At 41.6% G+C, this 110,266-nt stretch overlaps 3 protein-coding genes across 3 annotated transcripts; 1 reads left to right on the top strand and 2 right to left on the bottom strand.

Moving 5' to 3' along the window:
• The first annotated feature begins 7,625 nt into the window (after nt 1–7,625).
• LOC146976770 (poly(ADP-ribose) glycohydrolase-like) lies at nt 7,626–24,153 on the top strand. The gene is made up of 16 exons (XM_085792549.1): nt 7,626–7,762; nt 8,913–9,508; nt 10,613–10,735; nt 13,310–13,399; nt 13,485–13,556; nt 13,645–13,731; nt 14,542–14,702; nt 15,382–15,461; nt 15,551–15,623; nt 16,731–16,806; nt 16,903–17,050; nt 20,539–20,617; nt 20,710–20,818; nt 21,414–21,507; nt 21,813–21,941; nt 23,361–24,153. The coding sequence occupies exons 2-16, from the start codon at nt 8,915–8,917 to the stop codon at nt 23,477–23,479; spliced, it is 2,034 nt and encodes a 677-aa protein (XP_085648675.1). The 5' UTR covers nt 7,626–7,762; nt 8,913–8,914; the 3' UTR covers nt 23,480–24,153.
• A 2,031-nt stretch (nt 24,154–26,184) lies between these two features.
• On the bottom strand, nt 26,185–66,262 carry LOC146976769 (2-oxoglutarate dehydrogenase complex component E1-like). The gene is made up of 21 exons (XM_085792541.1): nt 66,004–66,262; nt 58,625–58,837; nt 56,887–56,980; nt 47,739–47,854; nt 46,009–46,163; nt 43,367–43,513; nt 42,790–42,880; nt 41,662–41,841; nt 40,560–40,688; nt 38,886–39,065; nt 38,023–38,175; nt 35,536–35,767; nt 34,258–34,408; nt 34,042–34,169; nt 32,984–33,162; nt 32,799–32,870; nt 31,354–31,479; nt 30,768–30,840; nt 30,418–30,581; nt 29,320–29,474; nt 26,185–26,701 (listed from the first exon to the last, which is right to left on the bottom strand). Exons 1-21 carry the CDS (start codon nt 66,253–66,255, stop codon nt 26,581–26,583), a joined length of 3,111 nt encoding a protein of 1,036 aa, XP_085648667.1. The 5' UTR covers nt 66,256–66,262; the 3' UTR covers nt 26,185–26,580.
• Nucleotides 66,263–82,445: 16,183 nt separating this feature from the next.
• On the bottom strand, nt 82,446–100,494 carry LOC146976768 (calcium/calmodulin-dependent protein kinase type II subunit beta-like). Its single transcript, XM_085794245.1, has 6 exons — nt 100,462–100,494; nt 99,233–99,298; nt 92,105–92,153; nt 87,266–87,341; nt 83,828–83,922; nt 82,446–82,681 (listed from the first exon to the last, which is right to left on the bottom strand). Exons 1-6 carry the CDS (start codon nt 100,492–100,494, stop codon nt 82,446–82,448), a joined length of 555 nt encoding a protein of 184 aa, XP_085650371.1.
• Nucleotides 100,495–110,266: the final 9,772 nt, after the last annotated feature.

The following is a 110,266-nucleotide window of genomic DNA, read 5'->3' as shown; positions in this document are numbered from 1 at the left end:
CCTCTTCGTCTTTCTTTCTTTCTTTTTCTGTAGCTGAAACAACAACGAGGCAAAAAAAAAAAACCTGTTCTGATTCATTTGAAGAGGAGGATTCCTACATTTTTGCGTAGTAGCTACACCTGAATGTATAACACACACACACACACACACACACAGAGGTATAGTGTGTGCGTGTGTGTGTGTGTGTGTGTGTGTGTGTGTGTGCGTGTGCAGTCATTAGAGGTGTCTGCAGTATCTTGCCAGAGGGCAGCGCAGTGTGGAAAATAAAAAAGTCCAACAACCAGCCTGTGTTTTTCAGACCTCTGTTGCCCTGGAAACAGGTGCTGAGATTTCCCATTTCTTCATTTTTCTCTCCACACACACACTATCCATATCACCTCCCCTCCTCCTCCTCCTCCTCCTCCTCCTCCTCCTCCTCCTCCTCGACACTCCACTCTGCTGCTGCTGCTTTCTGCTTCTTCCTCCCCCACGACCTGCCGCATAGTACAATCACACACACACACACACACACACACACACAGAGTCCCAGTGTACTGCAGCAGTCATTTTACAATGTCACAGGACAGAGGAGGAGGAGGAGAAGGAGAAGCTGAGAGGAGGTGCAGCGTTGACCCCGCACTGACTCCCAATCAGGAGGAAGAGGAGGAAGAAGGAGGGGGGAGAAAGAGGAGGAAGGAAGAGGAGGAGGAGGAGGAAGGGGAGGAGGAGGAAGGAGGAAGAAAGAGGAGGAAGAGGAGGAGGGAGAGGAGGGAAAAGGAGGAAGAAGAGGGAGGAAGAGGAGGAGGAGGGAGGAGGAGGTGGAGGAGGAAGAGGAAGAAGAAGGAAGAGGAGGAGGAAGATGAAGAGGAAGAAGGAGGAAGAGGAGGAGGAGGAAGGAAGAGGGAGGAGGAGGAGGAAGAGAAAGAGGACGAGGAAGGAGGAAAAGGAGGAGGAGGAAGAGATGGAGGAGGAAGAGGAAGGAGGAGGGAGGAGGAAGAGGAAGAGGAGGGAGGAAGAAGGAGGAGGAGGAAAAGGAGGAAGGTAGAGGAGGAAGAGGAAGAAGAGGAGGTGGGGGAAGAGGAGGAGGGAAGAGGAGGGAGGAGGAAGAAGAGGAAGAGGATGAGGAGGAAGGGGAGGAGGGAGGAGAAGGAGGAGGAGGAAGAGGGAGGAGGAGGAGGAGGAAGAAGAGGAGGAGGAGGAGGAAGGAGGAAGAGGAGGAGTAGGAAGAGGAAGAGGAGGAGGAAGAGGGAGGAAGAGGAGGAAGGAAGAGGAGGGAGGAGGAGGAAGGAAGAGGAAGGAGGGAGGAGGAGGAGGAAGAGGAAGGAGGGAGGAAGAGGAGGAGGAGGAGGAGGAGGAAGGAGGGAAGAAGGAGAAGGAAGAGGAGGGAGAGGAAGGAGGGAAGAAGAGGAGGAGGGAGGAAGAGGAGGAGGAGGAAGAGAAGGAGGGAGGAGAAGGAGGAGGAAGAGGAGGAGGAGGAAGAGGAGGAGGAGGAAGAAGAGGATGAAGGAGGAGGAGGAGGAGGAAGAGGAGGAGGAAGAGGAGGAGGAGGAAGGAGGAGGACGAGGACGAGGTGGGAGAAAGAGGAAGAGGAAGCAGGAGGAGGAGGGAGGAGGAGGAAGAGGAGAAGGAGGGAAGAGGAGGAGGGAGGAGGAGGAGGAAGAAGAGGGAGGAAGAAGAGGAAGGAGGAGGGAAGAAGAAGAGGAGGAGAAGGGAGGAGGTGGGAGGAAGAGGGAGGAGGGAGGAGGAGAAGGGAGGAAGAGGAGCAGGAGAAAGAGGAAGGAAGAGGAGGAAGAGGAGGAGGGAGAAGGAGGAAGAGGAGGAGGGAGAAGGAGGAAGAGGAGGAGGAGAGAAGGAGGAGGAGGAGCGAGGAAGAAGGAGGAGGGAGGTGGGGGAGTAGGAGGAAGGAGGAAGAGGAGAAAGGAGGAGGAGGAAGAGGAAGGAAGAGGAGTAAGAGGAGGAGGGAGGAAGAAGAGGAGGAGGAAGAGGAGGAAGAGGAGGAGAAAGAGGAGGAGGAGGAGGAGAAAGAAGAGGGAGGAAGAGGAAGAGGAGGAGGTGGAAGAGGAGGAGGAAGAGGAGGGGGAGGAGGAAGGAAAAGAAGGAGGAGGAGGAGGAAGAGGAGGGAGAGGAAGGAGGGAAGAAGAAGAAGAGGGAGGGAGGAGGAAGAGAAGGAGAGAGGAGGAAGAGCAGGAAGAAGAGGAGGGAGGAGGAAGTGGAGGAAGAAGAGGAGGAGGAAGAAGGAAGAGGAGGAAGAGGAGGAAGAGGAGGAGGAGGAGGAAGGAGGAGGAGGAGGAGGAGGAAGAGGAGGAAGAAGAGGAGGAGGAAGGAGAAGGAAGAAGAGAAGGAGGAGGAAGAGGAGAAGAAAGAGGAGTAAAGACTTCTCTCTCTCTCTCAGATTGTAGAATGAGCTTCATCTTCATCTGCTGCTTCTGATGGAGGCAACAAGGTTAAAGAGAGGGGACATGGTGTGTGTGTGTGTGTGTGTGTGTGTGTGTGTGGCAGATGGTTCTCCATATTGCTACACACACACACACACACACACACACACACACACACACACACACACACACACAGACACACACACACACACCGTGCAGTGCAGCAGCAGCAGCGTGTGTGTCTGTGTGTGCGTGTCCTTTTTAAGTCATCCTCCTCTTGTTTCTGGTGCATTCCTGTGTAGTGACTTCTCTCTGGCACACGCACAACATTCCTGACGCACAACAACACACACACACACACAGAGACACACACACACACACCACACACACGTGGGGTTGTCAGGATCATGATGTCATTCACCTCGTCTATTTAAACACACATCTGATGACAATCAAGAGTCAATCTGATAAAGGAACGTGTGAAACGCGCTGTTCGCCCCTTCTGTTTTCACTTTTGATAATAAATCTTGTCTATCCTACGCTCGCTCTAGTGTGGACTGGAAGTTTAATCTTTACTGTGATTGATCCTGCCCCAGCTGGCACCTAGAAGAAGCACTTAAAGGGATAGTTCAACATTTTGGCAAATTGGCCCATTGCCATAATTGCTATAGTCATAGCAGTAGGTTCGTTACCTTTAATTGTAGGTGTAAGCTATTTTTAGAACAGTGGAGCAGAGCCGTGAGCTGCTCAGAGCTACACTACGGAGGCTAAGGGAATTTCTTGGTTTCCCTCATTAAACTCATCAAATACAAAATCCCAAAACTCCACAGCGCTTTTGTAGACAAGTTGTGAGCTGCACAACCACCACGCTATGAGATAATGACGGAACGATACGAAACGGAGCCGTTTTCGAGGTAAATTCATACAAAACCGCTGATGCGCGTTGCGTTCAGGGACAGTTTTTCAGCAAGCAGTCTCCGTATTTACCCTGTATTTACCTCGAAAACGGCTCCGTTTCGTATCGTTCCGTCATTATCTCATAGCGTGGTGGTTGTGCAGGTCACAACTTGTCTACAAAAGCGCTGTGGAGTTTTGGGATGTTGTATTTGATGAGTTTAATGAGGGAAACCAAGAAATTCCCTTAGCCTCCATAGCGTAACTTAGCTCTGAGCAGCCAGCTGCTGCGCTCCGCCGTACTGAAAATAGCTTACACCTACAATTAAAGGTAATGAACCTACTGCTATGACTATAGCGATTATGGCAATGGGCCAATTTGCCAAAATGTTGAACTATCCCTTTAAAGCAGAAGTAGGCCTAATGGTGCGTTCATAACAACTCGGAGGTCGGGATTCCCAACTTGGAAATTTCCGACTTCCGACATCATTGCGTTCACGCTGCAGGAACTCGGGAGAAAAACAACATGGCTACCTGAAGGAAGTTTGGCGTATTGTGACTCATCGCTGAATATGAAAAATCACTGCAGCAGTAAATGATGTTTATTCTGGAGGAGAGGAGACGCTGCAGATGAGTGCACATATAATGTTACAGCCTTGATAACAGTTAAACCTTATTTCATCACATACGAGGAAACACAATTTCACACCGTACAACAACAATCACAGCTAAATATAAACGTATTTCATACAGGCTACTGCAATAATACACAACAATATGCATTCAAACCTCAACAAATAACTTCAAATGTCTAAATTCTAACCGTTTACACTACAAAAACTCAAAATCTTACCAAGAATATTTGTCTTATTTCTAGTCAAAATATCATTTCTAGTCAAAACAAATCTCATTCTACTTAAAATCAGACTCATCACATAAAAAGCAGCTTGTTTTTAGACACTTTTGACTTTTTCAAGCAGATTTTCACTTGAACTTTATTTCTGTCACATAGAGGACCACAATTTCACACCATACAACAATCACAGCTTAATATAAACGTATTTCATATCGGCTACTGCAGTAATACACAAAAATATGCATTAAAACCTCAACAAATAAATAAAAATGTCTAGATTCTAACTGTTTAAGACGAGGGCATGACGCCATGTTTTGATGTTGTCGTGACGTCAAGTCGGAAAGTCGGGGCTCTGATATGAAACCCGAGTTTCCCACCTGTAATTTCCGAGTTCGACGCCGTTCAATTCATTTTTTACAACTCGGAGCTCGTTTTTTTCCGACTTCCGAGTCGTCTTGAACGCAGCATTAAGCGATCCGGTGGTTTTGGCTAATGCTGCGTTCCAGGCAGGCTTTTGAAACCGTAAATTACAGCTTCAAGTCACGACTTAAGACTTTGTAGCGTTCCAGGCAACCCACTCGTGTTTCTCCGACCTGTTTTACCTGTGAAAGTCACTATAACGGCCACTCGTAACTTCTGACCCGTGAACTCGTACCAGATCGAACTGGTACCACTTCACAGGTCGGAAAAACACGAGTTACGAGTTGCCTTGAACGCACCATAACAGTCCTCGTCCCTACGTCACCACATTCAGGCGCATCCCTTGGCTGCACACACAGAGAGGACTGCCCCTTTATGCCGTTCTCTCTCCTCATTGGATAAAGGTTGTAGGATACAAGGAAAGTTTTCTCCTGGGCTCAGAGCAGAGCAGAGTGACTGACAGACCCGTGTTTCAGACCAAACACTCTATAGAAGTGATTGCTGTCGGAAGATACAACTATTTAAGACTTAGATTAACACAAATATATCACTTACTTCTGCTTTAATTGCTGTGCACGGGACTTACAAACTTTATTATAAAAGGTATATGACCTGAGAGTCTCCAGTTAACAGTGGGGACTCTCTAGTCCAGTGGTTCTCAACGTGGGGTCTTTGAGAGATCTGAAGGGGATCCCCAATTTATTTCTTGAAAATTTACCACTTGTTTCTGGAAGTTTTTTTTTTTTTTTTTTTTTAGAAATTTTACCACTTTTTCTAGATCTTTTTTTTTACTTTCTTATTTTGAACATTTTTTTTATGAGAAATTTTACCACTTTTTTCTAGAAGTTTTTTTTTTTTTTAATTTTACCACTTTTTCTAGATTTTTTTTAAAACTTATTTGTTTTAGAAATTTTACCACTTTTTTCTAGAAAATTTTTACTTTTGTATTTTTATTTTGAACATTTTTTACGAGAAATTTTACCACTTTTTTAAAGAAAATGTTTATTTATTTTTATTTTTTTACTTTTTTTTTTGAGAATTTTTACCACTTCTTCCTAGAAATGTTTAAATGTTTTTGGAGAAATTGGACCACTTTTTTCCAGAAATTTCTCTATAATATTTCCAAAAAGTCACGCCATTGGCCCTAATTTAAATTTATAAAAAAGTAATGTTCCTCAGTCTCAGAACAAATATTTGTGTATTTCTGGTGTTTACTTCTACTTCTACACACACACACACACACACACACACATGACTGTCATCACAGTAACACATGATGGTGTCGCCCTGCAGCTACACTGACTCCTCCTCCTTCTCCTCCTCCTACTTCTCCTCCTTCTTGTCTTTCTCTACTTCTTCTTCCCTTTCCTCCACCTCCTTCTCTTTTTCCTCTTCCTCCTTCTTCTCCTCCTCCTCCTCTTTTTCCTCCCACTTCTCCCCCCCTCCTCTTCTTCCTCCTTTTTCTCTTCCTCTTCCTCCTTTCCCTCCTCTTCTATTCCCTCCTTCTCTTCTCCTCTTCCTACTCTTCTTCCTCCTTCCCCTCTTCCTTTTCCTCCTCCTTCTCTTTCCTCTTCCTATACTCTTCTTCCTCCCCCCTCCTCCCTCTCCTCCTCCTCCTTCTTCCTCCTCCTGCTGGTAGTGAATCTTTTCACCACTGATTGATTCACTAATCGTCTCTCTGATTAACTGATTGATCGTCCACAGAGTTTTTGCTGCTTCATTGAAGAAAAGAGATGAAACTCTCCCTGCTGCTTTGATCCAGCAGCTGCAGAGACAGGTGCACTGCAAAAACCTATACTCTTACCAAGAATATTTGTCTCATTTCTAGTCAAAACAAATCTCATTCTACTTAAAATAAGACTCATCACATTAAAAGCAGCTTGTTTTTAGACACTTTTTACTTCTTTCAAGCAGATGTTCACTTGAAATAAGTAGAAAAATCTGATAGTGGAGCAAGTTTTTCTTTCTTATTACAAGCACAAAAAACAAGCTTTCACTGGCAGATTTTTCTACTTATTTCAAGTGAAAATTTGTTTGAAACAAGTGAAAATGATCTAAAAACAAGTTAATTTTTAGGTGATGAGTCTTATTTTAAGTGGAAAGAGATTAGTTTTGACTAGAAATGAGACATTTTGACAAGAAATAAGACAAATATTCTTGGAGAGATGTAGAGTTTTTGCAGTGCATGGTGACATCATCACAGAGACAGGTGGTGACATCATCACATCTCTGACATCTGGACACAGCTGGACTGGAGCCACTTACTATAAGTACAAGTACTGTAGCTACTGCAGTATTTTCATTTAGATGTACACAGTCCAACAGTTCAACCAGCAGAAACACAGAGGAGAGGAGGAAGTAAAACACAGTAGCCTACTTGAGTATAATAATTAATAGTAGTAATAGTAGCAAATACTATTAGTAGTTGTATAGTAGTATTATTGGTATCAATAGTAGTATCAGCAGCAGCAGTAGTAGTAGTAGTAGTAGTAGTAGTAGTAGTACTATATCAGTATTATTATAAACCAGTAGTTGACTCAGTGACTTGGTCTCTGGCGCCACCTGCTGGTCACTGAGGTGAACTGACTCTGCTGCTGCTCTGTCACTGCACAAGATTAAAATAATAATAATAATCATTATTATTATAGAATCAAATATATTATTAATGTTTAATAAGTGAATTCATTTTGATTTGTAGTCATATTATAATTTAATTGACCATTAAACAATAATGTATTTATAATAAAAAGAGTCTTTGACCGTAGAGAACAACTCAGTCTGAGTGAGAACGAGTTCATTTAGACCAAATGTCCTTCAGATTAACTCTAGTTGAACTTTAACATTCATATTTTAGATTTTCATAATTTTAAAAAAGGATGTTTACATGGAGCCGGAAGTGACATCATAATAAAAGAACGAAGCGTGTTAAAAAAAATGTGATAAAGTTTTATAAAGTTATAAATGAACTCAGTTTAACGGTGATTATTGATTATTATTGTGATTATGAAGGTGATTATTGAAGAAAAAGAACAAGAACAAGAAAAGTAAATCCGCCTCCTTTGTGTTTATGACTTTTTTTTCTGCTTCACTTTCGTTTTCGTCTCAAACAGAAACTAAACTTCACGTTGTTTGCTGTCGGTCGGCCGTGTTTGTTTCTGGGGCTCGAACCTGCTGCTGTGACGGTGTAGCTACAAACCCCGTTAAACGTCCAACAGCTCGTGGCCAGGTGAGCGGACAGGTGAGTCGGTGTGTTGTGTTGTGTTGTGTTGTTGTGTTGTGTGTCGGTTCATGTGGAGAATCAGATTCACCTGCAGCTGATCGATAATAATAATCTGTGTTTTTATAGCCTAATGTTAATCTGAATCTGTTAAAACATCTGGATTAATGACGTCACAGCTGCTGTTTTATTCACAAACTTGTTTTGTTTATTCAGGTCACAGCTACCGGAAGTAGATATGAATATAACAACGTCATTGGGCTTTTATTGTGAAAGATTCGCAGGAAACACTAAAATCTGAAGTAGCCTATTTATCATGCAGGATGTTCCCCTTCAAAGTAAAGTTACAGACTGTTTGTTATTTTAGAATAGGCTGTATTTATACACACACACACACACACACACACACACACACCACTGCAAAATGTTCACTTTCTCTGGTTTTTACTATTTATAAGTTTGTGTTTGAGTAGTTTGTTTTATTCTATTAAAGGGATAGTTCAACACTGTGTCAAACTGGCCCATTGCCATAATCCCTATAGTCATAGCAGTAGGTTTGTTACCTTTAATTGTCGGTGCAAGCTGTTTTTAGAACGGTGGAGCAGAGCCGTGAGCTGCTCCAATGAAATTCATGTAAAACCGCTGATGCGTGTTGCCTTCAGGGACAGTTTTTCATCAACAGTCTCTGTATTTCCCTCTAAAACAACTCTGTGTGGTAACGTTGTGTTATTATCTCATAGTGTGGTGAATGTGCAGCTCACAACTTGTCCACCAGAGCGTTGTGGAGTTGTTGGATTGTGTATTTGATGAGTTTGATGAGGGAAACCAAGAAATCCCATAATGAGCCTCTGTAGTGTAGCTCTGAGCAGCTCACGGCTCTGCTCCGCCGTTCTAAAAACAGCTTGCACCGACAATTAAAGGTACACAACACAACATGAATATTTTAACTTAGGAAGAGTTTATAAATCAGTTTAACGAGTGTCGTAGCTTCATGTAGAGAAGCTTTTTAAGAAACATTAGTGAACGTCGTCGTCCCTTTGTTTTTCCCGAGCTGTATAAGATATATAGCCTATTTGTCATTGACATTTTTAGTGTTTTGTATTTGCCATCTTTTTTTTTTTTTATTGTCTCACTTTCACCTCTTCTTCTCCTCCTCCTCCTCTTCCTGCAGACATGTCTGGCCGACCCGGTCTCCGTAACAACAGCTCTCAGATGAACGATATCCTTCATCCAGATGACGACAAACATGACAGCAGCTTCTCCTCCTCCTCTTTCTCCTCCTCCTCCTCCTCCTCTGGACCGTCCTGTGCTGGAGGAGTAGGTGGTGGAGCAGAAGGAGCGAGGGAGAAGGAGGAGAGGGAGTGGGAGAGAAAGAAGAGGGAAAGAGAGAAGGAGGAGAGGGAGAGGGAGAAAGAGAAGGAGATGAAGAGGAGGGAGGAGTGGGATAGAAAGTGGAAGGAGGAGAAGGAGGAGAGGGAGAAGGAGAGGAGGGAGGAGAAGGAGGAAAAAGTGGGGGAGAAGGAGAGGGCGCAGAGGGAGAGAAAGTGGAAGGAGGAGAAGGAGAAAGAGGAGAGGGAGGAGAGGGAGAAGGAGAGGAAGAGGAGGGAGGAGAAGGAGAAGGAGGAGAGGGAGAAGGAGAGGAAGAGGAGGGAGGAGAAGGGGGAGGGATCTTCCTCATCATGTTGTTCTCAGAGCGACCTGAGGACTCGGGGTCAAACCAACCTGAAGGAGCTGATGTTCAGTGACTCACACACCGTCCTCATAGACGTAAGACTCAATACTCAGCTTCATTATAATAATAATAATAATAATAATGATAAAAACTGTGTAAGAAAAAAGAAGAAATGAAGTGTCTGGCAGCAGTGGCGTCAATTCAGCCAAAGCTAAGGTATGGCAAGGCTTAACTACAGTATCAATCAATATGCCCAGTAATCATCACAAAAGTCTGCTATGTAGCTTCTCTATGTGGTTAGGAAAATTTGAACTTTTTCAAATGCAGTCTCATAATTCATCCCGCTAACGCAACTATGGACACAAACACAAACACAGCACAAGCTACGTAGGCTAAGTGTTGATCAATTCAGTCAAATGCACCTTTACTCATCCGTTTTCAGCACCATGGGTAGCAAGCGGCAGGGTTAGAGAGCAGTAACAGCCTTTCTGACAAACGCAATTTCACTCATTCTGTTCACTTCATTCACTGTGTAATTGCAACAATATCATGTGAACATACCAGGTAAACATAAAACTGTTGAAGTGCAAATGCAAAGGGAGGGAAAAGAAGAGAGAGAGAAATCATATTTCCCTTAAACAGATTTAGAAGAGCTACATTGGACCCATCACCTGCCTTTTTTTTTTTTGATGAAAAATGATTCCAAAGTTCACTGCTTCCTTTTCATTTTACGTTGTTGTTCTTTTAATTCTACATATTCAAACACATACTCAGCAAGACAAATCGCGCTAATAACAATAATGAAACCAGCTCTGACCTCCGTCGTCTCGTCAGGGGGGGCTGGGAGATACCACATTTCAAGATATGGAGGGGGGATAGGCTACAAGTGTGGGGAAAGATAATACCTAGAGCAATCGATTGTGTTGTTCTGATTTTCATTTGTAGTTAATTTATATGTATTAAATAATAGAATAATCAATACAAATTGACACAGAGTAATTCCATACATTTATTTAAAAAAAAGGAACATTTACATTTTCCCCTGGAGCCATGTCTGGCAGCATCAAACATTTTAAACCAATGTCTAGTTAAAGGTCCTGACAGCGACATAAAACACAGTCAGACCAAACACTGAGAAGAGAACCAGAACTTTTTACTACATTTCAAACAGGAAGTTGAACTCTTGTCTCTTCTTTCAGGTGAAGGCCTTCAACCACAAGAAGATGATCCTCCCTCAGATAGGCCGAGACCTCTGGCAAAGTGACTTCGTGAAGCTGCCGACGTCACAGAGAAATCACATGACGAAGAGCGGAACGTTCACGGTTCGTCCACGTTTTCCACTTGTTGCACCTGCAAGACTTGATCTAGGAAAAGTTTGATTCAAACAAATATTTCCTTGGTCGATAGATAGCCAGACGCTGAGGAGAGAGTGTTTGTTAAAGGGATACAGCAACATTTTTTTTTTCGTGTCTTGCCTCACTCCCGAGTCCATGACCAGCAGATAGACACCATCCTTTCAACTGTGCGTGCAGTAACAAGGGAGATAGAGCCGTATCACCCGTAATTAGCTTAGCTCAAACACTGGAAGGGTATGGGTAGTGTTAGCCTGCCTCCACCTAAAGTCACTAAGTAGCTTAGCTCAAACACTGGAAGTGTATGGGTAGTGTTAGCCTGCCTCCACCTAAAGTCGCTAAGTAGCTTAGCTCAAACACTGGAAGTGTATGGGTAGTGTTAGCCTGCCTCCACCTGAAGTCGCTAATTAGCTTAGCTCAAACACTGGAAGTGTATGGGTAGTGTTAGCCTGCCTCCACCTAAAGTCGCTAATTAGCTTAGCTCAAACACTGGAAGTGTATAGGTAGTGTTAGCCTGCCTCCACCTAAAGTCGCTAATTAGCTTAGCTCAAACACTGGAAGTGTATAGGTAGTGTTAGCCTGCCTCCACCTGAAGTCGCTAATTAGCTTAGCTCAAACACTGGAAGTGTATGGGTAGTGTTAGCCTACCTCCACCTAAAGTCGCTAATTAGCTTAGCTCAAACACTGGAAGTGTATGGGTAGTGTTAGCCTGCCTCCACCTAAAGTCGCTAATTAGCTTAGCTCAAACACTGGAAGTGTATGGGTAGTGTTAGCCTGCCTCCACCTGAAGTCGCTAATTAGCTTAGCTCAAACACTGGAAGTGTATGGGTAGTGTTAGCCTGCCTCCACCTGAAGTCGCTAATTAGCTTAGCTCAAACACTGGAAGTGTATGGGTAGTGTTAGCCTGCCTCCACCTAAAGTCGCTAATTAGCTTAGCTCAATCACTGGAAGTGTATGGGTAGTGTTAGCCTGCCTCCACCTAAAGTCGCTAATTAGCTTAGCTCAAACACTGGAAGTGTATGGGTAGTGTTAGCCTGCCTCCACCTGAAGTCGCTAATTAGCTTAGCTCAAACACTGGAAGTGTATGGGTAGTGTTAGCCTGCCTCCACCTAAAGTCGCTAATTAGCTTAGCTCAAACACTGGAAGTGTATGGGTAGTGTTAGCCTGCCTCCACCTAAAGTCGCTAATTAGCTTAGCTCAAACACTGGAAGTGTATGGGTAGTGTTAGCCTGCCTCCACCTAAAGTCGCTAATTAGCTTAGCTCAAACACTGGAAGTGTATGGGTAGTGTTAGCCTGCCTCCACCTGAAGTCGCTAATTAGCTTAGCTCAAACACTGGAAGTGTATGGGTAGTGTTAGCCTGCCTCCACCTGAAGTCGCTAATTAGCTTAGCTCAAACACTGGAAGTGTATGGGTAGTGTTAGCCTGCCTCCACCTAAAGTCGCTAATTAGCTTAGCTCAAACACTGGAAGTGTATGGGTAGTGTTAGCCTGCCTCCACCTAAAGTCGCTAATTAGCTTAGCTCAAACACTGGAAGTGTATAGGTAGTGTTAGCCTGCCTCCACCTGAAGTCGCTAATTAGCTTAGCTCAAACACTGGAAGTGTATGGGTAGTGTTAGCCTGCCTCCACCTAAAGTCGCTAATTAGCTTAGCTCAAACACTGGAAGTGTATGGGTAGTGTTAGCCTGCCTCCACCTAAAGTCGCTAATTAGCTTAGCTCAAACACTGGAAGTGTATGGGTAGTGTTAGCCTGCCTCCTACCTGAGTCGAAATCAGAAGCTGATTTCATTTTAGCTCTAAACTCTGTAAATATATCACTTTATCCACATTTCAAACATGTTTAGGTGAGAAAGTAGCCGTTTAGATCAGCAGTGTGTCGTTAATTTGTCTGAATACCAGCTGTTTACTATTTTGTTGGGACGAATTCGGCGCTACTCAAGCTAGCCGTTGTGACCGACGCACTTCCGGTTACTTTCACAAAATAAAACACCTGTTGCCCTTTACATACAGAAAACCATGACGATAGAATTTGTGCTTTTACTTTGAAATAGGAAGCTAACCTACCCTCGATGTAGCTAGCTTGAACCAAAATAAAGCGTCTTTGCTTGAACCCTCCGTTTTGACCGATCTCGTCCCGTTAGCGGCATTTGACCGCTCAAGATGCCTTACCGGAGAGTTTTGTCAGCTCTGAGATGAAGATCGGCCCGCCGGTTTCCGTTTAGAGTTGCTGAAGAGTTTCTCTGATGACTTTAGGTGGAGGCAGGCTAACACTACCCATACACTTCCAGTGTTTGAGCTAAGCTAATTAGTGACTTTAGGTGGAGGCAGGCTAACACTACCTATACACTTCCAGTGTTTGAGCTAAGCTAATTACGGTGATACGGCTCTATCTCCCTTGTTACTGCATGCACAGTCGAAAGGATGGTGTCTATCTGCTGGTCATGGACTCGGGAGTGAGGCAAGACACGGAAAAAAAAAATGTTGGCGTATCCCTTTAAAGTTAAAAAAACATAGAGACATTGACCAACAGCTGCTCTGTCTGCAGGGAGCGGCCGAGGTGAGCAGGTGGGAGATGATCCAGAAGCAGCTGAAGAAGTTGGCCGGTAAGAAGGAAGTGAGCGTCAGCGACTTGGAGGTAATCGATCAGATTTATTATCAATTATGGATTGAACAAAAAATGAATGAAAACACAATAATAACGGAGATGCAACGATTTCCAGGACGCCATAATGAGGTACAACCCCAGGTACAAAGGGAAGTGGAAGTTCGAGGCCCTCGCCTCCTTCGTTCAGGTCCGTGTCCATGTATTCAGGTCATTGATTGATTGATCAGTGGTTGATTGGACGTCGATGATGATCAATAATCATGTTTTCTTCTCAGCGTGCCCCCAAAGAGGAAAACTACTACACCACACTGTTCCCAAAGATCGCTGCTCTCGCCCTGAAGCTGTCAGAGGAAGTGAGGAAGGTGAGAGGAAGATGATGATGATGATAGTGATGATGATTAGGGCTTTAAACGAGCAGGATTTATGTGGCCGGTAAGTGAATTTAAAGGGACAACGAGGAGTTTTAGAAAAGTGAAGTGTTTTCTCACTACATTTATGAGCCTCCGCACCGTGAAATTCTTTGACCGGTGCAAGACAGACTCATGTTTTCATTCATCAAGAATTAAAGTCAGAGGTTGGAAGACGATCACATACCGTCGTAGTTCCCACCATAAACGGAGATTCGGCGGCGTTATTCTCATGACTCGCCACGTATGTAATGTCTGTCTTGTATTGAAGCCTCCTCTTCCCAGTTCGTCAAATTTGGACAAACCGGGAAGAGGAGCTTCCGCTACAAAACAAGCTTGAAATATAGACTTATTTAATTTTTTTCGGGACAATTTCTCATGTCGGGGCTTCAATACAAGGCGGACATTACATACGAGCAGCATGGAGGTATTTGGATGTTTTTTGGTGTGTCTTTTTGTCACGAAGACAGTTGGTATCCATTTGCAACCGTCATATGGACATGCACTGCTACGCCGAGACCCCCTGTAACTCAGAGAAGCCACGGAGGAATCTGAAACTTCTCCCAGCCCTTAGTCCACATGAGGGGGAGGAGATAATGAGTGTAATTTCATTTTTGGGTGAACTATCCCTTTAAGACATTATGGCCAATCTCACAAATGGCATAAAATGCTAAATACCGGCCGATCCGACATAGCCGATCAGATTGGCGGAAAGCCTAATGATGATGAAGGTGATGATGGTGATGAAGGTGTCCATGTGTCCAGGCCGTCCCTCTGCTGAGGCGAGGACAGACGAAGGCCATCACTCTGTCCCAGCTCCAGATCTCCTGTTTGCTGGCCAACGCCTTCTTCTGCACGTTCCCTCATCGCAACGCAACGGGGCACGGCTCAGAGTACCACGCCTACCCCACCATCAACTTCAACAGGTAACTACCGGTAACAACAGGTAATTACGGGTAACACCAGATGTCTGAACATCTGTCAACTGAGTCTGACCTCTGACCTCACGCATTGAATCAAATTGTGAAATGGTCAAGTAAGCTGATAGGTGAGCCACAGCTGAACCCCTCTTCCCTGTATACCAGACAGTTACAGCGGATAGCCACGACCATTTTAAATGATAGTTTACACCCTTTGCACAGTGAATTCCAGTTTCTTCCCTCTGGACGGAGGTTGTCAGTCCCGTACTGCAGAACAAAACGTTTTAAAAACAGCTTTGTTCCAGCTGCAGTAACACTGGTAAACAAGCTGCAAAAGCTGCACAAGTCACTTTTCGGAGCATGATGTATCCCCGTTTTTTATCTCATTGCTTTTATGTATTCTTGACTTGGAGGAAATTTTGCTCTTGGTGTTTTTTTTTTTTTTTAGTTTCATGTTTTTTACTTCTTATATTTATTTCATGAACTGCAGCACTTTCTGTCGAGCCGAAGCTGTCTCTTGTTTTATGTGTAGGCTATGTGTTCTTTTTAAATGTCCTGTTTCTGATTTGATTGTTGTTTTCTGTTGCTTGTTTAACTCTCGACTGCAAAACTAGTTTACCCTCGGGTATCAATAAAGTAACCTGAACCTGAACCTGAACCTGACCTCTGACCTCTGACCCTGCAGTCTGTTCTGGAAGTGGTCGGGCAGCACCAGGGAGAAACTGAGGGCCATCATGCATTACTTCAACGTGGTCACAAATGAGAGTAAGTGACTGGCTGCTGTGGCCCCGCCCCCTCTCATGGCTCCGCCTCCTCCTGAAAACAAGTGACTGTTTTGTTTTTTATCTTTGCAGAGACTGCACCACACGGACTGGTGACGTTTAATAGACGTCACCTGAGAGACACAGACCTGCCAAACTGGAGAAGGTAATCTCTAACCTGATTGGCTAATGGCTGTGACTGACTGAGTGATAAAGTTCAACTATTGGTTTGTTCGCAACTATGAAAATGAAACTTCATAGCTGCATTTATGAAATAGCAAATAAATTAATTATTGGACTTTTTCAAACATCTACTACTCCAGCATATTTTCACCTAGAGACTCCATTTAAACTCTAAAATGTAGATACAAGTCTTGTGTATTGGTGTATTAATCCACGTTTTGATAGGTCATATAGTTTTTGATCAATCACTGTTCAATGACCATGATCATTTTAAGAGAAATGTTGAGATTATAATGGGTGTGTATGGCACGGAATGTTCGTGTCAGAGTGGATGACATCATCAGCTAGAGTGGGAGGAGAGGACTGAAATTGTCTGAAACTTTTCTCTTTCCACGCTGCTCACGGCCACAATTTACACTCTACACACATGATTTTTTCCACAGTTGTAGACAAACTTGTCCTCTCTGTAACAATGTGCTCAACAGAGCAGAGAGACTTACAGAATTTAAACTGTGAGCCTCTCAGTGCGGCCAGGTCTCTCCCTGCTCCTCATTGACTCCAATACAAAGATTTTCTGAGAGAAGCAGAACGGACCCCTGTTTATAACTCGCAAGTGTCTCCAAAATATTTACTGTAGAAACACCAAAGTCATATCAAATCGTTCAGGAAGTCCTTACGACGACCACGGTCTGCTTCTTTCTCTGATAGGAGCTACCGTTTTGTCAGAGTAAGCCCAAATGTGAGACCAGCGCAGAGGCAGAAAATCACTCTTTTTCTCTACATTTCTGTCTGCCTCAGCCTGGGGGGGGCCCTATCGTCATGGCAACCACCTCAAGTTGCCGTGGTAACCTCTGAACATTTGAAAAGTGAAAACTACGGTGGCCCTGAGGCTCATCATCACGCTGCAACTTCAGAAAGCACATTAAGACACGAAAAGGAAACAACTTTATCAGTTTTAGCTGCAAAAACTCTGGACTCAACAGGAAGTGTTTCTGGAGGACACAATACAGTGACGGACCAGGCTAAAGGCTAATGCTAAGCTAACTGTCCATATTGTTTGTTTGTTTGTTTGTTTGTTTGTTTGTTGAAGCTGTGCAGAGAAACTGACGAAACTTCACGTGACGTCGCGCGGCAGCATCGAGAAGGAGGGAACAGGGATGTTACAGGTGAGAACTGAACCACGGCAACGACTCACAGCTGTTGATCCAGCTGTGGAGGGTTAATGTGTGTGTGTATATGTGTGTGTGTCTGTGTGTGTGTAGGTGGACTTTGCCTGCAACCGGATCGGCGGCGGCGTGCTGGGTTCTGGTCTGGTGCAGGAGGAGATCCTGTTCCTGATGAACCCGGAGCTCATCGTTTCCCGCCTTTTCACCGAGGAGCTGGGAGACACCGAGTGTCTGGTCATCACGGGTGAGGGATCAACAAATTCACCTCAGGCTGTATGTTCCTATAACATTTTAGGTCTAACAGAAGGAATCTGAAGGTTTTCAGTTTAATGTCTCCTGTTTTGCGGTAGCTGCGTCTGTCCCCGCATCGCCACGGCAACGATGAATGGGAGTGGATTGAAGTTCTGCTGCTTAGGCTGTTTCCATCCCTCAAAGCCACAGACAGCGTCAGATGGAGACTCAAACATGCAGCCAGAAGTTTATTTACTTCAACAAGCCGACATGTTTGTAAAACTAGATCTAATTCAAAGTCTGGCGGAGTCGAGACCCAAGTTGACGCTCGGTGTGTTCAGGTGCAGTGGGAAGCTCCCGTTTGTGTCATAAACACAGGAATATCAACTCTTGACTTGTTTCAAGTAAAAAAAACTTCTGGGTGCATGTTTGAGTCGCCATCTGACGCTGTCTGTGGAAAAAAATGTACACTTGAATCAAGTCCAGAGTTGATATTCCTGTGTTTATGACACAAACGGGAGCTTCCCACTGCACCTGAACACACCGAGCGTCAACTTGGGTCTCGACTCCGCCAGACTTTGAATTAGATCTAGTTTTACAAACATGTCGGCTTGTTGAAGTAAATAAACTTCTGGCTGCATGTTTGAGTCTCCATCTGACGCTGTCTGTGCAGGGTATCCGCGGGGTCTTAAAAAGTCTAAAAAAGTCTAAAATTTGAAAATCTAAATTTTAGGCCTTAACCCTTTAACAGTTTCTGTATCCTGGGGGATACAGACATTTGGCAGGCTGTGGGGGGGAGGGGCATTAAGTATCTGAACTTAATATCATGAGGAAGTCTTAAGGGGGGATGGGTCAAGTACCCAGGTCATGTGACTTTATGGCAGCATTCAAAACTAAATTGATACTTTTATGTCAAACTCCAAAATGGCCAACTACGTGGACAGAGACACTAGGCATAAGTAAAGTGTTTTGGTTTTTCTTGTTAATTACATTATGGGGGGATTTGTTATTGAAATGATTGCTCTTTAAGGATAATTTTATGTATTCTTGTTGAAAAATAATGAATACCATTAACACAACTTTGATAAACAGGCATTGAATGTCTGTATCCTGGGGGATACGTTGTCCAGACAGGGGTATATAAACTGGCATAATCACTCTCAGATATACTTATGTTTGGAAGCCTAAACTCTACAGATAATCAATAATATAAAGGTGTTAAAGGTTGAAAATGGAATATTACTAGAATACCACCATCTATTGATCAAGACAGGCAACAAATAATTAGAAAAGGGAGCGAACGACAGTAAAAGAGTGAGGATGTTCAGGTCATGATTAGAGTAGTAGAGTGAATTCTTATGTAAAAGATCCAGTGATAGATACAGCATCTGTCTGCAACAAAACATGATGTGTTGTTGAGCGGTGTTTAGCTCAGTGTTGAGGCTATAGTCCTAATTGCAGGCGACCCTGGTTTGAATCCCGCACCAAGTGGTCCTATCCTCCACACATACACTTGCACACACACAGAGCCACAGAGACTGGCTAATTAATTGCTTATAATATGTTTTAAAAGTTCATAAATGAAATATTTGATAAATTGGTAAATGGCCAATTTATACCCTAAACGGGCAATGTATCTTGGGAGATACAAACTCTAAAATGAAAAATAAAGGTCATATTTTGAAAAAAATCATAAAATTGTGTTATTCTACCCCAGAAACATTAGAAAATAACATTTTTTTATTTTTCCAAAATTTTTATATATGCTTGCCCATTTAAGGGTTAAAATGTCTTAAATTTGTTGAATTAGTGTGTTCAAGTCTTAAATAATTTTAGACAGGTCTTAAATTTTCTTATGCCCAGCATGGGCGAGCATTTTTAAATAAAAAGATGTACCGTATTTTCCGGACTATAAGTCGCGGTTTTTTTCTAGTTTGGCTGGCCATGCGACCTATATTCAGAAGCGACTTATATATTTAAAAAAAAAAACCCTACGCTATGACCACAAGAGGGAAGCACGGCTTTTATTTCTAAATCCCTCCTCATTCAGTGGCTCATCTTCATCTTCCTCATGTGCTGTTCTCCTCGCTGCGCTGTCTGACCTGTCTCCGTTGCGCCGTAGCGCTTCACTCCGTCAATTCAGAGTATTTTCACAGCGTGTTCTGCGGTCAGTCTTCGGTCTCTGCTCCGGTCCCGACTGGGCTCCGGACACGGAGCAGAGACCCAGGTCCGACAGTGCAGGCCTGTCCCTCTCTGAAGCAGAGGAGAGGTCGGCTTCACTCCCGTCCGTCTTCACAGACAGTCCATAAAGAGTTTCTGATCACAGGGTTTCCAGCGCTGCCGCCTAAACTAACGTGTTAAAAAAAAAAAAAAGTAGCGATATTCACCACCGCCGCCCCCCCCCCCCCCCTCCCTCCCCCTTGGGACGATCGCCTTCATTCATCTCCGCATCCTCACACACACATAGGCTACACACCACAGAGAAACGCGCATGCATAACAGCAGCGCGCGCTATAGGTGCCGGCCTTTAAACAAAGCCTGGTCATTATATGACACCCGGCTATTAATTAAATGTTTGAAAAATAAATGTGACTAATACTCAGGTGCGACATATAGTCCGGAAAATACGGTAGTACACATTTATTCAAGCATTATTTAATACCATAATATATAGGGGTGACCAAAAGCCAATTTATTTACGTCAAATATTGTGCTGGTCATAATACAGAACAGGTTGTGGCTCGTGTCTGTTGATCAAAGAAGCTGAAATATTTCCATGTTTGTCTATTCTGGGTCACATTTAGAAGTCATCACATTTCAGGCCAAAGGGGAAGTGTTGGTGTTTTTACTGTTCTCCAATGTAAAAATGGGTCACGTGTGACCCTTAACATTATTCAAGGTTTAAAGCCATCTGCCTGCTGGTTGCCAGTGAATTAAATAAATAATGTGTTACATAAACATTTTTAATTTCACTCCCCAATTTCTTTTTGTGCCCCCAAATAGTTTACTTTAGATGCTCCTGCGACACTTCATTGTGCTTTATTGAATGTATTTTCAACTACAAACAAGCCTAACACGCAACTTATATATTGCAATCAATTTCTAGTTTTGTGACTCCGCATTTCTTTTGTACGTTTTTTATTTGTCATGATAGGTCTTAAATTTCATCCATAATGGTCTTAAAAAGGTCTTAAAAAGTCTTAAATTTGAGCTGGTGAAACCTGCAGAGACCCTGCTGTGGCTTTGAGGGATGGAAACAGCCTAAGCAGCAGAACTTCAATCCGCTCCCATTCATCGTTGCCGTGGCGATGCGGGGACAGACATACCTACCACAAAACAGGAGACATTAAACTGAAAACCTTCAGATTCCTTCTGTTAGACCTAAAATGTTAGGAAAATAGTTGAATTTGCCCGGATTTGTCCTTTAATCAATAAAGCAACAGTCAGAGGTGTTTTCATTGAAATAATACGACGGTTCTTCTGTTTGTTTCTCTGTCTCAGGTTCTCAACAGTTCAGCGTTTACTCCGGCTACGGTGACACCTTCGAGTGGGCGGGGCCTTTTGATGATCCACCAATCAGGTACGAGCTGCTGCTGATTCAACACCTTCAGACCTGGATGTTAGTTTAGTTTAGGTTTTTTTAAATTCCCAGCTGCAATCTTTTCTCCACAGGGACGAGTGGCTGCGCAGGAAAAGACAGATTTTAGCCATCGATGCTCTGGACTTCAAACATCGCCGAGAGCAGTACAGCATGGAGAAAATCAAACGGGAGCTGAACAAGGTGAGTTTGGTTTTTAAATTATTATTAAGGCCACGGGGGAAACGCACTGAGACACTGTTGTTATTGTGTTTTTTCTTCTCATTATTCCTCTTCCGTAACAAATATCCATTCAGAACTCCTAGGACGAGTTGGACTCAAACAGTTGTAGGATTATATATCAAAATGTGCCATTCGATCGGGATCACTGTGCTGTTACTTTTCCCTACAGAATATGATTTTTTCCAAAAAAATGTAAGAAAAACTGTGAGAAATATCTCATAGAGAATGAATGGGATGAGGTCAGAAAACAAACAATTTATTGGACTTTTTCAAACGTCTACTACTCCGACATACTTTCACCTAGAGACTCCATTTAAACTGTAAAATGTAGACACAAGTCTTGTCTATCGGTGTGGTAATCCATGTTTTGATAGATCATATAGTTTTTTATCAATCACTGTTCAATGACCATGATTGTTTTGGGAGAAATGTTGAGATTATAATGGGTGTGTATTGTGTCAGAGTGGGTGACATCATCGGTTAGAGATTTCAATAAAACATATCAATAAAAACTAAATAAAAATCCTTTTTACGTGATTTTCTTGTGTCCCTGAAGGCGTACTGTGGATTCCTGGGGAGGGACGGCGACCCGGACATCGCCACGGGGAAGTGGGGCTGCGGCGCCTTTAAAGGAGACCCACAACTGAAAGGTTCCTCTTATTAATTACAATTAAACTGTAAAAAATAATTTGTTGTTAGCAAAATGAATTTAATTTGTGCATTTGTGTATTTATCTATCTATTTCCACATTCATCCTTGTATTTTTTTCTTATTTTCTACACTTCTGCTTCTATTTATGTACATATATTTCAGTGTTTCTATGCTAATTAGATGGGCGGCCTAATTACCATAATGTAGAAACGGCTAAATAAATCTTTAAATGAATTTACATTTATTTATTTAATTAAGTCATTATTCGAGGAGCTGATTTTGTGTTCTCGTTGTGTCGTTGCAGCTCTGATTCAGCTGATGGCGGCGGCGGCGGCGAAAAGGGGCGTGGCCTTCTTCACCTTCGGCGACGAGCTGCTGAAGGAGCAGCTGGAGCAGATCTACCACCTGCTGGTCACCGAGGGAACCACAGTCGGTCAGTCGGCGTCACGTTGTCATAGTAACTCACCAGCGTCCAATATGACGGTTGCAAATGGATACCAACTGTCTTCGTAACAAAAAGACACACCAAAAAACATCCAGATACCTCCATGCTGCTCGTATGTAATGTCCCTCTTGTATTGAAGCCTCGAAATGCAAAATTGTCCCGAAAAAAATTAAATAAGTCTATATTTCAAGCTTGTTTTGTAGCGGAAGCTTCTCTTTACAGTTCGTCCAAATTTGACGAACCGGGAAGAGGAGCTTCAAGAAGCTTCCGCTACAAAACAAGCTTGAAATATCAGGGTTCTTACGGATCCTTAAAAAGTCTTAAAAGGCACTGAATTCATTAACCCTCTAGGCGCCAAAGTCGCATTATTGCGACAGGCAGCATGCTTGGATAAAACAGCCCATATCTTTAAATCTACTGCCCTATATTGTTACTGCTTGGTACCACTAGATGGCGAACACGTTCAGCTTCAATCCTCACGTCATTTGTGGGTGTGTTTTTCTACAAAATATCTGAGAAAAAAAAGTTTGATTGGCGCACAGGCGCTCCGCTTTTTCTCGCGGAGCTCACGCAGCTCACGCAGCTCGGAGCGACCAGGAAGTGAACTTCAGGTCTTGAGAAACACCGTGCGCCCCCCCCCCCCCCCCCCCCCCCCCCACCACCACACACACACACACACTCGTCAAGAGGGTTAATCTAAAAACAAGGCCTTACTGTAAATTAAAATGTCTTAAATCAATTTTTCAAAAGTCTTAAAAATGTTAACACTTGGTAAGTGGTATTTTATGGTTGTAATTAGTCTCAAATCTCAAAATAATTGGTAACATTTCGACATACAGAAGATAGTGGCGGCCGTCAACGCTAAATTTCTCACTGCTACCAGCTCCTGAGTCAGTGTTTTTTTTTTTCCTGACTTTTTATGCATTTATTTTGAAAGGACAGCTGGAAAGACACAATCCAATGTTCATGTAGCAGTCACTTTACCTTGGATCACATAGGAAAGTGGGTCAAATTGTCCCTAACCTTAGGTAATTGATGTGGTGTTTTTTTTTCTTTTTTCTGCATTTGTGTTTATTATGAAATCGGTCTTAAATTTAATTTCAAGTGGCTTAAAAAGTCTTAAATTTAACTTGGCTTAAGCTGTAGGAACCCTGAATATAGACTTATTAAATTTTTTTCGGGACAATTTCTCATGTCGGGGCTTCAATACAAGAGGGACATTACATACGAGCAGCATGGAGGTATCTGGATGTTTTTTGGTGTGTCTTTTTGTTACGAAGACAGTTGGTATCCATTTGCAACCGTCATATGGACATGCACTGCTACACCGAGACCCCCTGTAACAAAGAGAAATTTCAATTTTGGGTGAACTATCCCTTTAATCTGTCAAAACCGCTGCTTTCACAGACAAGCTGTTCCGTCTCCTTGACGACTACTGTGGCGTCCGTCGCCGTGACGCCGTCTCGCCCGTGGAGCTGTTCGAGTTCATCAATAACACTCTGGGAACCAGGAGGAGTCTCCTGTAAAGGACTCGTCTGAAGTTACACCGAGGAAGAGAAGGTGTTTATTATGGGATGTCGGAAAATTCAGTGTGTTTTGACGAATCAGTTAATTTCTTCTCGTTTGAGAGAGAAAATATGTTGCATGTTTTTATTTAGTGCGTTTGTGTTAAAACATGTTTAATGTTAAATATAAATGTTAAACATTAAAAAACTAAATTAAATGTTGAATCTAAATTATAAATTCAGAAGCTAAATGTGAGGGAAGTGACTAAATATTCACAATATATTGAAACTAAATTTTTACAAGTTGTCGTCTATTATTTTATTCTGTAAAGATGATTGGTATCATATCGATATCATTGATTATTGATCAAGGAAGTCGAGGGACGAATCATCAGAGGGAACGGTTTTAATTTCTGTTTTGAGCCTTTAAAGAAAATGATCAAAATCAACAGTGTGATTATTTAAATATCGTTCAGTTCAGCTAAAACAACTCTGTCTCATAACGTTCTGTAACGAAATGTTGTACTATCCCTTTAAGGTTTAAGTTTGTTGTGATGACGTCACTGTGACATCATCACTGTGCTGCTGCAGGTAACTCACCTGGTCACACCTGTGTGTTCGTGACAGAAACACCAGAGTTGATTCAACGGTGTCATCAGGTTAAAATGAAGTCGTCAAATGCTGTAAAAAAACAACCCATAATAACAGTGTTTGATGTATACGAAGTTTATAAGTGACTTTGTTTTTATGCACAAAATGAATCTGAAATACTTTTAATAAATTCTGTTTATTCACTTATCAGAAATGTGTCTGAATGATTGTTTTTATTCTGTTTATTATTATTATTAGAATAATATTATCATCACTGAAGCTCATTTTAAAAGTGAAACATGAAATAAAACGTTCACTAACACACATCGGTCAAAACGGAGGGTTCAAGCAAAGGCGCTTTATTTTGGTTCAAGCTAGCTACATCGAGGGTAGGTTAGCTTCCTGTTTCAAAGTGAAAGCACTAATTCTATCGTCGTGGTTTTCTGTAGTAAAGGGCAACGGGTGTTTTATTTTGTGAAAGTAACCGGAAGTGCGTTGGTCACAACGGCTAGCTTGAGTAGCGCCGAATTCGTCCCAACAAAACAGTAAACAGCTGGTATTTAGACAAATTAACGACACACTGCTGATCTAAACGGCTACTTTCTCACCTAAACATGTTTGAAATGTGGATAAAGTGATATATTTACAGAGTTTAGAGCTAAAATGAAATCAGCTTCTGACTGCTGATTTCAGCTCAGGTAGGAGGCAGGCTAACACTACCCATACACTTCCAGTGTTTGAGCTAAGCTAATTAGCGACTTTAGGTGGAGGCAGGCTAACACTACCCATACACTTCCAGTGTTTGAGCTAAGCTAGCGACTTTAGGTGGAGGCAGGCTAACACTACCCATACACTTCCAGCGTTTGAGCTAAGCTAATTAGCGACTTTAGGTGGAGGCAGGCTAACACTACCCATACACTTCCGGCGTTTGAGCTAAGCTAATTAGCGACTTTAGGTAGGAGGCAGGCTAACACTACCTATACACTTCCAGTGTTTGAGCTAAGCTAATTACGGCGATACGGCTCTATCTCCCTTGTTACTGCACGCACAGTGGAAAGGATGGTGTCTATCTGCTGGTCATGGACTCGGGAGTGAGGCAAGACATGAAAAAAAAAAGTGTTGGCGTATCCCTTTAACAACCTTTAATTTAAAGTTCATTGTCAGTGAAGAAACTGGATCTTTATTAATGTTTCCAGGAAAGTAATAAAACTAATAATGTTTTAGTGACTAAATTATTAGTGTCTCATCAACTTCCTGTAACTTCTCTGGACTTTTATTGTGAAATTATTCCATCATTCTGGAGACTCAGAAACTTGTTGACTCGTTGCATTTACACATTTACAGAAACTTTGGAGCCGAAGTGAAAAACGATCTGCAGCCGCCGCTCAGTTCAGGAAGAATCTTTATTTGTTGAAAACAATAAAACAATACGTCGCTATATGAAAATAAATACATCCTTCAATTCTGTCTTCACATTCTGTCAATCAACAGCAACACCACAGCTGCTGCTCTGGCTCCTCTATTAGTAGAATGAAACTTTAATTTCAAGTCGTCTGATACATTTGGCACAAACAGAGACGAGGACAGATGTGGGGGGAGGGGGAGGGGGGGGGATGTTGGGGGGAGGGAGGCAGATGTTGGGGGGAGAGGTAAAAGCAGAAAATCTTCATCAACTCTGTTCAAACAGTTTTTATATTTCATAATAAACTTAATTAACTTGATCAATCGCGTGCCTGATCGTCGATATCTGATCAACTCTCTGCTGCAGCGAGTCACAGCACCTGATAGCTTAGCTTAGCTTAGCGTAGCGTAGCTTAGCTTAGCATAAAGAGTGGAGGCGGATGGGAAGCGTTAGCCTCGTGCCACCTCCTGTGCAGATTAAAGCTCTGAGGTAAAACATGTTGGTTAATTAGAGGAGTGAGGTCTGACGAGGTAATCAGTGATCAATCAAATCAACAGACCGATCGATTATTGAAGAGTATTGATCTTCTCTTCTTTCTCTTGTGATCTCTGTTCTTATTTGTCTTTTTATTCTCAATTTATTGCATTTTTAATCTGTCAGCTCTTCTTATTATTTTAAAATTCTTTTTAAATAATTTTTTATCTATTTTTTTATTCCTTTTTATTCTTCTAAAATTCTTTTTATCTTTATTTTTAATTCTCATTTCCTTTTTCTAAACCGTTTCGTGCTTCTATGTCTTGTACGTAAATCACTGCAGCACTTTGGTAAACTTTTATCTTTTGGAAATGTGCTATAAAAATAAAGTGGATTAAAAACAAGTGAGCAGATTTTTCACATTACTGTGTCCTTATACATATTGACTGACTGATTGATTGATTGATTGATTGATTGATTGATTGATTGAGCAGCCTGAAATGATTCAGTGATCGATGAAACTCTTTCGTTCATTCATCGCAGCTTCTTTTTTCCCCCCGTTTTTTTCCGTGTCCATCGCTGTTAATGTGACATTGTCGTCGTCATAGTAACAGTGTCAGCAGGTCTGATGATGTCACAGTGAGGGGGCGGAGCTTCACGCCGCCTGCGAGGACGAGTCCAGGTCCAACGCTGCGTCCAGTAAACGCTGCAGCTCCGACAGGTGAGTCGGTTTGTTGCCGGTGGCCGGAGCCGCTGCTGGGTCACGACCTGCGTACCTACACACACACACACACACACACACACACATCCTTGTAAATATATCTTTGTGAGGACATGTCATTGACATAATGTATTCCCTTGCCCCTTACCCCAACCTTAACCATCCAAAACTAATGCCTAAACTTAACCATCACTCTAAACCTAATTTAAACCTAATTATAACCTAAACTTAACCATTACTCTAAACCTAATTTAAACCTAATTATAACCTAAACTTAACCATCACTCTAAACCTAATTTAAACCTTATAATAACCTAAACTTAACCATTACTCTAAACCTAATTTAAACCTAATTATAACCTAAACTTAACCATTACTCTAAACCTAATTTAAACCTAATTATAACCTAAACTTAACCATTACTCTAAACCTAATTTAAACCTAATTATAACCTAAACTTAACCATTACTCTAAACCTAATTTAAACCTTATAATAACCTAAACTTAACCATTACTCTAAACCTAATTTAAACCTTATAATAACCTAAACTTAACCATTACTCTAAACCTAATTTAAACCTTATAATAACCTAAACTTAACCATTACTCTAAACCTAATTTAAACCTAATTATAACCTAAACTTAACCATTACTCTAACCCTAATTTAAACCTAATTATAACCTAAACTTAACCATTACTCTAAACCTAATTTAAACCTTATAATAACCTAAACTTAACCATTACTCTAAACCTAATTTAAACCTTATAATAACCTAAACTTAACCATTACTCTAAACCTAATTTAAACCTTATAATAACCTAAACTTAACCATTACTCTAAACCTAATTTAAACCTAATTATAACCTAAACTTAACCATCACTCTAAACCTAATTTAAACCTTATAATAACCTAAACTTAACCATTACTCTAAACCTAATTTAAACCTAATTATAACCTAAACTTAACCATTACTCTAAACCTAATTTAAACCTAATTATAACCTAAACTTAACCATTACTCTAAACCTAATTTAAACCTAATTATAACCTAAACTTAACCATTACTCTAAACCTAATTTAAACCTTATAATAACCTAAACTTAACCATTACTCTAAACCTAATTTAAACCTTATAATAACCTAAACTTAACCATTACTCTAAACCTAATTTAAACCTTATAATAACCTAAACTTAACCATTACTCTAAACCTAATTTAAACCTTATAATAACCTAAACTTAACCATTACTCTAAACCTAATTTAAACCTAATTATAACCTAAACTTAACCATCACTCTAAACCTAATTTAAACCTTATAATAACCTAAACTTAACCATTACTCTAAACCTAATTTAAACCTAATTATAACCTAAACTTAACCATTACTCTAAACCTAATTTAAACCTTATAATAACCTAAACTTAACCATTACTCTAAACCTAATTTAAACCTAATTATAACCTAAACTTAACCATCACTCTAAACCTAATTTAAACCTTATAATAACCTAAACTTAACCATTACTCTAAACCTAATTTAAACCTAATTATAACCTAAACTTAACCATAACTCTAGACCTAATACAAACCTAATTATAACCTAAACTTAACCATTACTCTAAACCTAATTTAAACCTAAACTTAACCATAACTCTAAACCTAATTTAAACCTAATTATAACCTAAACTTAACCATTACTCTAAACCTAATTTAAACCTTATAATAACCTAAACTTAACCATTACTCTAAACCTAATTTAAACCTAATTATAACCTAAACTTAACCATCACTCTAAACCTAATTTAAACCTTATAATAACCTAAACTTAACCATTACTCTAAACCTAATTTAAACCTAATTATAACCTAAACTTAACCATAACTCTAGACCTAATACAAACCTAATTATAACCTAAACTTAACCATTACTCTAAACCTAATTTAAACCTAAACTTAACCATAACTCTAAACCTAATTTAAACCTAATTATAACCTAACGTCTTAACCCTCAAACAGCCCTTTGAAAAAGTGAGGACCGGCCAAAATGTCCTCAGTCTGTTGGTTAAAAACTCGTTCCGGTCCTCACAACGCAGCATGTACAAGAACACACACACACACACTCTCAGCAGTCAGCATTAGGGATGTCACGATTACTTTTTTTCACAATTAATCGTGGTATTAGACGCCACAATTATTTAATCGTAAAGATTCATAAAAAACGTTACTTTCCGAAAAAAGATGATGTTGGAACCTTATTGGCAGATGTAAATGCTCAGATACTGGTCCATTTATCTAACGTAACGTTGAATTGGTAGGAATTTAAATGTTAGTGTGTCATTTTTAATTTAAAAAAAAAAGCAAAACAAAACAAAAAACGATTAAAATAGATGCTAACATTTGGTCTAGATGACAATTTATGACCTGAATATTTCAAACACTTCCCCTGGGGGTTAAGAATTGGTCATATATTAATAGATACTTCAAATATTTTGTGTAAACAATGAGTAATGTAATTATATTTAGACTATATTTGATTTTACACATTCATAGTGTTGTGAAATTAATTAGTGCAGAATAATCGTGATTATTTCTCTGACAATAATCGTACCAAGACAATGTATAACCGTGACATCCCTACTCAGCGGTGAGTATAAAAGTGGGCGGGGCTTTACCAGACGGGGCGGCGGTGGTCGGTGGTGGTGCGGATGCGCGGCTTGACGTAGTCGTAGTAACCCTGGTTCTTGTGCTCCTCCTGGCACCAGACCAGCTCGGCGTTCCCGTAGCGCTCCGTCTCGGCCTTCACCAGGTCGAAGGGGAACGGAGAGAGCTGCACACGGAGGAGAAGGTCAAAGGTCACAAACCTGCTGCTGCTGGTTTCATCAGCTTTTATTTTCTTTATTTCTGACACGATGATGTTTCATCCTCAATAAACTCTTTGTAAATGATTTGGTAACTCCCTCATGGCTTGCTCTTAAGAATGAGTTCTCCTTGTTAAAAAAATGTTTGAAACAAATAAATAATCCCCATGCAGATAAATTGTACGCATTTATAGCAAAACTTAACCCCTTGTATCTTAGTATGGATTCACTTGTTAAATAATTTTTCTTTTAATTGTTCTTTTATTTATTTCATTCTCCTTTCTATCCTTTTTCATCTAAGATCTGTCATATGATGATTTTTATGTCATAAGTGATACACTACCAAAACAATTTTCAGTTTGAATTACCCAAGGAGGTGTGAATTTAATTTATATGTATGTAAAAGAAGTGTTTATGTTTGAGTATGTCGTTGTTCATGTAATGTGGCATGTTTAAATAATAACAAACAACAATTATTTGGTAAACCTTTAATTTACAGGCCGTTTATTACGTCATAATGACTAGAAATAGTGTCGAGGAATAATGGTCAGTTTCATAGTAATGTGGAAAAACAGCCCAGAAATAACGGTCAATTACAACGACTTGGTGGAGATAGATTCTCCAAAGCATGTGTAATGTTTTGCCTTTATGAAAAGACATGACGTTACTATGAAATTGACTGTTATTTCTAGGCTGTTTCTAGACATTATGACGTATTCCAATGCCCTGTAAATTAAAGGGTTACCAACCTCTGATCAGAAGGAAAATCATTTTGTCTCCCTATAAAACCAGTCATTTGATTTTCTTCAGAACACAACAATCTTCATAAACCAGTGAATACGACGCTGATGGACCAATCACAGTGATCAGAGGTCAGAGGTCGTGTACGTGTACGTGTACGTGTACTTGTACCTGTTCGATGCGCACCACGGCGACCTCCCGCTCCGTCCCTCTGTTCTTCCGTTCTCTCATCAGTTCGTAGTAAATCTTCCCGGAGCAGAAAACGACTCTCTTCACCTTCTCCGGACTCGAGGCCGCCGGCCCCTCGTCGGAGATCAAACGCCTGAAGTGGGTCCCTGCACACGCACACACACACACACACACACACACACACACACACACACACACACACACACACACACACACGTTATCAATAACACACAGAGAGGCTGAGCTGTGTGTGTGTGTGTGTGTGTGTGTGTGTGTGTGTGTGTGTGTGTGTGTGTGTGTGCGTGTGTGTGGTCGTCGTCCTCTGAACTCACCTGGCAACATGTCGTCGAAGCTGGACTTGGCTTCAGGGTGACGGAGCAACGACTTGGGAGTAAAGACGATCAACTGGAGAGAGAGAGAGAGACAGAGAGAGAGGGAGAAAAGAGAGAGATAGAGAGAAAAGAAAGAGGGGGAGAGAAAAAAGAGAGAGAAAAGAGGTTAAAGAGAAGAGCGAGAAAAGAGAGAGAAAAGAAAAGAGAGGGCAAAGAAAGGAGAGGGAAAAGAGAAGAGAGAAAAGAGAAGAGAGAGAAAAGAAAAGAAAGAGAGGGAGAGAAAAAATAGCGGGAGAAAAGAGGGGGAGAGAGTCATTGATCTGAACCTCTGTCTCTTGGGCACGTTATTATTACAGTAAAAAGTAACGAATTATATTTATATATTTAAATATGTATGTATTTACTCCTTAGTTTCCCGAAAAAGTAACTGTTGCGTTATTTTATTTTTTCATAACCCCCCCCCATGTGGAGAGACACTCTGGTCGTGTGCAGAAGCTGCATGTTACTGGTAATGAGTATCATCAGTGTGGTCATGGTAACGAGTATCATCAGTGTCATCATGGTAACGAGTATCAGCGCCACCTACAGGCTTCCTGAACGGCTGCAGGATCTGTCGTCTCAGCACGTGGAAGTAGTTTGCCGGCGTGGAGACGTTCACCACGATCCAGTTGCAGTCGTAGAGCTGCCGCACCGAGAAGTCCTCCGACACGTTCTGAAACACACAAAGGTTTTTATGTGAGATCTTTTAATGAGAGTTTTTATGTTGGTGTCTGTATGTTTATGTTTAACTGAGCCCAAACTGATGACAATTTTCTGTCCTTGTGACAGACAATAAAAGTATAAGTTTTTTGAATTGAATTGAAGAAAACACGGGTCACATGACGGCGCCGCCATAGATATCTACACGTAGATGTCTCTGCCTCTGACGCTGCTGCCCATTGGAACGGATTGTCGCCGCCGCCGCCATCTTGAGCAGGAGGTGTCTAACTTTGACTTCCTGTATCTACAGAGGCAGAGGTCTATCACTGAAGCCCTTTGTTTTAATATAAATACTACAACTCAGCTACATAACTCACGTTAGCAGTTATAGGGTTAATGTAAGTGCCATGAAACTGATTTAATATGGCCTAGCACAGTTATATAGGTAGCCTACAGTGGTTTACACTCACTCGCCGGCCTCATCACCATGGCAACCACAAACTCACAGCCGGGGGAAACAGCCAATAAGCCTAGCCTACACATACAGGCAACAAAATAACAAACTATTAATATATTAAAGCAGATATCAGTGGAATGTTTTTGTTAATATAAGTCCTAAATAGTCCTATTTTCCGTCAGCAATCACTTACATGAAGTATTTCAGCCTAAACACGAGTCTCTCCGTCACTCTGCTCTGCTGTAACCCGAGGAGAAAATTTTCCTTGTGGGATACAAGTGTTATCCAATGAGGGGAGAGAACGGCATGAAGGGCTGTGTGTGCAGCCAAGGGATGCGCGTGAATGTGGTGACGTAGCAGGAGGACCAATTGATGCCTGACAAGGGCGGGGGCTGCAACTTACGGTTTCAAAAGCCTGCCTTGAACACAGCATTAGCCGAAACGGCCGTGCCGATGATATCTGCTTTAACTAGCGGTATATGCACTAAATGTAACACATATCCCACCCTATGATACGTTACGTTAGTTTCATTTATGTCAGATAACTCACCTACATCACATTCAACAAGTTCATAACAGTTATATAATATAAAACAACTTATTACTTGAGAAAAGTTCTTCCATGTCTCTTGGTTTTGGCGTTTCTTTCATGGGAACATCCGTACGCGGCACAAAAGTTTGGCATTTCACCAGATTCACAGAAACCCTCTGACTGTTGACTGCTGCTCAGGAGGAACTACTCCTCAAGATGGCGGCCGTGAGACATTTCTGACGAACCCGAATGCAGCTTCTACGTATACAGTATATATATATGACCGCGCCGCCACTGGAGGAGGAGGAAGAAGAACCGTGTCGGCCATGTTGTTCTGACTCACAGGGAAAACATCTGGGTCGTCGTTGCACATCTGCAGGAATCTCTCTGGACGGGCCGACGAGTGCTCCGGACCCTGAGAGCAACAGAACCGATCAGTAACCGATCAATCAATCAATCAATCAATCAATCAATAACAACGGGAGGAGGAGTCACGTGATGGCGACGGATCGGCCAATGGGCTCGTACCATTCCCTCCATGCCGTGGGGCAGCAGCAGCACGATGCCGTTCTGCCTCACCCACTTGGCCTGGCCGCAGCTGATGAACTGGTCGATGATGCACTGGGCCGTGTTGTGGAAGTCTCCGAACTGGGCTTCCCACAGGACCAGAGCGTTGGGACTGGCCATCGCAAAGCCCAGCTCGAACCCTGCAACACCGGGAACACCAGAGAGGGAATATGAGAGAGAGGGAATATGAGAGGAAATAAAGAGAGGAAATACAGAAGAAAGAGAGAGGAAATAGAGAGGAAACATGGAGGAAATACGGAGAAAAGAAAGAGGAAATACAGAGAAAACAGAGGAAATATGGAGAAAGCAAAGAGGAAATACGGAGAAAACAGAGGAAAAACAGAGTAAATACGGAGAAAACAAAGGAAAAACAGAGGAAATACAGAGAAAAGAAAGGAAAATACGGAGAAAACAAAGGAAAAATAGAGGAAATATGGAGAAAAGAAAGGAAATACGGAGAAAACAAAGAGGAAAGACGGGGAAAACAAAGGAAAAACAGAGGAAATACGGAGAAAAGAAAGAGGAAATAAGGAGAAAACAGGAAATACAGAGAAAACAAAGGAAAAACAGAGGAAATACGGAGAAAACAAAGGAAAAACAGAGGAAATACGGAGAAAAGAAAGAGGAAATACGGAGAAAACAGAGGAAATACGGAGAAACAGAGGAAATATGAAGAAAACAGAGGAAATACAGAGAAAAGAAAGGAAATACGGAGAAAAGAAAGAGGAAATATGGGGAAAAGAAAGGAAAAACAGAGGAAATACGGAGAAAAGAAAGAGAAAACAGGAAAAACAGAGGAAATACGGAGAAAACAGAAGAAAAACAGAGGAAATACGGAGAAAAGAAAGGAAAAACATAGGAAACAGAGAGGAAACACAAAGATATGATGGAGAAAACATGAAGGAAAGACGACCATAACAGAGAGGAAACACAGAGGAAACCGAGAGGAACCAGTTGACGTGTGTAGAGTGTGTGTTGTGTGTTGTGTAGAGTGTTGTGTAGAGTGTTGTGCGTCTCACCCAGCACGCCGTACTCGGACAGCGAGCTGTTGCACACGGTGTACGGGGCCTGGTCTGGAGACAGGAAGTTCATGGGGATGCAGATCCTCTTGTCCACGTTCTGGTCGTGGAGCACGTGGTGACGGTGGCTGTGGACACACAAAGGGTTAATGAGAAGAGGCAAGGCAATTTTATTTGTATAGCCCGAGGAGGAGGAGGAGAAGTGTGTGTTGGTACCTGAACGTCCCTCGCTCCACGTCCTGTCCACTCAGACGGACGTGGATCCCGTCTCTTAGCAACGAGCCGAACGCCATGTACTCGCCCAGCGCCCAGTCGCACACTCTCTGGTCCACCATGTTGGAGCGGCCCTTCAGGATACGACTGAGACCTGAGGAGGAGAGGAGGAGGAGGAGGAAGAAGAAAGAGAAAGATGAGTAATGCCCGGTACACTGTGCGATTTTGGGCCGTCGCAGACAAAAAAGACGACCATCGTAGGAGAATCGTGGCGAAATCTTTGGTCGTGGCTCCAAATCGGCCGTCTTACGCCGGGGGGGGGTAGCGGGCGACCTGCGATTCAGTAGAATGATCATCGTACAGTCTGCACACTAGAGGCTGACACGGGAGTGTCCTGTCCCGTCCCGCTCCCTCAAAAAAATTCCCGCCCCGTCCCGGTCCTGTGACAAAGTCGAAAAATAATCCTGTCCCGTTCAAATCCTGAATAAATCACTCCTGATCCGGTCCTGTTCCCGTTTTTTTCTATTTTAGAACACAGTCGTCGTCACAGTCGCCATACCGACAAGCCGGTAGATGTGTTGACGCCACATCTACCGGCTTGTTTTGTTATTTCAATTAGCGATAATGAACGCCCTCCTCGTCCTTTCTCTCTCCCCTCTCTCTTTTTTCTTTCTTTCTTTGTTACTTGACTGCATCAGCTGTTTAATGCGAGGTGGAGGTTACGCCGCCGCTGCATCAGCTGACTCCTCTGAGTCTGACTGGCGGAAAACGCGGTATGTTGATTTACACAGGTTATACTCCGCTACGTAGCCACGACAGTGATCACTGAGGGTGTGTGAAGTGTGCATCAGTCCACACACTCAACTTTTGGACCGTTTTGAGCGCACAATCCGGGTTCACTTCCAAAAATTCGCAGTGTATAGAAGCCATGTTATGTCTGCATGCCATGAGCTTTTGTCATGTTGTATGTCAGACTTCTTACCTGTTTTACTTGTTATTATTATGAGCTTTTACTACTAGATAGATTACTAGATTGTTATGTAAATTGTGTCTTGAAAGTACTTAATTGTTGCCCCTTTTTTTGGCTTTTAGGTTGCCTTTAACATCTGGCCAGGGACAACGGACGAAAACTAGCCTTGTTGGCTCTAACTCTGGCCCACTTACAGTTTTTATTTTAACTCTGTTGATTAGTGGTGCACTGTCCCTATGAAATAAACTAATAAATGAATGAAAATGAAATAAGAAGAGAGAGGAAGGAGGAGGAGGAGAACAGATCATCACCTCCATGTATAGTGAAGTCTTCCATGGGAACAGAGGCAGCGATGTGTCCGATGTGCAGCAGCTCGTCCTCTGTGATCCCGGTGGAGGGACAGTTCATGGAGCGGGGCTGCCCCTCCAGCGTGAAGAAGCCGGGCCACGGAGAGTCCAGCCAGTGTTTGATGTGCAGGATCTTCTCGTCTTTGGAGCGCGCGTACGCCTCCTCGCAGATCTTATCGTAGCCCGCCACCTCCTCCTGGAAGAGGAGAACAACCACAGGAGGTTTAGAGCTTCAAAGAGAGAAGAAGGAGGCGTAGGAAGTAACGTTACACGTGGTTGCGGCCTAACATCCTCTTCTGCCCGGACATTTTTCAACTTTTTACGTCCGTTTTATTCATGAAAATGTCCAGTTTTCATTGTTTTTCATGGGACCATTAAAGGGATAGTTCAACATTTTGTCAAATTGTCCCATTGCCATAATCCCTATAGTCATAGCAGTAGGTTCGTTACCTTTAATTGTCGGTGCAAGCTATTTTTAGAACGGCGGAGCAGAGCCGTGAGCTGCTCAGAGCTACGCTATACTGAGGCTCATTATGGGATTTCTTGGTTTTTCCCTCATCAAACTCATCAAATACACAATCCAACAACTCCACAACGCTCTGGTGGACAAGTTGTGAGCTGCACATTCACCACGCTATGAGATAATAACACAACGTTACCACACAGAGTTGTTTTAGAGGGAAATACAGAGACTGTTGATGAAAAACTGTCCCTGAAGGCAACGTGCATCAGCGGTTTTGCATGAATTTCCCTCTAAAACAACTCTGTCTGGTAACGTTGTGTTATTATCTCATAGCGTGGTGAATGTGCAGTTCATATTAACCTGCTGGAACTACACATATCTCCACCTGGTGTTGAGGAGGAGACACTGACAGTTATTAGATTTTCCCTGTTGCATGTGAACTGGGACAAGAACAGAGCTCCGAGGAGATGCTGGGATGGAGCTGAGACTGTAAACGAACTGACTTCATCATGTGACTCAGAGTGAAGCCGTCTGCCACTGACACATCTCTACTCACTGACACTCAAAACTGCTCCTCCGTCCTGCTTTGTCCCTTCAGAATAAAAGAGGGGAGATACACTGCAAAAAATCGAATATCTTACTAAGAGTATTTGTCCTACTTTTAGTCAGAATGTCATTTCTAGTCAAAACAAATCTCATTCTACTTAAAATAAGACTCATCACATTAAAAAGCAGCTTGTTTTTAGACACTTTTTACTTCTTTCAAGCAGATTTTCACTTGGAATAAGTAGAAAAATCTGATAGTGGAGCAAGTTTTTCTTCCTTATTACAAGCACAAAAAACTTGCTTTCACTGGCAGATTTTTCTACTTATTTCAAGTGAAAATGTGTTTGAAACAAGTGAAAATGATCTAAAAACAAGTTAATTTTTTAAGGTGATGAGTCTTATTTTTAGTGGAGAGGGGTTGTTTTGACTAGAAATTAGACATTTTGACAAGAAATAAGACAAATATTCTTGAAAAAGAGTTTTTGCAGTGTACAGTATGAGCTAAGAGGGAAACTTAATTTAAAACAACCAAGAATAAATGCTAGGCTACATTAAAAAGCATGTGTATTTCTGTGGTGGGAGTAAAACTGTGGAATATCTTGATAGAGGATCTCAAACAAAGCAAAAACATAACACAATTTAGAAATAGATTAAAACATATGATAGAAAGCTATAAACAGGATTGATTAATTGAGTGTTGATTGCAACTGTAATGCTGTTTAATTCTTTATTTCTTTTATATTTTGGCTACACTTGTTAATTATTGGATAATTATTTCGTTCTATGACTCTGATTGCAAATGTAATACTGTTTAATTCTTTACTTATTTTATATTTTGGCTTCATTTGTTAATTATTGGATACTTATTTCTTTCTATGACTCTGAAACCACGAAGAGCTCTGATGGATTTACTAAAATAATGAATTAAAGGGTAGCTACAGGCATTTATAAGCCAGATAGCTTCAGCCTGCACCTTTTCTATCTATTTATGAACTAGTTGAACTAATGATGGTTTTATGGAAGGTTGACTGACTGTGATTGATGCTCAACTGTTAACAATTCTGTGTAAAAGATCGAATAAACTAAACTACTACTACTACTACTACTTTACTAAGATGATGAGTAGCTGGCTGGGCTGCAGCCGTTCAATTTATTTTATGCCACTTTTTGTTGTAAACATGGTTTGTTGATTTGTTGTTTCCTCTTCTACTTCCATTTGTTTATGTAGGTACTATCTAATTTGTGAATTAATTCTTTGTAACAAGGGGTAGACAATATAAGTTTGCTTCTTTCTGCCCCCTTTCATTCAAGAGTTACAGTATTGTCATTGTTTTTTATGTTTATGTTATTTTGTTTTTGAGTTTTACATTGTTTTTATGCTTGATAAATGAATGAAATAAATAAATAAACTAAACTAAACTAAACTAAACTACTACACAGACCTCGTAGTCCTGGGCCGTGACCACTCCCTCTGCGATCAGCTTCTCAGCGAACTTCTGCAGCACGTTCTTCTGCTTCTTGATCTGTTTGTACATCAGCGGCTGAGTGAACATCGGCTCGTCCATCTCGTTGTGTCCGTTACGTCTGTAGCACACCTGAGGAGGAGGAGGAGGAGGAGGAGGAGGAGGAGGAGGAGGAGGAGGAGGAGGAGGAGGAGGAGGAGGAGGAGGAGAGGAGGAGGAGGAGGAGGAGGAAGAGGTTCAGGTTTTGGTTTATACCAGGGTTCCTACAGCTTAAGCCAAGTTAAATTTAAGACTTTTTTAAAGCCACTTGAAATTAAATTTAAGACCGACTTCATAATAAACACAAATGCAGAAAAAAGAAAAAAAAACACCACATCAATTACACAGGGTTAGGGACAATTTGACCCACTTTCCTATGTGGTCCAAGGTAAAGTGACTGCTACATGAACATTGGATTGTGTCTCTTTCCAGCTGTCCTTTCAAAATAAAAGCATAAAAAGTCCGAAAAAAACAAAAGAAAACACTGACTCGGGAGCTGGAGGCGGTGAGAAATTTAGCGTTGACGGCCGCCACTAACTTCTCTATGTCGAAATGTTACCAATTATTTTGAGATTTGAGACTAATTACAACCATAAAATACCACTTATCATGTGTTAACATTTTTAAGACTTTGAAAAATTGATTGAAGACATTTTAATGCCAATTAAGGCCTTGTTTTTAGATATATGAATTCAATGCCTTTTAAGACTTTTTAAGGATCAGTAAGAACCCTGTATACACACAACACCAACAACATGATGAGTGTTTTATCTCCTTCTCCTCCTCCTCCTCCTCCTTCTCACCAGATCTACGACCACGTCTTTGTGGAACGTGTTCCTCCACTCGGCCGCCACGTTGCAGACGTACATCACGGCCTCGGGGTCGTCGGCGTTGACGTGGAAGATCGGAGCGTTCACCACCCGGGCTACGTCGGTGGGATACGGGGAGGAGCGAGCCATCCGGGGGTCGGTGGTGAAGCCGATCTGAGAGGAGGGGGAGGAGGAGGAGGAGGAGGAGGAGGAGGAGGAAGAGGAGGAGGAGGAAGAGGAGGAGGAAGAAGAGGTCAGGTTCAGAGAGGTAAATGAGGAATAGTGTTGCTGCCCAACACCCGTTTATCTTTTCAGGAATCCCAGGAAATGTTCAGTAAATTTAATTAATTCATTCATTCATTAAAATTGTAATTATTGTACCTAACCTAAACTAATAAAACATGCTCAATAAAGTTTGTGAAATGTATAATGTTGTTCTTTCTAAATAAGTTAGCGCATATTTAATTAGATATTGCCTCATTTCCATATTTTTAAAGTACATTTACAATTAATATTTGTCTTAATATGAGTGATAAACTTTCATTCTGAAATCTGTTAGTTTACATTTTTACCCAATTCACTTGTAGTGTCTCACCTTAAACAATCCAAAAAACTCAATAATTGGTTATAATTCTTAAAAAACGCAAGGCCGATGAGTCTTTGTTATTAAAGTAGTGTAAAGTTATTGGTAAGCTCCTTCATAATAAAGTGAGTGTGGAGTAACGTCAGGCCGTTACTGTGTGACGCTGTCAGGACGCTCTGAAGAGCCCAGGTTCAACTTTATTACTGTGACTGTTACTTTATTTGCAGGTGTCGCGTTTTGATTAATGTAATGTTTTCTTCCTCCTTCAAAGACATAAAACATTTGGTAAAATATGATAAAATCTAATCGTTCTGTTGAGTGTATTAAAGTGGCAGCCTTAAAAGGATAGTATCATTTTTTAAAGTGTGGTTGTATGATCTCCAAATAGCCCCTAAGTACTTTAATTGCAGTAGAAGACTCTCTGCACTCCTCCCGTTAGCAACGCCAGCCCATAATAGCCCTGCCCAGAGATTTACAACATACAGTGTTGTGAACAGACCCAAAGAAACGGCCTAAAAGAGGTTTTACCTGAAAAAAAATACACAGTTCCATTGTCCATAATTTTTTCCAGCCCTTCAAAGTGCAGGAAAAACACAGTTTTTATTTGGACCTAACCAACTGCTGATCGGCGGGCGCTAACCCTGGGCGGAGGGATACGTGAGGTGGTTAGGTCCAAATAAAAACTGTGTTTTTCCTGCACTTTGAGGGGCTGGAAAAAATTATATTATAGCGAACAATGGAACTGTGTATTTTTTTTTCAGGTAAAACCTCTTTTAGGCCGTGAAAATAGGCCGTTTCTTTGGGTCTGTTCACAACACTGTATGTTGTAAATCTCTGGGCAGGGCTATTATGGGCTGGCGTTGCTAACGGGAGGAGTGCAGAGAGTCTTCTACTGCAATTAAAGTACTTAGGGGCTATTTGGAGATCATACAACCCCACTTTAAAAAAAATGATACTATCCCTTTAAAACAGAGAGGAGGACTCTTTTATCCTGGGAAATGAAAAGAGTGAGGAACTTAAAGAGCATGTTATTGATGTGTGTGTGTGTGCGGTAGTGAAGTGATTAGTGATTAACCCCGTGTTACCTGGTTGTTGACGACCACGTGGATGGTGCCGTGTGTGGTGTAGGACGGCAGGTCAGACAGGTGGAACGTCTCGTACACGATGCCCTGACCCGCGAACGCCGCGTCGCCGTGCAGCAGGACGGACATCACCTAGGGAACAGCAGCGGGTTAGAACACCAGTCTGCAGACTTTAAAGGGACAGTTCAACATTTTGTCAAATTGGCCCATCGCCATAATCCCTATAGTCATAGCAGTAGGTTCGTTACCTTTAATTGTCGGTGCAAGCTATTTTTAGAACGGCGGAGCAGAGCCGTGAGCTGCTCAGAGCTACGCTACGGAGGCTCATTATGGGATTTCTTGGTTTCCCTCCATCAAACTCATCAAATACACAATCCAACAACTCCACAACGCTCTGGTGGACAAGTTGTGAGCTGCACATTCACCACGCTATGAGATAATAACACAACGTTACCACACAGAGTTGTTTTAGAGGGAAATACAGAGACTGTTGATGAAAAACTGTCCCTGAAGGCAACGCGCATCAGTGGTTTTGCATGTATTTCCCTCTACAACAACTCTGTGTGGTAACGTTGTGTTATTATCTCATAGCGTGGTGAATGTGCAGCTCACAACTTGTCCACCAGAGCGTTGTGGAGTTGTTGGCCACGGTGAAATTCTTTGACCGGTACAAGACAGACTCATGTTTTCATTCATCAAGAATTAAAGTCAGAGGTTGGAAGACGATCACATACCGTCGTAGTTCCCACCATAAACGGAGATTCTGCGGCGTTATTCTCATGACTCGCCACGAAACCGAAAGTAAAGAAACGCTGGTCGGCTCGCCCAGCATTTCCACCACCACTAATAATAACAAAATAACCATAGAGACAAAACCATAGATTTATAGAAAATGGACCATTAACAAGTGGTAACGTAGATTCATCCACATTAATATCAGACTTTTTTATAGTCGCAGAATTTTTCGTTGTCCCTTTAAAGGTAACGAACCTACTGCTATGACTATAAGGATTATGGCAATGGGCCTATTTGACAAAATGTTAAACTCTCCCTTTAACTCTATATAATCTATAATCAATAATCAATAATCAGTAAGTATCAGCACCCTCTTGCCCTCGGTGTCTCCGCAGTAGAACTGCTCGGCCTTGGTCTTCCCCTGCACCACCGGGTCCACGGCCTCCAGGTGCGACGGGTTCGCCACCAGAGACAAGGTGATGAACTTGTCACTGACTCGGTTCATCCGGCGGTGCCACATCCCCAGGTGGTACTTCACATCCCCCGAGCCCTGAGGAGGAGCAGGAGGAGGAGGAGGAGGAGGAGGAGGAGGAGGAGGAGGAGGAGGAACAGGAGGAGCAGGAGGAGGAGGAGGAGGAGGAGGAGGGTTAGGTTGACCTTATTGATCCAGGAGCTGAGCACAAGCTGATCAGCTGAGTGATCGATCAGATAAATGAACAACAACAGGTAAAAGCCCAGTTTCCTTGCTGAGCTCAGAGTTGATTATTGAGAAATCAATAACAACGATCAGGTAGAAACATCTGTCTGTCGATTCATGTCCAGATAAAAACTGGATTAGATTAAATTAAACACAACAACAGAGTCTAATAAATAATATAATATTATAAAACGGAAAGGTGAAATCCAGCGATCTGATTGGTTGTTAACCGTGGTATAATGAGCATATACCACGGCTACTATTCTAAAGCCTTATCACAGCGTAGCTATCACTCCGCCTCAGGCACGTATGACTGGTATGAATGGAAGTTGTTGTCATGTATCCATGACAACGGACTGTTGCAGTCCGTAGCAACAGACAGTTGATGTTTTTACGATGTTAAAAAATGGACTAAAGTAGTGTAATTGACATGTTGAAGGTGAACTTTGACCTCCAGAGGGTTAACAATGGTAGAGGGGACTGAGCAGTGACAGAGCTACTTGGAGCTAACGTCTGGACAGCTGGGAACAGGTTTTTATTTTATTTTTATTTTATTTAACCTTTATTTAACCAGGCAAGCAAATTAAGAACAAAATTCTTATTTTCAAGTGCAGCCTGAAGGATAATATGTATTTCTGGTTGAATAAAACTACATGAAATTGATTGCGTATCCCTCTTTCATATTGCCTTTATTGGTAACCGTTTTATAAAAGCAATATAATATAGCAATAGCAATGTAATATATAATATATATATATATATATATATTGCTTAAATAATACATAATAAATGAGTTCTGACCTCGTCTGCAGCTTCCAGTTTAGAGTCAAACTGACAGAAAATCTGATCCAACTCCTTCCTGATCACGTTGGCCAGGACGTTGAGACGACCTCTGAGGAGACACAAGGAGGAGTCAGGAAGAGGAGGAGGAGGAGGAGGAGAAGGAGGGGTTCTGTCTATCCTACTGTCTCCCACGGAGCTCTGCCCCGTTAGAAAGGAGAGGGAAAGACGACGCCTCCGAGATGTAGGATGTGAGTTATAGAACAGGAACACTCGTATCATCAGAACAGACATGTCCCGGGATATTCAGCCTCCTTTCATATTGAATAGAGGAAGGAAACACTCTCCAAACTGTTTTAAGAATCGTGATGTTTAAGGCAGGATTTCTTCATTTGGCCAATGAAAAATATATTTGGCTGGTAAATCTTTGGAGGTCACCAGCCAACGGCAGATGATGTAAAAAGTTAATTTTACGCCCTGATTGTGGGGCAACAACAACAACATGTGTACCTGTGGGGCAACAACAACATCTGTACAACAGCATGTGTACCTGTGGGGCAACAACAACATGTACCTGTGGGGCAACAACAACATGTACCTGTGGGGCATCCCCATGATGACGCTCTCCACGCCGCTCTGACTGGAGCGGTCGATAATCGTCTTGAGCGCCGGGATCAGAGACTCGCAGCCTTCCAGACCGAAGCGTTTCTCTGACGACCACTTCCTCTGCAGGAACTCCTCGAACCTGTGGACAGACGGGACGTTGCTGATTTACACTGGAGCTCAAGACCACCACCATCATGACACCATGACACCATGATCAATCACTACAGGAATGTGAACGAGGACCAGAACCAGACCCAGAACTAAAACCAGAACCAGAACCAGACCTGGCGGAGCGGATCATGCGGTGTAGTTGTGTAGTACCGTAAAATTCGGAATATAAGTCGCACTGGTATATAAGCCGCAGTCTATTTTTGAGGGCCTCAAACTGGGAAAACCAGGTTTTCTATTGCTATTTGGTAATAAAAACATTATACAGGTTCCACATGTTTCTGTGCTGCGGTGTAGCTCTTAAATGTTATTTTATATATAAAAAGAAAAGAGATCGCGGGGTAATTAAACACTGTACATTTAGGGCCGGATTTACTAAGATCCCAGATAGCGGGCGCTATATTGTTTGCGCCCTCTATAATATTGCGAGTTTGGTTAGTGCACGCAAAACAGGTGATCTACTAAGAGTAACCCGCTAAATGAAAACACGTGCAAACCGCAATATGTAAATGAGGGTTTTGCGCGTGGTAATCGTTTCCGCCATGGAGAGAGTGGACAGAGAGCTGGATGGACGAAGGGACAGAATGACATTTGATCCGATGCTACAATGACAGCATGTGTGTTCATCTCTCTCGCGCTCTGGTTAGATAAATAAACACAAATCGCTACAGGGCCCAACTCGTCACTATGACGAACAGGCAGCAGCTGCAGCGACAATCACACACCTAATATGTGTGTGTGTGTGTGTGCCGCCCATGATCGAGTGGATTAATAGAGAGCTCAGGTGGGACACACGGATCTAAACGCTCTGACCACTGACCAGAGGGATCAGAGACGGGTGAAGGCAGCGGTGACGTGTCTCAGTCCGGGACCGGGACTGAGAGACGGAGCTGAGCAGCCAGGTACTGGGAGGAGAGGAGAGGAGAGGAGAGGAGAGGAGAGGAGAGGAGAGGAGAGGAAAGGAGAGGAGAGGAGAGGAGAGGAGAGGAGCGCACTGCAGGACAGACGTGCCCCGTGCGTAACGGCGCGTAAAATACTTTTAACACGGCTGAAAAACTGTTAGAGAATTACCCAGACGTGAGGAAATGCAGAGATGTAAGATCACGGGGCAAAAACAGCCACCGCAATCTCTTCCTGGTTTGGTAAATCACATTGCACGCGCTAAATAAATCGATTTGCATCTACTCCTCCCAGTATTTTGCACGTTCTGGCTAAAACGCCCATATTTACATATTCATCCAGGCAAACACGCTAAATGGATCGCACGTGCTATTCTGCCCGTGTGAGGGACGCAATCCTCGGTGCGTCCGGTTAGTAGATCAGGTTGCACATGTGTCTGCGCGTGCAATCACGTTTGCACACGTTTTAATACACACAAACCTTTAGTAAATCCGGCCCTTAGCGCGATATAGTGCATAGCGTTTATACTGTTCCATGCGCACGTGTGTGTGTGTGCCTGCGAGCGCGTGCTAGAGAGAGAGAGACCGAGTCCAGCAGGAGGAGGGGCTGACTGACAGAGATAGGGGACGGTGGTTTAAAAAAAAAAAAACCCATAACAATAATATTATTTTATGTCGGAGACTATGGCCCAAATGAGTCTCGTTAATTACCGTCATCTGAAACGCCGTTCTGCCCGCGTGGTCGTATGCGGATACAGGACGCATTAGCGCTTACACCTGTGTTCACACACGTGGTCACAATGCGACCCCGACCGCCTCCGGGGGGTGGTTTGGCCCATCGGATCACAATCCGTCCTCAATGCACCTGGTTGCCATAGCTACTGTCAAGTGGTCCAGCTCTATCTGACTGCAGGCTGACCACTGAGAACGCATGTTAATACCAGTTTTAAACGGGGTTGACATTTACCTCGGTCTATCGGTCGCACCGGTGTATAAGCCGCACCCAACTTTTTAGATGAAAAAAAAGTGCGACTTATACACCGAATTTTACGGTAGTTGTGTAGTAGTTGTGTAGTAGTTGTGTAGCAGTAGTTGTGTAGTAGTTGTGTAGTTGTGTAGTAGTAGTTGTGTAGTTGTGTAGCAGTAGTTGTGTAGTTGTGTAGCAGTAGTTGTTGTGTAGTTGTGTAGTAGTTGTGTACCTAGTGGAGCGGATCATGCGGGCCAGCAGCGTCCTCTTCTCCTCTGGACTGAAGCTCATGAGTAGTTGTGTAGTAGCTGTGTAGTAGCTGTGTAGTTGTTATGTAGCTGTTGTTGTGTAGTTGTGTAGTTGTGTAGTAGTAGTTGTGTAGTTGTGTAGCAGTAGTTGTGTAGTTGTGTAGCAGTAGTTGTGTAGCTGTTGTGTAGTAGTTGTGTACCTGGTGGAGCGTATCATGCGGGCCAGCAGCGTCCTCTTCTCCTCTGGACTGAAGCTCATGAGTTGTTGTGTAGTTGTTGTGTAGTAGTAGCTGTGTAGTTGTGTAGTTGTGTAGTAGTTGTGTAGTTGTGTAGCTGTTGTGTAGTTGTGTACCTGGTGGAGCGTATCATCCGGGCCAGCAGCGTCCTCTTCTCCTCTGGACTGAAGCTCATGACTCCTGGAGTCTCAAACTTCTGTCTGATCCACTGACACTGATCCACGTCGTTGATGAACATGAACTCCACTCCGATGTGCTGGCAGTACGACGACTGGGGGAGGGGGGGCGGAGAGGAGGGGGATACGATCAATCAGTCTGATCACAACATCTAGACTTGGACTTTCTTTATTTGCCATTGCACAAAAAACACGGAAGTGATTAATGGCAACTGAATGTCGTTGCTATAGGGTTCCGGAAAACACAGAAATAAACAATATTAAATAGATCTATAAAAATGCAAAAATAAAAATATAAATATGATCTATATAATTAGTGCAAAAAAAAAATTCTAATAGGTTTTATAATGTGTTGTATTGATTATCATCTCTGAAGTGTCTGATCAGGTTAGTGCTGTGTTCATGGTCCGCACAAGAAATCATTGATCGAGTTAGAGGAGGAGGAGGAAGAGGAGGAGGAGGAGGAAAAGGTAGAGGAAGGAGAAGAGGTTTAGGAGGAAGAGGAGGGGGGACAGGAAGAGGAAAAGGAGGAGGAGAAAGAAAAAGAAGAGGAGAAGGAGAAGGAGGAAGAGGTGTAGGAGGAGGAGGAGAGAGAGGAAGAGGAGGAGGAAGAGGTAGAGGAAGGGGAAGAGGAAGAGGAAAAAGAGGAGGAGGAGAGAGAGGAAGGAGAAGAGGTTTAGGAGGAAGATGAGGGGGGAGAGGAAGAGGAAGAGGAAAAGGAGGAGGAGAAAGAAAGAAAAAGAAGAAGAGGAGAGAGAGGAAGAGGAGGAGGTGTAGGAGGAGGAGAGGGAAGCAGAAGAAAAGGAGGAGGAGGAGGAGGAAGGGGAAGAGGAAGGAGGAGGAAAAGGTAGAGGAAGGAGAAGAGGAAGAGGAAAAAGAGGAGGAGGAGGAAGAAGAAGAGGAGGAGGAAGGAGGAGGAAGGAGGAGGAAGAGGCGGCGGAGGAGGAGGAAGAGGAAGGGGAAGAGGAAAAAGAGGAGGAAGAGAAAGAAGAAGAGGTTTAGGAGGAAGAGGAGGAAGATGAGGGGGGAGAGGAAGAGGAAAAGGAGGAGGAGGAGGAAGAAGAAGAGGAGGAGGAAGGGGAAGAGTAGGAAAAAGAGGAGGAGGAAGAGGAAGAGGTGGTGATGGAGGAGGAGAGAGAGGAAGGAGAAGAGGAAGAGGAAAAAGAGGAGGAGGAAGAGAAAGAAGAAGAGGTTTAGGAGGAAGAGGAGGTGGGACAGGAAGAGGAAAAGGAGGAGGAGAAAGAAAAAGAAGAGGAGGAGGAGAGAGAGCAAGAGGAAGAAGAAAAGGAGGAGGTGTAGGAGGAGGAGGAGAAGGAGGAGAAGGAAGAAGAAGAGCAGGAGGAAGAGGAGGAGGAAGCAGAAGAAAAGGAGGAGGAAGAGGAAGGGGAAAAGGAAGAGGAAGGAGAAGAGTAAGAGGAAAAAGAGGAGGAGGAAGAAAAAGAGGAGGAAGAAGAAGAGGTGGCGATGGAGGAGGAGAGAGAGGAAGGAGAAGAGGAAGAGGAAAAAGAGGAGGAGGAAGAGGTTTAGGAGGAAGAGGAGGAGGATGAGGATGAGGGGGGAGAGTAAGAGGAAAAAGAGGAGGAGGAGATTTAGGAGGAAGAGGAGAAGGAGGAGAGAGAGGAAGAAAAGGGGAAGAAGGAGGTGTAAGAGGAGGTGAAGGTGTGTCTCACCTCCAGGCGTCTGATGATCTCTCTGAGCGGTAAAACGCTCTCGCTGCCTCCGATGAACGTCGTGGTCGGGAGGCGGAAAACTTTGTCCAGGTCGGATTCAGTCAGTCCATAAAGACCTGGAGGAGGAGGAGGAGGAGGAGGAGGAGGAGGAGGAGCAGGAGGAGGAGGAGGAGGAGGAGGAGGAGGAGGAGGAGGAGGAGGAGAGGAGGAGGAGACATGTTCAAATCAAATCAAATAAACTTTATTTGTCCCGGGAGGGAAATTTGTCTTGGGCATGATACAGCTGCTTTGTACTTGTAAAACATACACTATACATACATGACAGTAGCAACACTGGCACACATATCCAAGAGAGAAAAGAGAGAGAAAAAGAAAAGAGAAAGTGCGGAGAGTGCAATAAATAGTTTAAAATACTCATAAATAGGGATGTCACGATTACTTGTTTTCACAATTAATCGTGGTATTAAAACGCCACAATTAATTAATCGTAAAGATTCCTAAATACCGTTACTTTCACAGAAAGATGATGTTGGAACCGTATCAGCAGATGTGGCGCAAAAATAAAGGTAAATGCTCAGATACTGGTCCATTTAACTAACGTAACATTGAATTGGTGGGAATTTAAAAGTTTGCGTGTCATTTTTAATTAAAAAAAAGTAAAACAAAACAATAAACTATTAAAATGAACACAAATATTTGGTATAGACGACAATCTATGACCTGAATATTTCAAACATTTCCCCTGGGGGTTAATAATTGGTCATATATTACTAGATACTTGAAATATTTTGTGTAAACAAGTTATATTTTGACTATATTTGATTTTACACATTCATAGTGTTGTGAAATTCATTAATGCAGAATAATCGTGATAATTGTAATACCGTGATTATTTCTCTGACAATAATCGTACCAAGAACATTTATAATGGTGACATCACTAATCATAAAACAAGGTCAAATAAAAAACATACTAAAAAACTAAAAGAGAACAAGGGATGTTGATTAAAGCCAGCAGGTGAACAGGCAAACCGGATGCAATAGATATGATTGGCTGATTGATGGGTTGATGGGCAGGGGAGGTGCACCCCATGTTACACCAGGGGGAGGAGGAGGAGGAGGAGGAGCAGGAGGAGGAGCAGCAGCAGGAGGAGGAGGAGGAGGAGGAGTAAAAGGAAAGAGGTCAGAGGAAAAAGAGACAGAAGCAGCAAAGTGAAGTTTTCCATGAATCTGAGGTTGGATTCAGAGTGAGCAGCAGCAGCAGCTGTTTAATCTGACAGATTAAACTCTGAACTTCACTCAGATTAAAGTTAAAGTTGTTTTTAAAACTGATGCAGCAGGAGAGAAGTCAACGACCGGATGTTTCCTCTCCATCACTCGGACTTCTGAAGATCTGTAACTGTAACTGTATTGCTGTGTATGATATTAAAGGGATAGTTCAACATTTTGGCAAATTGGCCCATTGCCATAATCGCTATAGTCATAGCAGTAGGTTCATTACCTTTAATTGTAGGTGTAAGCTATTTTCAGTACGGCGGAGCGCAGCAGCTGGCTGCTCAGAGCTACGCTATGGAGGCTAATGGAATTTCTTGGTTTCCCTCATTAAACTCATCAAATTCAACATCCCAAAACTCCACAGCGCTTTTGTAGACAAGTTGTGAGCTGCACATTCACCACGCTATGAGATAATGACGGAACGATACGAAACGGAGCCGTTTTCGAGGTAAATTCATACAAAACCGCTGATGCGCGTTGCGTTCAGGGACAGTTTTTCAGCAAGCAGTCTCTGTATTTACCCTGTATTTACCTCGAAAACGCCTCCGTTTCGTATCGTTCCGTCATTATCTCATAGCGTGGTGGTTGTACAGGTCACAACTTGTCTACAAAAGCGCTGTGGAGTTTTGGGATGTTGAATTTGATGAGTTTAATGAAGGAAACCAAGAAATTCCCTTAGCCTCCATAGCATAGCTCTGAGCAGCCAGCTGCTGCGCTCCGCCGTACTGAAAATAGCTTACACCTACAATTAAAGGTAATGAACCTACTGCTATGACTATAGCAATTATGGCAATGGGCCAATTTGCCAAAATGTTGAACTATCCCTTTAATAAAAAAGAAATGACTGGATCGGCCTCATTCATCCGATATCTGATCCAGCTAATTAGTCAACAACATCGGAGCCGATATCCGATCCGGGTTCAGATCGGTGCATCTGTAATGACTATAGGGGTTATGGTGAGAGCAGGATCTGACTAAATGTTGAACTGTCCCTTTAAACTAGGGATGGGAACGACACGGGATTTGGAAAATCGATTGTCGAGGCCCATGTGTCGACTTTTTGTCGAATTGTCGGCCCTTTTTTTTAACAGCAGCAGCAGATACCGTAAAACACCAAATAAGGGCCCGGGCGTTTATTTGCTTAAATCGCTCAAATCAACAGGCGTTTATTAGGGACCTGCGTTTATTAATAGTGTTCAACCTGGACCTCCTTCTGGGGAAAGAGGCTTCACTCCGTGGCGGCGGTGGAACGATACGTGCGTTTCTCAAGGCATTACTGTAAATACGGCCAGGGCGGACTCGTTCTCTGTCTCGCTGACCTCCGCCGTCCTGGCCTGCACAGGTACCAGGAGACTGAGACCCCCCGTCATGTCGGTCCTCCGCCCTTCTTGATCCGCCGCAAGTTGCACAAACCCTGCGGACGCCCAGTCTCTCCACCCCTCTCCCACACTTCAGCACCTGTGTTGGCTCGCACCACCGTCTGAATGGAGTAGGCCTATAACTAATAATAATGCAACGTGTAGCCTAACTAAATATGCGTATGAGGAATCAGAGAACAGAAGGCTGTTTACGCTACTTTTAAAAGTCATTTAAAACGAGGAGCGGGAATTTGGGACTCGGCCATTATTTGAAGTTTTACGGTATGCGTGCTTTTGTTGTGGTTTATTAACGATGCTGTCGGCACGAGCGGACGAGGCAGCACGCATTCGGTTTCTTTTCTTTTTTTTTTCTTCCGTGCATATCCGCGGTCCTCTACAAAGAATGCAACCATTGCATCCACCTGTTTTGCCGATGGTTTTGCCCTTTTTGCGGAGCCGGACTCGCCATCAACAGGGGAACTGCCCATTGGTTCGACCTCCCGTTACTCCGACAAAATACCCACTGGTCCGACCTCCCATTGGTTCGACCTCCCGTTATTCCGACAAAATCAACCACAAGTCGGACCAATAGGAGGTCGAACCAATGGGTGGTCCCGTTAGTTCGAACTGTCATCGCTACTTTGTGACAAGCTCTTCCATTGATAGGAGCATGCAGCTTTCTTGAGAGAGAGAGCAAAATAACGAGAATTACTGAAAGAGAGAGAGCTCTCATAACAGAAACGCACATCACACACGCGCGGCCCAGAATATCACCATATTCAGTCAGAGAGCCAGATCATGTCAGATCGCGCACAACCATCATAAATGCTGATCAAGATGTGTAAACTGATAATCAAAGCCCCCCCTCCCAGAGTACAGAGTAAATGAAATACACTTTTTTTTCTCTCCCCCCCTCTGCTCGAGCACGGCTGAACCAGGCTTGAGCTCACTTCACGGGCGCGAGCCTGCTGCAGCCGCCGCTGCTGCTGGCAGCAGACTGAGAGAGAGAGAGAAAAAAAAGTAAATTTGGCTTTGGTTAGGTTCAGGCAATGAAGAAAGGAGTTGGTTAAGTTTAGTAAAAACAGCAGGTAGAGGCTAGACAGACTGGAAGCATAATGAGCGTTATATGTTATTAATATGAAGTGCTTGTTTTGCAGTTAATTATGCACATGATCCGTTTGATCCCAGAAAGGAAAAAAGGATCAATGCGCAGCCTCTGTTTCCTTTCTGATTGCGTCCGTCTGTCTGTTCGGAGTGGGAGAGAGAGACAGAGAACCCAATCCACCTGTCTGTAATGTAAGTTTGATTTGATATGAGTGTCAAGGTTTAATTACGGACACTAATGAGCGCGCAGCAGTGCGTAAAAGTCGTGCGTAATGACAGCTCCTCGATGGTGAAACACAGTAAACTGCACCTCTTCTTCCACGTGTGTCTTATTGACAGGTGGAGCCTATATGAATAATTATATAAATGCATAGTGAACGGTAAGAATGGAGAGTTTGACTAACTAGTCCAGTTCGAACTAATGAGGACCTCCCATTAGTTCCAACTCTCATTACTCCGATTGTCGGACCAATGGGAGTTCGAACCAATGGGAGGTCGGACTAATGGGAGGTCGGACCAATGGGAGGTCGAACTAATGGGAGGTTGGACTAATGGGAGGTCGGACTAATGGGAGGTCGGACTAATGGGAAGTCGGACCAGTGCCATGGACCCATCAACAGCACCATCACCTAGACTGCAGGGAGCCCGGACAGCTGATCTCTTGTCTCTGTGGCCTGTCAGCATGCAGCGCACGCTCCCGTCACATGTGAAGCAGAATGAGGGTCAACTCAAGTAGCTATCCCATTTAGAAAAAGTGGATTTGTTTTATTTAAAATATTTTATTTAATCAGGGGAAAAGTGGCACTTTCTGCTGTTTATTTGAATAGGAAATATTGAAAGACAAAATGCAATTTACACATGGAAATCCCACAAGCCCCGCCCCCTCGACATGTCGACACTCTATTTTATTTGTCGAGGGGAGCATGTGTCGATTTTTCGACAAAAAGTCCCATCCCTACTTTAAACAGTATCTGCACTGTGAACATGAGATCTGTGTGGTACTTTCAGTTTTTATTTTACGGTTTGTAATAATAAATAAAATGACATTTTCTCTGGTTCTCTCTTCTGATTGGCTCCCTGAACGCTCCAATAAAAAAAAAGCAGAACAGAGACTGGAACCAGGAAGTGTTAAACGTGGTGGATCGTGTGTTTCTGTGTGTGTGTGAACTTCTCAGTCAGCAGGTAACTGTCGACTCAGCTCTCTGACTCTTACATAACACTAATGTAGACTTTCTCCCCCCTCGGTCACATGAACACACACACACACACACACACACACACACACACACACACACACACACACACACACACACACACACACACACATAGAGAAGAAGTGGAAGAAGAAGAGGCTGAAATCTAATCAGTGTAACGTTTTAATGAAGCAGCAACAGATAAGCTGGTTAAGTCCCGACTGACCCCATTGGCTGCTGAGCAAAGGTTAAAACACACACACACACACACACACACACACACACACACACACTGAACCACCAGAACTCCAGGTACCAAACAGAGTTTATTGAGCCTTTTCAGAATGTGATTAGAGGATTTATTGATGACTAATTGATCATTTACTTGTACTTTATAGATCATTAACTAATTATCAAACTTCAGCTCCTCCAGCTCCAAATCTAACAAACAGTTTAACTATTAATCTTCTGGATTTATAAACTGTTTATCATAGTTTACAACCTGCAGACTTGTTGTGTAAATCACTGTTACAGAGTCTGAGCAGTGACACTAAACAAACATGGCGGCGGCAAACGGTTCATACTTTTGGAGCGACAAGCTTTGTTTAACTTCCGTTGCTATAAATAACTTGAATCAGCCATATTTGCAACGCGATATTAAAATGTAAAATTGCTGCGGTTTGTGTTGTAAAAAGTAAAAACACCACAAGCGCCTGAGCAAATAAGATGCAACAGTCAGAAACCAGGACACTGGTATTTATCCTGTAAACGGGAATATGAATATAATAGGGGTGTGCCAAAAAATCGATTCACATAAGAATCACAATTCTCATTTAATACGATTCAGAATCGATATAAAATGTCCCAAAATTGATCGGAAACAAATCTGCCGGCTGTCGGCCTCCATTTCCTTACAATTTAAAAAGCAGCATGTTTAACTGCACTTTCAATTCTGTTACTTCAGCAATATGTGATATTGCTTTTATGCAACAGTTTCAACAATTCCATCTAAGCATGGATAAATGTTTAAAACTCAATAAATGTGAAAAAGACACTTTAGTCATTCTGTCTTGCAAAGCAGACTGGAGTAGATCATGAGGATCCTTTAACACCGACAGACTGAAGCAGAAATCATTAGGAATCAAATCATTTTGAATCGAAAATTCATTTTGAATCAAATCGTAGCCCCAAAAAACTGAAACGAATCTAATCGTGAGATAGTAAAAGATTCCCACCCCTAATGAATAACCAGGTTTCTCTATAGGGAGGGTGAGTACGGATCCCAGGTATCGGTATGGGGCCGATACCGGCCTTATTTCGGCCGATACCAGCCGCTGATTCTCAAGATAAAAAAAAAATCTAGTTTTTTTAGTTCCTCTATACAAACACCAGGGTTTCCACTATGTAGTACACACATTAACGCAGCCGCGGCCGCCGCTCCTTCATTATAACAGCTGCTTCAGATCTGGTCAGGACAAACAGACACAACCAGTTAGCAAACCATCACTCTGTAGCTACATAATAAACCTGGTTAAGAGTCTCAACCCGCTGGCTAATGTGTTAAAACTCAGGCTGTGTTCACAGGGAAACGATCTGAATAGAAAATGCACAAGTGGCGTTGCGTTCTCACTTTTTATTCTGCGTTTTCGACAAGCGTTTTCGGGGGGAAATCTGTGTGCATACGGTGATGCAAATGTTTTTTGTTATTTTCCTGTACCGGTGCCTGGATGCCTGTGACGTAAATGCGTTGCGACGTGAGCAGACTTTTGCGTTTAGACGGGAACGTGACAGTGGAACGTTTTTAAGATTTCCACTCTGGAGGGTGGTTTCACTTTTTTTTGTGTTTTTAAAGGGATAGTATCATTTTTTTAAAGTGGGGTTGTATGATCTCCAAATAGCCCCTAAGTACTTTAATTGCAGTAGAAGACTCTCTGCACTCCTCCCGTTAGCAACGCCAGCCCATAATAGCCCTGCCCAGAGATTTACAACATACAGTGTTGTGAACAGACCCAAAGAAACGGCCTATTTTCACAGCCTAAAAGAGGTTTTACCTGAAAAAAAAAAACACAGTTCCATTGTTCGCTATAATATAATTTTTTTGGAAATGTGTTTTTTTTTTTTCAGGTAAAACCTCTTTTAGGTCGTGAAAATAGGCCGTTTCTTTGGGTCTGTTCACAACAATGTATGTTATAAATCTCTGGGCAGGGCTATTATGGGCTGGCGTTGCTAACGAGAGGAGTGTAGAGAGTCTTCTACTGCAATTAAAGTACTTAGGGGCTATTTGGAGATCATACAACCCCACTTTAAAAAAATGCTACTATCCCTTTAAGCCCCAAAAATGCCGTTGCCGCCTAAACGAAAGGCACATCCCATAAAATATGTTTTATGTGATATAGATATAGATATACAGGGACTCTGAGGGGCCGGTCCTACCTGCTGCTGTCAGGTGACACAGGTGTTCTTTATAATGAGAGAGCTCTGGAGGCATGGAGACACACACACACACACACACACACACACACACACACACACACACACACACAGAGACACACACACACACATCGACCTGTGCTGTGACCTGTGTGACCTTCAGTGGCACCGGGACAAAGCAGAACTCAGTGTGAGTGAACAATGGCAGCGGTGAGCGGTGGAAACGTCCTCGTACAGCTCAACACAATCACCTGAGGCCCCGAGCTTTTCATCACGCACAATGACACACAGAGCTGCTGCACACACTCACACACACACACACACACACACACACACACACACACACACACTGAGGCAAACACACACTCTCTTTACAGTGTGTTTTAACTGTGTGAGCTCCTTCAACAAAGCAGCTTCAGGATCAGTTGTGTAACGAGTCCACAGCAGAAAACCATCCTCCAAATGAAGACGACAATAAAAACATTCAGTCTGCAGCTACACAACACTACACTACACTACCACCATAAAACACACACACACACACACACACACACTCTGAGTCTTATCTGTTCACTCCAGGAACCATAAACGCGTCAGAGTCAGAGCTGATAAGAACGACAGGACACAGAGTGCAGTGAACACAACACGACTCATTATCAAGGCTCCAATATGAAACAACTGAGACAAAACTAATAAACTACACAACTCTGGGTCAAGTTGCTAGAATTAATTAGTAATAAATTAGTTAAAAAACTGAGATTAAGGATTTGGAAATTAAATTATTCTCACATTCAGAAAATCTCCAGGAAAAGACTTGATTTTAATTTGAACTATTTCAGCTCATTGTTTCTATTTGTCATGATGAGTTTCTATGAGGAGGAAGAACTGCAGACAAACCTGTTGCTTTGACAGATTATTACTGATGTAGAAACTTTAATTAATGTTTAATTAAAGTAAAGTAGTTCTGGGGAGGTCTTGAGAGGGTTCAAGGGGGTCCGCAAATTTTTCTTGAAATTTTACCACTTTTTTTGTAGAATTTCAAAAACTTTTTTTTTTGAGAAATAATTTTTTATTTAGGCCTATTTATTTATTTATTTTTAGAAATGTTACCACTTTTTCTAGAATTTTATTTTTAGAAATTTTTAGCACTTTTTCTAGAATTTTCTTTTTAACTTTTTTTTTTAGAAATGTTTCAACTTTTTCTAGAATTGTTTTTTAGAAATTTTTCGCCACTTTTTCTAGAATTTTTTTTCCAGCTTTTTTTTTGAAATTTTTAAACTTTTTCTAGAATTTTTTTTGAGAAATTTTACCACTTTCTAGATAATTTTTAAACTTTTTTTTTTTGTTGAAAGAAATCTTACCACTTTTTTCCAGAAATTTCCCTACAATATTTCCATAAATTCACGCCACTGGCCCTAATTTGAACGTACATTGACTAAAAAAAGTAACATTCTTTAATCTAAGAACAAATATTTGTGTATTTCTGGTGTTTGCTTCAAGATTTTGTCCAATGGGGGGGGGGGGCGGGGTCTAATTTGTGTCAATTTGATGTAAAACAGTCTGAGAACCAGTGTTGTCGAGGATAAAGCCCAGAGGCCGATCCTGTGTTCACAAAGAGGTGGGGGGGTCAGATGGAGGGAGGGGAGGGGCACTGAGGAGATAAGGATGTGTGAACTGAAGGGTGTGTGTCTGTAGAAAACTAAATAAAAACAGTAAAAGGATTAGACGGGGGGGGGGGGTCAGACATGAAGACTGGGGGGTCGAGGACCAGATCACATTTGTTTCTCACCAACGTTCTGGAAGCCGACGGTGCACGGAGCGTCGTCGAAGTCCACACAGCTGATGTCCAGAGGGTCCAGCTTCGCTATGTGATGCCCCCGCACCTGCACACAGAGGAGGGGGAGGGGGGGGTAACAGGGCAAAAACAGTCAGAGTCTGAAGCAGCAGCAGGTTATGATGAACACTTCCTGTCACATTTCCTGACATCCCAAAAAGTAACTTAAAGTTAGTAACCAAGTTTAGTTTAGTGGGTTTATTTAAAGCAGATATCAGTGGAATGTTTTTGTTAATATAAGTCCTAAATAGTCCTATTTTCCGTCAGCAATCACTTACATGAAGTATTTCAGCCTAAACACGAGTCTCTCCGTCACTCTGCTCTGCTGTAACCCGAGGAGAAAATTTTCCTTGTGGGATACAAGTGTTATCCAATGAGGGGAGAGAACGGCATGAAGGGCTGTGTGTGCAGCCAAGGGATGCGCGTGAATGTGGTGACGTAGCACGAGGACCAATTGATGCCTGACAAGGGCGGGGGCTGCTAACTCATGGTGCGTTCAAGGAAACTCGTACTTTGTGTTTTTCCTTCCTGTGAAGTCATACCAGTTCGATCTGGTACGAGTTCACGGGTCGGAAGTTACGAGTGGCCGTTATAGGGAACTTTCACAGACAACAGGACGGTAAAAACACGAGCTACGGGTTACCTGGAACGCTACCAAGTCGTAGTTGTGACTAGAAGCTGTAACTTACGGTTTCAAAAGCCTGCCTTGAACACAGCATTAGCCGAAACGGCCGTGCCGCTGTTATCCTGTTATCTGCTTTAAGTATAATAGACAAAATATAAAACAAAACAAAACACAAAGCAATACAATACAATGCAATGAGTCACTACATTATAAAAGTAACTAATTACCAGGAAAGGTAATTATTGTTCCTTTTTTTTTTTTTTTTTTATAAAATGCTTTAACATGTCAAACTTTTGTCTGACCAGTTGATGGACTGAAACAAACGTGTATATAACGTACTACTGTGCTATTATTTTGTGACGCCACTTCTTGAGTCAAGTAACGGAGCATTTCATCTATAACGCTGTTATTCCCGTCACTGATCAGGGGAAATGTTTGAAATATTAAAGTCATTAATTGTCGTCTAAACCAAATGTTTGCGTTTATTTTTTAGTTCTTCTTATTATTATTAATTTCTTAATTACAACATCTATTGCACGTCTGTCCGTCCTGGGTGAGGGATCATCATCATCATCCCTTTTACTGTAACATTCCCTGTTAAAAGAGTTTTCTATGGAGTTTTTCCTCAGTGGATGTGAGGGTCTAAGTGCAGAGGATGTTGTTATGATGGGATGTAAAGCCCTTTGAGACAAACTGTTGGTAAAAACGGGCAGTTAAGGTGGAAATCCTAAAGAGTTAAGGTGGAAATCCTACAGAGTTCCTCTTTAAAACCGCGATTAATTGTGAAAACAAGTCACAGTGACATGACATCCCTAATCAGGAAGATTAAAGAGAGAGATCAGAGACTCCTCTATAACTCTGATTCTCCACTCAGGTGATAAAACAGCAGTGTGTGTGTGTGTGTGTGTGTGTGTGTGTGTGTGTGTGTGTGTGTGTGTGTGTGTGTGTGTGTGTGTGTGTGTGTGTGTGTGTGTGTGTGTGTGTGTGTGTGTGTTCAGATCTGTTTGTTCTTCCTTATCTCATCTCATCCCAGAGGAGGAATATCTTGTCCTGTCTGTGTGTGTTTACCTGGTATGCTCTGATCAGCGTCTGCACGGCCAGATGATCCTCCACCAGCTTCTCCACGTGGGGCCGAGCCCCCCCCCCCACCAGGGCCCGGCCCCCCCCGGCCCCCCCGGCCCCCAGGCCCAGCGAGGAGCAGCTGCCCGGGGGAGGGGGGCTCTGGTAGGCCACACCGGGGGGAGCGCCGGCGTTGGCGTTACGGAAGAAAATGTCCCAGGACTGAAGGAGAGAGAGGAGAGAGGAGAGAGAGGAGAGAGAGGAGGGGGGGTTAGTTAACTCACTGTGTTTCCATCAATAATCAAATTCATCAATGAGTCGTTTTGTGTGTAAATTCACAGAAATCCACATTTGACCTTTAACCCAGAGACAGACGTTCAGTATATGACGTAGTGACATAAAGAGAAGTTATAAACAGCTGGAAACAGTAACTGATCCACCTGTTTCAAGGTGTTTTTTTTATATTTTGCCCTATATTTCTATCCTGCATTTTATTTTATTCAATGTTATTACATTTTATTGTAGGTAAAAGTTGTTATTTTTTTTTACTATTTCTATATTTTATTGTTGTTTTTCATTTTCATGCATTAGTCTCCATGTTATTCTTCTTGTTTCACCTCATAAATATACAGTGTTTCCCACAGGATTTCAGGAGACCATGGCGCGACCGGGGGGGGGGGGGGTGGTATAGACCAAAAAAGAGAGGAATTGTCTGGCGGGGGGGGGTGCTCACCATTAACAAATTATTACATTACAATATCATGGAAAAGTCAATTTCCAGTAGTTCAACCCCAACCAATTATTGGGTGCATATAGATGGACATAGTTTTCAGAAGGCCAACATTTCTATATTAAAAATGCTTTAAAAAAAAAAATCCTTTGCAATATTTCAATTTTGGAGATACTGAATTTTAGGTCTTCACTGAATGTTAGTCATAATTATTACTATTAAAATAAACTGAATAAATAAAGACATGGGATGTTTCATTCAGTGTGTAATGGACATATAGGCCTATATAATGTGTTAGTTTCACTTTAATTGAACACATTCTACATGGCGGAGGCGACGTCTTTCCACTAGGGCTTCCTTCACCTCTGAAATGGGGCAGAGCTCCGTGGAAACACCTGCCTGACACAGCAACGTAGGGAACCGTGTATGTCCACGGCGCACAGCTCCACATGCACGGGGGAAAAACGGCGTCGCCGTCGCACCGACTGCACGCGGCTACGCGCCGCTTTAACGAGCGTGCATGTCGCGCGTCAACTTTGGAGGTCGGCTGTTATCAGTATAATCAGAGACCATGAATGAGTTCGCCTCAGTTTCACGTGATTGTCACTGTCAGCCTGTTAGATAAACATTTTACTGACCCCAGCTGAGACGCTGAGACCCCCCCCCACCTCAAAAACAAAAACTCTTCGGATCTGAACGATTCACACAAGTCACCTAATTGGTCATGAAAAAAGCGAGTTTCGCTTTTCGGCGCGCTGTTTGCATCCCTGGATATAGCGCATTTACCGTGCGCCCCTGTCTGTATGTGAACCTGTGTGTGCGGGCAGAGATGAGAGAAGGGGCCGCCACACTCTCGTTAATTAGTGGGAAACACTGTATATACGTATGTATACACTTTTTCAAAATGTAAAGCACTTTGAACGGCATTTATTTGCTTTGAAAGGTGCTACCATATATAAATGAAATTTGATTGATTGATGATTGAGAAACTGTTTTTTTTTTGTTTTTTTTAAAGTTTTTAATCTATTGTTCATTCTTTGTTGTATTTATTGTTTCTGCACCAGTGGGAAAAACTTTTATCTAATCTGGGAAACAGTCTTATCATGTAATTTCATAAACAATCAATAAAGAAACTGATTGATCATTAATCAAAGTCCTGAACTACTTCTCACTGTAAATAGCTGCTGTGTGGAGCAGCATGAGCTCACAGGAAGTGACATAACAGCACTGTAAGGGTTAAACACACACACACACACACACTCTGTCTCATCACAGCGAGCAGCCTGGCCCGTGTCCGTGTGTTTAACTTCCTCACCTGTGCGACTCAGAGTGGGACTTTCTAACCGCGGGGCGTTTAAGGGGCTTCAGGTTAATCCACTTACTGACGCTGAAACCAGATTATTGATGGTAAATCTGAGCTCGTTCTACTTGGACCGCGGAGGGAGAGCAAAGTGTAAAGGTCCAGATAAGAACTGGCCGCTCGGGAACGCTGAGCCGGGCTGCAGTTTATTAAAGGGATAGTTCACTGTGGAGACTGGGAACTGATTGTTACAAATACAAAAAGACACAAACTTCAGGTTTAACATCTGTTGTCGGCTACTGAGCAGGAAACAGGAGCTTCCAGTGTGAGACGAGTGTGTGTGAGCTGGAGCCAGTAACAGGAAATAAACACAACAGCACTGAGTCCTGGTTCTGTGCAAATAAACACAGCCCAAGGTCACAGATATAAAACGTTTCTGTCTGTACAGAACACAGTGATGATGTGTGAGGTTTATCAGAGACTAAATGCCCCTAAAGTCTGAGACGGTGCAAGTCGATGTGTCATCGTCACAGGTGTCAGAATTTACGGTGCGTGCCTCTAAATTGCGTCCCTAAAACCTTGTTTGAAGGGATAGTTCAACATTTTGTCAAATTGGTCCATTGCCATAATAATCCCTATAGTCATAGCAGTAGGTTTGTTGCCTTTAATTGTCGGTGCAAGCTATTTTTAGAACGGCGGAGCAGAGCTGTGAGCTGCTCAGAGCTACACTACGGAGGCTCATTGTGGGATTTCTTGGTTTCCCTCATCAAACTCATCAAATACACAATCCAACAACTCCACAACGCTCTGGTGGACAAGTTGTGAGCTGCACATTCACCACGCTATGAGATAATAACACAACGTTACCACACAGAGTTGTTTTAGAGGGAAATTCATGCAAAACCACTGATGCACGTTGCCTTCAGGGACAGTTTTTCATCAACAGTCTCTGTATTTCCCTCTAAAACAACTCTGTGTGGTAACGTTGTGTTATTATCTCATAGCGTGGTGAATGTGCAGCTCACAACTTGTCCACCAGAGCGTTGTGGAGTTGTTGGATTGTGTATTTGATGAGTTTGATGGAGGGAAACCAAGAAATCCCATAATGAGCCTCCGTAGCGTAGCTCTGAGCAGCTCACGGCTCTGCTCCGCCGTTCTAAAAACAGCTTGCACCGACAATTAAAAGTAACGAACCTACTGCTATGACTATAGGATTATTATGGCAATGGGCCAATCTGCCAAAATGTTGAACTTTCCCTTTAACACTAGAACTATTTGCACACACCCTCAGGTTGACAGGTTAAATCACTGCTCAGGGTTTCTTCTCCAAGTGAAACAAGTCAGTGACTCTTCTTGTGTTGTTTTCTTCTGTTGTAGGGTATATTTTATTATATATTAATGGTTCCTCTTTATATTTCATTTCCTTTTGAAGCAACCTGGCACAAGCATTTCCTTTGGGATGAATAAAGTTCTATCTAATCTGATCTAATCTATAAACCCATATAGTGTTTTAAACTTCTCCTGCACTCACTGTTCTTGTTTCATTTCTGTTTTTGTTATTGTCCTTAATTTTTATGGTGCAAATAACTAAAACGAAACTAAATAAGATTAAAAAAAATAATAAACATTGGACTCTACCATGATTTTTTTGTTGATGTTATGATGCAACACATGAAACGTGTTGTTCGCTACGAATGAATCATAGTAGAGCGAGTCCAAAGTTTATTGTAGGGCTGCAACTAATGATTATTGTCATTATCGGTTAATCTGTTGATTATTTAAGCGATTAATTGATTAGTTGTTTGGTCATCAGTGTTTCTCAATCCACCAGACGACGTCAAATGTCTTGTTTTGTCCACAAACCAAAGAGAGACTCAGTTTATTGTCATAAAGGAACAAAGAAACCAGAAATATTCACATCTAAGAAGCTGGAATCAGAGAATTTGGACTTTTTTTCTTCAAATAGCGACTCAAACTGATTATTAGATTATCAAGATAGTTGATGATTAATTTAATAATCGATTATTATTCAATTAATTGTTGCAGCTCTACTTTTTTTTTTTTTTTTTATCTTCCTGCTCAGGTTTTGTTGACAAAATAAATGATGGTTCATTCGTATCCTTTTTCTTTTTTTCATTTGGCAGACAGTGAACTGACGTGACTGTTTTCAGTTTGAGAACATGGACACACACACAGAGTACTGACTGTGTGTATTTGTGTAACCTTTACCCCACTACGTTTTGGGTTTGTTTTGACCTCATCAGGTAGAACAGTGTGGAGGGAGGAGGAGGGGGGGGGGGCTGCCTACACATCATGTTAATTATGGGATGACACTGAAGCATGTTTGCCATAGAGAGCCGAAGCGGAAGCAGGAAGTAACGTCGCCGTGGGACCTCAACAGGTGAAAGTGGCTAAATGATATGGGCTAAACGGCTAAAACTACCAGTTTAACATTATAAAACCACTTAAACAAGACTTTAAAATAATCATTTTACACTTTATCTGTTCATTTAATAGGCTCAAGAATGTTAAAACCATAAAAACAAAAGAAATGTCCAATTATTCTTATCTATTTATGTTTATTTTTATTTTGAGATGGGGTTAATTTAACTAACCTGGTACTGTAAACGTAAACGTGACGTCACCTACACCACCTGGAGTCTCTATGGTTACGGATTCTAAGGAGTTTTATTCTACAATAGTTTTACAACAAACTGCTGGTTTGCTCTTCATGAACCGTGATGTTTTAAACAGGTAGAGCTCAGAGAGTTTTATCATCACTAGGGCTGTTTTCGACTAAGGATTTTCATAGTCGAATCTGATTCGTCAGATTTTGCCGTAGTCGACTGATCGTCGAACCTTTTTTTTTTTTTTTCAGATAGCAGCAAATTTGCGACTTTTTCCCGTTTCAAACAAAAGAGCTAAAACACCCCAAAAATATGTTAGGTGTAAAACAAATACCTTTATTTATTTTCCACACTTTGGATGATTTTTAGTAGCCATTGTGAGCCAGGGTATGCGTTTATGTTACGTTGCCCTGGACAACGCTCCTTTTGCTCGGACTGTGAGTCATCCCTCATCCCTCAACGTGATGAAGGATAGCGGTGGTAAAAAAAAAAAAAAAAAAGGATAGCGGCGGTCGTGGACACAGAGAAACCGGGTAAAACATGTAGTATCAAAACAAACGGAGGTCAGAAGGACTCGACAATCCGTACATTACGTTAATCAATCCTGTAACACACACAGTGTGACCGCGGCACCGGCAGAGAGACAGACAGGCTGCAGAGGAGCGAGATTACAGCTGTGACTCCCGACACTTATGGTGCGTTCATGACAACTCGGAAGTCGGAAAAAAAACAAGTTCCTCTTCTGAAAAACTCTGACATGTCAAACTTTAGGATGTGTTAGAGACTAATTCATCTGTCTAACCATCACAACTATTAACACTTGAAACGGTAAACACAGCTGATCCATCGAAAAAAAAAATCACCGCTGGAGTTAATTTATTTTCCGTGATTGAAAGCAGGTTCTTGAATGTAACTCGGTCAAAGTCAGATGTATCCTCACAATGTTTTGCTGTTCTGTCAGGTCATGCATGATAAATGCTGACAAAGTTAGACTGTCAGACTTCCTTGATTTTAAACTTTGGCGGCTCTGCCTCTCGTCTTTTTGCCACTCCGTGAGTGTTCTGCAGTGACTTCTGAGTACCGTGACTTTGACGGTCCTACTGCTCACCTCCGCTCATTTGAGAAAAAAAAAACAAAACCTCCGCTCATTTGATTGTGCAACTGCAGTGGGTGATTTATTAATACGTAGTAAGAAGCTAAGACTACCGTTTAAACGCACACATAATTTTGAACTCTTTATTAACAGAAAGTAGGCAGATTTTGTATCAAAATAGTCTTTTTATAACGAAAAAAAGACATTCTATGTAACAATTTATGCTCAGCAGCCGTGGGCACCCCCATATAGTCAGAATGGTACGGTCTTGGTTAGATTCGACTACGAGGTTCATAGTCGAATCAGACCCCTCCGAATCGAATCGTCGAATAGTCGACTTTTGGAGGTCAGCCCTAATCATCACACTATTCAATCGGATTAGAAATAAAACTTTGACTCCCGCTCACTCACATGGAGACTTTTTCAGAGTTGAGGTCCCATGGTGACGTTACTTCCTGCTGCTAGAGCTGTCAGATCGAACTTCACTATCCAAACAGAATTCGAATTGTTTTCAAAATGAAAATATTCGAAGGTGAAAACTGACGTTCGAATGTGTACCTTCTGTAGCGACACAAATTAAAGGACAATTCCAGGCGAATTCAACTCAGGGGTGTATTTTTCTATCATTTTAGGTCTAAAAGAAGGAATCTGAAGATTTTCAGTTTAATGTCTCCTGTTTTGCGGTAGTTGCGTCTGTCCCCGCATCGCCACGGCAGCAATGGATGGGAGTGGATGTAAGTTCCACTGTTTAGCCTGTTTCCAGCCCTCAAAGCCGCATTTTTTTTCCACAGACAGCGTCAGATGGCGACTCAAACATGAACCAGAAGTTTATTTACTTCAAGCAAGCCGACATGTTTGTAAAACTAGATCTAATTCAAAGTCTCCCGGAGTCTCGCGCGAGACCCAAGTTGCAGTGCTCGGTGTGTTCAAGTGCAGTGGGAGCTACCGCTTGTGTCATAAACACAGGAATATCAACTCTTTACTTGCTTCAAGTGTACATTTTTTTCCACAGACAGCGTCAGGTGGCTACTCAAAGATGCGCCGAGAAGTTTTTTTTACTTGAAGCAAGTAAAGAGTTGATATTCCTGTGTTTATGACACAACGGTAGCTTTTCCCACTGCACCTGAACACACCGAGCACTGCAACTTGGGTCTCGCGCGAGACTCCAGGAGACTTTGAATTAGATCTAGTTTTACAAACATGTCGGCTTGTTGAAGTAAATAAACTTCTGGCTGCATGTTTGAGTCTCCATCTGACGCTGTCTGTGGCTTTGAGGGATGGAAACAGCCTAAACAGCAGAACTTACATCCACTCCCATTCATTGCTGCCGTGGCGATGCACGGACAGATGCAGCTACCGCAAAACAGGAGACATTAAACTGAAAATCTTCAGATTCATTCTTTTAGACCTAAAATGATATGAAAATACACCCCTGAGTTGAATTCGCCTGGAATTGTCCTTTAAGGTCCCATGGCGACCGTTACTTCCTGTTCTCTATATGCAGTGGTGCCGGCGGCGGTGGTGCCGGTAGAAACATGTTCTAGACGTGGAATACATACATCCTGCAGCCATGACACACACACACACACACACACACACACACACACACACACACACACACACGTGTACATGTACTACCTTGTGCACATTCCTGGGATTCTCCAGCCAGGCGAAGTACATCTCCTCCACATAGTTGGTGCTGGTGCCGTTGAGAAAAGGCTCGGCCGTCACCGAGGCGTTAAAGCACCTAGTGATGGCGGCCGGCGGCTGAAACGTCCTGAAGCCGCCGCCCCCCAGCCCCCATCTGAGCTGTGATTGGCTGTGGGCCCCCCCCCTCTGTCCCGAGGTCAGGGGCCGAAGCCGAGCCACTGTAGTCCTTAAACGATGCATAGCTGCTGCTCCTCTTCCTCCTCTTCCTCCTCCTGTCCCACTGCAGTAACGTCGTCCCAGTCGAGGACTCCTTCACCTCCTCCTCCTCCTCCTCTTCTTCCTCCTCCTCTTCCTCCTGCCCCCTCCTCCTCCTCCTGCCTCCAGGCTCCTGCTCAGTCTGGATGAACCGGTGAGGTGGGCTGCTGCTCCTCCTCAGGTCCTGCTCCTGCTCCTGCTCCTCTGGGTCCTGTTCAACACAAATATAACATGTTGTCCAATCAGAAACAATGCAGCTTTTTTTAATGGACCTTAAACATATGTGACCCGTTCCATCAAAATGAGTCGGATGTCGCAACGTTCTATTTTTAGATAATCAGCTGATAACGTGGAAAACCCATAGAAAAAAAAAAAAAAAAATTACCCTAATTTCAAAGCAATGACATTCAAAAACAATCTCCCAAAGTTTCACAGTCCAGATAATTGAGAAAAGGCACGTAAATGATGATTAAAGTTGACCTGCAACTTAAACCCTCTGAAAATGAGCGTTGCTTCGGTGCAAAACATGAAATATCTTCTGAACCGTTCATGATAGAGACGAGCTGTAAACTGCATCTGAATCGCGGGATTCTCCGCTTTCCGACGGTCATTGAATGTTGCATCTATGACGAGAAGGGACGGGCAGAGAAACAGATGCTAAACCGAGTAGCATCGACGCTAACAGAGCGTAGCATCGACGCTAACAGAGCGTAGCATCGATGCTAACAGAGCGTAGCATTGATGCTAAACCGAACGTAGCATCGATGCTAAACCGAACGTAGCATCGATGCTAAACCGAACGTACACGCTTGCACATGTTTTACAAAATGTCAACAAAACATGACAACTTCTGAAGCGTTTATGATAGAGACGAGCTGTAAAAAGCATCTGAATTGTGAGATTCCCTGCTTTCCGAGGGTCATTGAATGCTGCATCTATGACAACAAGGGACCGTATAGGGAGCGTGTAATCACGTGGTACAGGAACAGATGCCAGAGTCACTGGCAAAAACTTTAACTGCAGTTTTCTCAGGTTTTAGAACGGAATAAGAGAGTAGGAGATCGTAATTCAAATGGCCACATCTCGAAAACCATCAAATGTATGACTTTGACTAGGGTATCATTTTAAAGCTTATTTTCTAATCTTTCCATTGATACCAAAATCTCAACTTTGAAATTTGGGTCACTGTGACTCATTTTGATGGATCGGGTCACATATGTAAATTTCTGTGTATATAATCAATGTTCCCTCTAATTTTCAAAACTCCTGAGCAGAAATTCAACTCCCCTGATGACATGCTTGAGCAACTCTGAGCGAAAGCTCAAGCGAACACAGTACGTCCACATGCTGGTGCTGTGGCCTCACCTCTCCAACTCCAAATATCAATACTATTGGCTGTTACTATAATGATTAATAACAGATTATTTTGACAACATTACCTAGGCTAACAAAATACAATATTGTTTTGGCAAAATAGAGTTTGCATTTATTGCCATATGAACAATATGAAAAAAATAACTAACATCAAGTTGGTGTCATCAACTCTTGGCACTGAAGCATTCTTGATATGAACAGTAATAATAATTCTCAAGCAAAAACTTAAATCGTAGTTGCACTACAGACCACGGTTAAGGTCAGACATTTCACAGTTCGAAGCCACATTAGGGAGAAATAAACAGTAAACTAGTCGGGGATATTTGAGTGTGCAACTTTTTTTGTCTTCTGGGCAAAGAGGTGGAGCAGTAAAACACCTGAGAGGGAACAGTGTATATAATATATGTTGGCAGCTTTATCTATGTTTTATTCTTCAATGTCATTTATTTAAGTTATTTATTGATGTTTTCTCTGTCTTTTTTGCCTTTGACTTATTCCTTTTAAAGGGACAACGAGGAGTTTGTATTTGGTTATAAAAAAGTCTGATATTAATGTGGATGAATCTACGTTACCACTTGTTAATGGTCCATTTTAGATAAATCTATGGTTTTGTCTCTATGTCAAATCTCGCGTGATTCGCAGTAACCGCACTGACGCCGGCGCAAATCACGCGAGATTTGGACGGACCAGGAAGAGGAGCTTCGAGAAGCTTCCGCTACAAACAAGCTTAAAATATAGACTTATTTAATTTTTTTCGGGACAATTACGCAATTTGGGGCTTCAATACAAGACGGACATTACATACGAGCATCATGGAGGTATTTGGATGTTTTTTTGTGTGTGTTTTTTTACGAAGAGCTCTGGTGTCCCTTTGCAACCGTTATATGGACATGCACTGCTACACCAAGACCCCCTGTAACTCAGAGAAGGGACGGTGGACTCTGAAAATTCTTCCAGCCCTTAGTCAACATGAGGGTGAGTAGATAATGAGCGAAATATCATTCTAGGGTGAACTATCCCTTTAAATTCTTTTTTTAACTTTTTAACTTTTTTTAACTCAGTCTGATTCCCACTACTCCTAAAAATCCTACCGTACGCAGCTTGTCTGTGCACGAAACGGCAAAATAAACGTCTTGAATCTTGCTTCATGTCTGTTTCTGTAAACTAAATTCAAGTCCAGACTAGTTTCTTTTCCTAGTAACATTATTGTTAGATCAAACTGAATCTATACATGCTCACACAATCATTTCACACTTATACTATACTGTTACATTCCTCTCCTTCAGTAGGAGCAGGGCTTGGTGGTGCTCTCCCTCTCTTTTTTCACATATCCAGGTGGAAATAATTTTATTTTGACTCTTTTTGTTATAATAAGGCTCTTGTTTTGCTTTCTTTGTTGTTGTTCAACTGTTTTTGAATCTGTGCGTATTTTTCCAGGAGGTATTTCGTATAAAAGCATACAGGGTTTTTAACCTCTTCTAATTGTTCTTGATTATTTGGTGCAAATAGCCTAAATAAAACTAAAACTAAAGAAAAAGCCCAATAACAATTATATTATCATTATACAGTTTGACCTGCTCACCTCTGTCGCTGTGTGATATCTTTAATGAGTGAATCTGGGCCAGCAGGACGGAGCATGAGGGACTGAGTGAAAATAAACTACAGTGTGTGTGTGTGTGTGTGTGTGTGTGTGTGTGTTCATGGTGCAGTGGTGTGGCGGCTCAGTAATTTATATATTAAACATTTCCTGACAATAATAGAGCTGATGATAAAACCTGTTAGTTGCACTGATTCACAGAAGGAAAAATATTGAACTTGATTTTTAAAAATGATTTTAAAAAAATAAAATAAAAAAACATGGACGCCCTCAGTGCTGTAACTTTATCTTAGTTCTCAGCAGATAATAAACCACAGTGTGGACTGTACATCCTATATATAGCTAAACCACCACTGAGGGGGGAATGTGTCTTGAAGGGGGTCACGCTTAAAACCATAAAATCTGGGTACAACATGTAACCACCACTATAACTACGACCATACAGCTAGTTTCTAACACATGAAAGAGCTGTTTATTGACAAGAAAATGAATCAGAAGGTCTTGTGAATCTACTTTAAAATACAAAGTGAGGTTTTCTTGCTTTTCTCTGTTTGTGAAGAGAAAGTTTGGGGGTTTTAACAGTCGGTTGGACTAAATAACACAATGGAAGATGTTATTTTTCAGCCTTTTTCATTTATTAAACCTGCAGCCAAATAGATAATGAACATTTTAACCATAACTAAGGCTTGACTAACAGCTGGTGGATGGTGAAACATTCCTGTTTGATTATAATACCAGGCCTAAAATGAACATAATTCTGATCAAATCTACAAATGTTATCTCAGGGTTTATACAGGAATCTTGAAGTTAATTCTAAAACCTTTTTAAGACTTTTTCAAGACCTTCTCAATATTTTTTAATACCTCACCACCACTTCAAGCTGTAACCATTTACATCAGTGACACTTTCAACTTAACAGTTTTAGTTTGTGATAAAGACTATAGACCACTATGATACAACATAATTCAAAATAGGTTAGGATAATAAATCAAAGGCAAAGTTTATCAAAAAACAAATAGCATTGCTCCACTCTCAAAAAACAAAAACAACAATCTTCTTTTCTATTTTATCGGTTCATCTTTGTTTTTTTAATAAAATGAATAAATTCACACACTTTTACAATGTTTTTTAGGACTCAAACTCTTGGACAGCTAATTCAAAAATTACCTTCAAAATTTTAAGACTTTATAAAGTTGTGAAAAGACTTTTTAATACTTTTTAAGGGTTTTAATTTTCCCAAAATTGATTTATCACCTTTTAATACTACTTTTTAAGACCCCGCTCTTTAAGACCCTGTATCTATTAACCGACAAACAAAACACAGAGATATTCATCTGCAAAACTTTTACCTTATAGTTTCTAACATTTCAGCTGTAAAATGTCAATAATGTTTCTGTCAATCAGCTGACATATCGATCTAAACAGCAGAGTATCAGCAGACTCCATGTTTGTTGGAGGGGGGGGGGGACCCAACAGCTGCCCTGAGCCCCCACACAGCTCTCTCCGGCCCTGACTAAACGTCTCTGTAGTCTGTACAGCTCGTTCCTCCTTAAAACTTTAACTCTAATAACTTTTATTTTAACTTTACGTAATACTTTATGTATTAACGGTTATATTTTATATTTTACTTACGCGTTTCCTCTAACGTTTACAGCTGCCAACGGTTATTTAAAAACTGTAAGTTACGGTTGGAGAACAAGCCGTTAAAATGTCGGTTTCCCGCTTAAATAAAACTTTATCAACGGTTTTAATGTTTTAATTTTTACCTTTTTTCTTCTTTTCGACTTGTTTCACGGGTGGTGGATGTCCCTCCAGCAGCTGTGACCGAGAGGCGGACTGTGAGAGAGCGGAGCCCCGTCCTGCTGCGTCGCTGAGCGGCCACAGTCAGACTGAACGGCCGGGGGGAGGAGAGGGGAGGGAGGAGGGAGGCGCGCGCTCCTCCGGCGGCACTGTCTAATCACCTCTGGTGCTGATCTGCGTCACGACGGCGGCGGTGACGTAAGCGCGTACACGACGTGGCTAGCAAAAGTAAACAGTAGTGAAAGTGGCTAAATGAAATATGGGCTAAAGGGCTAAAACTACCAGTGTACATGAATAAAAACCGCTTAAACAAGATTTAAAAAAAATAATTTTACACATTATGTGTTCATTTAATGGGCTCAAGAATGTTAAAACCATAAAAACAATAGAAATGTCCAATTATTCTTATCTATTTATGTTTATTTTTATTTTGAGATAGAAGCCTGATAATGTGTATGGTGTTTGTATTGCTGTCTGTTGTGTAGATTATGTTCATAATATGAGAAAAATCTGTTTAAAAAGTTGTATATATAAAAAAAGTCTTCTTGATTAATTCCTTTAACTTTGTCAGTTGAAGAGTTTTTGTGTCACTGTATGTTGCATTTGTTTATTTCTATGTGCTTCTGTGTTTGTTATTAAATTGGAAATTGATGAATAATAAAGCAGTTTTAAAAAGGAGCAAAACATTAAAGGTAGCCTAGCACATTAGTTTCGGGCTACTGGTGTTTTAAACTGACTGAGAAAATTACATTTTAAAGTGTAAATTCATGTAGCCTATCATATATATTTACTGTGGTGGCAAAAATGATTTCTGTTTATCCAATAAAGAATTTAAAAGAAAGTGTGTGTTCTCCGGCATGCTATCTTTTATAGTTCCCAAACACTACACCAATAGACAAAATATATGGCACCTCGGTGGTTCTGCCCAGCCTCACCACCAGGACACAACAACAATCCCTTATAAATTCCACATGACACTCTGTGGTGGAGTCTCCCTGGTTCTTAACCTTTAACCTTTAACCTGTCCTGAGTGGACTGTCTGCTACATCTCACAATGCTGTCATCAAGGGATTAACTGAGCTAGTACCACATATCACAAGGTGAAAAGAAGTTCTGTTACCAACATGATTAGGACTTTTAACCCATAATATGGGTTAAATATCAGAATTTTACATTACATTACTTAAGTTACAAGCTTGTCAATGATGGAAAACCAGGTGGGATAAGTTCCAAAGTAGGCTACTAGTAGTAATATAAGCTTTATTTATGTTGCACCTGAAAATATGTCTGCTACATCTCACAATGCTGTCATCAAGGGATTAACCGAGTACCACATATCACAAGGTGAAAGGAAGTTCTGTACCAACATGATTATACAACACTTAACCCATAATATAGAATAGAATAGAATAGAATAGAATAGAGAATACTTTATTCATCCCTAGCAGGGAAATTCAAGTTAGTCCATAGCTCACACAACAATGACACAAAAAAGATGAACATTGAGTTAAATATCAGAATTTTCCATTACATTACTTTTGTTACAAGCTTGTCAATGCTGGAAAACCAGATGGGATAAGTTCCAGGGCACTAGTAGTAGCCTAATATAAGCTTTATTTATGTTGCACCCATAAATATGTAAAGACAATGCAGGTTTCTTTACTTTCACCTTGTGTCGAGTTGATCTCAGACCAGTTCCCTGTTGGTTCAGGTCTACACGCGGAGCAGCAGGTCTTCATCACCTGAGGCCTCGATCCGTCTGGTTCTTTTAGTCTTCAGACGTTGTCACTCGTTACCGTGCAGTCGACCGACCAGTCCGTCTTCATTTCTTCATTTGCTCTGTTTCTCCTCATTCTGACAACAATGCAGAGCTACTTCCTGCAGCAGCACAGTGTAGTGTGGTGTAGCTATGGTGTCTGTAAAGAATCAGACACAGTGACACAGTCTGTACAGACAGAAGTGTGTCAGTCATCATCAGGGCCGTTGCTAGGAATTCTGGGCCCCCTTAAAGAATACTAAAGTGGGCCCCTCCCCCTAACTTTTCCTTTTTTTTTCTTAGACTACGTATGTATTATTGTTTTTTATTTAGCCTTCTTTGTTTTGATGCTAATGCAGCATTACACTGCAAAAACTCAAGTATCTTAGCAAGAATATTTGTCTTATTTCTAGTCAAAATGTCATTTCTTGTTAAACAAATCTCATTCTACTTAAAATAAGACTCATCATATTAAAAGTAGCTTGTTTTTAGACACTTTTGACTTCTTTCAAGCAGATTTTCGCTTGAAATAAGTAGAAAGAATCTGATAGTGGAGCAAGTTTTTCTTTCTTATTACAAGCACAAAAAACTTACTTTCACTGGCAGATTTTTCTATTTATTGTGAATTTAAGTGAAAATGATCTAAAAACAAGTACATTTTTAGGTGAAGAGTCTTATTTTAAGTGGAAAGAGATTAGTTTTGACTAGAAATGAGACATTTGGACAAGAAATAAGACAAATATTCTTGGAAAGATGTTGAGTTTTTACAGTGTACTATGAGTATTAGTCAGGGTCTTACGCAGAATAAATCAGTCATACAAAGATTAGACTACTGGGGTTTTTTATGGGCCCACTGGGCGCTGGGGCCCTAGAATTATCATCACCTTTCTCCCCTATACAACGGCCCTGGTCATCATCATCTACCTGCAGGAATTGTTTGTGTTAACTTTTTCAGGTTCATTTAGCTCCATTGTTGCAGAGAAGCAGCGTTTCTTCAGCTCTGAGTCTTCCTGTCTGTTCCCACATCTCCATATCCTGCTGGTGTTTAGTTTTTATGTTAATGTTGTCTATGCACACATCTACTAGTGATGCTAATGAGCTGTTTTGTGATACTAAAGGCAGAGAGACAGAGGAAACATTAACATACACCTCAGGAGGCCTCTCACACTCCGGGTTAGTCTCTGGTTTGACCGGTGTGAAGCTCTGTGGAAGACGTCACACTGTAAAAACACATTCAAAACAAGTGCAAAGAAAAATGTACTTACACAAAACAAACAGCAGTCATGTGTACACCCAGTAAACATTGTGTGTTAGTTTACACACCTTAAGCTTTTAGAAACACGTTAGATTCTCATTAGCTATAATTTTGACTTGTTCGTTTACATTTATGTTACACAGTTTATTCTTCATTGGTTTTTGGTGTACGTGACTGCCACCAACTGGAGTGGTTTGACATTTACATCCTTGTTCATGATGCATAGAAAATGTAAATGATGCTCAATGTTGTTACTGGATTATTTTAGTAATAGATTGATAAACACGTCAGCAGAATCTTAATGTCTGAGCCGACTTTTCCTGCTTATGAACTGTTGTGCACATGATGTTACATTTAGATCTTTTAGACCAGTGGTTCTCAACTGGTGGGTCGGGACCCTAACATGTCATGGACATGTCTTTTATTTTGAAAAATAACTTATTTTGAAAGGCACACGAGACACGTGAACACATGCAGTTGTAATGCTCCTCCTCACTTTCTTATTATTTGCTCCATTTGCTCTGAATGCAAAGATATCAGTTTCTTATTAATGTGGCCTGATGCAGTGACTCTGGTTTTGTTTTGTGGGTCTTTATTTTGTGCAATTTGATATTTATTCACTTTAGTGAACATGCTCTGAATGCAGAGATGCATTAGAAGTCAAATATATCGTTTTGTTGGTCTCCATTTTGTGCAGTTTGATATTGTTTTATTCACTTCCGTACATGCAGTTGTCATGGTAACTCCTCAGTTTCATTCATGTGCTCTGAAATGTACTTTGCTCAATAAAGAGCAAAATGAGTTTTTAAAGGCTTTAAAAAAAATTCTTGGTTTGAATTCTATAAAAGTGGGTCGCGACTTAATGACCATGGGAAGATGTGGAGCCCAGAGTGAGACTAGTTGAGAACCCCTGGTCTAGACTGTAACACAGTTATTAACATGTTAATCTAACTGGTAACTGTTAAGAGCAGCAGCTGTGCATATATTTATTTATACCGTAGATGACCATTTATTAGCCCGGGCGTTTAATATGCTAAATCGACTTGGACCCCAGGCGTTTATAAGAACCAGGCGCGTATTTGCAACAGGCTACAATTTATTTTTGCAATGAGCAGCACCAGACCACCATGCAAAGAACAAGGAGGTCACCATAGGAACACTGGAACAAAACTACTTTTTCCCCCGACGCATCTTTATTGACATCAGACAATAAATACAAAGACAGTTTGTCTGTGTTACCGCGACACAGGGAGCTGATCAGAGCAGTGTTATGAACGATAACGGAAGGGGGGGTCGATCGCGGTAATTTCAACACTGTACATTAGCGCATTTATCTATATCCCTATATCCCTCAGTCTAGCGCGCCTGTGTTTGTGTGTCTGTGTGTGTGTGTGTGTGCGCCTGCATGCGAGAGAGAGAGAGCGAGAGGAGGGGCTGACTGACAGAGGTGAGAGCCGGTGAAGCGCTGTTAAAAAAAACTTTTGTTTTCTGTGCAAGACTATGGTAAACACTTAATCGCCCGGGCGTTTAATTGAACCGGCGTTTATTTTGCCAAATGAGGTCGGACCCCGGCGGCTATTAGAGCACAGGCGCGTATTTGCACGCGGGCGATTATTTGGTCATCTACGGTATACAGTAGCTATACAATATTTCTCAATAGTATAAAGTCTAAAGTGGGATATAAATGAAAGACGAACGTAAAGTAGAAGAACTCTTCCGCTCTAAACTAACAGATCTTAATGTTTCTGATACAGTTGAGAGCAGAATAACAGAGTGAGTTCCCTCGGCCTCGGGTTGGACTGATCCTGGACTCTGCTCCAGTTTTACAGCAGGAACAGATAAATGTTCTGGTTCGTTGCCAGATGTACTTCATCCACGACAGTAAACACCAACCTTTGTCTGGACACTGATTATGGAATAAAAGACCGAGTTAATAACTGTCTCATCCAGACGATGTTAACGAACAACACACACAACACACATCTAGGCTACCTTTATTCTGAAGGAGCTTTAACACAAACATCTACCTTTATTTTGAAGGAGCTTTAACACAAACGTCTACCTTTATTTTGAAGGAGCTTTAATACAAACATCTACCTTTATTTTGAAGGAGCTTTAACACAAACGTCTACCTTTATTTTGAAGGAGCTTTAATACAAACATCTACCTTTATTCTGAAGGAGCTTTAACACAAACATCTACCTTTATACTGTATGGAGCTTTAATACAAACATCTACCTTTATTTTGAAGGAGCTGTAACACAAACGTCTACCTTTATTTTGAAGGAGCTTTAATACAAACATCTACCTCTATTCTGAAGGAGCTTTAACACAAACGTCTACCTTTATTCTGAAGGAGCTTTAATACAAACATCTACCTTTATTTTGAAGGAGCTGTAACACAAACGTCTACCTTTATTTTGAAGGAGCTTTAACACAAACATCTACCTTTATTTTGATGGAGCTTTAACACAAACATCTACCTTTATTTTGATGGAGCTTTAACTCAAGTCTCTACCTTTATACTGAAGGAGCTTTAACACAAACATCTACCTTTATTTTGAAGGAGCTTTAATACAAACATCTACTTTTATTTTGAAGGAGCTTTAACACAAACATCTACCTTTATACTGTATGGAGCTTTAACACAAACATCTACCTTTATTTTGAAGGAGCTTTAACACAAACATCTACCTTTATTTTGAAGGAGCTTTAATACAAACATCTACCTTTATACTGAAGGAGCTTTAATACAAACATCTACCTTTATACTGTATGGAGCTTTACAGTAATACAAACGTCTACCTTTATTTTGAAGGAGCTTTAACACAAGCCTCTACTTTTATTTTGAAGGAGCTTTACTGTAACACAAGTCTCTACCTTTATTTTGAAGGAGCTTTAACACAAACATCTACCTTTAATAATAATATAATAATAATTCTAAAGTGATCAGAAAATAAAAACTAGAAATTTTGTACTTCAAATTGACCGTAAATAAATAAATAAATGTTTTACAGTGTTTTTGATTAGATATCTGTGTAGTATCTTTACTCAGCTCTCTGATCAACAGCCACTGATTTCATTTATTGATCTTTAACCAATCAAATCACTGCGTGGTGATAAGAGGAGGAGTTAGGTGCTCTCTGCATTGTCTTTTTATTCATTCACACACTAATCACATTTTAATATTGATAAGACTTGGAAGAGGAATCTTCATCATCATCGTCTAGTGTAAGTAAAGTAAATAAATAAAGACGAAGCCCAGAGCCGTCCGTCCTCTCCTCCCGTCACTCACCTGGGCTCAGGCTCTTTGATTTCATCATCACTTCCCTCATACCTCTGCACCTACCTCACTCTCACATCAAACTCATCATACAGATTGCGCTCTCTGGACTTTCTATCTGCCTCTGTCCCCAGAACTCGTACTGAGTTTGGGAAGAGGGCATTCATGTACTCTGCTCCCTCTGGCTGGAACAATCTCCAAAAAACACTAAAACTACAGGCATTCATCAGCCTTTCTGATTTTAAAACCAGACTTAACTGCTTTTTAATGGCAAATCATGGAGTGTGTAAATGTTTTACTGTTTAGTATTTTATCATCACTGGATTAGCGTTCTTTTAGTGTGTATTGTTGTGCATTGTTCTGTTCTATCTTGTTTGATTTAACATAATCTCTCTTCCCTCAGGATCCCCTGGTACAGCCTCCCCTTGTACCACACAGCCCTCTCTTCCTCTTTTTCTTCCCCCCATATCACCGCTGGACTGTAGAACTCTGGACGTCATTCATCTTTTCTTTCTCTCTCTCTCATATTTGTCCTCACTTCTTTGTGTGTATATTATCTTGTTGCTGCTTTCTTGGCCAGGCCATGCTTGTAAAAGAGATTTTTTTTTATCTCAAGCAATTTGCCTGGTAAAATAAAGGTAAAATAAATAAATCACTAACTTGTTACCTGATCGTGGGTTCGATGCCAAAGGGGACACCAGTTAATCCTGTTCAAGTACTGAGCACTGGACTGGACAGGAAGGAGGAGGAAGAGGAGGAGGAGTTGGTCAGGTGTTGGTTTTGGCTTCGTTCCCTCTGTCCGAGTTTCAGTGACACAATAATCTGCTAAAAACAACCTGCAGAGTGTGTGTGTGTGTGTGTGTGAGTGTGAGTGTGATGATAATCCACTTTATATGACTGAACCACAACCAACAGCTGTGACGGTGTTTTACAGCAGCTCTGGTTTCATTTTTAATAATAAAAACTGGGGAAAAAAACATCTAATAAAAAATAAAGACGAATAATTCTGTAATAACGAGGTCAAATCAGGAGTGAAGAAGTTTTACATCAACAGTTTAAACTAAAGACACAAGCTTTTAACTGATTGGTTGCCTTATTTCATTGGTATGCTTTTATATTTTTCTATTTGTGTGTTATTTGAGTTGCTTTATTCTGACATTTCTGCACTTTTTTGTAAAGCACTTGTGATTTTTATCTGTGAAAAGTGCTATAAAAATCAAACTAAAGTGAGAGCAGCTGTGAAACAAACCGAGTCTGTGTGTTGTGTCATGTTGTGTTGTGTGTTGTGTTGTGTCATGTTGTGTTGGCGCCCTCTTGTGTTCAGCTCAGCTCTGACAGGTCGACACCACTGAGGTCACCGAGGGTTTATACATAGAAGAAACCTGCAAAGATTTCACATTCTGCTTCATGAAAGTGGATTTTCATTTATATATTTAAGACTTCATATATTTATTTTCACCATTTTAGGCCAATAAACAAATAAAATATATACACTTACATGTCCAGTGAAAACCATGCATGTGCAATATAGATTTTTAAAAAGATATTGATATGATTTGTCCACAAAAATATGTATTAACTGGTTTAAAACATACACTATTTTAATCTAGATATACAGTATATGAATAATGACATTTTCAAATTAAAGTGTAAAATCTATAATCTTTTTGCATATACATGATTTTCACAGGACTCAGAGAAAAATTCAGAAAAAAAAACAAAACAGTTTCCAAACACTTTGCTGCCAATGTCTCGTTAAGTGTTTTAATTTAATCACTGACAATGATAATAATATTATTAATAATAATTGATTAATGATCCAGCCTGACGTGAGCTCTGTGAGGTCCAATCTCAGGTTTCATCTGATAACGGTAAAGAGACGTTTGGAACCAGCTGTTTCTCTAAAAAGGCGACTTCCTCTTTCACTACGCTCAAGAAAATAAAAATGATAACAATAATTTATGCACTTAACGAAGCCCAGAAAACAGAGGCAGCAGATTTACAGCTCAGTCCAGAAAGAGAAAAATAAAAATACAAAATAAAATCAACTAAATGCACGATAACACCTCAACTCACCGGTCTACTTACTAACTGGGAACGTCATGCAGATAAATAGCTACCGTCTACAGCAGAAGTGTAAAGTTAAGTCACCACGATGAAACTGGAAGTTTTACATGAACAGCGTCGGATACGAGAAGTTTTCAACCATTTCAGCGTTTTTTAAATCGCAACGTTCAGACACACAGAGGATCGATTAAGAAACGACAGGAGGAACATCTTCAGCATGCTGCTTTCACTGTCTCACAGAGCGGCGGGAAAGAGAGGAAGGGGGGATAATAAAAACGGTAACACTTTACAATAAGGGTCCCTTAATTAACACTAATTAGTACATTATTAAGCAATAATTAACTGTTTTAAAATGTATTAACAATCATTATTATGTACTTAGTATTAGGAAACACATTAATTAATGTAGCCTATTAGTAAGCAGTTAATTAATGTTTGCTACTCAAAGTTAATTCATAAATGAGCATAATGAGCATAAGCATAATCATGTAATTAGTTATCATTATGTACGCATTACTCAGCATTAATTATACATTAGTTAATATATTAATGCTTAATCAAGTGCTAACTAATTTTAATTAAGGGACCCTTATTGTAAAGTGTTACCATAAAAACTCCATTGAATAACAAAACAAAAAAAACAGAGAGTTAAATATTAAATCCACCCACTGGTCGCAGGTGGTTCAGGTTCAGCCTCGGTCGTGCAGAAAAACAGCCACTGCTACGAGGGAAACAGGAAGGAGTCATGCTCGTCATAAAAAAGAAGAAGGAGGAGGAGGAGGAGGAAATATATACTAATAATAATAATATTAATATTAATAATAATAAATATACTGTACAGTCGAAAGAGCACAACGATAGACTGCAGCCAGAATAATACGAGAAGTAACAATAAACTGTATGTAAGAGGAGGCCAGGTTTAGTCCAGGTTTAGTCCAGGTTTAGCCCAGGTTTAGTCCAGGTGAAGTCCAGGTGAAGTCCAGGTGAAGTCCAGGTTTAGCCCTGGTTTAGTCCAGATGAAGTCCAGGTTTAGTCCAGATGAAGTCCAGGTGAAGTCCAGGTTTAGCCCAGGTGAAGTCCAGGTGAAGTCCAGGTGAAGTCCAGGTTTAGCCCAGGTTTAGTCCAGATGAAGTCCAGGTTTAGTCCAGGTGAAGTCCAGATGAAGTCCAGGTTTAGCCCAGGTTTAGTCCAGGTTAGGTCCAGATGAAGTCCAGGTTTAGCCCAGGTTTAGTCCAGATGAAGTCCAGGTTTAGTCCAGGTGAAGTCCAGATGAAGTCCAGGTTTAGCCCAGGTTTAGTCCAGATGAAGTCCAGGTTTAGTCCAGATGAAGTCCAGGTTTAGCCCAGATGAAGTCCAGGTTTAATCCAGGATAAATCCAGATGAAGTCCAGATTTAGTCCAGGTGAAGTCCAGGTTTAGTCCAGATGAAGTCCAGGTTTAGTCCAGATGAAGTCCAGATGAAGTCCAGGTTTAGTCCAGGTGAAGTCCAGATGAAGTCCAGGTGAAGTCCAGGTGAAGTCCAGGTTTAGTCCAGGTGAAGTCCAGGTTTAGCCCAGATGAAGTCCAGATTTAGTCCAGATGAAGTCCAGATGAAGTCCAGGTTTAATCCAGGATAAATACAGGTGAAGTCCAGATGAAGTCCAGGTTTAGCCCAGATGAAGTCCAGGTTTAGCCCAGATGAAATCCAGATGAAGTCCAGGTGAAGTCCAGGTTTAGCCCAGATGAAGTCCAGATGAAGTCCAGGTTTAGCCCAGATGAAGTCCAGGTTTAGTCCAGATGAAGTCCAGGTTTAGCCCAGATGAAGTCCAGGTTTAGCCCAGATGAAGTCCAGGTTTAGTCCAGATGAAGTCCAGGTTTAGCCCAGATTAAGTCCAGATGAAGTCCAGGTTTAGTCCAGGATAAATCCAGGTTTAGTCTAGGTTTAGCCCAGGTTTAGTCCAGGTTTAGTCCAGGTTTAGCCCAGGTGAAGTCCAGGTTTAGTCCAGATGAAGTCCAGGTTTAGCCCAGATGAAGTCCAGGTTTAGCCCAGATGAAGTCCAGGTTTAGTCCAGATGAAGTCCAGGTGAAGTCCAGGTTTAGTCCAAGTGAAGTCCAGGTGAAGTCCAGTCGAAGTCCAGGTTTAATCCAGGATAAATCCAGGTTTAGTCCAGGTTTAGCCCAGGTTTAGTCCAGGTTTAGTCCAGGTTTAGCCCAGGTTTAGCCCAGGTTTAGTCCGGGTTAGCTGCAGTGTCAGACTCGAGACAAGACGCAGGTTTAAAGAGTTTCTTTCTGGAGCTGATCGACCCCGGCGTCACCATGGAGACGGTGGGGGCGGGGTCAGTGTGTAGGAGGCGGAGTCAGAGTGTAGGAGGCGGAGTCAGGAAGTCATGGTGTCGGTCGGTTGGTCGGTCGGTGGTCGAGGTCGTAGAAATGATGTCTGCTCGGCTCCTCCTCCTCGCAGTCGCACAGATCTGGAGGGAAAACAGAGAAACTGGTTTTATTATTGGTGCTGTTGAGTTCCTACGGTGGCTCAGAGAGGACAAAACGCTGAAGCTTCAGAAAACTCAAACTGATTCAGAAAGAAGCATCAAAGGTGATGATGTCATGTTTTCATGAACATAGTGACAGTATATTTACATGCGTAATATGTCTTGGTTTAAATGTGTGTATTTTGTTTTATTTAATATCTTGTATCTTATATTTCGCATATATTTTTGCATGTTATGTAGGCCTATTTTATTATTTTGTATTTGTTGTATATTTTGGTGTATGTGGACCCCAGGCAGCTAATGGGGATTGGGGACATGAATGATTTAAGAAAATGTAACAGTACTTATGATACCTATAAAAGCAAATATCAGAAAAAATCTGTATAAAATAATGTAAAACCAAGTAGAGCAGCAATTAATCACACACATTTTTTTTTTTTAAACTGATCAATATTCTGATCTATAAAAGATAAAGACTGTAAAAAAACAACAACTTCCCATCACATTTACAACACATTTAAAGGGCGTTTGCTGCTAAAAAAAACTCTAAAGTCAACATTTACATCATGTGTGACCTCATCCCTGCAGCGGCGCGGCCGGAGCTCCTGAGCAGTGGAAATGGACGTTCTGCCACCGACTGTCCCGGCGGTGCCACACCCTGGTCTCCTCTGATTGGCTGGAGCGAGGCCGACCCTGGCCGTCCACAAACTGCGTCAGGCGGATGTAGGCGATGCACGCCGCGTCGTCGCCGATCATGTGCACGTGAGGGTTGAGGATGGTGGTGTGGATGGGATTGCTGTTCTTGGAGAGGACTGGAGAGAGAAAGAAATAAAGAAAGACAAAGAAAAAAAGAAAGCAAGCAAGCAAGAAAGAAAGACAAAGAACAGAAAGAAAGAAAGAAAGAAAGAAAGAAAGAAAGAAAGAAATTAAGAAAGAAAGAACAGAAAGAAAGACAGAAAGAAATAAAGAAAGACAAAGAAAAAAAGAAAGCAAGCAAGCAAGAAAGACAAAGAACAGAAAGAAAGAACAGAAAGAAAGACAGAAAGAACAGAAAGAAAGACAGAAAGAACAGGAAGAAAGAAAGACAAAGAAAGAAAGAAAGAAAACAAGACAGACAGAAAGAAATTAAGACAGAAAGAAAGAAAGAAAGAAAGAAAGAGAGAAAGAAACAAAGAAAGGCAGAAAGAAAGACAGACAGAAGGAAAGAAAAAAAGACAGAGAGAGAAAGAAATAAAGAAAGACAAAGAAAAAAAGAAAGCAAGCAAGCAAGAAAGAAAGACAAAGAACAGAGAGAAAGAAAGAAAGAAATAAAGAAATTAAGAAAGAAAGAACAGAAAGAAAGACAGAAAGAAATAAAGAAAGACAAAGAAAAAAAGAAAGCAAGCAAGCAAGAAAGACAAAGAACAGAAAGAAAGAAAGAACAGAAAGAAAGACAGAAAGAACAGAAAGAAAGACAGAAAGAACAGGAAGAAAGAAAGACAAAGAAAGAAAGAAAACAAGACAGACAGAAAGAAATTAAGACAGAAAGAAAGAAAGAAAGAAAGAGAGAAAGAAACAAAGAAAGGCAGAAAGAAAGACAGACAGAAAGAAAGAAAAAAAGACAGAAAGAACAGAAAGAAGGAAAGAAAGAAAGAAAGACAGAAACAAAGAAAGATAGAAAGAAAGACAGAAAGAACAGAAAGAAAGAAAGGACAGAAAGAAAGACAAAGAAAGAAAGCAAGAAAGAAAGAAAGACAGAAAAAACGAAAAACAGAAAGAAAGAAAGAAAGAAAGAGGATAGAAAGAAAGAAAGAAAGGAAGGAAGAAAGAAAGAAAGAAAGAAAGAAAGAAAGAAAGAAAGGAAGAAAGAAAGAAAGAAAGAAAGAAAGAAAGAAAGAATGAAGAAAGGTTTTAAATTCATCATCAACTCTTCAGTTGATAATAAAACATGAGTGTGTGAAGGTGAACGCTGATCGTACGGTTGTCAAAGTAGAATCGGTGGAAGTCCATCCCCTCCACCAGGTTGCCCAGACCCTCGGGCTCAAACGAGGTCAGACCGGGGTCACAGATCTTCCTGTGGAAACAATCAAACATCATGTGCTTAAAAATACAGTAAAAAGATAAAAATAAATCAAATGTTTTATAGTAAAACGAGGAACACAGAAAAAAGACAGTTTACTGTGCTGCTCAGTTTGGCTCCGCCCCAATTTGGAGATGTCCAAAAAACACTTTCAGCCACTGTGACATTTATGGAAGCTCAAGTCTGAACAGAAAAAAATAAACTCTGACTTCATATCTCATTATTTTAATCATAGTAACTCATAATTAAAATCTAATAAGAAAAAATAGTAACAAAGTTTATTTACATACTGCATATAAAACACCTGATAACTTTTGCATATTTGTGGATATTTAATTTGTAAATGTGTATTGTTCATTTTCTCTCCTTATATCTAAGATATATGACCCACAGACCTTTTTTGTCTTAATAAAGTAAGATTAGACTTCTTTATTAATCCTACTTATGGGAAATTTGATAGAATCTGAGTCAGGAGCTGCCAAAAGGATATCATCCATGTACTGAAGAAGAGTAACGCCCTGTGGTAAGGTCAAGGATTGCAGCTGTTGTTTCAAGACATGATTGAAAATTGAGGGAGAGTCAATAAAACCCATAGGGAGGCGAGAGTATGTATACTGTGCACCCTCATATGAAAAAAACAAACATCTGCTGTGAGTCTGGGTGCAAAGGTACACAGAAAAAGGCATTTCCCAAGTCAATGCAAGAGAAAAAGTGTTGTTCTGGTGAGATAGCATTCAGCATGGTGTATGGGTTCGGTGTGTCATAGTTGGTGGGAACAACCACCTTGTTTATCGGTGTTACGGCCAAAGGGGGTTCGGCCTTGTCTGTGTCTCTCTCCCTCTCCTTGTTCCCTTCACAGCTCCACCCAGGCCTCAATCACCAGAACAAGGCTCACCTGGGCTGGCCAGCTAAATACCCTGCAGCTGGCACTGGAAGACGGGGGCAGTGCGTGGGGACTGCTGGGCTTGCCTGCCTCCCATCTTGGCTTTTGTTTGTTCTATTTTGTTTGTATCTTCATGTTTTATGTTTAACGAAGTTCTGGGGCGTAACAATTGGGGGCTCGTCCGGGATACGCCCCAGAGGGGCATAACAATGGACCCAAACAATGACCCAAACACAACACAAAGGCACTAAATTAACTAAAAGGAGATTTAATATAAAAACAAAATAGAACAAACAGCCAAGATGGGAGGCAGGCAAGCCCAGCAGTCCCCACGCACTGCCCCCGTCTTCCAGTGCCAGCCGCAGGGTATTTAACTGGCCAGCCCAGGTGAGCCTCGTTCTGGTGATTGAGGCCTGGGTGGAGCTGTGAAGGGAACAAGGAGAGGGAGAGAGACACAGACAAGGCCGAACCCCCTTTGGCCGTAACAATCGGTCTGAGATCATGGACCAAACGATAGTCAGGTTTACCAGGTTTTGGAACAGGATTGATCGGAGTGTTCCAATCAATCCTGATTGGAACACTTGGAGGAGAGTGGCTGAGTTGTGTTTTTTTCAATAGTAACCAGGCAGGTGTTTGATGCCTGGTATTATGGGATGGGACGCTGTTTGTACTGTTGATGCAGTTTGGTGCTGTTCTGAGCATTATTTGTGGCTATGAGCGGCTTTTTGATGGAGGTTGGCTGGTGGCTCCATAGACAGCAGTGTTGTTCTATCTGGCTGTCTGAGCTGAAGTCGCTACAACTGGAGAAGTGGCATGACACGGTGTTTCTCACACCACGGATGAAAGCGGGGCGACTGGTTTAAGCTTTGTCAGACCCCCAGCATTTTGGTCAATGGGAAAGGAGCCAAATGCCGATTGTTAGCGGGTCGCCCCGCATTTAAAAAACCCGCATCGACCCACTAATTTTAGTGGGAAAGCGGCTTTATATAACATAAACAACATACATAAACCAACAGTTAAAGGGACAACGAGGAGTTTTAGGAAGCGAAGTGTTTCCACACTACATTTATGAGCCTCCGCGCACCGTGAAATTCTTTGACCAGTGCAAGACAGACTCATGTTTTCATTCATCAAGAATTAAAGTCAGAGGTTGGAAGACGATCACATACCGTCGTAGTTCCCACCATAAACGGAGATTCATACGGCGGCGTTATTCTCATGACTCGCCACGAAACCGAAAGTAAAGAAACGCTGGTCGGCTCGCCCAGCATTTCCACCACCACTAATAATAACAAAACAAAACCATAGATTTATCTAAAATGGAGCCATTAACAAGTGGTATCGTAGATTCATCCACATTAATATGATACTTTTTTATTGTCGCAGAATTTTTCATTCTGCCGACGGAGAAACTCCTCGTTGTCCCTTTGTTTTTATTCTGTCTTATGCTTCTTTTTAAAATGTTTTGTCTTTATGTAAAGCACATTGAGTTGCCTTGGTATGAAATGCGCTATATAAATAAAGATGCCTTGCCTTGCCTTTAACTGGCCAAAAAGGTAAGGGGATCAAAAGATTACAGAAAAGTTCTGAAAAAGTGACGAGATGTGTGTCTAAATATTGTTTCTACTGGGTTAGAACAGGGGTTAAACTTACAGAGGAATGTCCCTTTAAGTTTTCATAACTGAGAACCTCCAGGATTTTTTTTATTTTCATAATGACATCCCCTCCCTCCTCTCCCCCTCCCGGCCGGTCGGCCCAGCATTACTCTTAATTGAGTGGTGGTGGGTAGAAGGGGGTGGGGGGGGGCAGAGGATAAAACAATGGCTGTAATTACACTTTAATCTTTTAATACAAAGACAGAGCACATTTGCATGTCAATCAGATTAATGGTTCCTGAGCTTTAACATCACACAGTCGTTGTTCTGCTGCTGCTGCTGTTGACTCTGCTCGGTTTAAAGGGACAACCAGGAGTTTCTATTTGGTTCTAAAAGAGTCTCATATTAATGTGGATGAATCTACGTTACCACTTGTTAATGGCTCCATTTAGATAAATATATAAATATATAGTTTTGTCTTTATCGTTATTTTGTTATTACTGTATTATCTAGTGGTCGACTCGCCCAGCATTTCCTAGTTTTGGTTTTGGTCATGGGAATAACGCCGCTGGATCATCGTTCATTATCGGAACTACAACGGTATCTGACTGTCTTCCAACCTCCAACCGACTTTCATTCTTGATGAATGAAAACAAACATTCTTGGCAAATGTTTTCTCTTTCTTTCGTCCGTCTTGCACCGGTCCAAGAATTTCACCGTGTGCACGCTGAGGCTCATGGGAAATGTAGTATGAAAACACTTTGCTTTCTAAAACTCATCATTGTTCCTTTAAATACAACAACAAAAGAGGATATAAGAATAAAGTGTGTGTGTGTGTGTGTGTGTGTGTTGGACTCACGCGTAGGCCTCAAAGTCTCCATTGTTGACAGCTTCGATCAGCTGCTCTGTGATCTTGATGATTTCCTGTTTGCGAGCTGCAGCGGTGAAACAAACAAACACCGAGTGTGAGTGAAGCTCAGGTCCCGACAGACACTTCACAATTAAACAAACTCTCAATCTATATCCTTTATTTAACCAGGTAAAAAAACTCATTGAGATCTAAAAACCTCTTTTCCAAGAGTGACCTGGCCAGGACGGCAGCACACAACAGCTCAGTTGCACATCACACAAGACTCAAATAAAATACAATCACACATTTCAGGAAAACATGATTAAACAACGCAATCACACGATCCGATTGAGCTCAATTCTCTGTCTATTATAATTGACCTGAATTCACCCCGAGTTACAAGATGTGTCAGTTTCAAGTCCTTCTATCTGCACATCGTTCCAGGTCGACGGGGCTGAACATTTAAAAGCCTTTTTGCCCAGTTCTGTTCTCACTCTCGGGACCTGCATCTGTATAATGTCCTGAGAACGCAGCAGGCCATATCGGCTGAGGTTTTTACACATGTGTAAACACAAATATGTAGGCAAAAGTCCAAGAACAGATTTATAAATAAAAGTCAGCCAATGAGAGAGTCTACGGACACAAAGATGGACAATGTGTGACGGCATATAAGGAACAGTGATGTACACGGTAGCTGCAACCAGTAATAAAACGCAAAGCACAGTGATATACAGTATCCAGTTTCTTTAAAAACTGATCAGTTGCGTTCATAAAAAGCAGCAGGTCTCCGTGGTCCAACAAGGGTAAAAAAGTCTGACTTGCAACGAAAAACATGATTTATTCCTAAAAAAGAAACCCTAATTTCAGTTTCAGTTTAGAAACGAGTTTGTCGATGTGCAGTTTAAAGGACATAAAAGGTTCTCATCAATTAAAATGCCTAAGTATTTATAGGATGTGACCATTTCAATTTCTCTCAAAAACTCTCTCTCTCACACACACACACACACACACACACACACACACACACACACACACACACACACACACACACTCACCTAGGAGCTTGTTACTCATTGTTACTCATGTCTGTGTCATGTCTTCAGGCTCAGAGTCAAATCTCCTCCCTCCATGTAAGAAGCCTGCACCTCCTCCTACACCTCCTCCTGCTGCTCCTCCTGCTCCTCCACTCGCTCCGTGTCACATGATAAAACTCTTCTACTCTGCTTCTACTCTTCCTCCTTCATCCATCCATCATCCATCATCATCATCCTCCTTATCCTCCTCCTGCTCTTCATCATAACGGTGGTTTGCATGCGACCGGTTTGCAGCACTGAGCTCACAGCTCTATTCTTGTCCCGGCGCTTTGGATCAGATTTATTTACCGTGTCCTTCTCCCGGCGCCTCCTCCTCCTCCTCCTCCTCCTCCTCCTCCTCCCGACACCGACAGGAGGAAGGCTTAACTCGCTCTAACTAACCCTCTAACCCTCTCTCTCTCTCCCTCCCTCTGTTTCTGTTGCTTCCATTCATGGCTCTGCTCATCTGTTCATCAGGAGTAAAACTCTGCTTCCACCTGTTTTCTCCTCTCTGGTTTGACTTTTACAAGTGTTAAAAAACTAAGCTGTAAATATTTCTTTCTCTTGTTCCACTTAGACAGTGTTTAAATTCTGATTCTGAAATTAATTTCTTGTGTGAATATACAAATTAAGTTACATTTGAATGTATGTGACACCCCTCTTTGTCCTTCCTGAACAAGAACTTTTGGAAACTCTTTAATTAATTTACAGGCCGTTTATTATGTGATAATGTCTAGAAATAGCCAAGAAATAGTGTTCAATTTTTGTATGTATGTGGAGGAATTTTTTGTCTTTGAGTCATTGTTCATCTATTGTGGCATGTCTAAATAAAAAAAAAAAAAAAAAAAAAAATAGTGTTCAATTTCATAGTAATGTGTAGAAATTTAGCCAAGAAAGAACAATTGATTGTATTGGTCAATTTCATGGTGGAGAAAAATTCTGGCCTTTTATTTTAAATCTTAAACTTCGAGAATAAAGTTGTTAATTTACGACTTTATTCTCATAATGTTATGACTTTTTTCTCGTAGGAAATGTATGACTTTATTCTCGTAAATTAAGGACTTTATTCTTGTAAATTTACGACTTTATTCTCAAAGTCTTTTATTCTCCAAATTAATTAAAAAGTTTTTTGTTTTTTTTTGTCTTATATGGTTTATTTTTACAGTGCACAACAATAAAGATAAAAATTTCCTCCATGCATGGAGCCTAATTTCTGATTCCCTGTAAACAAGCGCTGCAGGAACCTACACCATAATTAAACATCCAAAGGAACCGGGTGTTTTGTTTTGTTTTTTACTTTATTGGTGTGAGTATTATATTATTTATTTCATGATATATATATGTACTGTATGTGAGCATATGTTTGTATGTGTGTGTGTGTGTATGAAAAAAAACAAAAACACTTTTTAGAATTTTGTACAGTGCACAATTAAATGTAATTGCACCAGTTTTTGTATCTGTTGTCCCTCTGCAGGTAAACATAATACATATATACTGTATATAAAACAGTAAGTTAACAACAGGAAAACAACAGAATGTGTTTGTTTTTTTTGTCGTAGAGTTTGAATTCCTGGTTGATTTTGTCATTAACACTTTTTTATGCAAAAAAAAGGGGGGAAAAAAAATGCATTCCCCCCAATGCAGAGAAAAGGTTGAACTGTATTATTGTCGTTATTATCATCATGCTGTCTCTCCTCTCTACTGTGACATCGTCCTGCACAGAGTCGCTGATCTAAAGTGAGGAAACTGTTGATGAAGATAATCCGGCATAAAGATTTCCTGGATCTACATCTTTCAGTGGATTAACAGAAATGTAATATGTTGCTCTCTGCCCCTCCCTCCCTCTCTCCCTCCCTCTCTCATGCATCCATCAAGTTTGGATCAGATCAGTTCAGGACTTTTTGTCTAATCCTGCTGACAAACAAACAAACCCACTGACCAGCTGCACGGTGCGTTCAGGCTCAATGTTAACAGTAACGTAAAACTCAGCCACAGCTGCTCAGCGCCACATTATTCAAACGGCGGCTGCAGCCATTTACTGTATATTGTTTTTCATTCATGTGTCTGCAGATGTAATATCCTGTATATAATGCACCAGCCTCCACATATACAGTGTCATCATGCAAAGGTTTACCCCCTCAGTCCATGACCAGCAGATAGACACCATCCTTTCGACTGTGCGTGCAGTAACAAGGGAGATAGAGCCGTATCGCCGTAATTAGCTTAGCTCAAACACTGGAAGTGTATAGGTAGTGTTAGCCTGCCTCCTACCTAAAGTCGCTAATTAGCTTAGCTCAAACACTGGAAGTGTATGGGTAGTGTTAGCCTGCCTCCACCTAAAGTCGCTAATTAGCTTAGCTCAAACGCTGGAAGTGTATAGGTATTGTTAGCCTGCCCCCACCTAAAGTCGCTAATTAGCTTAGCTCAAACACTGGAAGTGTATGGGTAGTGTTAGCCTGCCTCCTACCCGAGCAGAAATCAGCAGTCAGAATCTGATTTCATTTTAGCTCTAAACTCTGTAAATATATCACTTTATCCACATTTCAAACATGTTTAGGTGAGAAAGTAGCCGTTTAGATCAGCAGTGTGTCGTTAATTTGTCTAAATACCAGCTGTGTACAATTTTGTTGGGACGAATTCGGCGCTACTCAAGCTAGCCGTTGTGACCAACGTACTTCCGGTTACTTTCACAAAATAAAACACCCGCTGCCCTTTACATACAGAAAACCATGACGATAGAATTTGTGCTTTTATTTTGAAATAGGAAGCTAAGCTACCCTCGAGGTAGCTAGCTTGAACCAAAATAAAGCGTCTTTGCTTGAACCAAGGGGGCAGTTGTGGGTCTGAGAAGTGAAGCTCACTTCCGCGTTCAAAAAATTGCAATCCCCTCTTCTTCCTCTGGGGGCTGGTGTCAGAAAGCAGCATTCCCCATAGACCCCCATGTTAAAATCACCCACTTTACATCCTCAGTAAACATGTTAAAAGCCTGGTGTCAGAACATTTTTTCGTCTCAATCGATAGTTTCTACCCCCGCACACACTCTGAGGGGGGTAAATTTTTTTTTAACTCTACAGTTTTACTGTTATTAGGTTAAAATTCTGGCCAATTAGGGCGCGGAAACGTTGAGTGACAGGTCCGAGCAGCTCCGTGGACAGCTGCTTCGAGGCCAGTGGGCGGGTTCTCGGCCGGTAAATCCAACATGGCGCTGTTCAGGCTGCCATGTTGGAGTCACAAAAACGACTCCCCAAAACCAATGGGTGACGTCACATTCTTTTTACAGTCTATGGCTTGAACCCTCCGTTTTGACCGATCTCGTCCCGTTAGCGGCATTTGACCGCTCAAGATGCCTTACCGGAGAGTTTTGTCAGCTCTGAGACGAAGATCGGCCCGCCGGTTTCCCTTTAGAGTTGCTGAAGAGTTTCTCTGATGACTTTAGGTAGGAGGTAGGCTAACACTACCTATACACTTCCAGCGTTTGAGCTAAGCTAATTAGCGACTTTAGGTGGGGGCAGGCTAACACTACCTATACACTTCCAGCGTTTGAGCTAAGCTAATTAGCGACTTTAGGTGGAGGCAGGCTAACACTACCCATACACTTCCAGTGTTTGAGCTAAGCTAATTACGGCGATACGGCTCTATCTCCCTTGTTACTGCACGCACAGTCGAAAGGATGGTGTCTATCTGCTGGTCATGGACTCGGGAGTGAGGCAAGACACGGAAAAAAAAAAATGTTGGCGTATCCCTTTAATGTGAACAGCAAACTTTTGAGTCCTACCTTTCACATCCTCGTCCTCGATGGTTGTGTTGCTGCTGTCAGACGATTCCTGCAAAGTGCACAGAAAAGAAAACGTCAATTAAACGCACAAACACTGCTACACACACTCACGAATGCATGCACACACACGCGCACACACACACACACACACACACACACACACACACACACACACACACACACACGTACACAACTGCATCGGCTCTTCAACAACACAACTCTGTAAATATTAACACAACGACTTTGCGATGAAGAGCAGACGACGACGCTGAGCCACTGATGACATCACTGAGCTCCACGGCAACAACCTGACAGGTGGACAAGCTCCGCCCACTTCACACATGCAGGAAGACACACACACACACTGAGACACACACTTCCTGTATAGAGGAACAGAGTGAGGATGGTAGATGAGTAGAAAGAAGAGATGGAGAGAGGAAGAGGAGGAAGATGAGGAGGAAGAGGAAAGTAGGAGGAGAAAGAAGAAGAAGAAAGGGAGGAGATAGAGGAAAAGAGAAGGAGGAAGAAGAGGACCAAAAGGGGAGGAGGAGGAGGAGAAAGAAGAGGAGGAGGAGGAGGAAGAGGAGGAGAAATAAGAGGAAAGGAGGAGAAAAAAGAAGAAAAAGAAGTGGAGATAAAAGAAAAGAGAAGGAGGAAGAAGAGGACCAAAAGGGGAGGAGGAGGAGGAGAAAGAAGAGGAGGAGGAGGAGGAAGAGGAGGAGAAATAAGAGGAAAGGAGGAGAAAAAAGAAGAAAAAGAAGTGGAGATAAAAGAAAAGAGAAGGAGAAAGAAGAGGACCAGAAGGGGGAGGAGGAGGAGGAGGAGGAAGAAGAGAAAGAAGAGGAAAGGAGGAGGAGGAGAAAAAAGAAGAGGAGATAGAAGAAAAGAGAAGAAGGAAGAAGAGGAGAAAGAAGAGGACCAAAAGGGGGAGGAGGACGAGAACGAGGAGAAAGAGGAGGAGGAGGAAGAAGAGAAAGAAGAGGAAGAAGAGAAGGAAGAGGAAAAGAGAAGGAGAAAGAAGAGGACCGAAATGGGGAGGAGGAAGAGAAGGAGGAAAAGAGGAGGAGGAGGATGTACCTTGGTCCCATCTATTGGATTATGGATAACAGTAGTCTGTGGCTCCTGGAGGGAGAATGGAGAGATGAAGAGGAGGAAGAGGAGGAGGAGGAGGAGGAGGAGGAAGAGGGATGTTGTTGTTGTTGTCATGACGACAGAGTGAGAGAAGGAGAGATGAGTTCAATACTTTCATTCAGAGGAAGAGAAGATCCACAGATGAACTCACCGATGTTCATCAACTGTTACTAAACTCATCGCTGACACTTTGTAACATCAACTACGACACACTGTTACTCATCACTCACATTCACTCTCTTTACTCCGTCAAGAAGATTGTTGATTCTTTTCCTTTTTAACCAATTAATCATCTTATATTAACTCAAATTCAACCTGTCAGTCAGGGGGAATAAAGTCATAAATTTACAAGAATAATGTCGTAAATTTACGAGAATAAAGTCGTACATTTCCTACGAGAAAAAAGTCATAACATTACGAGAAAAAGTCGTAAATTTACCAGAATAAAGTCATACATTTCCTACGAGAATAAAGTCGTAAATTGACGAGAATTAAGTCATACATTTTCGAGAATTAAGTCATACATTTTCGAAAATAAAGTCGTACATTTCATGCAAGAAAAAAGTCATAACATTACGAGAATAAAGTCATACATTTACGAGAATAAAGTCATACATTTACGAGAATAAAGTTGTACATTTCATACGAGAAAAAAGTCATAACATTATGAGAATAAAGTCGTAAATTTACGAGAATAAAGTCGTACATTTCATATGAGAAAAAAGTCATAACATGAGAATAAAGTCGTAAATTTACGAGAATAAAGTCGTACATTTCATACGAGAAAAAAGTCATAACATTACAAGAATAAAGTCGTAAATTTAGGTGAATAAAGTCATACACTTCCTACGAGAAAAAAGTCATAAATTTACGAGAATAAAGTCGTAAATGTACGAGAATAAAGTTGTAAATTTACGAGAATAAAGTCATACATTTCCTACAAGAACAAAGTCGTAAATTTACGAGAATAAAGTCATACGTTTTCGAGAATAAAGTCGTACATTTCATGCGAGAAAAAAGTCATAACATTACGAGAATAAAGTCGTAAATTTACGAGAATAAAGTCGTACATTTCCTACAAGGAAAAAAGTCATAACATTACGAGAATAAAGTCATACATTTACGAGAATAAAGTCGTACATTTCATACGAGAAAAAAGTCATAACATTACAAGAAAAAGTCGTAAATTTACCAGAATAAAGTCATACATTTCCTACAAGAATAAAGTCATAAATTTACGAGAATAAAGTCGTAAATTTACCAGAATAAAGTCATACATTTTATACGAGAAAAAAGTCATAACATTACGAGAATAAAGTCGTAAATTTATGAGAATAAAGTCATAAATTTCCTACGAGAAAAAAGTCATAACATTACAAGAATAAAGTCATAACATTACGAGAATAAAGTCGTAAATTTACGAGAATAAAGTTGTACATTTCATACGAGAATAAAGTCGTAAATTTACAAGAACAAAGTTGTAAATTTATGAGAATAAAGTCGTACATTTCATGCGAGAAAAAAGTTGTAAATTTGCGAGAAAAAAATCCAAAATGTATGAGAATAAAGTCGTACATTTATGAGAATAAAGTCGTACATTTCCTACGAGGAAAAAAGTCATAACATTACGAGAATAAAGTCGTAAATTTACAAGAATAAAGTCGTACATTTCATATGAGAAAAAAGTCATAACATTATGAGAATAAAGTCGTAAATTTACGAGAATAAAGTCGTACATTTCATACGAGAAAAAAGTCATAACATTACAAGAATAAAGTCGTAAATTTAGGTGAATAAAGTCATACACTTCCTACGAGAAAAAAGTCATAAATTTACGAGAATAAAGTCGTAAATGTACGAGAATAAAGTCGTAAATTTACGAGAATAAAGTCATACATTTCCTACAAGAACAAAGTCGTAAATTTACGAGAATAAAGTCATACGTTTTCGAGAATAAAGTCGTACATTTCATGCGAGAAAAAAGTCATAACATTACGAGAATAAAGTCGTAAATTTACGAGAATAAAGTCGTACATTTCCTACAAGGAAAAAAGTCATAACATTACGAGAATAAAGTCATACATTTACGAGAATAAAGTCGTACATTTCATACGAGAAAAAAGTCATAACATTACAAGAAAGAGTCGTAAATTTACCAGAATAAAGTCATACATTTTATACGAGAATAAAGTCGTAAATTTACCAGAATAAAGTCATACATTTTATACGAGAAAAAAGTCATACATTTTATACGAGAAAAAAGTCATAACATTACGAGAATAAAGTCGTAAATTTACGAGAATAAAGTCGTACATTTCCTACAAGAATAAAGTCATAAATTTACGAGAATAAACCCACCAAACATTGGACGTCTGATGGACGTGCAGATCATGTCTATATTGCGTCCGTCGGTCCAAGACCAATTCTGGACGCCTAAACGACGTCCAAACTAGGTCCACTATTTGGACGTCTAATCATGACCCCACATGGACGTCAATATGCAGTTAAACATTTGGACGTCAGGCTTGGTCACTTTTTTTGGACGTCTAAGACAGGTGCAGGAAATTGACATGATTAATGATTGTAGTAGTTTTAGTAATAGTAGTAGTGGACAAATAACAATATTGTTAATTAATAAATACGAATATATATTCTTTGTGATTAAACATTATAAGAGACGTCCAAACAACGTCTTGTCTACGTCATTTTTATATGTCTAATTTTGGTCCCCTGAAGGTGCAGACTGTTACGCCAGATGACGTCCAAATGTGGGCATTGTAGACATCTCTTCTATGTTCAATTTAAACTCATTTAGGACATTGTTGTTCTTGAGTATGTGATATTTTGTTATTTTACATCTTTGTTTTTCCTACTGTTTTTTTTTTCAATTTCATTTCATTTTATTTCAATTAATTAATTAATTAATATTTTAATTTATATATTTTGAAATGAAATTTGTGGGAGATTATGGCTTCAGAAAATAATTTCACCCGATCATGGTTCATAAGAGTAGGGAGAAGTAAATATAATTTTGAACAGTCTTTGATAAGAGCCTTTATTATTTAAACTAGTCAAAGGCACTCTGATTGGCTGAGGCAGCATGTGATCATACTCTGATTGGCTGAGGCAGCAGCAAACGCCACTCTGGTTGGCTGAGGAAATACATCAAGCAACTGGCGCGTTTCTTCTCCTGCAGAAGCAGACTGTGGTCAACATAACGCCTTGGTTACAACAACATCGTTTTCCACTAAGTGGAAGGTAAGTTTGCTTGGTTTAGTTGATTTTATGTTTACTGTATGCATTTATAGTGTCAGTTTCTTTCCGGCGCCCATTTTAACCGATTGTGTCGTTCAAGACGCGCTGCGGCGTGCACCTTCACAGCCCCGGTGTCTGGTCTATTTGCTGTAATGAGTAGCTATGAGGACTGTTGTGGTAAACTGGGATGTGAGTGGTAGTCACGGATGCTAGCCGCCACCGCTAGTTAGCATCGGGCTAGCGGAAGTTAGCATCGTGCTAGCGGAAATTAGCATCGGGCTAGCGGATAGCATCCACTGCTTGCACTCACTAGCATCCAGGGCAGCTAACAGTGCTAACAGCCCTCCTATACTCTGCTGTACGGAGCTCCTCCTGGGCTCTGTCATACACACAAGCTGCCACTAGCTACTCTTCCTGGGTTCTGTTTCACAGTGACGATGGTGTGTTGTGCAGTTTCCACCAGAGTTTTGCATGTATTTAAAAAAAAAAAATCTGTAACACCACACGTATTTTTCATCCACTTAACAATTATGCACTACTTTGTGTTGGTCTATCACATAAAATCCCAATAAAATAAATTAAAGCTGTTGTTACATGACAAATGTGTAAAGTAAAAGTTCAAGATGTATGAATACTTTTGCAAAGCACTGTATCATTCACATTTATTTATAAATGTTTTTTTCCCCTATAGGCTCTTCACTAATGCCCTGATGGTGACATCTAATATGAAGGGAGAAGACAAAGGTTTATAGAGCAATACAAGGTAAGCCCATATGTCATGTCCTGACATTTGCTGAGATGGTTTTGTATGAATCCAGTATTGGTAGTGGAGACACAGGCTGCAGGTTGTCTTTGCATATTTCTAATTATTTGTCTTCTTCTTCTTGTGCAGATGGAGGCATACATTTTGATGACACAGCCAGAGAGGACTTCATAAAGACACATGCTGGAGGAGAGGGATGCACAGCAGTCACCCAGGACTGATTATCCATTGTGGAGAATCTTGTCACAGTTTTGTATCACTTTTGTACATGTATTTTCTGTGTTAAGTATGCAGTAGTTGGTTCTGATTTGTAATTCTTCTCAAAACACATTGAGTTTATCACTTTCATTTTTATTGTGTTATATTTGTTGTTGTGCCACAGACCGAAGCAAGGTGGGCTGTGTAACTTTATGTATTTATTAGTATTTTACCAGCAGTATTAATTTCAACAGATACCAATAACTTTATTAGAATGACATGTTTGTGCCAGTGATTAAGAAAATAAAGATGGAAATAAATGAATGGGGATTGAATTGTGATTTATTGGTAAACCTGTGTATAACTGTAGTCCCATATGTTTACAGGAGGTGGAGGATCTGTTTCCTGTTAACTTTCCTGTAGCTTCATCTGGCTCAGCAGCAGGTTTGAACTGGAAATGCATTACACCTTTGCATGCATTTCCAGGTAATCTGCTGCTGAGAAAACCAAATGAAGCTATAGGAAAGTGAACTGGAACAGTCTGACACCTTCTGAAATGGGACTACAGTTATGCACAGAGCCTAGAAGCAGTATAAAAACGATGTCTAAAATTAGTTTAAATTTGATGCAAAAAAGACGTCGAAACGACCACATTTGGACGTCAAATAGCCCTCATGCGGCGGTCCTGTGGACGTTCAGTGGATGTCGGTTTAAATTTTGACGCAGAAAAGACGTCTATAATGACCACATTTGGACAACAAATAGCCCTTATACGGCGGTCCTGTGGACGTCAATACTGGACGTTCAGTAGACGTCGGAAAAAGACGTCGTCTGGAGTAACAGTCTGCACCTTCAGAGGACCAAAATTAGACGTGCAAAAATGACTTAGAAAAGACGTCGTTTGGACGTCTCTTTGCTCAGTGGGAAGTCGTAAATTTACCAGAATAAAGTCATACATTTTATACGAGAATAAAGTCGTAAATTTACCAGAATAAAGTCATACATTTTATACGAGAAAAAAGTCATAACATTACGAGAATAAAGTCGTAAATTTATGAGAATAAAGTCATAAATTTCCTACGAGAAAAAAGTCATAACATTACAAGAATAAAGTCATAACATTACGAGAATAAAGTCGTAAATTTACGAGAATAAAGTTGTACATTTCATACGAGAATAAAGTTGTAAATTTACAAGAACAAAGTTGTAAATTTATGAGAATAAAGTCGTACATTTCATGCGAGAAAAAAGTTGTAAATTTGCGAGAAAAAAATCCAAAATTTATGAGAATAAAGTCGTACATTTATGAGAATAAAGTCGTACATTTCCTACGAGGAAAAAAGTCATAACATTACGAGAATAAAGTAGTACATTTACGAGAATAAAGTCGTACATTTCATATGAGAAAAAAGTCATAACATTGTGAGAATAAAGTTGTAAATTTCCGAGAATAAAGTCATACATTTCCTACGAGATAAAGTCGTAAATTTGCAAAATCTATTAGTAGAACAGAAATGTCAAATTACATCAAAAGACTAAAATGAGACTAAAACTAAAATTTACACTGCCGTTGCATCATCTTAGATTTCCCCCCCAAAAACGCTTGTCTAAACGCAGAATAAATGTCCAGAGGAGGGATGCCTTAAAAACTCCTTTAACTCTGGGTAAAAGCTGCACAACCTGAAGGAATACACAAAGTCAGAGAGCAACAATTCCACTGTCCACACACACAGACACACACACACACACACAGACAGACAGACACACACAGAGCAGCGTACCAGAGCAGCAGAGGCAGCGCTGCCTTTGGGGCTGGTGACTGTGTTTCTGCTGCTGTTGGTCTGAGGCTGCAGGGAAACACACAGAGAGCCATGTTTTAGTGATGCTGATGATGCTGCTGCTGCCATCTGCTGGTGAGGAAGAGGGTGGATCATCGGTAAACACACACACACACACACACAGAGAGACTTGGATATATTTGAGAGGTTTCACTCCGTTCATCATGTCACAGAGTTTAGAAACGCTCCCGTTCAGCAGAATGAAAAAACATCTGTAACATCTGTATCATCTGTATCATCTGTAATGTCTGAAACATCTGTAACATCTGTATCATCTGAAACATCTGTATCATCTGTATCAAAACAAAGGAGGAAGAGGAGGAGGAGAGGAGAAGAAGAGGAGGAGAAGAAGAGGAGGAGAAGAGGAGGAGGAGGAGAAGAGGAGAGGAAGAGGAGGAGGAGAAGAGGAGGAGGAGGAGGAGAAGAGGAGGAGGAGGAAGTGAGGAGGAGGAGGAGGAAGTGAGGAGGAGGAGGAGGAAGTGAGGAGGAGGAGAAGAAGGAGAGGAGAAGGAGAGGAGGAGGAGAAGGGGGAGAGGAGAAGGAGAGGAGGAGGAGAGGAGAAGGAGAGGAGGAGAGGAGAAGTAGAGGAGGAGGAGAGGAGGAGAGGAGGAGGAGAAGAGGAGGAGGAGAGGAAAATAGGAGGAGGAGAGGAGAAGGAGAGGAGGAGAAGAGGAGGAGGATAGGAGGAGGAGAAGAGGAGGAGGAGAGGAGAAGGAGAGGAGGAGAAGAGGAGGAGGAGGAGAGGAAAAGAGGAGGAGGAGGAGGAGGAGAGGAAGAGGAGGAGGAGGAGGAGAGGAGGAGGAGAAGAGGAGGAGAAGAAGAGGAGGAAGAGAGGAGGAGGAGGAGAGGAGGAAGAGAGGAGGAGGAGGAGAAGAGGAGGAGAAGAAGAGGAGGAAGAGAGGAGGAGGAGAGGAAGAGGAGAGGAAGAGGAGATGAGGAGAGGAGAAGGAGGAGGATGAAGGAGGAGTTGGTTCAGAGAGGATGTAAATGTACAGTGTCATGTCACTATGAGTTTAAAGCTCTTTGTGTCAGTTACATGTTGTCGTTTACTGGGAAAGACTTTTAAATTCTGAGCTAAAGGTCTGGAAATAATTAGTATTTTAATGATTTAACTAGTTTTTTTTATTAGTTCATATAATGTGTTGGGTGTTCCACATGTTATACAAGATGACCTGGTGGTGGCGCCACAGGTCAGTGAGGTTCATCCTCGGGAGACCATGAGCAGTGTAAGTCCATCCCATAGTCAACATTAAACTCTGGTGGTTCGTGTGGTTGTTATCTCAATAACTATTTGTTACCATAAATGATTGTCACAGCTTATTACTGTAAAGGGACAACGAGGAGTTTCTATTTGGTTATAAAAAAGTCTGATATTAATGTGGATGAATCTCCGTTACCACTTGTTAATGGTCCATTTTAGATAAATCTATGGTTTTGTCTCTATAGAGAGCCGAAGCGGAAGCAGGAAGTAACGTCGCCATGGGTCCTCAATTCGAAAAAAGTCTCCATGGAAGTGAACGGGAGTCAAAGTTTTATTTCGTGATCCGTTTGAATTGTGTCATGAGAACAAACTCTGTCCTCTACCTGTTTAAAACATCACGTTTCATGAAGAGAAATCAGCCGTTTGTTGTAAAACTATTGTAAAATAAAACTCCTTAGAGTCCGTAACCAGAAAGACTACAAGTCCCGTAGGTGACGTCACCATGGCGACCACATGCCGTCCTTTCCCGTGTCAGTTGGTGACGTAATTTTTGTGGGACACAGATCTGTAGTCCGTAGAGCGTCTTCACACTAAATACATTCTTCTGTTGCCGTGACAACAAACTGCTGATTTCTCTTCATGAAACGTGATGTTTTAAACAGGTAGAGGACAGAGTTTTTTGTTATGACACAATTCAAACGGATCACAAAATAAAACTTTCAGTCCCGTTCATTTGAATGGAGACTTGAGGTCCCATGGCGACGTTACTTCCTGCTTCCGCTTCGGCTCTCTATTGTTATTTTGTTATTATTAGTGGTGGTGGAAATGCTGGGCGAGCCGACCAGCATTTCTTTACTTTCGGTTTCGTGGCGAGTCATGAGAATAACGCCGCCGAATCTCCGTTTATGGTGGGAACTACGGCGGTAGGCCTATGTGATCGTCTTCCAACCTCTGACTTTAATTCTTGATGAATGAAAACATTCTTCTCAAATGTTTTCGCTTTCGTCCATCTTGATTTGCGCCGGTCCAAGAATTTCACCGTGCGCGCGGAGGCTCATGGGAAATGTAGTGAAAACCCTTCGCTTTCCAAAACTCCTTGTTGTCCCTTTAAAGGTTTGTGCCACTGTGACCAATACTAGTAGGAGACTGTTTGTCTTCCTCACCCACTTCACTTCCTCTGCTCAGCGCTGCAGGAGCTGAGACTCCAGCTCACCTCACCTCCTCCTGGTGATCAATACATTGATTGATTCTGATTAGTTTTTCATTGATTAACTCACAGTCGAGCTGCTAAATGTGGCAGGAAGCTGGTTCATTAAATCAGACCCAGGATCAGTTCCAGACTGAGACCGTCGGATCGATCTGTGTCCTCAACTGAACCAGGGAGATAGATCCAAGTCTGTGTGTGTGTGTGTGTGTGTGTGTGTGTGTGTGTGTGTGTGTGTGTGTGTGTGTGACGTGCAGCAACAGAGAAGCTGCTGTGATTATGTAATGAGAGATTAATCATCTGGTGGGAAATAATCTGAGATTAGCATCAAGGCAACCAACCAGAGAGGAGGAGGAGGAGGAGGAGGAGGAGGAGAGAGGAGGAGGAAAGAAGAAGAGGAGGGAAGAGGAGGAGGAGGAGGAAGGAGGAGGAGGAGGAGGAGGAAGAGGAGGAGGAGGAGGAGGAGGAGGAGGAAAGAAGAGGAGGAGGAAGGAAGAGGAGGAGGAGGAGAGAAGAGGAGGAGGATGAAGGAGAAGGAGGAGGAGGAGGAGGAGGAGGAGGAGGAGGAGGAAGAGGAGGAGGAGGAAGGAGAAGGAGGAGGAGGAGGAGGAGGAGGAGGAGGAGGAAGGAAGGGGGGAGAGGAGGAGGAGGAAAGAAGAGGAGGAGGAAGGAAGAGGAGGAGGAGGAGGAGGAGGAGGAGGAGGAAGAGGAGGAGGAGGAAGGAAGGGGGGAGAGGAGGAGGAGGAAAGAAGAGGAGGAGGAGGAAAGAAGACGAGGAGGAGGAGGAGGAGGAGGAGGAGGAAGGAGGAAGAGGAGGAGGAGGAGGAGGAAGAGGAGGAGGAGGATGAAGGAAGAGGAGGAGGAAGAGAGAGGAGGAGGGAAAGAAGAGGAGGAGGAGGAGGAAGAGGAGGAGGAGGATGAAGGAAGAGGGGAGGAGGGAAAGAAGAGGAGGAGGAAGAGGAAAGAAGAGGAGGAGGAGGAAGAGGAGGAGGAGGATGAAGGAAGAGGAGGAGGAGGAAAGAAGAGGAGGAGGAGGAGGAGGAAGAGGAGGAGGAGGATGAAGGAAGAGGAGGAGGAAGAGAGAAGAGGAGGAGGAGGAAAGAAGAGGAGGAGGAGGAAGAGGAAAGAAGAGGAGGAGGAGGAGGAGGAGGAAGAGGAGGAGGAGGATGAAGGAAGAGGAGGAGGAGGAGAGAGGAGGAGGGAAAGAAGAGGAGGAGGAGGAGGAAAGAAGAGGAGGAGGAGGAGGAGGAAGAGGAGGAAGAGGAAAGAAGAGGAGGAGGAGGAGGAGGAAGAGGAGGAGGAGGATGAAGGAAGAGGAGGAGGAAGAGAGAAGAGGAGGAGGAGGAAAGAAGAGGAGGAGGAGGAAGAGGAAAGAAGAGGAGGAGGAGGAAGAGGAGGAGGAGGAGGAGGAAGAGGAGGAGGATGAAGGAAGAGGAGGAGGAAGAGAGAAGAGGAGGAGGAGGAAAGAAGAGGAGGAGGAGGAAGAGGAAAGAAGAGGAGGAGGAGGAAGAGGAGGAGGAGGAAAGAAGAGGAGGAGGAGGAGGAGGAGGAGGAGGAGGAGGAGGAGGAGGAGGAGGAGGAGGAGGAAAGAAGAGGAGGAGGAGGAGGAGGAGGAGGAGGAGGAGGAGGGAAGAGGAGGAGGAGGAGGAGGAGGAGGAGGAGGAGGAAGAGGAGGAGGAGGAGGATGAAGAGGAAAGAAGAGGATGAGGAGGAGGAGGAAGAGGAGGAGAATGAAGGAAAGAAGAGGAGGAGGAGGGAAGAGGAGGAGGAGGAGGAGGAGGAGGAGGATGAAGGAAAGAAGAGGAGGAGGAATGAGAAGGAGGAGGAGGAGGAGGATGAAGAGGAGGAGGAAAGAAGAGGAGGAGAATGAAGGAAAGAAGAGGAGGAAGAGGAGGAGGAGGAAGAGGAAAGAAGAGGAGGAGGAAGAGGAGGAGGAGGAGGATGAAGATGAAGATGAAGGAGGAGGAAGAGGAGGAAGATCATTGACATCGTTCTGTGCATCACTCTTTAGAGTCCCAGTGGAAACAAGTCACGTTGTCGTCAGTGTTTTTATATGTAGTTGTGTTGTTGTGAGTGTTCTTGCTGCTCGTGTGTGTGTGTGGTCAGATTGAGTGAATGTGTTTGTGTTTTGTCCTTTCAGGGCCTCCGTACATGATTCTCTTACTGAACAAACATAAAGATCCAGATCTCATGTGAACAAGTTTACACACCAGTAAAACTGGTTCAACGACTAAAACTCAACTTCTACTCAACAAACAACAACCATTAACATCAACTGGTTCTAAACACGTCGACACTTTAAACCTTGTTCCTAAAAGACCAAACTCCAACGTCCTGCAGGAGTTTGAAACTGTGAAAAACCATCAGACACGTTCACTGACTCATGCAAACACTCATGCATCAAATCACACACACAGACACACAAACAGGAACATGCAAGTGCAAGAGAAACTGTGTGTGTGTGTGTAGCAGCAGATTCAGCGTCTGCAGAGATGAAACAGTAGAAACACTGGTTGTGTAAAAGCTGTGGAGGTTTTGGAGACAGGAAGTCAGACCACTCAACCTTCAAAATAAAAGTAGAGAAGCTCCTAAGTTGGACAGAGTCTCACTGTCGTTGCTTTGCCTGCTCTGCTGTCAAACCTGAAAAGCTAAAACAATTTTTCTTGTCTTGGTATTTTATGTATTTTGTGAAGTTTTTCAACTGATGTATTGTATGTAATTTTCTGTTTTCTGTTTCAGTTTTTTAAAATTTTAAAGGGACAACCAGGAGTTTCTATTTGGTTATAAAAAGTCTGATATTAATGTGGATGAATCTCCGTTACCACTTGTTAATGGTCCATTTTAGATAAATCTATGGTTTTGTCTCTATGGTTATTAGGGCCGCGGGCAATCGCACCGGGCACTGGTCCCAACAGCTATGAAATAGCTGCAGGGACCAGTGCCCGGGCGAAGCCCGGGCACTACTGTTATTGTGTGGATTTTTTCTTATTAGTGTGAATGCTGGAAGCATTCACACTATTGTTATTCGGTTCGGCCATTTTCTGCCTTTCTTCGTCATGTAACTAGTCCTTCATACTTTGTGCTATTTCAACAATTCAAATATCAAAATGTTCAGCCTTTTCGGGACAGGTGTGCTATGTCTTTTCTCTTTTCAACTATTCATACTTTTTGCAATATTCAACTATTTCTGATTTTTTTTTTTCCCCATAGAGAATGCATTGGAACAGTCTTGAAACTCTTCAAATCTTCTTACTTCTTTCAGCCTTTAAAGTGTCCACATACTTTCAGCTAGAGACTTCATTCAAATTCTGAGCTGTAGACAAACTTTTTAAGTATTCCTCTATGACTCAGCTTATTGATATCTTCAACAGTTTCTGATATTTGGCCGCTTTAAAATCATTAAGTTTTTTGACAAAATCCAGCTTTATAATGGGTGTGTGTTGCGTCTAACGAGCAGGGCTTAGAGTGAGTGACATCATCGCTAGAGTGAAAGGGATCGAAAAAACATTCAGGATTTTTTCTGGATAAATTGCCAGCACGGCCACAAATTAAACTCTAGACACATGATTTCCTCACTGGTTTGTAGCCACACTTGTCGTGTCTCATTTGATGTGTTCAAAACAGCAGACAGACTTACAGAATTGTCTCTATGAGCCTAATTGTGCAGCTAGACCCGCTCCAGTGGCTCATCCACTTCAATATAAAAGTAGGAGCTGATATTTTTAGAAAAACAGAAATGCCCCCCTTTTCTACCTTGCGACCCTGAGAAAAGTTTTTGCCCTACAAACATTTAATGCACATCAATGTGCTCAGGAAGGTCTCCTTGCCCCAGTAGTCATGGCCACATTCTGGTAAGAGGTACGGTTCTCTTTTTCTGGGCTGTTTTCGGAAGCTACTCAGAGCACAAATCTCTCTGCTCTGCTCTGCTCTGTGTGCAGTGGCCAGCTGTTGGGGCCAGCTCGTTATCAAAGTCTATAAATAGAACAGTGCAGGTACAGCCTGGCCGCTCGTTAAAATCGCCTGTTTGGTTTTTGGTCATTTTCTCCAAAACCACCGGCCCGATTTCAACCAAACCTTCTGCGTTGGACTCCCTTCGGACCCCCAGATGATATATCCGAGTTTGGAGAAATTTTAATTTTTGGTAAAAAAAAAAAACGTAAGCCGCGCGCCTGTCGTCTTTTTAAAATCGCCTGTTTGGTTTTTGGTCATTTTCTCCAAAACCACCGGCCCGATTTCAACCAAACCTTCTGCGTTGGACTCCCCTCGGACCCCCAGATGATATATCGAGTTTGGAGAAATTTGAAGAAATTTTAATTTTTGGTCAAAAAAAAAAAACGTAAGCCGCGCGCCTGTCGTCTTTTTAAAATCGCCTGTTTGGTTTTTGGCCATTTTCTCCAAAACCACCGGCCCGATTTCAACCAAACCTTCTGCGTTGGACTCCCCTCGGACCCCCAGATGATATATCAGAGTTTGGAGAAATTTTAATTTTTGGTCAAAAAAAAAAAAACGTAAGCCCCGCGCCTGTCGTCTTTTTAAAATCGCCTGTTTGGTTTTTGGTCATTTTCTCCAAAACCACCGGCCCGATTTCAACCAAACCTTCTGCGTTGAACTCCCCTCGGACCCCCAGATGATATATCCGAGTTTGGAGAAATTTTAATTTTTGGTCAAAAAAAAAAAAACGTAAGCCGCGCTTAAAATCTTTAAAATCGCCTGTTTGGTTTTTGGTCATTTTCTCCAAAACCACCGGCCCGATTTCAACCAAACCTTCTGCGTTGGACTCCCCTCGGACCCCCAGATGATATATAAAAAAAAAAACGTAAGCCGCGCTTAAAATCTTTAAAATCGCCTGTTTGGTTTTTGGTCATTTTCTCCAAAACCACCGGCCCGATTTCAACCAAACCTTCTGCGTTGGACTCCCCTCGGACCCCCAGATGATATATCCGAGTTTGGAGAAATTTCAAGAAATTTGAATTTTTGGTCAAAAAAAAAAAAACGTAAGCCCCGCGCCTGTCGTCTTTTTAAAATCGCCTGTTTGGTTTTTGGTCATTTTCCCCCAAACCACCGGCCCGATTTCAACCAAACCTTCTGCGTTGAACTCCCCTCGGACCCCCAGATGATATATCCGAGTTTGGAGAAATTTTAATTTTTGGTCAAAAAAAAAAAAACGTAAGCCCCGCGCCTGTCGTCTTTTTAAAATCGCCTGTTTGGTTTTTGGTCATTTTCTCCAAAACCACCGGCCCGATTTCAACCAAACCTTCTGCGTTGGACTCCCCTCGGACCCCCAGATGATATATAAAAAAAAAAACGTAAGCCGCGCTTAAAATCTTTAAAATCGCCTGTTTGGTTTTTGGTCATTTTCTCCAAAACCACCGGCCCGATTTCAACCAAACCTTCTGCGTTGGACTCCCCTCGGACCCCAGATGATATATCCGAGTTTGGATAAATTTCAAGAAATTTGAATTTTTGGTCAAAAAAAAAAAAACGTAAGCCCCGCGCCTGTCGTCTTTTTTAAAATCGCCTGTTTGGTTTTTGGTCATTTTCTCCAAAACCACCGGCCCGATTTCAACCAAACCTTCTGCGTTGGACTCCCCTCGGACCCCCAGATGATATATCCGAGTTTGGAGAATTTTGAAGAAATTTTAATTTTTGGTCAAAAAAAAAAAACGTAAGCCCCGCGCCTGTCGTCTTTTTAAAATCGCCTGTTTGGTTTTTGGTCATTTTCTCCAAAACCACCGGCCCGATTTCAACCAAACCTTCTGCGTTGGACTCCCCTCGGACCCCCAGATGATATATAAAAAAAAAAACGTAAGCCGCGCTTAAAATCTTTAAAATCGCCTGTTTGGTTTTTGGTCATTTTCTCCAAAACCACCGGCCCGATTTCAACCAAACCTTCTGCGTTGGACTCCCCTCGGACCCCCAGATGATATATCCGAGTTTGGAGAATTTTGAAGAAATTTTAATTTTTGGTCAAAAAAAAAAAACGTAAGCCCCGCGCCTGTCGTCTTTTTAAAATCGCCTGTTTGGTTTTTGGTCATTTTCTCCAAAACCACCGGCCCGATTTCAACCAAACCTTCTGCGTTGGACTCCCCTCGGACCCCCAGATGATATATCCGAGTTTGGAGAAATTTGAATTTTTGGTCAAAAAAAAAAAAACGTAAGCTGCGCGCCTGTCGTCTTTTTAAAATCGCCTGTTTGGTTTTTGGTCATTTTCTCCAAAACCACCGGCCCGATTTCAACCAAACCTTCTGCGTTGGACTCCCCTCGGACCCCCAGATGATATATCCGAGTTTGGAGAATTTTGAAGAAATTTTAATTTTTGGTCAAAAAAAAAAAACGTAAGCCCCGCGCCTGTCGTCTTTTTAAAATCGCCTGTTTGGTTTTTGGTCATTTTCTCCAAAACCACCGGCCCGATTTCAACCAAACCTTCTGCGTTGGACTCCCCTCGGACCCCCAAATGATATATCCGAGTTTGGAGAAATTTTAATTTTTGGTCAAAAAAAAAAAACGTAAGCCCCGCGCCTGTCGTCTTTTTAAAATCGCCTGTTTGGTTTTTGGTAATTTTCTCCAAAACCACCGGCCCGATTTCAACCAAACCTTCTGCGTTGGACTCCCCTCGGACCCCCAGATGATATATCCGAGTTTGGAGAAATTTGAAGAAATTTTAATTTTTGGTCCAAAAAAAAAAAAACGTAAGCCCCGCGCCTGTCGTCTTTTTAAAATCGCCTGTTTGGTTTTTGGTCATTTTCTCCAAAACCAACGGCCCGATTTCAACCAAACCTTCTGCGTTGGACACCCCTCGGACCCCCAGATGATATATCCGAGTTTGGAGAAATTTGAAGAAATTTTAATTTTTGGTCAAAAAAAAAAAACGTAAGCCCCGCGCCTGTCGTCTTTTTAAAATCGCCTGTTTGGTTTTTGGTCATTTTCTCCAAAACCACCGGCCCGATTTCAACCAAACCTTCTGCGTTGGACTCCCCTCGGACCCCCAGATGATATATCCGAGTTTGGAGAAATTTGAAGAAATTTTAATTTTTGGTCAAAAAAAAAAAAACGTAAGCCCCGCGCCTGTCGTCTTTTTAAAATCGCCTGTTTGGTTTTTGGTCATTTTCTCCAAAACCACCGGCCCGATTTCAACCAAACCTTCTGCGTTGAACTCCCCTCGGACCCCCAGATGATATATCCGAGTTTGGAGAAATTTTAATTTTTGGTCAAAAAAAAAAAAACGTAAGCCGCGCTTAAAATCTTTAAAATCGCCTGTTTGGTTTTTGGTCATTTTCTCCAAAACCACCGGCCCGATTTCAACCAAACCTTCTGCGTTGGACTCCCCTCGGACCCCCAGATGATATATAAAAAAAAAAACGTAAGCCGCGCTTAAAATCTTTAAAATCGCCTGTTTGGTTTTTGGTCATTTTCTCCAAAACCACCGGCCCGATTTCAACCAAACCTTCTGCGTTGGACTCCCCTCGTACCCCCAGATGATATATCCGAGTTTGGAGAAATTTCAAGAAATTTGAATTTTTGGTCAAAAAAAAAAAAACGTAAGCCTCGGACCCCCAGATGATATATCCGAGTTTGGAGAATTTGGAGAATTTTGAAGAAATTTTAATTTTTGGTCAAAAAAAATTTTTGGTCAAAAAAAATTTTTGGTCAAAAAAAAAAAACGTAAGCCCTGCGCCTGTCGTCTTTTTAAAATCGCCTGTTTGGTTTTTGGTCATTTTCTCCAAAACCACCGGCCCGATTTCAACCAAACCTTCTGCGTTGGACTCCCCTCAGACCCCCAGATGATATATCCGAGTTTGGAGAATTTTGAAGAAATTTTAATTTTTGGTCAAAAAAAAAAAAACGTAAGCCCCGCGCCTGTCGTCTTTTTAAAATCGCCTGTTTGGTTTTTGGTCATTTTCTCCAAAACCACCGGCCCGATTTCAACCAAACCTTCTGCGTTGGACTCCCCTCGGACCCCCAGATGATATATCCGAGTTTGGAGAAATTTGAAATCGCCTGTTTGGTTTTTGGTCATTTTCTCCAAAACCACCGGCCCGATTTCAACCAAACCTTCTGCGTTGGACTCCCCTCGGACCCCCAGATGATATATCCGAGTTTGGAGAATTTTGAAGAAATTTTAATTTTTGGTCAAAAAAAAAAAACGTAAGCCCTGCGCCTGTCGTCTTTTTAAAATCGCCTGTTTGGTTTTTGGTCATTTTCTCCAAAACCACCGGCCCGATTTCAACCAAACCTTCTGCGTTGGACTCCCCTCTGACCCCCAGATGATATATCCGAGTTTGGAGAAATTTTAATTTTTGGTCAAAAAAAAAAAACGTAAGCCCCGCGCCTGTCGTCTTTTTAACTCATTGAGTGCCGCGCTCCTTTCCAAAGTTTTAGTCAAGTGTACCGGCAAATTAGACCATATTTGACTTTTTATTTTAGAGCCATAGTGTATTCTATATTATTGCCACCAACACATACTGTAGCTCATTTGAAAGGTTTAACTTTATCCTTCAAATGGCCACAAACCGTTTGTTTCTACGTGCCTCCGTTCCTGAGAAAAGTCAAGCTAAACATGGCTGGGTTTCAC

Source organism: Trachurus japonicus, chromosome 12 (genome assembly GCF_045865225.1).
Source record: "Trachurus japonicus isolate A0001 chromosome 12, Traja_1.0".
Lineage (NCBI taxonomy): Eukaryota > Metazoa > Chordata > Actinopteri > Carangiformes > Carangidae > Trachurus > Trachurus japonicus.
Note: the sequence above shows the minus strand (reverse complement) of the source record. Positions and strands in the feature narration are given on the sequence as shown.

What these genes read in the sequence shown, in the direction of transcription:
- LOC146976768 (XM_085794245.1), bottom strand. Translation starts at nt 100,494, where the DNA reads ATGAACCTCACTGACCTGTGGCGCCACCACCAG. An exon ending in ACCTGTGGCGCCACCACCAG is followed by an intron (nt 99,299 to 100,461) that starts GTCATCTTGTAT and finishes GTTTCCCTGCAG; the next exon opens with CCTCAGACCAACAGCAGCAG. An exon ending in CCGATTCTACTTTGACAACC is followed by an intron (nt 82,682 to 83,827) that starts GTACGATCAGCG and finishes TTCTCTCTCCAG; the next exon opens with TCCTCTCCAAGAACAGCAAT.
- LOC146976769 (XM_085792541.1), bottom strand. Translation starts at nt 66,255, where the DNA reads ATGCATCGTTTAAGGACTACAGTGGCTCGGCTTCGGCCCCTGACCTCG. An exon ending in GTCCGAGTACGGCGTGCTGG is followed by an intron (nt 33,163 to 34,041) that starts GTGAGACGCACA and finishes CCGGTGTTGCAG; the next exon opens with GGTTCGAGCTGGGCTTTGCG. An exon ending in ACGACCCAGATGTTTTCCCT is followed by an intron (nt 31,480 to 32,798) that starts GTGAGTCAGAAC and finishes TGTGTGTTTCAG; the next exon opens with AACGTGTCGGAGGACTTCTC.
- LOC146976770 (XM_085792549.1), top strand. Translation starts at nt 8,915, where the DNA reads ATGTCTGGCCGACCCGGTCTCCGTAACAACAGCTCTCAGATGAACGAT. An exon ending in CCCACCATCAACTTCAACAG is followed by an intron (nt 14,703 to 15,381) that starts GTAACTACCGGT and finishes CTGACCCTGCAG; the next exon opens with TCTGTTCTGGAAGTGGTCGG. An exon ending in TCAAACGGGAGCTGAACAAG is followed by an intron (nt 20,819 to 21,413) that starts GTGAGTTTGGTT and finishes GTGTCCCTGAAG; the next exon opens with GCGTACTGTGGATTCCTGGG.